Raw genomic sequence first — 105,236 nt, 5'->3', positions numbered from 1 at the left:
CGGTGGCCTCTCCTCATTCCTCCACCAACTTCAGCCAATTACTCTGTTCATTTGCCTGCATGCTGTTCTCATATAAATATTTCACCCGCTCTATTTGTCATATGTCTTAGAGGATAAATTAACTACTCTCCTCGCCTGGCTCCTGCTGTGAAAACTCATAAACTCATGGGAAGCAATGACAAAACCGAGAGACTAAGATGACCTCTTACCACCAACTCTCATGCCAGTAATTGTTTGCCGAGCATTAATATGTATAGCCATGTATTCATTACAATCACGGTTGGTGAGTTCCACAGCTCTAAGCTCCAAAAATAATAAGTTTGGTGGAAAATGTTTTCCTGAGAGCGACCTTGACAGTGACCTTGGTATTATAACAGAAGTTAAAACACTGGAACTGGCCTCAAGTCTAATCTGAATTCTTATGCAAGCGAGTAGTCCAGAGTCAACTAACCTCAACTTTCTTCAGCTTTTTTGTGTGGTTCTGATGCAGATCCTCCTCCAGATTGGCAGCATCTCCGTTCAAGTGGACCTCGGAAACAGCAGGGAGGCCACGTCTCTGTGTGGTTCTCAGCCCCCTATGAGGAGACCTTCATTATTTTCCCACTGCCACTTTAGAATATCCACACATTCCTTCAACATTCCTCAGCCCTCCCCTGCACAGAGGCACTTTTATCACATTACTCCTCCTCCTCACACTTCTCCAATTTGTTTTTTAATGAGAGAGACTGTATAAAAAAGTGGAATGCATCAGTGCTGACTCCGTTAGATCACCAGACACAAATACATTAAGGGACTCTGAGTATTAATTCTTACCAGTGATATAAACTGACAGCTTTCACAAGCTGTTAAAAACAACCCACTTTTGAGAGCTGACCAGCTTCGGTACTGGCATGTTTTGGTCTGAAGCCTTTTCCGACGGCCCTCTCAGATCAGAGTGAAGCTGCTAAATGGGGAATTTACGGACAGTTCTCGCGGCGCTCCTCTCATATGGCGTTGTAAAATGGATTATAAAACAAATCATGTAAATCTGTCGGCTAAAAAACAGTCTGTCTTTGGTTGGGTTTCCAAATGAATCTTTAATGCTGTGCATACATTTCCCCGCAATGCAAAGTGGGAAAATGGCATGCTGTGTGCTCACTGATGTAAAAGACCCTCACGACTGGTGCATCGTTTACAGCAGCAAATGTAACAAGGGTGTGCGTAGCATGTATGTGTAACCGTGTCAGGATAAGTAATGCATGTTTTACAAGGTGCCTATGCTGAGAGGCTTTTTTTCTAGGGATATAAGAAACGTAAAGGGCTGTAATTGATATATGTAAAGAATATTTGAAAGCAGCATTTGATGAAAATATCTGGACAAAGTCTCAAACACACACATATATATTCAAATAACTGATTCCTGTTGGATCTTTATCCAGTCAAACTATTTTCCGTTTTAGTATTTGGAATAAATTTGTAGATTTTAGTCTTTGGAATAAATTTGTAGATTTTAGTCTTTGGAGACTTCTCCCCCCTAATAAGGGCATCGAAATTCAGGTCAACTTGAATCAATTCCATACAAAGTTGAATTCCACATGATGCACAGCATTAGTGCTATTGCTTTTTTGTACAAATGTACACCATTCATATCCTCCTCCCTGAGCAACTTTTGAACAGCAGACATTTTAACTTGTAAAAGAAGTCAAGCACAGGTGTAATTTATAGCATTAACAATGGCTCCATTGCATTTAAGTATCCCAGTAAGCCATGCCAGTGAGCCAGCATTCACAATGTTAGGGCCCTGCAACTGGTTTGTACTCTTATTTGTTTACCATCATTTTCATATTTCTATTTTTAAATGATGTCATATTATTTCACTGTGTTTACTGTTTACTGTCACTCACTTAGCAAAATTCCTTGTATGTGCAAAAAACCATGCAAAAAAACAGCGTCTGATTCTGATTCTATTAGCATGCAATTATTGTTATTGTTCACACCTGTGATTTTCCCCCTGTGAGAAGTCAAATTGTTAGCATTGATTTACAGCTAGAAATTAAGAGTATAAATATAAAAAGCAAAACCAAGACCCTGTTATAATTAACATTACTTATTAAGTAGTTAGTAACTGATACTTGCTTGTAATGAATAATTACGTAATTCCAGTTAGTATTCCGTAAATCATGTTAGCTTGGTACATGGACTAGAGGTGTGGGAGGCAGCTAGCCTTGGGGCAAATGAGTAGAAATGAGACTTCCGGTAACTCCGGTAGTCTTACCGGTAATTAGATATTGTGTCTTCTTAGCCGGCATGCTAACATTAGCTACTTACAACCCTGCCTTCAGAAACGGCTCATTTTGGAGGGGAGTTGGAGGAGGTGTGAACTCTGGTGCCGCAGAAAAGATGCGTGCGCATACCGGAACTAACGTTAGCACGTTGTTAACGTTAACAAAAATACTAAGTTATGTAATGAATACTTTTTTAATGAGTAATCCGTGATGAGGAATTATTTCGTTTTTTAAAGTTGCACCAAACTGGTTACCTTTTTGAGTAATGTGTAAGATATGTCATGAGTGTCCAGTAAAATACCTTCAATACTTATTGACAAAGCACAGTATTGGACTGTTGTTGCTGGGTCATCCCTACTATTCGGTGCCATTTTCAGCCAGGATTACTTCTATCATTACAATTTGTTTATTAGATAGTATTATTTTATTTGAAAGAGGGCTTGTTAATCTAAGAAACATATATTGGCCAAGCTCAGGATATTATGGTCTAATAATTTTGACCAAATTATTTACATGTGAGCGAGACAAAACTGACATTCACATCACTATTAAAATGTGTTTTGAATACACATTTATTGAAATTATTACATTTTCTAAAAGAGAAAAGAACCCTTACTTTACGCTCAAAATATATTTTACATGTTGAGACTTAACTTTCAACAAAGAAATTTGGTAATTCATTTACAAAACATCAGCAACTAGAACTCATTCAATTGCATAAATGTCCCCTATATATGACATGTGTATCATTATAAATAATCTTCTGCAGGGCAATTAAGGTATTCGGGAAATGTGTGTTATATTTAAGGTGGTGAAGTAGACGTCATACCTTACCCTGTATATTATCTTTTTAATACCATAGTTGCTAATACATGCGTTTGATAATGTCTGAATTAGAAAATCATAGCACAGGAAGCAGGGAAGGTAGCTGCTTTATAACAAGCTCACTGGCTAACATGTAAACCACTTAACACGGCAAATATACTCACATTTCTAAAGCTATGACCCCAACGCCTCTCATGCTCACCTCACCCACTTAACTCAAAGTATAGCTAACAACCACTGGAAAAATACCAAATAATATGCCTGCACAGTAATCTCTTATCCAGAATGTACTGTGCCAGGTCAACAGTAAAAAAAAATGCAATTTACTTTTGTTGGCACAACAGCATTCGGATCAAACAGCAATGTGTTTTTAGTGTCATCAATGTAATCCAAATCCCGTCTGGTATGAGGAAGGGAGGATGTGTGTTATATGCATGAGGGTGAAGGCCTAGTGGCCCTGCAGCATTGATTTCCCCTCTCTCATGACCTGCAGCAGCGGACAGCAGCAGGCGTCTCTGAATCCGTAATCAGACCTAATCAATGATACTCCTGCCTAACAGCACCCTCATTCATCCCGAGTCACACACATGTGGGCCCAACATGCTCACATACATATGCACCAATGAATAAGTGAGTTAATATTATTGTAATAAACATGCTAATACAACACACTGATATCAGGCATTCAAATGACAAATGCAAAAATCCTGACAGGGAAAAATAAATGTAAAAACAGACCAAGCAATACAATAGTCATACAGGAGAAATGTGTGAATTCTGTTCCAGCCTGATAGAGATAGAAAGAGAAGGAGAGAGGCAGAGAGAGAGTTGGAAAGGTGGAATGGCACCCAAGGGAGCCATGGAACATTCACACCAGTGCTCATCCATCTCCGGGACATGAGGAAGGAGGCTGTCCATAGCATGCCAAACAGAGTGAGCCTGACAGAGAATCCACCATGAGATGCTGGCCGGCCTTGAACATGTGCAACACACACACACACACACACACACACACACACACACACACACACACACACACACACACACACACACACACACACACACACACACACACACACACACACACACACAAACTCTTTCTTAAAATCCTCAATCACGCCTCACACCACGCACACACACACACACACACACACTCCAATGCAGACTGCGCCGGTCTAATTGGAATGGGGGCTCATACTAGTGGGGCCACATTTCTCCCCGGCTGGGCATTGTCATGTGGCGACATAGTTAATCTGTTTTCCTAACAGGCAGACTTTCACAGTGACTAATGTTCAGGCCCCTCTGCATAGCCGTATTAAGACACAATACATTCTAATGACAACTTGTGCTCACCCAGCACTTGTGTTTCTTTCACGGGCCAGGAAATAACTTTTTCAGTCTTTTGGGTCCATTTGACTGTTTGTGCCATGTGCACATTGCTAATGTAGGTCTAATATAATGAATAATACGCAGGTGTATTTATGTGCTCTCTTACCATACCGTCATCATTGCTGTTGCATAGTCAAGTGAAAAGTAGATGGTAAATGGTCTGTACTTGTATAGCGCTTTTTCTAGTATTCCGACCACTCAAAGCGTTTTAACACTACATATCATAATTTATTCATTCACCCATTCACACCTACTCATACAGCGTTGGCACAGGGGCATGTAGGAGTACAGTGTCTGGTGGGCAGCAATGTCCAGAATACCTCATTAACTTTTGGGTCTCCTTAGAGTGGTTAGAAAAGGGTCCATGCCAGACGCCAAGTCCTCTGGCTTGTGGTGTGGAGGTTCATGTCTTCCTGTATTTTCTCTTTTAAAACAGGCAGAATAAACTAGGATTCTAAAGGGCTCTTAGATTAAGGCACAGCTGAATGGCTGTTCTGCATTATTGAGTTTATTATTGTTGCTGTTCATACACATCCAGAATGAATGCCAGAGGGAGCTTTCTACTGGTTGTCGGAAGACTTGTGCAAACTTTTACAATTCTTGGAATGCATGGTACAATTGTACTGTACATGCCTGTTTCTGTTTAGATGTCGGTCGTCAGTCAGCAACAAAATGTTGTGCATTGCACCCGCATCCGTTTTCCCGAAAAAAAATCACAACAACCATATTGTAGCTGACAGGAGGGTAACACCTCCCAACACTGTTTACCTGCCCTCTGCCAGCAGCATAGTGCATGATGGGAAACGGATCTGACAAGTGAGGCCAATCAGTGAGTAGTAGGAATCAAGCAAAAGTTAGAGATTTGATGGCTGTCGCTGTTGCTGAGGCTCCTCTTGATGGTCGAAAATGTGTTTAATTGGATCGAATTAGTCAGCTCAAGTGCTCATTGAGCATAATGCTAATTGGCCGGGGTGACAGAGGGAGAATTGGCAGTGACAGCTTGTGTTACCCTGTTGTCAGGGCATAGGGAACTCTGCACGGAGGGGAATGGATACAATTGACGACTTGAAACTCAAGACGGAGAGCTGTGGTTAATACGAGCCACAGGTCCCCTTTCGTTTCTCCTCTACCTCACCCAATTGTTCATCTTTGAAAAGCTATTTTCAGTGTCTCCCTCCTCCTAGTTCAAGCTTGTCTCTCTGATCCCCAGGCTGAAAAGGTAAGACAATCTGGGGAGGGGGGTGCCTCCTGCACTGCTGTCACCCTGCTTCAGGGAAGATCTGTTAGAAAGTGCAGATACTGATCTTTAGCGTTTTTTCACGGTGTGCGATGCAACTGATCGCTGAATGTATGAATTAGCGTTAGATCTGCTATTACTAATGCAAAAAAATGTCAGTGTGTGTGTTAGTGTGTGTGTGTGAGGGTGTATAGGAGTGGACTTGGCCAAGCCAGTGGGACAGAAGCGCTGATGTGTGCTACCGTTTAAAATAGCCCAGACAGACAGCTGAGCAGCTGTGACCTCAAGTCCCCGGAACTCTCAGTTACACTCAGTGACCACACTGCTCCTTGCAATGTGTGTGTGTGTGTGTGTGTGTGTGTGTGTGTGTGTGTGTGTGTGTGTGTGTGTGTGTGTGCGTGTGTGTGTATGTCTGAACCTACAGTAGGATACACTGAATCATCCAGACCTATTTGCCCATCACACTGTTTTTACAAAGCTTTCTTCAAAGAGAATGTGCAGTTAAAAGTAATTTTCAGACTAACTCACTTTCAGTGTCTGAGTTTCATCCCATTATTGTCCATATTTTAAAGTCATCCATGTCTCTCTGCGTCTGTCAGTGGAGGTTATTAAAGGACGACAGACGGCTTTGGTTTTGTGTCGGGCAGGGACAATGCAGTCCAATTACATCTCAGGCAAAGAGGAGGCACGATATCCCTGGACTGGGCAATGTCTCCGCTCTCGTCTGCAGCCAGCCAGACACTCAGTTTCACAGCAACAAGCATGAAATAGGCAAGGATCAAATACAGACTTCGTGCAATTGGAAGTGAGGAACTGTGAGTCGGGGTGTGTGAATGAGATCACCGGTGTGTCATTTGTGATGATTTTGGTGTTCACAAAAGTGTATGTGTGTGTGTGTGTGTGTGTGTGTGTGTGTGTGTGTGTGTGTGTGTGCGGGAGAGAGAGACAAAGAGAGTGAGAGGGAGCTCATGGACATTGTGTGCTTTAGCCAGGAAAGTGCTATTAGTTATGTGCTCCCAGGCTGATGGCTAAAACAGTGGGAGGTGTGGTGAGACTTGGAGGGCCACTGTCGCCTGAAACATTGCCATCAAATGCTTTTATGATCACTGGAGGAAAAAAGACCAGTGTTACCCTGAAGACCTATTATAAGCTATTCAAATAAATGTGCTTCTGTCTCTTTGTATGTCTTTATGACGCCTCTGGATTTGCCTGGTGATGCTAAAGTAATCCATTAAACTTGACTTACGCCATAAAGTCAGTCTATTTGAATCTCATTGTGGGCATTCTGGCAGTTTGTGCACCACCCAACAAACATAATTTGGTTCTCACCAACATTGGCTCCCTTAGTGTTTGCTCTGAGTCCAAATTTGTCCAACAGTAGCTGAGCTAGGCAGTGATGCTAACAGTGCAGCTGACAGCACAGAGTAATTCAGGGAAATTATAGCCCATGAATAGACAAAGTTTTCCCCTGCAGGAGCAGCCAATGGGTCAGCCACACATCAGCTGAGCGAGCAAACTGTCACTGCCGTCACTGCTGTCATCGCGGCCGTCTGTCCTTTCCAGCAGCAAACCTTTTCCTGTCTCCTACACTCTCACACTCCCCTCCGCCTCTATTCCTGGTGCAAACACGGACCGATATGTTTAGCGAGAGGCTTCCTGGATGCAAATAGAGAAGGTCAGACTGAGACGGCCTGCCCTGCCTGATCCCTCATAACTCACAGTCCAGTATGGTCAATGAAAGTGTGGTGTGTTTTCAGGGACAGGAAGCAATGTAATCATAGTTACAAAACTCATTAAGTATTTCAACATTTTGGGAAGATATCGTGCTCACTTTTTTTCTCTCATATCTGTGAGCTAACTTTGGAGCAGAGGGCCAGGAGGCGATTAGCTTAGCATACAGACTGGAGGCAGAGTGAAACAGATAGCCTGGGTGTCTCTAGTTCAAAAATACACTTTGTAGGTCCCAATGCTGCAGGCAAATTGGATTTGTTCCTCAAATCAGATTTTAAGATGTACTGTCTGCACTGTTATCTGCAAGTGATTAGATCGATTTGGGTGTCATGACATCAGCAGCCTATCTGCATGGGTTGCTAATGTAGGTGTCAGTAACTACGTCACTTCTTTCCAACGCGGAAACATTTGCCCTCTTGTGCTGTGAAGTCGCGGTATAGAACGGAGCTTACTGTCAGCATGAAATGTTTAAGAGCCTGCACAGCGACACCTGTCAATCGAGCAAAGTCTGTAAAAGCCCACCCAGTCCTAGGAGGAGGACTAATCAGGAAAAATAAGTATGTGCCATCGGTGTGCAGGGCCTTAAATAAACATATTTTCCAAGCAATCTGTTGTGACTGATACTCCTTTAAGGAGAGGCTATTGAGACATGCAAAAAAAAAGAAAATCAGAGCACCTTTAATAGAGCTCAGCTACACTATATCATACTGATCCAAAAGAGAGGAAATGAGACACAAGAACAAATGGTGAGTGACTTTAAATATGTACATTTATACACATGGGAGGGTAAAGGACTGTAAGTGATTGGTGGGTGAAATAAACGAGAGTCATGAACGAAACATACATCATATGAAATCATATGAACTAAACAAATGTGGTTACAGAACGTAGGATGTGACACATTTATACAGCCAAAAACCTCCATTCTCCATTAACTGCAATGCTTTAATGTATAATTGTATGTATATGCGGGTAGTTAAGCGGGTCATCCTTCTTCCATTTCTAGGCAGAGCCAATGGTGAGTTTCTTTTCGGCAGGGAGAGGAAGACTTCTTTACAATACAGGCGTGTTAATGGAAGAGGTATTTCACTGCACATGGACCCATGTAAGTGTAAAGACCTGTTTAGCTTAGATACTGTATCTGCATTTTAGGCATAATCAGGTTTAATACCATTTCTGCATAGCATAGACCAAACATTCATACTCATTCACACAGGTACTTTTCTGTACCAGTACATGAACCATCTTCATCTACACAAGAGAGACAACAGGTATACAGAGGAAGCCATTGTAGCGGTCGCACAATATTTTTTTTTTTTGTTGAACTTCCCTTTTGCTCCATCCCCATGAGGAATCATTTAAAACAAAGAACGATTTGCTTTTATTCTGATGGAATTCAAAGGAATGGTCTGCTTAAGAGTGAGGGAAGAGACATGAGAACATATTTGGCAAAATGTACGACAAATTCTTGAAAAGGGACTTGCATAAGGGTAACCACAGTACTGGACAATAGATTTACCCAACTTTGTACTTTTTGTGTGTGTGTTAAATTGTATTTGAATCTGCTTGTGATGGATCTGCAGGCCAACTTTCCTCATGATTTCAAGTACCACACCATCATTTGAGCGAGGAAAATAAAACCTCATGTCACGCCATCAGTGAGATGTACTGGAAAAGGCAATCGTTTTTTCGAGTTTTTTGAGGCTTCCCGGAGAAGGGTCCGATCCTACCATAATAATTCTGCAAACTTGGTAGGTTATACATGCATTATTGTGCAATTCAACGAGCAAACACACAAAACTGGATGCACAATAAACATTAGTAAAATCAACAATGTACATACAGGCTTTGTTCAAACATCCAAAATGTATCCTTTTTTTGCTTAAATTCAAAAATAATGTGCATTCCTGCTTTATTTTTTAACAGAAATGAAATCGCTATAGCTTTTCATTTTTTGCATTATTTTATATGTACTATGGAGCAGACAAGCACAGTCCATTCATAGCAAAGGGAAAAGAAAAGATAACCCCATTGAGCTCCTTTAGTTAAGAGCTTTTTGTTGAATCAGAACCTCATACACTCCATCAAATCTTTCCATTTATATACAGTTACATACTATACACACATAGTTTGTCTGCACAATGTGTTCAGCCGTGCAAGTGTGCCAGTGCTCTACCTGTGAACTCATTTCATTCTAATCCCCGCCAAGGTACACAGTCATTAGAGTATATCAAATCTGTCGTCTTGGGCCAGGCACCTGGGATCGATCTATCAATCTATCATGCATTCCTTAATCCTCGAAAAGAAAATGAGTAGAGTTTTCAAATGAGCTGAATTCTTCTGCCTGACTGGCAAATGATGCAGTGGCTGTGATGAGTTTTTGTTTTTTTTGCCTCAAAGGATAAGTAAAAACCAACTGCAGGAATAGAAGATGGCTGTATTTGTACTGTTTATGATAAACGTGTATGTGAGTCTGTAAATGTGTAATTGTTTTAAGTAAAATCAGAATGATGCGGTACAGTTCTAAGCCACAAAGGGTATGTTTGTGTGTGACTGGTCTGGCTGTATTGGAGTCTGTATACACAGACGTCTGGCACCGAAACAGCCTTGAAGAAGCAGTCTAATCTTTGTAGGTGAGCGTGCATAAGATTAGCTTGTGAAAACAACCACATTGGTGATGCTGCAGGACAACGGGTCCCTGCAAGAATCTCCACCCCCGTCTACAGTCTCCTACAACGCTGTCCTCTTCTCTTCCACGCCTTGTCTTGTTTGCCATTTCATTTTTTTCCAGCATAACCATCCATCCGAGTACATTGAGGACAGGAGTAAGGATATTATGCATGATATGTATATGATATGAGTGTATCCGTGCATGTATGTGGTTCCTAAAAGGGGGTCAGGGGTTCAGTGGGGTATTCACAGAGGGTCGCTGGCATCAGAACAGGGTCCACTGCAAGCAAAGTGCAACACAGAGCAGTGCGAGGCTCCAGGGCCGTGCCCAGCTGGCAGACGCCGAGCTCCCTATCACCTTCACTGAGGGGGGCTTGGGAGGGTTCTCATGTGGGATGTCGCTTCCGGGCTTTCTCGCGATGGGCTTTCCTTCACTTGAGGCTTCTGTTTGCGCTGTAAGAGACAGAGAAAAAGGGGGGAAGAGAGAAGCAGATGGAGATGAATGGTCTGGCTCATCACTGTAATCACGATAATCCTCTTTAATGTTCAGAGTCCTTTGGGCTTGTAAAAACTGTATATAAGGGGCTTATCATCATCCCATCACCATCCCCATCATCTCATCTCAAGGGGTTTTCAAAAAACAATCAGACATGAACAATTATGTATGATTATATCTGTTACATTCGGAGAGAGTTCATTTTTTGTAAATCAGAAGAAGCACAGCTGTGGGTGTTTCAGTCGGAAACATCAATAATTTATTTTGAAGAGTGCTTTAAAACATTTCTAAAAATGCATTTAGAGTGCCACATTATTACTATTACTACATTACTACAACCAATTCCTGATTATATCTGGGTTTTTTCCAAGTTATACACAACAAACCTCTCCTGCTATATACTGTGTTTTTCTGGGACACGGCAAAATAAAAACCGTCATCATCATCACACACACACATCATGATGGAGGACTGACTGCGTGTCTAATCTCCAGCAACAGATGATGGACAGCCGGAACTGTGTCATTACTGCCAATCAGAGATAAATCAGGGTGATGAGGGTAGGGCAGACATTAAGCACCTATTCCAAACACCCCCGCAAACATACACATGGAAGTACACACACACACACACACACAAACTCTTTTCTGCTGACATTGGTGAAATCCATTCCTTAAAAGAGGACTTCACTCATCGTCTCTACGCCTCACTGCTCTCCCAGTCTCTCTGAAATCTGAAATTCATCATCACCCTGGCACTGAACGCATCTCTTCCCTCTCTTTATCTCACTTCCCACTGGGATGTGACATTTTGTTGATGTCTTTAAAATCTAAAGGAAATTACTCCTTCTGCTCATTACCCATCCTTTTTCCCACTCATCTTCATAGGATCCCAGCCAGAGCCAACCCTGCTCAGCTATATACTCCAATAAGACAGACTAGCACCCTCAACACAGCAAAGTTTACCAAACACACTCAGTTAACCAGTTAAGTTAACCTGCATCACTAAAACCATGTAGTTTGTGTTACAGGATCTGCAGGACTTGTGTTAGTTCCTAGAGAGAGACGGGATGAAATACAGAAAGAATCAAATAGATACAGAGGTGAACGATAATGTCACTGTGTGTTGGGATAGCTAGTTATCATTTTTACTGACAATGGCAAAGCCCACTGTTAAAAATGTCTCTTTTAGCTGTCACTGTCACAAAAACAGGCCAGTAGGAGTTTGCATTCCCACCAGTGTGTGTAAAGCTGATCTGTTTAGAATGCAGTTGTCTAATTAAATAGTAACTGCCTCCCGTTTGGTGACTTGAATGTCAAGCAACTTGACAGCCAGGTGTGTTTGAAGTTATCAGATATAACAACCACATAAAATGTGAAAATGTATAGCACTCCATGCAAGAGTTCTGAATACCTAACTAGATCACTTCTTCACCGACACTGAAGTACAAAATGTGTTGCTCTTTTAAAGCTGTCACCCAGATTCTTTTTCTTTCAAACCTTGTCATGATCAAATTTGTAAAACGAAGAATACATTTGTTTTAAAAAAAAAAACCCCGCATATCAGCCCATCCCAATTGTGCACTTGAGTTTGTATGCGTGCATGTGTATGCCTGTGTGAATAGGGCTAGGCAGAGCTCTAGAGAGAGGAGTGTTTTCCGAGCCAGTGGTTTTTGTTGTTCCAGTAGACAATAGACAAAGACATCATTTATCCCAAATCTGATTGCTCTTATTGTTTCAATGGAAATGGGCTGCATCTCATCAGGGAGAACAGCATTTGAATGGGCCAACACAACACCAACACTACTCCACTGCAGGCTAACCAACTGGCTAATTAATGAAGCAGGTCGTTGGCAGGACGGCCAATAACGGCACAGACGACAGCACTGCAAACTTGTTTTACGTTTTTTTTAGTTTTCATAGGTAAAGGTAGGCATTGTGGAATGCATGGTATTAGAATGCTTTGTGATCCTTGAAAATAAAATAAATTGGATGCAATAAAGTGAAGTTACAACACTGACAATACCCATTAAACTACTCTTCCAACTAGGTCCATTTTAAGGCAAAGTCAGACTATGTGATTGCCTAGGGTGCCACCAGCTGGGAGGGGCATTAAAGAGAAGACATTAAAGAGACATCTGTGTAATTTACCTCATGTCTTATTTACTTTCAAATACCAATTCATTTAGAAATATACCAAAGCTCACACAACTGCACACATGTCCTAAAGAAGTACTCCACAATGAGATGTTGGAGAATAAATGTATCATATTATACAGAAAATAAAGGTAATGCAATAATGTTTTTTGTCATATTTATGTTGGAAAAATAACTTTAAAACAACACAAAATCTTAAAATCTTCTCTATACATCATATGATACTGTAATTCAAGCTCCTCTGTGCTTTGTTAATGAAGCTGATTTAGCTGTGCATTTTAGTGCATTTGAGTCCCAGTATGTGTTTTTCAAGATTTTGTTTTGCCATATCACCATCAAGAATATGTTTTTTTAAGTGTAAGTCTATTTTATTAAGTCTTTGTTAGCAAGGAACTAGAAATGAAAAATCAGAAGGGCAGGAGGATCATGGAATGGGATGTTCTTGTCACAATGAGACAATGTTAGCAGTTAAGCCGTGTATAAATAAAGTGTCTCATTTGTAAATCCCCCAAATATAGTGGTGGTGGTGGTGGTGGTGGTGGGAGGGAGTGAAGGGAGTGAAAGATGACGGAGAGGTTGAGAGGAGGAAAACAGTTAGTTTGACTCCTCCAGTTGGAGGATGAACATCCATCGTCACTTATATGGAGGCAGATGGAATCATTCACCGCGGGCGACTTCAAGGCTAAGTGATGACACATCAACATGCTTCTCCCATAACAACAACAACACTCAATGACACATGTTCCCCACCGGTTAAAGACAAATGTGATTGGTAAAAAAGCTTTATAATAGACAGCAAATAATGACAGAGATAAACAGGGTGTCAGAAACCGGGGAGACAAATAGAACTAGAGTGCTAAGAGAGTCTGTTCAAGACGACAGACCTTAACGTCTGGGAAGTGTGTAAATGTGTGTGTGTGTGTGTGTGTGTGTGTGTGTGTGTGTGTGTGTGTGTGTGTGTGTGTGTGTGTGTGTGTGTGTGTGTGTGGTACCCTGTAGTATAAAGAATGGGTTGTGGTAGCTTTCATTTTGCATTTAAACCTGCAGTGAATGGGGTCATGGAGAGGAAGAGGATGGGGGATCATGTCACCTTTAACATCTGAACATCCAATCTGTTATAGACTGCAGTAACTACACATACAGTACAAGGGAGCAACACAGCTCAACCCCCGACTGTAGCTTGTTAAAGAGGGATGTTCTGTCTTCTGACACCTTGTTGACTTCTGTGTTGGCTGTGTGTGTGAAAAAAATGGTTCTGGGTATCCATTGCCACTAATGCCTCTCCAGATGGGCAGATTGTGTGTTTGGTGGAGCCCTCCATATCCCATTGGCCAAGTAGCAACAACAGCTGCTTCTAAGAATCCTGTCCGCAGCACTGTGGAGGGATGGGAGGGGAGGGAAAGAGAGGAAGGGAGGAATAAGGGTTGGAAGGTGAGTGGAAGGAATAACAAAACGTGTTGGCCATAATTTCTTTGGAAAAATTGGGAGTGACAGAAATTAGCATGACGGTTATTCGGGCAACCATGTCAGTTTTCTACTGCTACTCTCCTCCCTCTCTCTCTCTCTCTCTCTTTCCTTCTCTCTTCTCCTCTGTGTTTCTTTAGGTTAGCCAGCACACTGCTGCCGCACAAACTAAACCGTCAAACCTATGCAAAGGGAAGAAGCAAACTGTTCTCAAAAACCCTCCCTCTGTCTTCAACTGATTTAATGAATCTTTTCCTAAACATGTCATACATACTGTAGGCATGAATATACGCATTGACAACACAAATGCACAAAACATACATGAACGCACAAAAGCATACACATTCACACTCATTGGGAGGACCAGTACATGGGCAGCAGGGGCAAAGCGTTTGTTAAAGGATGAAACAGATGAGCTAACCCAGTAAACTACGGTCCATTTGTGTCTGTTTGTGTGTGTCTGGTTTGTTGTGCAAGCTTGCATGGGACTCGTGGGTTGAACACTAGCTCCAGAGCTGCAATCCAGTGAGGAATGGTGCTATTGTACACTGGGGCTTAGCAAGTTGCGACACTATATGCTATCAAGATAACAAGGCATCTTTCCCAGGCTCAACGCTGATTTATGGTCATTACAAACATAAATATGTGCTCTTCGGAATTTAATCTTGTTCTTTTTTAGTTTTATTTAACTGAATCTAGATCGTCCCAGAATTGTGATGTAGCGCCTCGGTTTAATTACACTGTAACCGACTGTTATCCGGTGTAACTTGACCCCACGCAGACGTAACATGTGCGAGTAGAATACTTTGACCTGTTTATCATATGCTCGAAGGCACCGGTGGCGGTTTTCACTCCTCTGCCTGCTGTGTACAATTACAGAGACGGTCAGAAGGTGGAGGTTTGATTTATGGCACATCGAGGGAGTGCGGTGTAGGTCAGTAACTTCCTCCGCACTCTCATTCTCACCGTCTTCCTCTCTCCCTGCCTTGACCTTCAGGGTCTTCTCCCTGCTAAGCGGGTGATGGGAGACGGATGCAGGGGGGTTGTAAAGCAGCTCATGGGCCTGCGTTTTGACAAGGCCACTGGATTTGCCTCACAGCGATGTTTCATTAAGAGAGATGACCTTTGACTTTTTTTTTTTTTTTTTTAACCACTCACACAGGCAGACACATAAATGGAAGCATGCACACGGGCGTAAAAAGATTTACGCATGCCTGTGGTGCATGCACATAGACTGACGGACGTGCTGTTTGAAATTAGTAGTGAGGCGCTGTGATTGGCGAGTCGGCTCTCTCCACATTGTGTGTTTGGTTCCAGCACAAGTTATTTGTCAGGTATTACAGTCCTTGGTCCTTTGTCATCTGCAATACTGTCCAGCTATATGTGTCAGCGGCAGCAAGGAAAGACATAAATAAACTAAAAAATATAGCACTCTCGCTTGTCATGGTTCTCAGTCAAAATGAAACTCCACTAAGGCCTCCTCATGTTTTTCAGAAATGTAGTATCTAATCAGACACCTGCAATTCTTTTTCAACCAAGTACAATGCACATGCTACAGACATAGCGACCACACGAGGAATGCTGGCTCAGGTCATTTGATACCGCCAACCTGAAGAACAAACCTCCTCAAACGCACAGTTATCTACCGTTCAGTAACAGCTTGGAACTCACTTCCTCCTCATAAAACTTTTACAGGTAATAAATTGTCATTTAAAAATCGATAAAAGGCTCACCTGCGGCCACTGACCATATGAGTAGACCTCCATTGCCTTTGTGGACTCCTGATCCTTCGTGGAAGAAGTTATGGTGGCATAATGTATTTGGTCGGTTCGGATACTATACTTAGTCTCTGACTGTACTTGTATCTGATTGTACTATTTTAATTATTCTGACTGTACTGTTTTAACTGTTTGTTTTACGTCATGTATTGTATGCATTTTGTTTTTATTTTTGTGGACCCCAGGAGAGATTAGCAGCCACCAAGCGTCAGATAATTTGAATCCAGTTAATAAACAAATAAACAAATAAGTTCAAGACCAGTGTGCATGAGCAACTGTTCCTCTCCTGTGACAGCTCTGCCAAGCGGCTGAATAATAACGCTGTTGTTTTGTTAGATCAATCATTATTTGCTGTAAAACAAGATCGTTATGCAATAGCCAATACAACCGTTTTTCACATGCAGTGAAGTCAGTAGAAATGATTTGTTCCATTAGTCTCTGTGATTAACAGGGACAGAGCATTTTCCTCTGATCCAACCTGATGTGTGACCTTTTGCCAGATATTTGCTACCTGTCATCCATCCCTTTGAGAGCAAGAGGCTCTCTGTTTTTCCAAGGGAAGACAGAGAGAGGACACAGATGTGGGACAACGTTCCACTACTCCCTTTGAGTCGTTAGCACATATTTCAAAAACATTTCAAAGTGCTATGATCGTAGATTTTACCCTAATAATTTCATACACTTGTGCCACTTTGTGTAGATAAAAACGCCCCATCGATTCAGTGTCCATTCTTACTCCTTGGTTGGGCACTATCATTATTTTGACACAACACAAGTCTTGAATGATTAAGGGGCCCCATGCACACCAGGCCTGTACAAGTCCCTTCTTATTATCTGGTAAAGCCAGCATTACAAGGACACAGAGCTATCAGTCAGCCTCCGATCAGACCTTTGGACACCAATAAAAGGCCGATGCTGCTCTTGGAGGCTATGGATCATGGGTGACCAGACATTGTTTGGTTCAGCTGGAGAATGCTAAAAACCCTCTGAGTCACTTTGGTTTTTTTCAAGGTTACTCTTTCTCTGTCACAGACATTCACCTTTCAAAGCACCCTCAACATTCCCTTATCTCTTTTCACACACACTTTCTTACAAAGAGGGGTAAGGTTGGAGGGTGGAGAGAAGAGGGAGAATGGATTCACACAGTTCATTACTAGCCATCCATCTCGGTGTTGTTTTTGTCCACGACTCACTCTTTATGTGGTGCCATGTCAGACAGGGGCTCCTCGCCCCGTCAAACTAATCTCCCTATTCTGAATTCTAAGAAACACACACACACACACACACACACACACACACACACACACACATACAAACTCATTTCTCTGGGAACTGTCCCTCTGGTTCACAGGCAACCTATATAGGCCTTGGTACAGGGTCTCTAGCAGGCCACTCAAGGGGTTAAAGGGGCAGAAATACAGGGGCACCAGTGGGGTACACATTAGCCTGCAGCTATCCTAGCAACGGGCACAGCAGCATGGCAACTCCAGAGCAGGGATCAGTGCAAAGGAATCTGCTCAGTGCGATTCTTGGCTGTGCTAGACTATTAAGCTCCTTGGCAAGATTAAGATTTACTCCCCTGAAGACACACACAAACACATACCCACAGAAACAAATAGGCGAAAGGGGCCCTGGGACGACAGTGACCTCCACCAGTCAATGTGACAGAGTCTCAAGATGGAAGGGGACTCCTGAGGGGACAGCAGCCTTTATGGAAGAGTGGAAGTTAAAAGGCCCAGCACAACTCAATAGTTTGCCACACAGATTTGCCCACAACACAATCCCCAGCAGAACACGGATTTCAGTAGATATAAGTTTTCAGTCACACACAAACACACACCTGCGTGCACTCCAACACCAGATGCTTCATCGCATTGGCAGTTGTCGGGTCGTCCTTGAAGACAGAGAGGCGTGAAGGACGCAGAGATAAACTGGCATTCATGTTCTTTGGCTCTTTCGTACACATGCACACACTTCAGAGCCATCCATTATAGTCAACAGGAAGTGCACATCAGGTAGCAAGAGACACTGTCACTGTGTGTGTGTGTGTGTGTGTGTGTGTGTGTGTGTGTGTGTGTGTGTGTGTGTGTGTGTGTGTGTGTGTGTGTGCGTGTGTGTGTGTGTCTCCTGACAACATTTCACACATGGATCCCTCCCCGGCTCACTGGAATCAGCCAAGCAGCACAGAAGTCTCCAGTTGGAACCTTTTTATCTCTATAATGTTGTGTTTATTCTCGCCTTGAGTATTGGTAATCCGATGACACATTCAACCCTTCAGAGCCTGCTGTTGATGTTAGAGTGACACTTAAGGCTGTGAGGGTGGAAGTATGGAAAAGAGGCTTTAGTGTGAATAAACTTTTCTTTTGGATGCTACCTGCTCAGTGATTCCATGTAGCAGCAGCAGTGCCCACACAAAAGCAAAATACAGAGAATGGTATGAAGTCTTGTGTTGCTCAATGTGACTAGCCTCCTCTGAATTAAACTAATCTAAGTCATACTTGCCTTTTCAACTTCAAAGTCAGAAAACTATGTGGGATAGAAAAAAAGTGTGATGCTATAAATGTTTGATTTTGAGGGGGTGAGTCAAATACTTTGATGTAAAACTGTGGTTGCGTAACTGACTGCAGTTTTAGAACCAAATTACTCAGAACGGTGCATAAGTGTGTAAGTCTGCTGTCAGCAGTCCTTCCCGTCTGATCTGTAATCAGCCAAAGCAGGGAAAGGTCATCCCCCTTTCCATTCCTCCGGCCTGACAGTCTGTCCCAGGTTCAGCTCTAATTGCCACATCAATTATGGATAAGGGAGAGGGGCTTTGTCGCTCTCAACGCTGGTCAATACGATAGGCCTTTAATGAAGTGACTTGACCTGCATGCACTGCGCTTTGATGCATAAACATATATACGGCCGCACACAGACTCGCACTGCAGGTAGTCGATGCAAAAATTGGCTCATTGCTACCAACCTCCATTATCTGACCATTCGTGCAAAGCTAATGCACCTCTGCTATCTGAAACAGATACTCTGATTGTGGTTTTGCTTTAAAACCAAAGTTTGTATCTTTTCTAGTTTGAGATAGGAGTACCTGTCTGGGAAAATCCCTCCCCAAGTCCTTCCACGCTTTCTCCCCTAGTCTGTATTTCCCCCTGCATAGCAGGCTGAGCTGGGACAAAGAGGATCAGACTCATCCCTGCTTATCCTTCTACTGTAGTTTTCAATATCAGTGGAATGTCTGCCTTTATTTGCTCAGTGCTTCGTTGCAGAAGGAATGCCAGTTTCTGTGTTAGTAGCCTGGGCCGGGCTCCAGGCGAGTCGAGAAAAGTCAAGCCGCTCACTCACGCAACTCAGCTCCCGCCCCCATTCTCCAAAACCAATTCCCCATCCCAACCCCCAGCAGAGAAGCCCAGATATGGATATTAATGAAGCCCAAATAAACTAGGGCCATCACTGAGTCGCTCAGCTGTAGGTCTTCCTGTTAGTGTGTGTAGCCAGCAACGAAATATTTCCTTAATTCATTGAGTACTGATTTAATTGGTCTCAATGACAACCCAAAGGTTTGGTCAAAGCCTGACCGGGAGGTGTGCAAGAGTGTTTTGCACACAATAAAATACAAGTCATAGCCATTGAATTTGCAGCTTTCAATAAAGAACACTTTACGAGTCTGGACACCATCTTTATAATGCCATTTACTGCTTGGAGACCTCCACATGTTGTAAGGATTTCTTGTTATGTTAGTGAAGAACAGCTACTCCTGTGCTACTGTAGTTAAGAATTTTATGTGGCCACGGTATCAGAGCACTGAGTCACTAGCATTCCTTGTTCCTTTGCTGGTAAACTTCATAGCAACCATACAAAATCCATGTTCACTAACTTCCGAGGTAGTAACTCCCACCACTTCCTTTGGTTTATAACCTGTTGCCACACCAGAGATCCTTAGTGTTTCTAAACGTCCCAAAGGTGTGCTGGAGAGCTTCAATCATAAAGGCCCCACTGATACTGCTTAGAAAGGAAATGATGATGCAGGCTAATGAGAACCACTCTCCTCTGATGACCACGTGCCTAGGGAGCCCTTCAAGCTAATTTGCTCTCAAAGTGCCATAAAAACCACGGGGCAGAAAATGCCAAGCAAGGATTTCTTCTTCTTAGATCAGTGAAAGGAAAGGTGGAAGATCGTATAAAACAGGATGGATGTGTGCCGCAGGAAATGGGATGTGGTTGATCACAAATATGTACAATAAAAATGTGTGATACAGTGATTATAATAAAACTGAATATGAGTTGGGTAGTTTGAGTGCTAACAAATGGGTTTGAGCACATATTAGTCGAAAGGATTATCCCTCTATATGTTCTGTTTGGAAAATGTCTTTCCCCGTATTCATTTCATAAGGAATTATAATGAAATTTCTCAAAATCATTCACAGATTTTGTCAAAACACGTGTTGAGAAAATGACTGAATGTCACAACGTCACATAGAACAAATAGATGACTCTGCATATCTGAGTGAAAATGTGACTCACTCCTCCCACATTCATCCGCAAAACCAGACCGTCTTCCTGTCCAGCAAAGCCGTCTCTGATCCTCTTGTTCCTTCTTCTCCAGCCCTACGCTGCCCTGCGGAGCTCTCTCTCAGCTCCTTGAGCTCCAGATGAAAGGCTAAGGGGAAATGGCAGTCCTACTGGTAATATCCGCACCGGGACAAAGCCAATACATCTGCTGGCCAGCCGGCCTCTACGCACGCCAGTCCCAAGGGGACCCGGCCCAGTCCAGGACCTAGGATGGGAAGATCAAGGGGTTGGGATTGGTTCTACCCAACCTGGCAGGGTACACAAGCACCAAAATCCCCCACCCACCCTCTACTCTCACGGTAGATTGGATCATAGGTTTGTATTTTGCAATCGTCCGCTCTGAACCTAAGCCCTGAACATTTTATTCTCATGTTAGCCGTTCTTCCATGCCTCTGTCACATCTTGTACTGTAGAATCACATCGTAACGCTCTATGGTATTACCCCTCCATTGTTCTAACTGTCTCAAACATGTTCTTTCACCTCTACCTCTGACCTTGTGTCCTCCCTCAGACCCCAACATTTGCCGCACATCGCCCTTAATCTCCACTCATCTCTCCATCATGCGAGTTTTCTAACATGAAAGCTAGGTGTGTGCTGTGTCCAGGGCAACAGCAGGCTGTAGCGGGCTTGGGGCCGATCCAGTGTAATCCTGCTAACGCTGGTGTAGGTTGGCCATATCCTGCCCAAGCAGCCGTTCATTTCAGGAATGTGTTTCCCCTGCCAGGGTGAACAGCTGCCGCACACCTTTATGGCCTTTTCGGCTTTGGAGAGAAGTTCTCTCCATTCCTTTGACATTCAGGTGCGAAAACACCAGCAACCCATGAAGATCATGAGGAAGTTATGTTAAAGTTGAATCACTGTACCAAGGTCATGTTTAAGGTCATTATCTATACAATACTATGCAGTCTTCTGAACAGTAAAGTGGTAGAAAGTGGGCCCTACAGAAGTGTTTTATTCAACTGTGCATAGCAAAATATTAACTGCATATTACACTGGACATTGATAGATGGGGGAAGCAGATTTTGCTCTGGTGCCCTTCAGCCTTAAATTCAAAATCTGCTGATTGGAGCCTTCTCATGCCATACAGACCCACCTCTTTGAATGTCTTTCAATGCGTGTGTGTGTGTGTGTGTGTGTGTGTGTGTGTGTGTGTGTGTGTGTGTGTGTGTGTGTGTGTGTGTGTGTGTGTGTGTGTGTGTGTGTGTGTGTGTGTGTGTGTGTGTGTAGAGTATGCAGAGGAAAAATTCACAACTTACATTACACTCTATTTTCTTAGAAAAAAATTCCCTAAAACTAGCAGCTGTGAATTTAAAATAGCGTTCAGAGTTTACTTCCCTTGGGGTCAGGTTTACACACACTCACACACACACACACACACACACACACACACACACACACACACACACACACACACACACACACACACACACACACACACACACACACACACACACACACACACACACACAAACACACATACTTAGAGCCAGCTGTTTCCTTGGGGTATGCAAGGAGAGACAAGAAAAGTTAATATATTTGTCCTTCTGCTCAGGAATAACTGAAGAACACTGATCCACTGGTATATCTTCCCATCTTGTCATATTTAGACGATTATGTTCTTTGACAAGGTGGCAAAGCACAACAATCATCGTCAATGGCTTCATGCTAATAGAGAGGTTTAGCCACCGGAGTGCAGAGTGTGTGAGCAATGCCGGGGGTGTCTTCACTTTCTTGATGAGCTCACAAGTGTGCCTGACAGATGGTGTTTGTTACCAAAAGAGAATTGTACTTTCATGGCTGTGCGATTCACACTTTTTCGCAGCACATCCCTGCAGCTAAATCGCAGGAAGTGTTTCCCCGTGCATTTACTTCTCCTCTGAGATGGTTAACCTGTTTGTGTTTATGACTCCTCAAACCTTTTGTCAGGCAGATTGCGTCAACAGCAGCACTAGCAACAGCTATACTGCAGTCCAATACAAAAGGTGTAGCTGTGTGAAGGCTAAACCTCCCACGTTCAATTCTAAACTCTTTCCTGATTTTAAAGGTTTTACAAAAAAACAAAAGCAAACTTTTACTGCAGATTGACTTTCAATAACAGAAAAAAAAAAACATTTCTTCTCTTCGGTCTGTTTTCCCAGATCTGCACAAAAGGCCAGAACAGAAAAGACTGTGCCTACTCTGCCAGATACTCAAATAAGGCTGCTGGGCTCACAGAAGCAGACAGACAAATAAAGTACTGATCTACCTTTTGATGCACAGACATTTGGAGTCTCCTCTCTCTTCCTAATGGAGAGATAGTGGTCTAAAGTGGCACTGTGGGTCTTTTAGAGATTAATACGTTAATGAGCTAGTTCCAAATGAATAGCTCCTTTGGAAGGAGCGGCCTTAAGTGTTCCCGGGCTAATAGAGTTAATAAGCCATAGTCACGCCGCAAAATGTACCACAGAAGAGGCTCTCATTGCTGCAGGGGAAGAGAGATGATATGGTTCATTAAAGATTCACTGATTTATTCTCCTGTTCATGGCTGCGGTCATGGCAGTTCGTACATGACTGGGCCTTGTTTAGTTGGCACTCAAAGTACACAGCATGTCTCCAGGCAAGAGGAGCAGGATTTGAACCGTGATCAAACAGGCATGACATCATGCAGTCAGACTGCACTTTCTTTTAGAAGGGGAGAGCTAATTGGAGTATTTGGAAAATAATGGGACTTTTCCAACTCTTGTCTGGAGGTTTTTGCACATTTGTGATCCTTTATTAAGCCGGACAGTGTGAAATATTAACATTGTGCTCATTTTTCATACGGTTGCCTACTGAGGTACTGTATGTATGTAGAAACATCTGCATCTGCATTCTTAAACATGCTTTCAGTATGCAGGAGGCTACACACACATGTATCCTATCTCTTCAGTAAGATTTGTAGAAGTTCCATCCCATCTGAGTGATGATAGAGACGGAGAGTCTGTTCTCTGCTGATTAGCGCTGTTCATTAGCTTGGTAATGAAGTCTCTCTAAGCACAACAGTGGGTGGTCATGCTCCCTTTTAACATGGACCTTGGGAGCTCTGCCACAGCTAAACAGAAGCAAACAAGTCCACAGACAGATGGGAGGTAAAATATGCCTCTTGCCCCTTCCTTTCAACCTCACTCATCTAATGAATTCCAATTTACAGTTGCCAAAGTTGATGTTTGGATAATCAATAACAGTTTAACCAATATTTGTGAAAGTCATAAGAGAATGAGAGACATTTTAGTTTGTTTTTTTAAGATGAATTCCCCTTTAATATAATGTAAATCCCATTGAGATGCCAGTTAGAGAAAACAAGAGAGTGTGTGAGTACAGCATGTGACTGAACAATGGAATTATACAATGCTTATTACCATAGCCGTTTTCTAACAAAAAGCTTTGGGTATTGCCACAGCCGAGTTCCAAAAGCCACGCTTGGCTGTGGTAAAGGAATTGTATGCCAAGAGTGAACCATGCAGCACAGGACAAGTGTTGGCCAGCTCTTGGCATCAGTCTTCAGAGAAGTGAATGACTTTAGTGACTATGAATATAGTCGGTGTTGTCTAATACTAAGGCCAATGCAGTTATTTGTCTTTAGAGATCCCAATAGGCCAATCACACCTTTTCAAGAAGCATGAATTTGTTACTGGATGACAAATATTCTTTTGGAGGCTAAAGGACAGTTGAACAGGCAACAGAGCTCAGCGGGATATGGATTTATACTTTGAGCACAGACTAATGGGTTTTGTTCTGTAAATCTCAGACAGTGGTCTTGATTGATTATCCCCTGCTGTTGGGATACTGCTGCTGCTGTCAGAACTCTAAGAAAGGCTGGTATGTTTTATCCACATCGCAACAAGGAGCAGGGTTAGAAAGGACCTGTTCAGAGCTGTGTGGAACAGGAAAAGTAATGGTTATTGATTGGTGTATTAGCTACTTTGTGGTGTGGATAGACTTCTCGCTACCCTTTGGTAAAACGAGCCCTGTAGTTTTTAGATATGCTGCCTTAGAGCTCTTTCACCTTGTGTGTTTTATTTTTCTCACATTCATACATTGCAGTGGCTAATTCCTTATAATAGGATTTTAGTTTTTGGTGCCCAAAAAGTTTAACTAATTGGCATAGTCTATTGCTGTTTTTAATTTAATTTAAGGGGTAAATTCAGCTGCAAGCAGTCAAGTAAAACTACATCAGGCATAATGCATGTTACATAAGTACAATGCAGATTTTTTTGTATGTAACAAGTGAAGTGTATACATAACACAGGATTAGAATGTGAAAATTGTTAATTTCACTGTTGTAAAGTGTTGAAAATGTAAAAACTGGTATTGACTTCAAGGTGGCCAAAGAGAGGCTGTTAAAAAGGTCCATACACGTAGGAATACCTTTTGAGTCTTTTGATCAATACTCACAATTGGGAAAATTCCCCAAATGTTTTGTTTGACAGTAGTCAAAATGCAGCTTAAATGATGGGGCCTTAAATAGTGTTCTGTGACACAAGTAACTCAAGAGTTTGTTGCTATGTGAAAAGGCTGTGGAATTCTTTTGGGGTATTTTTGCCTTTATTTTGATAACAGAGTGGAAAGGTGACTGGTAACTAAGGGAAAAACAGCACGACATGAATTGGTGAAGCAAAAGAGGCTCAATTTACTCCAGGTGGGATCATATCACGGGCCAATCTTTATTGTGGTTGTCTGACTTCTTGCTAAGACATGAAAAAATGTCTTAACTCTTCTAGCAAACTACGCACCTGCTACTATTGTATGAGTGCATATTTGCTCCTCCATGTTCCTCTCTACTCCTTCAATGCTACTTAGAGAAATGCTTCACACCGAACAACTTTGTTTAACTGTGTAGGTGTATAAAAGCAACTTGATAATTATGGATGATTAACAAGAAGCTTCTGCAGGAGATCAAATCATTCTTATTAAAGCCGACACAAGCCCCAACACCTTCATCACTGCCTGTATGTGTGTGTGTGTGTGTGTGTGTGTGTGTGTGTGTGTGTGTGTGTGTGTGTGTGTGTGTGTGTGTGTGTGTGTGTGTGTGTGTGTACTTGTAAAGCTATCTTTTGAGGACCAATTTAAATTTTTAGACCTACAGAGTGAGGAAATTGTTGGAAAGTGAGGACATTTTGGCCAGTCCTCACTTTGGGACAGATCTTCAAAGGGCTGTTCAGGTTAGAATTTGGTTTTAGGTTAGGGTTAAGGTCGGACATTTATTTATGATGTTTAAGGTTAAGGTTAAGATAAGGGGCAAGGAAATGCATTATTCGAATACGTGAAGTAGAAGGCTGGTGTGGTTGGTTGTGTGTGTGTGTGTGTGTGTGTGTGTGTGTGTGTGTGTGTGTGTGTGTGTGTGCGCCCACTGAACTAAACTGGCCTGTTGTTCCTCAGGATCTGAGGAACCTCATGTGCCACAACCTTTGCTGTAGCCTCAAGGGGGACACAGTGGGCGAGGATGGCATTGTGTGAATATGTGTTCTGAAGTATACTTTCCTTGCCATGTAGGAGGTGCATTGAAAGAAAGAGTGACTTTGTGGAAAACAATTCAATGCTCACTGAGCTAAAGAAAAGAGAGAAAGGATACTGCCTTGTGAGAGGCAGATCTGTCCTTGGTGATACATTGCACAAAGTCAGGTGATTGAAGGTTGAACACAATTATAATAATAACAGAGAGATGATAAATCATCAAAAGATTGATCTTGACATCATGTGGAATGTGGGTGATAAAATATGAAGGGTTCTTATGATTCAAGTGAAGGAAACATCACTTTTGCCAACACATTTGGAAAATGAATAGAGGAGTATGTGAGTGTTTGTGCATGTGGGCGTGAGCATGTATCACTTACCCGTCTGGTCTTGACCGTCTCCTGAGGCTTGACATCCATCTTCATCATCACAGTCTGTGGTGCTGCCCTCCTCTGTTTCCCCACTGCCCAGCTCATCCCAGGCCTCCATCTGGCCCAGTTTTGGAAACCTCTCCTGGGTCTCCTGAAACACAAACACAGTAACAGGAGGTTTATCACACACTGCTTTTTGTGGAATCATCATTTTGCTATGGTTACAACACTGGTCTTTAAGTCTTATCAGTTATATACATATAGAACTCTGAAGGTCACACAGACAACTGAATAGCACGTTAAAGATCTCGCAACCAGTAAGAGGTCAAGTGTTTCCCAGTGGAACATTATAGGACTGTATGTATGTGTTTCCTGCTCTGACATATCAATCCCTTTAAATGTCAGCAAAGGCCCAACAGAACAGCATCTTGGGGGAACAGAAGAGCAGTGAGATTTAATACTTTACTTGTTGAAGTTTACAAGAAAACAAATAAATTACACAATACTGTAACACCGGTCATATTTTGGCGTGTGGTTTATTTGTACGCCAATTAGAATGTCTTTTCACTTCACTCTAGCTTTTAACTGTAATCAACCCCTGGACCTATAGAAACCATATCACACCAAACTATAACACTGTTCTGCATGAAGGCTTTCTTAGCCTGCAGCATGAAGCACCACTGCTTATGAAGTCTGCCCCGCTCAGCATGGGGCCAACTAATTGGACCACCTGCTGGTCTTCCCTGCTGTCAAGGTGCTCTTTGTTCCATCACACCATGTCTGACAAGAAGCTGTCGTCACTCAACAACAAATGATCCTTTGGAGTATGAGGGTAAGAAAGTGGCGTGAATACCAGATTTGTAGAATATGTTGAGCCATAGAGACAAACACAGTGTGCTCATTTTGTCCATGCTTTGGGTTGTACATGCATACAAGCTCACACACGCACACACACACACACACACACACACACACAGGATTAAACATTCATGAGAAAGCTGACAAGATCAATCCTGTACACAGCTGACCTTCATATGGAGGCAACGACCGCTAAAGACATGTTGAGAGGTGGGTGGGAGGAATGGGGGTGGGGTTTGGGGTGTTGACGGATGACTAATATCCTTTTCATTGACACGTGACTCTGCCTGACACTCAACACACCTGATAGCAAAGGTGACATTTAACCAGTTGTCTTCTGAGCCTTCAACAACATAAAACATTTCAGGATCACTGTATGCACACTGACTGTAAGTTACAATCCTTAAACAAGACTAACATACTTTCCTTTGAGTTAAATGTTAACATCAGCACGCTAACATGCTCACATTGCCAAGGCTAACATGCTGATGTTTAGCTGGTATAATGTTTACCTTGTTAAATATCATAGTTAGCACGTTAACGTTTGCTAAATAGCACTAACAGCTGAAGCTGATGGGAATGCCATTAGTCTCACCAGTGTTACGTCATAAACCAAGATATTAGACAAATTAGAATGTTGACCTGATTTTACCTGTGCACAATGAAAAGTGAGAGGAGCACCAGTTAGGATACATCGTCTGGGGACCACAAATGTCTGTACATGTATGTCACGGCAATCCATTTGTTGAGACATTTCAAACAAACCCCCAAAATATCAACCACCTGGTGGTACTGGAGGAAAAGTTAGGGGGTCACGAAAGTCAAAAAGACTGATTCTCTTTGATCATCTTTGATGAGACATTTCACTTTAAACCTTCCTAACATCGGAGAGAATATATAAACCCAGACAGTCAAGGCCTTAAACTGACAAGTAGAAATAATGAGAATCTCACACAAAACTTGGCCAGTGTTGACGTCTGAATGTTTGATTGTCAGTGGTAATTCTGCGGCAGTTCAACTGGTATCAAAGTCATCAGAGAAGCAGTTATGAATATATTGGTATTCTTTCTGTCATTCTTACCAGAGCAGTAATAACCATTATCTGCAAGTGAGAGAGTGGAAGATTAGACCAGACGGATCCTGACACAAGCGGGTACTTTTGATTTTGTAACTCATAACATCAGTCGTGCAGTCTAGTTTCACTTAATGTGAAAGCTCCCCCTCTCTCTCACTTAGGCCTGAGTGAGTGAAATGAGGGCTACAGTGAATTTAGTCTTCTGCAAGCATAACACAAGGCCGGGGCTTCATGAAACTGGAGAGGGCCTTTTAGTGGAAGCAGCTAAAACATATCACTTATGCTCACCGCAAAAAAAAAAAAAGGAAAAGCCATTGACAATAGCTGGAGAGCTCAGTTTTCATAGATGGACAGTAAGTTACAAGAGGATTACAAAGAATAAATGAGAACAATATTACATGCTGGTTACAGTAGTGCATTTTATAGTTATGGATTGGCTCACATTACAACCTGTTGACAGGCTCTTTGTGTGTCCTGTACTTGCTCTGCCTGTTTTGAGGCTGCAATGTGATCCTTGTTAGAAGACGGATAAAACTTTGGTTTGGAGAAACACATTGTGGTCCACACTAAAAATTCTTGCTTTGTGAATTATATGAAGAAGTACAATGATTAAACTACAAAAACAGCAAGCTAAAATTGAAGTATTTATCCACTGCATCAATCCAATTATCATAGCAGAAGCCTGCAAAGGAACGATAAGTTATAATGGAAGATAGACAGTAAGAGAGAAAAAAACATCTTCCTTAGTTCTGGACAGCAACCATGAAAAATCCATTAACCTTTTTTTATTATGTAAAGCAACTAAACATATGCAATGAGTTTATGAGGAAATGCTCTGCTGAACAGCACAATATTGTGTCCCAACACCATCCAGATAACCATTTGGGTATAGAGCTAATAACGTTCAGGGGACGTTTAACACAATGCTCCTTGGCACAGCTGTCCTTAAAGCATGTTAATTAGAGAAGGAATCAATTAAGGCGGCGTCGCCGTGGAAACCACACTCGGGCCGTTGTAGAATTGTTGGATGGCTGCTGTCCAATGCAGTTTGTTTTGACTATGTCAAGTTTGCAATAATGCCAGAGTGTTTTGTTATTTATTTTCTGTTCAACTCTATTGTGGTCTTTTCAAAAGTAAACCACAGGAAACCTAACTGTGGTATTCCCACAGCATAGTGAGGAAGCAAATGTCTAATTTGTCTAGGAGCTAAAGGAAGAGGGATAGGCTACATATATGATATTATATGGACATTCCAATATGAGTTCTTAAACACTGTTGAGTGCATAATGTGCAGTTAATATTCTCTCTCCCACCTGCTTTTTGATTGACTGTTGCTGCACTGAGGACCAGCTCTGGGTTTCAATGAGGGCCTTGGCTGTGTTTCTCTAATTGGCTTTTTTTCCCCCAGTTTTCTATCTTTTTTAGAGTAAAAGAAGGATAACCATTACATGCTAAGCTGTGCAAGTTCATTTAAAATACAAAATGTATAGTATGTAAGGTCAATGTGAAGAGGTGGGCAGAATATTTCAATAAAATATGACATGTGAAACAATGCTCACTATCACCAGGCTGTTGCATTAAATAGAACTTTACTGTTCCAGGCTGTACAGGCTATTGATAGAGAGAACATGCTTTAGAATAAAGCATGTAAGCTCTTAAAGGGAAACTACATCCATTTAAAAAAATCATACATGTTATTCTTATGCTAAGACAGTCCAGTAATATTAGCAAACATGAACAACTCTCTCCCAAATCCAAAAACTTGGGTGCTTAAACTCAAAATTGTGATGTCATCAAGTGTGGAACTGCTCCATAGACAATGAATTGGGGGGGGATGACACTGAGAGCCCCCAGGGGGATGTTGTGAGTATATGGGTACAATTTCTGTTTCACAACTGAGAGTACTACAACAGAATAAAGCTCATTTGGTAATAAAAAAGGAAAACAAACTGTGTGAATACTATCATTTAACATAGTGAATAAACAGTAATATGTATCTTTTAGGACAAACTGAACTGTAATCACCACATACTTCATGAGAGCCTCCTTGCTGGTTGGAGACGCGTAACTATGGTGAGCAAATAATGATGAGTGAAATGCAATCCTATAGGACTTGTTTCTGCTGTTAGTACAGTATGTACAGTAAGTAGAGAGTAAGGGAGGTGATTTATGCTATACTGTATTTCTTCCTGAATTAATATCATTGGCAGGTTTAAAGTGAAGCCATGACTCTTTAGTGCTGAGGTTCAGATGCAGAAATCTGACATTTCAAATCATCTGAACATTTCATATCAGTCAACAAAACGAGTACTGAATCAAGAAAAATGAGGGGAATGTGAGAGTGTGGGAGTGTTGCAACTTCAGATCAATATCTAACTAAGGTTTTCAACTGCACGTGTCAGGTAAAAAAAAAAGAAAGTGACACATTGACGAGAAGAAAAGAAAGACAGATAGACACAAGCAGAGAAGGGGGAAATAAAAAGGGAGTTATACTGAACTCAGACTTGAAGACTGCAAACATTTGAGGGGGCTGAGGGTGGAGGAGATGAAAAAAACAAGACTCCAGCCTTTAGTTTGATATTACCCTGGAATCCAAAGACAAAAGAGTTATTCTCATAAGGCTTTGAATAAAATCCCAAATCATGAAATATTTGCTAGTTCTCCTCTCACCCTGCCAACTCATTCTCCTCTCTCTTTCATTTCAAAGGCATTCTTCGGTTATAGGATGATGGGGCAGTTTTGAGGGCACCACAAGCTGGATTCCTTCATGTATTTGAGTGCATTCTGGTCAAACTAAAATCAGTACTGCCAGTAGTTACCAATCTCATTCTGAAGGAGCTTGGAGGAAAGACAAGACTGAAAGAGCGTTTGTGTGTGTGTGTGTGTGTGTGTGTGTGTGTGTGTGTGTGTGTGTGTGTGTGTGTGTGTGTGTGTGTGTGTGTGTGTGTGTGTGTGTGTGTGCGTGTGCAGCTTAACCAGGAAGCTACTGTGCACGTTCCAGTTTTATGTGGAAACAGAAAATCTGATTATGAAATGTATAAATGTGAAATGTGGTCAGCAGGGATGGTATAAGAATACTGCAACTCCCATTGAGTGAGTGTGTCTGTGCACGCGTCTGTGCATGCGTCTTATGTGGGATACTGCTGTCAAACTAGTGAACCGGAATCATAAGTCATAACCTTTGTGTCCCCACATCGAGACATGTGCTCTTTTTCATCCCCGACTTCTTGTAACAGTATCACCTCATTGAGGGCAGTCGTGGTAAAAAACTGCACATGTGGACAGAGAAAAAGGAGATGGGAAGGAAAGCCTGGAGGAGACTGAAGGAAAAAGTGACAGCGGCAATGTCTAAAAGTCTGCTGAAGGAATTCCTCTCTACTTTTAAATTAAAATTCTCTCCATTCTCTCACATACTGTACAGACACTTGCTTTTGTGTAAAAGCAAACATCAGCTGAGAGACAGAGTAAGCATGAACTGTATCTGTGTGTGATGGAGGGAGAGAGAGAGGGAGAGAGAGGGAGAAAGAGAGAGAGAGAGAGAGAGAGAGAGAGAGAGAGAGAGAGAGAGAGAGAGAGAGAGAAAGCCAGTAATAGACAGAGAGGGAGACTTTTAAGAAGAGTGACAGGCAACAAACAAAAGTAACTGTGGATAACTGCACTGCTCAGCCATCCATAGCTGCTGATTCTGGAACAGATATGATGTATTGTTTGTGTGGATTAATAAGGGTTGTCATGGCCAACCAGTTTCCAGACAGTTCTTGATTAAATAGATTTTGACTGGAAGATTGAGCAAGTTTGGGACTGGACACTAATAGTAGTTTCAGAGTCTGGACTGCAGCAAAAACCCGCATTGGAAAAGGGAACTGATTCAAAAGTGAATTTAAAATCAAAGGCAGTAACAAGTGAGCCAAGTACTTTTCTGCTGTTGTCCTTTTCCCATAGTCAAAGATGAGGCCAATAAAAACCCCTAAACCAAAGCTGACGGCTCGATCTTTTGCCTTGTTGCCTTTTAGATGAGAAATCCATATTGTTCTGTAGACCACGAAAAGATGAAGTTTAATTCTCGATAGATCACTGACCACCACCAACTCACACTATCCTATTTAGACATCATATCAGCTCATCAACAATGTTAACTATTAACATATGTGTAGACACACTCAATCTATGATCACATGCACCTCTGCCAAGGCCACACAAACCTAACCCATCTCAAAAAAATGTGAGACAGACTCGTGATTTCTGAGTTCACCTAAATTAATCACATGTACCATCAAAATTTGCCAGATCTTGGGGTAAAATTACAGAATGGTAATGATAAGTTTGGTTGCAATTGCTAAATGCAGGTTGGACATAATTTAAAGAGGTAGAGAAAAGGAGTGTTGAAAGAAACTGTTTAAAATGGATGACTATTTGTTTAGGCAGAAATGTTCCAGGACAAAGGTTGCAAAGATTTGTCTTGGACCTAGGAATGCAGGGAAACTTTTGCTTCTTCATCTCAAAAACTAAATGTTTTCTTAAGTTTACATACGGTTGTGTTTTCTGCAACAAAACAAGTTCTAACTAGTTCAGTTCTTTGTGGCATAACTTTCAATTGGATTTCATGAAATCTGTATGAAATCTGAAAATCTGCTTGTACTTTTGAAAATAAACGATCACATTTCCCCAAGAGCTCTGAGTAATACTTTGCACATTTATCAAACAAAGGCTAAGCCACACACACCCCTGCACTGCAAGCTAGTGCAAGTCGATTTCCTTGCTAACAGTTAGTGACACTTTATTGGCGATGACCTCGTGTGAACCCTCATGAGTCAATCACTGCAACAGGCTGTTGGGGTTGGGCTGTCACACCCTGCTCCTGTCAGGCACTGACTCAGGCAGAGTGTTTTTGTAATGTATGTATGAGGGGATAAACTTTGGCTTGTGTCGGGTGAATGATAGAGATGTTGTTTAAAATGTTTGACAGTTTGAGTGACATCAGCGGTTTTCTCAGAGCGTGTTCCAACAGCTACCTAGCTGCTAAAGACTCTGTTGTGTGAAATGTGAGGGTAAACAGATAGTGAGGACTGCTGCTGTTGCTGCTGTGTTGCTTGGAAGCAAAAGCCTTTCAGACTTCCAACTGGGCTGCAGAAGTCCTTCTAAGGCAGCAGCACAGAAAGATCCATCCATCCATCCATCCGTTCATCCATTCATCCTTCCAATCACCGTACGTCCATCTATCCATCCACCCAATTGCCGTCCATCCATCCATCCGTTCATCTGTCCATTTATCCATCAATTCATCCATCCGTCCGGCCATCCATCCATCCATCTGTTCCTCCATCCATCCATCCATCCATCCATCCATCCATTAATCCATCCATCTATCCATCCATTTAGATTGACTGTGATACATACAGTCCATTCTCTTGTTATAAAGGGTACCGTTAAGAAGTCACAGTCAGTAAAATGTTTGCCATGTGTAAATTTAGTATTTACAACATACACGAAAAGAGTTGAAGAATGTATATGACAGTTGCTTATGGTAGTTGTGTAAAAAGAAACATAAAGTCTTTCATATTTATACAATATTGGTATAGTAATGGTTGCTAAAGAATTCAACTGAAATTTAATTAAGTTCAATCACACTGGGAGTTTTAGAATAAAAGATAATCAATTTCAAGAAATCAGTTCCGATATACAGCCTAACTGAAAACAGTGTTAAAGCCCATCCTCCAAAATAAAATATTTTCAATTACACAAGAAAAAAACCAAAACTAAAACCCCCTCCTTCCTTCCGTCAAATGTTTACTTAATATGTGAATACACATACGCCTGTAATCCCTATTGCAGGTAACTTTTGGAACGTAGTGTTTTTGTTGTACTTTAACAAATGCACATTGAAAAAGGGGATTTTAATAATTTTGTGCCAGTAATGGAAATGGGTCCCATACTTTCTCCACATGACAAGAATCACTGTCTGCATGGAACTGAAACCCATGGGGAGAGTAAATATGACCCAATGTGGAAAAACAGTCTCAGTTCACTGGATTTTTACAAGCTTTGCATCTAATTATGATGGAATAAAAAAAATATGTTATGCTTAAGTTAGAGTCTGGGTTCATGAGGTCTGGTTGCCAAGCTAACAGCGAGCCCTGGGCAGTGAGACTTGTTGCTGTAACGTTGCCACAGCAGCAGCAAAGAGCAGCAGAGCTCCTGTGAAGGCCAGCTCCATCATCTTCTTCAAGTGGAAAGAATCTGTCCCCTCCCTGTGACGGGCTGCCAGCTCAGCCTGAGCTCTTTCTTCATCCCTGGACTCCACTACCTCTTTAAAACTCAAACACTCTCTGACTGCTGCAGGCATTGCTAAAACATAAAAGAGACATATACTGTGAAGGAATGTTGAAGTCACAAAACTGACTTTTGGTTTCTCATGAAACTTAACCTTTTTACTTTTCAGGAGTGAGCATGTAACGTGTATGTATGTATGTATTTTGTTACTGTTTATGGTCTTCATCATTCACAAACTTTCCTCACCAACAACAGCACACATTCATCCTGAGTCGCTGCAGTAGCTGATAGATCTGAGGATCGACTGGTTCCACAGAGGGGAATGTGTTAAAGGGAAGTAAGGCATCTCTGATGTGGAACCTGGCCGGGCCACTGGCCAAACCAGACAGCAAAGCGGTAGTCGATCTCATCAATCATACATGCAACTGGCCTCGCTCTACTGGATTTTTATGCTTGAGTCTTTCCAACTCTCCATCCACCACAGCTTTCACCATTTCTTATGATGCTGTCTGTATTTGTGAGTATGTGCATGTCTAAGTATGTGAAAAATAAAGGCGGAAATAGAGCGTGAGAATGAACGTCTAGGGTTTGCCATCGACTTTTGCGCGTTGCCACCGACTTCTCATTTACCGAAGTGCAAATTGACAAATCAACAAATGATCTGGCCTCGGTCCTCACATGGAAACAGATAGACCATTGTGAAAAAGATCCCCACCCAAAAACAGCTGGACTCATGGCCAGGAATCAAAAATCCACTTTGAAACATTTATTGTCCACATTAGCAATATTTACAGGCAGAGAGACAGAGAGCGAGAAAGAGGAAAAGTCAGAGATACACAGGGGAGGAACATAACTTGGGCCTACTCACTTAATGGACCGTTTTATAGGCGGTCAAGAGATTAGGCTTGTTCTGTGTGCTTTTTTTGTGTGCTAATACCAGCTTTTATATATTGGATTTTACATGGTGATGTGTTGATCCAAAAGTGCAACCGTGTAGGATTCCTCTTTCTTCTTCCTCTTTGCAAACCTGCCGGCCACATGTTGTGGATGTCTGTAAATCAAACATTATAGTGCATACAAACACACACACAGACACACACACAGCTCTGAGTGCTTTAAGAGGAGAATGCCACGGGTAGATGAGGGGTTTGTGATACATCAGCAGCAGTTTCCAAATCCTCTTAGTGCCACAGTGCTCTGGGTATAACTACTCTCCACTAGGTAAAAATATACATGTCTTATCCTCACTAATCCCAAAAATGGAGGTTATTCATATTTGGAAAAACTCAGATTAGGGATTCATTGAAATACCTGCAATACATTTTTAAAGTAAAAAAGAGACTATTCATGCAATTAAAATCAATCCAGTGTGTGTTTTTGTTTGTTTTTTATTTTACTTTAAGTGAAAATAATTACCCAAACTCACTCCAAAGATGAAAGAACAAACATTAAAAGACGCATAATTGTACTTCTAACACTGACACAAAATTCATGTCTTAACCTCAAATAGATCATTTGTATCAGTCTTCACTACTTCAAAGGACTAACTTCTCTATAATGTTCTCGCTGTGAACGTCTGAAACTCAAAGTGATTTGCGCAAGGATGAAAGTACAGCAACACACACGAAGAACCAAAATTAACAACCGTTGAGACATTAGTTTGATTAGTCTATAGGAAATATCTCAATAACAAAGTTTCTTTCTGTTAAACTTTTTCTTACAGCCGAGGTCAGCTTTTTTATACTCAGATGGCGGGATGCCCGACTTCGAAATAGTCCTGCTGTTTAATAAAAACAGATCAGATGTTCAAAGTAATACATTAATTTAAAGCATATAATCAGTAACACTTTACCAGCCCTTTTTTGCCAAGTTGCCATAACGTACCAGCAAGGGCTTGAAGGTGTTGCTGATTAATGCAAAGCACTTTGATGTTTACGGCCGCTAAGATTTCAAGCGTTCGAAATAGGCAGAGCGAGGCTTTGTATATTTGCTGGGATTGCTCCAGACTCCCAGCCCCCCTGAACTATCTACTGGATCAAATGCACTTCCCAGGAATCAGACGGAAGGTGCAGCATTGTAACAATGAGAGATTGTTTTTGGTCTACTAGGCCAAAAACTGCTACTTTCATTAATCCACACAGGATTCACACAGTGATTGTTAATTACTAATTTTCATCCACTGTCAATTTTGTTTAAGCTCACATAACTAAACGATTATGCAGCTCATATCCACAATCACTGAGCTAAATCAGTGCCAAACGATGGAGTCTGCACAAACAAATGTAAACTGTATGGATCAATAATGCTTTATATCTGTGAAAACCTGATTTAACTGCAATTAACTTTACAGCCTAAAAAGCATAAAAAAGGGCATCCAATAAAGTTTATATTTTGGAGAGGGAACCAGATGGGCTTGCCAAAATCAATCTGAATAGGAACTTGTTTTGTGAACTGACTCGCCCACCTGGAAGATTCCTATATAATGGTCCTGTCTGCAAACATCTGTTGAGGGCTGTACAGCAAGGATAAAGAGAGCCGGGGACAGGTGATGACCTTGTTTGCTCGAAAAAAGTAGACCACAAGACAGGTGACATCATTATGCTGATGTTTGCCTTGCAGCTTGTATTGAGGCATTTTTACAAGGATTGTGAATTTCCACCACCTTTAATAATGTCAAAATAACAATTATATAACTGAATATCTGACTGGCCAGGAGGGAAAGAGAGACAGATGAGGATAGTTAGATTTGGATTAGATTTGGTTCAGTTAAAAAGTAGTTTAAAAAACAACGCGTTGGGAAGAAATTTGGGGCAGTTAAGCAGGTCGCAGGCCTTTTAAGACAGGTGTTGGCGGAGGATCTAATATCTGAACAAAGCCACTTTGATCTATGCCAATCATTTTGGAGAGTATTAGAAGTAGTCACAGGTGAGTGTCAATTGTTAAAATATTTACATTTTGAAATTAACTGTATTTTCATGGTGCTCAACGCAAATTAGCAAGCATAGCCATTGCCTTCACACTGCTCTCAACGGGGCAATGGCTTAGTCGGTGGCTTGCAACTAACAGGGCTAACAGGGCTAACAGTGTTAACCCAACGTGGGCTAGTCAGTGGGGCATGTTCACATGCACTAACATGCACTACAAGGCATGCGAGGTGGGCTGGCCATGTAAACAAAACACAGCGGAGCTCGGATTATAACACTCACAGATGGAGAGTGACTTCATTCTCTGCTCTGGTAGACATCCAATAAATCTTTACATTGAAAATAGTTATTTGGCGCTATATTAATTCTCTGAAGATCTATATAAAGAACCTTTAAGCAATCTTTTTGCAAACACTGATGCTTTTTTAACAGTGTACATATGTCAACTATTTTAAAAAGTGTGATTAATTATATCCCCACGCTTGGTTCAACTGTTCCGGATGTACCTTGGAGAAGCCTGCCACATTATGCAGTTAAACACTCTGTGATCCTCTGCTCTTATCTGGCACGAACACAAAGCTCAGCCAAGCTCCGCTGCCTGGTCTAGAATCAAGCTAGGCCTTTCAACCCTGTAAATGTCAACAGGACACCCGCTCAACGCTGCATGGTTGCCATGACAACAGGGCACTTGACAGCCACCGTGCACAATGGGATGTTTTTTGATCGGACAGAAATGATCTTGAGCTGTCAGTGGCAGACAGGTGGACAGGCTGGCTGGGAGATACATGTGAGATATAAGATACACGAGAACGGAGAAGGAAAATAAATGTTTGGTGTAAGAGTAAAAATAGAAGGGGATGAAGGAGGATGTGCGCACATAATGATAAAGAAATGTCATGATATGAGGTGGAAGAAAAGTCAGTGAAGTCAAACAGGTACATTAATGCCAAATACAGTGGACAGAAAGAAGGATAAAGAGATAGAAAGTGAGAGATGCCTGGTGTACTATCTGTGCACAATTTTCAGGGCAACAAAAGGGCAGACAGGCAGAGGGGAACCGAATCCTGGTCCGTTTGTCTCCTCTAATGGCCTCTAGGGACTGTGTGAAATGGCCCTTTTCTTCTTGGTCCTTTTCAGCCCTAAACCCCATCTACATGACAAACAGTGTCACTTTGAAGCTGCTTGTGTCATCTCTGCCTATCTGTCACTCATTCCTGACCTTTTGCTCCCTCCTCTCATCTTTCTTTTTCCTTTTTTTTTCTTTCCACAGTAATTCACTTTTTTTTTGGCAGCGATTCCCTTTCACCCTCTATCCTTTTCATTTATCTTTGATATCTGCCTCGGCGCTCAAAGTCTGGCACTTCTGTCCTTAAGTTATATTGTTTTAGGCATTCTAATTAGACTAAAGCCATATCACTTGAGACTTTGGCATTGTTGACTACATAATACTTTGGTTGACTCATCATTTTTGACCTCTTGTCAGTTTTACTGCTGGAAAAAATTGTTCATATGCAAATTTAGACTCTTGACATTTTATTCATTTGTCTGACTCTTGTTATCCATTTTAAACAAGGCAACAGTAAACAGTCAGTCAGGTAAACAGTGAGTTACCTGACTGACTGTTACCTCTCCTTACGGACATATACAGCAATTGTAGCAAGCCCCTTGGCATTAAGTGGTGTATTTGATGATGTGTTTGATGACCTAAGACTGTATTCTTTACATGAATATACATATTTGTATACATGTACAAAAGAACATGCTACATATTTAACTTTAATGATGAGAGATGTCTTCATGCTGTGCAATGGTCATCCTACCTGGTTGAAGAGCTCCAATCTCTCCTTGACCTCAGCCAGTGTAGGGTCCGGACTGCGAACTTTGACCTCTGGGTTTTGCCTCTGGGCGTGTAGACCATTTCCAACAACTCGGCCAGTATAGCTGTGGGAAAAAGAAAGAGGGAGTCACATATTTATAGACAGAACTGGGGAATATTGTTGTCAAATAGAGGCAGATATACAGTTATTTGTAGTAAGACTGACAATGTGTGGCTTTATTTGGCTTGTAAACATGCAGCAGTGTATGATTTTGTTATTGTGGGATTCTTTATTGTTGTATGTGACAAAGTGTGATTAAACTATATCAAGAACCACAATGGAAACAGCAAGGCCATTCTAGGAGTGCAGACCTCCCCAGAGGTCAATCAGCTCCAAAAATGTAGTGGGTTCGTCTTTGGCTCTTGCTACACTTTCCCACCAAGTTTCATGAAACTACTGTTTCCCTTAATCCTGCTGACAAACAGACAAACACACCAACAAACCAAACCAAACACATAACCTCCTTGGCAGAGGTAGTATATCTAGGACTTTGCAGAGTTGTGCTTGACAAAATAAGATGAGATCTACTGTCAAATAAACTAAACTAAAAACCAAACCGATGTTTCTGTTTGTCCATCAATGTCTGCATTTAGAAACTTGCCAACTGTACCGCAGCATTCCCACAACATAAACTCAAAACCATTAGGGCCTCATTTGTCACAAATAAAACAGAGAACATGTTCCACGGGAAACATTCAAAGCTCCATTACGCAATAACTTTCGCATAAAATGTGGTCAAAAGACCCTTGATGCAGCTTTTATGCTCTTCTGTGATTGAAAATATTTTAAATTCAAATATGACCGAGCACAGCCTGGTAAAAATGAAATTGAGACACATGGTGAGCTGGACCCTTTAATCCCTGGCATGCTCCGTGGGCCTGCAGCTCGGCGGGGATTAGAGCTGTTGATTTTGTCAGAGCTGTTGTTGAGCTGATGTCAGGGAGGCTAACACTTCCTGCAGCTGCCCGATGTAAAGGGGAAGAGACTTAATTTTGTATAATAGACACAAAAATAGTTTTGGCTGAAATAACAAAGTATCATGACACAACCAAGCCAAGTTAAGGCTCCAGAATGAATACATTTAACTTTTTCTAGTTTTTCCGGTAGAATGCAATTGATTACATTGCTAGCTCTCTTTTTATAGAAGCAACATACACATACTCACATTCACAGAGCCATAGTCATTTATTTCGCATAAAGCATTCAGAAATTGGGGGAAATTATTTATTATTTCTTTAAACTATTCTCTCTGGTAAAGGCCATTGGAAAGTACCACCATTAATTAAAAGTTATTATTAAAATAATGTGACTAGAATGTTAAATGGATATTAGTTATCATACTGAACCTAATCCATTAGATTTGGTTAAAGATTAAAGGTCAAAGAAACATTTCTTTATTACATACAATGAAATTCCCTTATTATAGCAACTGGGATATTTTTAATGAAAGCTTGTGACTGCTAGAATAATGATTAGTGAATAAGAACATCACAGAAGCTACTTACTTCTGATTTTAGGGAAATGATAAGTCAGCAGCCTGTCATAGAGAAGTGCTGAGACATTTCAGCTTTTAGACGTGTATCATTTTTTAACAGAGAACGTGAAAGTACATTAATAATACAGAAAGACTGTTAATATTAAAACACACTCACCCTCTTTAAACTCTTTTTTCACACTAATACTGCTACAGAAACACACACATTCTCCCATCCTCCTCCTAATCCACGCTCAGCCAAATATTGAGACTCCCTGAGGTTAAAAAAACAACAACCTGTGAAGGTATAAGCCATTTGTATCAGTGACCATATCCTTTTGGTGACCACCTAAAGCCTTAAAGCTCTTAACCATATGTGTGAGGGTCAGAAACACAGACTTTTAAAGCTTTGCCTTATACACATAAAGTTTATTTCCCGCTTTATTCATTATACTATTGCCCACATTAATAACAGAGTTATATGTTGGTGATAATCCTCCACGCTTGAGAGAATTAACAGCCTTTAAGATGAATGACGTGTGCTGAAATCAAATCAATTGATTCTTCCACAGGCAGTACAAGGCCGATAAAGTGATTATGGAAGGTGTAAGTGAATGTGTTTATATTGATGTTTTTATGGCAATGTGTGTGTATTTCTATTTAGTTTTGCATGCGCATACTTATACATAAGCATTGTGAGCATGGGCGGAGGTAATCATAAAAGTGCTGAACCTGAGAATCTCTGGCCTGTGATCTAAGCAATGTCTCAATGAGGTCTGTGCTCCCTCGACTTGCTGAAACAGCACTTTACTGATCGGGGCCATAAAAATTCAAAAATGTCGTTCTTAACCCTCTGCTGGTACTCATAACTGTACATCCCCTTCTTGTTGATTTCCTCTTCCTCCTTTAATTGCTTGTTTTGTCTTTAGTGTATTTGCAAAGTGGATACCCACCCAACCCTTCCTCAAGCCTAACACCCCCCACACACACACACACACACACACACACACACACACACAAACAAACCACTGTCTGCTTTGACAACACTTGAGGCTCTTAATTGCCAGCGGCTGTGAATCTTCTCTTGTCAAGATGGAAACAATCGATGGCTTTTGGACGTTCAACTTCCCCTTTTCTGACAAAAAATGATAAACTGACGAATTAAACAGCTCCCCAAGCAGTGGTGGAGAGTGGGAGCCTGTGTGTTAGGCAGCATATGCGTGTCTGACTCCAGGCTTGGCTTGGGATAACAGTGTTGGCGGGGAAATGAGCTCATCAGATGGGATGCTAATGAAAGGGAAGTGTCAGGGTGAGTTTGGCTGTGTGATAGGCCCTGGAACGTTTCAGTGCGGGGTATGTTTGATATCATGTAGGGGGACAGGACAAGTGACACGGCAGGACATCCCTCAGACGATTTACCTGATAACAGACAATCAATGCTGCAAATGTCTGGACGGATCTGGAGCAGACATCTGATGTTCTGATAAGATTCCAGCCAATGGCAATTATGTTCTGTTTTATAATTGCTCTCACTATAGTCTCATGTCCAAATTAATTAAAGTGTTACTGTGAATATAGAGCAAAAGATGGTTTCAGAAAATGAAAAGACTGCAGCAGCTGGATGATATCTCTCTCTTATGTGGCTAATAAATAAATAACAGCTTTCTGCAATCAACAGTCCGTACTCTCCTCTGTTGGTCTCAAATGTTCAACCTCAACAGACATTCAAACTGACTACCTACACATGTATGGCTTCTGACTCATGGCTTTCTGACCCCTTTCTATGGAATCGACCCATTCCCCTGTGAATGCCCAATTGATGCACTGTCCTAAAGGCGGCTTTGTCTGTTCTCGTCTTTCTCTCTGCCTGGAGCGCCGACCAGCAGTGACCCTCAACTCCCCGATGCCGACCCCGAACTGAACTGTCTTGATCTATTTGAAAGGCCTGCAGGAATGCTCCTGGGTTGTGAGACGGAAAACAACATTGAAGTATTCATCTTTCAAGGTATATGGAGAGATAGCAGAGAATAAATATATATATTTGCATTTTGAGTGCATTCTTGTGCCTAAACATTTCGGTGTATATATTGTAAACAAAGCTAGGTTATATCATTTCCAAGGATGTGTAAACATTTGATAATAGGTATAGAGAAGGTTGGCCATAGTCAGAGTGAGGGGGCGTCCAGCAGATTGGCCTTAGGTAAAGAACATTCTGGTTTTCCTTTATCTGTGCTCAGTTCTGGCTGGAAGGTTTAATGAGCCCACTCCCCATGGATTCAATTAGCTAGATGTTTTCTCTCTCTAACGACAGGTTAGGTCTCATTTTTGCATTTCCCATACATTGCTTTTATTCTGTAAAACTCATTACTGCCCTCCGCGCTCTTATGGCTTGTCACATTTCCCTTTAAAATAAACATAGCACAAGAAACAACAAACACTAACTCAATCTTTCTTATTCAGCTTAACCTATTCAGAGTAGCTTACTTTTTTATTTTAGTTTAACATTCAGTACCATGATCACTGGAGACTTATATCATAAACAATAATCATAAACATACAGCGGGTAGGCCTGTCGGTTTGTATATTATCTAATTGCTTAATTGCATTCATACCACAAGCTGTCTGCAGAGATCTTTGCCAGGATCCCAATGGTTCATGAGATTATGCACCAGTTTCTGGCAGGGAGATAAAATGGTTGTGCATCATCTCTGAGTTGATTAAAGGCAGTTCTGTTGATATATTTTTGATGCGCTTCAAAATTCGCATCTGGATTAAAAAGCACACCAAGGTTACATGGCGTTCTTCGGGGGCTTGACATTGCCAGGAATTTCAAGTGCACTGTTTATCTGGATCTTTGCTTCAGTAATTAGAATCAATACTCATCTTGTACCGGCTGAAAAGCAGCACTTTTTCATGAAATCTTCAAGTTTATTAGATTCATTATCAACGGCCTGATGTAGTGTATCAACAGGATAATATCATTGTGTAATACATAAATATACTGAGCAAATATTGAGAATCATCTCTGAAGCAATTCAAATAAACAGACAGTTATATTATTCTCCAATTAGCAGCATGAATGGTAAAGACTGAACTTTAAAGGTCTTGCGGGATCCATCCTTAAGGTGGTAATACAATTAAAAAGCATAAGATAAGATAAAATAAGATAATCCTTTATTAGTCCCGCAGCAGGAAAATTTGCAGGATTACAGCAGCAGAGAGGATAGTGCAAACAAGAGTAGTAGTATTATAAATAAGTAAATAAGTAAGTACACAGTAAAGAATATTAAATAAATTAAAAAATGATCTTTAAAAACAAAAAAGGGCCTTCAGTGCCATGTAACTGAACTATTACTGACTTGCAATACAAGCCTAACCTCTTAACAATGTAATCTTTAATTCATTCAGTGCAGTACTGAATGATTTATATTTGTTTGTGTGTTCTGCGTATCCTTAACATTAGACATGAGACATCTTTGGAGGTTGCATTTCCACATGTAAATAGATTGAGATAAATGATTCCTCTGGAACAAACATCAGGCGGAATCACAGCAAACTGAGGAGAGCAGAAGTGTCAATGAGTAATGATTAAGAGGAGATGAGATTGCTTTTCATCCCAGTGAGTGTGTGTGTATGTTTTGCGCCTGTGGGTGGTACCGTTCCAGCTGAGGAGGGCGCTGGATTAGAGCTGGTGGTACCGCTGTCAGGGTAAACAGCAAATTGTGTGTTCATCATGATTAATAAAGCCTCTCCCCAGTTGTGGACATACAAGATTGCACATGTGTTGAGTCCTGTGATTAATACATATCGGGTCATGCCAGCTGTAGCTTTTATCTTTGAGGGTTTTGGTTTGTCTTTGTGACATCTTTCGTGATATGTTTTCTCGTAAAAAAAAAAATTCACATTCAAGCAGTGTCACCATGACACTTTTGATGTCTAAATCCATTAAAGTGGCAATGACCAATAAACCATCATTACACTTTTCCTGCAATGACATTAACATCTAAAGGAGTTCAAATTCTTGCTCTGCAGCTCTTTCTCTTGAAACACACATCAATAGAGTAGCAATAGAGTTTACCTGCTGAAATGTACTAATCTTTATTCAAGATTCCTTATTTTTACATGTGTTGCTGAATGGATTTCATTAAGTGACATAAGTCTACATAAGCTGAAAACACACTAGTCCATTACATTTTAAAATATAGCATTAAAACGTCCCCTTCCTGGAACCAGAGGACCTGAAGTCACGAGTGAGGCCAGTAGTGAGAGCCGGGGAGGGGCCTGAGTAGATGTCTGTAGCCAGCTTACTTTACGAGCAGGGCTTGGACATGTTGAAATACTCTGAACAGGAGGTTTTGTTCTGAAAGGCCAGTCTGTTCTCACACACTGTGTGCCATTAGCAGCCAATCACTGTACTAACACCACACTGGTGAACATGCAACTGGTCAAAAGCCCCTTCGCAAACATTTAATCAACATGACATGTGCAAATGCGTCGGAAATGTTTCGCAAGCCTGTGGCCCTTAATGCGATGTGAAAATACACACGGCACACTACAGACCTACCACAAACCCTTGTGGTAGGTCTGAGTTTATCGTATGTTCCCGATGATAAACACAGTAAAAATAAATATATCAAACCTCAAGCTATATACAAAATGAAGCACCAGCAAGACCTTTGGTTGTTCTGATAGAAGTTGTCCAAAATGCAGTGTGTGGTGAAACTTGCTGTGCTTTAAAGACAACTTTATTGGAGAGGAAATATTTAGGTCATAAAATGTGCCATGAGAAACAGCAACAGATCAGCAGAGGGCATCTGCAGGGCAGGCGAAGCTCAAACAGTGTGCTTTTCTTTCTATGCTCTATTTCTCCCCCTCCCCTCCCCTCCCCTCCACCTATTATTTAGTGTTCTTAAACAATCTCTCAAAGTCCACCAAGAGGCCATGTCTTCAGTTCAAGTCCTCAGTTTTCTTCCTTTTGAATTCCCTGCCCACTACCACACTCTCTCTTTGTTCTCCTTGCCATCTTTTGTTGCTCAGCTGGTAACCACATGAACACTCTGAGCGCCACCAGTAGCAGCAGTCACTTGGAAGTCTACCTGAGGCATGCAGACTTGGCTTAATTTTACTCACGGTCTGTTCACAACAGCTCTGTGTTTTAACTCTCTTTATCTTCCTCCTCCTCCTATCTTTTGACCTCACCTCTTCTTAGTTCCAGCTGACAGCGTGGGGATTTGGAAAAGAAACAGTTCTATTGCCAGTATTGTCCCGGTGAGACGGTAACCCTACTGGATGTTGAGAAGCACTATGACAGTGTGGATAAAAAGTTTTTTCATGTTCAACAACTAGAAAAAAACCATCAAAAAGTCTAGTCAAATTTCCTTTTTACTGTAGTTCGAGACAATGAGACAAAATTATTTGTCAAAGTTTTTGTAAAGCTCCCAGTTACTCTGATTTTGTGGACCTGGCCGTTAGCCCAGTGGGCCCTCTGTCATGCTTCTTTGCAGCCTGGCAAGCTTCTGTATGGGGTGATGAGTCAGACATGTAGGTCGAGTCAGGGAGGGGTCGGAAACATAACACAGCAGAGGCACAGCAGTGATGTTGGCAACTCCAAACAAGATCGGAAAACAGAGTCAGCTGCTTAACCCAGCAATCTCATCTCTCTTGTTTTGAAGTTAGTTGGAAACTGTTTTGATGATTTCATACAGACTAGCTGCTCCCTGGGTTTGGGAAGTGTCTCTATGACTAATCATGAGATGATGTGGAACTCTTTAAACTTGTTTTTTGCCGACATAATCATTCATCTTTGGTTCATCCAACTTTGCCCTTTATCTAGATGTGAATGCTGATGTCAGTGAATGCTTTGACCTTACAGTGTGTTACATAGAGCAGTGTTCCCAACCTTTGGCCTTTGACTCAGCTTTGACCCCTTGAAAAGAAAAGCAATAGTCTACTTGTTTTGTGTCTACCAGTTTGCATACATTTACCAGTTGCAACATGTTCAACCAAACAGTGAATTTTCTTTCAAAGTAAATCGCAAGAGAAAAGTAAATAATAGGACAAATTCTGAAAAAAAGTGACTAAACCAAGAAAACTTATCTTGTGTAGCCATTGTTGTTCTACTCTCATGTCCTATCATCTTGCGACCTCCTTGAGGGTCCTGGCCCTCTAGGTTTGGAACCACCCACCTAGAGTAATTGCAGTAAGTGCAGAAGACATGTCTCTCTACTCTTAATGATGGGGCTTCACGCTCAAAAACAAACATCCCATAGGCTGTATCTTACTCCGGTTACACTGACTGCAGGGTCATGTCATATCAGCCAAGATGAAACATTTGTGTCGGGGCCGTTTACATTAATGAAACAGTTTTTGTCTTGGACTTCACCTGAGGCACGACACCTGTGCTGAGCTTGCAGTATATCTGTCTTTGTGACGCTGCACACCAGTGAAATATGTCTGTTTATGGCTGTGTGGTTGGGTTGGAATTACACACCACTATGACGGGCTCAACTGATTTGCCACTTCTTAAGAGGTCCCTGGGTGATTTCACCAAGACCAGCTTGGTTTATTGAGTGGTTGCACTGTAACAGCAATATGGTTGAAGGTCCAATGGCTCAAATTACTCATGGCCATTACGCAGCGAAAGCCTGTCCTCTACAGTCCAATAAAACGTGTTAGTGCACTTATGAATGGCTGCCTTCATACTGTATTGTTTGTTTTCTGTAGCCTTTTTTAATGCTATCGAATACACGTATATGGTCAGGTCAAGTATCCAATCAATAGTGCTCCTCCACCCTGTTTTCAATGTGCCTATCAGTACCAACACATACATCTTACAGTGAGTACTCCTGAGGGGAATATGGCTTTCATACACAATCATTACATTCAGATTTCCTTTCATTTCCGTCATGCACATTTCCCTCATTCTTACAGTGACCAGAGCTCCATGTGGTGAAGAAAAACAGCCTGTCTGCATGTTTGCTTGTCTCTGTGTTTGTTTGTATAATCAACGAGGTGGCGTGGAAGCCAATGGCTGGATATGTGTTATCAGATTGTTGGGTGGATGGAGATGAGAGCTGAGCCCGGTGCCCTCTGGGCCAGTAGACCACGGTGTGGTTGAGTTGCGGCCCATGGCTAATAGCAGGCTGGAGCTCTCTTAAGAATTGGGATTTCCAAAATGCTCAGTGCCAAATTAATTTAAAAACAAATAAAAAATACTGCTGAATTTCCAGAGGGAGTTTGGTTTTGGGTGTTCACCGCTGACCGAGATGACATTTGCACTTCCTGGATACATCAAGCCAAAAAGTTTAAATTCAGAATTTGCTTGAGTCTCTGTTTGTGCTAGCCAGCTGTAGGCTACCCCACTCTGTCTTGTGGTCTATGGCTCAGCCCCAGTCTGGTCCTGCCTTGGTATGCCCTCTAGGTCACTGTGACCTGGGCCAACGCTGAGAGAGACTGAGCAAGAGGGAGGGGCAGTGAGATTAAAGAGAGACAAACAGAGATGGGAAAATGATCTATGACTAGGCATAGCGATTTGCTTAGCATGCAAATACACTTACAGGTAATCAAACACTGTGATTACCTTGTACCCAGGAGGCGTTTGATACTCATCATTAGGGCTATAATTCTACCCGTCTTTTTCTATTTGCGTCTTCAGGCTTGGTGATGTCTACAATATCTAGTTTGGCTCATCATTAGCCCATTATAGGCCTACACACAGCCAAGCATGTTTCATTTCAGTGCTACTCCAGGCTAATGAACAAGTATCGATTTATCTAACAATCACGGTAAAGAGCTGAATTAATTCGGTGTAAGTGACTCGCTGTTGCCAACAAACTGCTCTTCCACCCGCTCTCTTCCTTACATTCTCTCTCTGTCTCTCTCTGTCTCTCTTGCTCCCTTCCTCTCATCACTGTGGCAGTGTAAATAAATCCTGACATTAGCAAATCAGACGTTGCAGCACAGTGTAATGTATATACTCTCCTACTCTCTGCACAAAGCCACCAGATCCAACATGAACTCCCCGTACTTAGTTCTGCCTCCAAACACTGGCATAATGAAGAAGGGATAAGATACTTCCTAATGCAGACAAAAAAAAAAAAACACAAAATAGATTTGATTGTAATTGGACTACATTTCAGGATAGTACAAGGATTATACCTTCAGATTTATTTGCTGGACTGACGGGAGCAAAATATGCTTCCACATTGCCCCCGTCTGGCCAATATTGTGTACTGAAAGCCATCAGCATCACGGGTCATCCTGAGTTTGGGAGCCATCATTCTAATATACTTTTAACATCATGAGGTCATGTTAGCATATGTCTCTCAAGGCTTACAGGCAAATCTTTATGATATTAGTCTCATACAAAGCTTGACTGTTCAAACTTTCCCAATCACAATCTCATTCATGGGTTTTGGCAGTTTTGTGCATTACTTGGGGCATTGCAACAAGTCGCAGTTGAGGGTAAACAGACTTTGACCAGTTAAATACATTTTCCAACAATTTGTGACACGGATAAGATTTTTTTGTCAAAAGGTAATATACCTCCACTCAATCAGTTCACTTAAAGCACCTATTTGCAGAACTTTTAAGCAGTCAGACAGTGGTTTAATATATTTCCCGAAAAGGATGCAATGATAAAACTTTCTGACCAACATTATTCAGTCAAGTCAGATGGTCTGAAGTGATTTTTGAATTTACAGGTATGCAGAGCCTACATTACAGTCACGAACATTCAACCAGCTATTCTCAGTCAATGGGCTGGGACCCAATGGAGGGCCTCCGAGCGCCATCTGGTGGGCTACTGAGGTACTGCCAAATGTTTAGAGTAAAGAAAAATATATTTTTTTTATAACATTTACAAAGCCAATTATTTGAATTAACAAAGTGTACTCCAGAATTGACCTAACTAAAAGAAATAGAGTATTCAAACAAAGCATTATTTCAATTTCAATTACCAGTTCTGTTTGAATATCAACACACCAATCAGGACACATCCTCAGGTAGAGACAAACCGATTTTTGCCACTGAAATATGTATTCACAACTTTAATGTTAAGCTAGTTAAATACACTTTCCTCACAGGAAGTGGGGTGAAGCAGATACTCTCGCTCCCTCTCCACAACTACAAATCAACGTGACTACTTTGCTACATGAGAGTTAAACAAATTACAAAATGAGGAGCTTCCATTTGTCTTTCTCTGGTGCTTGAGGCAGACAGAGAAACATACGATATGACTATAACGTTTAAAGCTTAATATGCAAGCTTTAATAGCTGGCAGTTACATAGATTACAGCTGTAATTGGCCCGTGGTTTGCTTTGAGGACATTCCCAGGCCCGACTGTCCCGACTGTGTCTGTCACTGGGTGTAACTGATCCCAACCTCTCTGTGTCGCCTGCTCCGCTGTACCAGCAGACTTACAGCAGGCTGACTCAACAGACCACACAGACTTCTGGGAAAAGATTATGCAGCCCCATTAGATTGGCGGAACAAGGAGAAGTCATGTCCGCCTTGCCCACACCGCAAATCGCATGCAGGCGAGCATCATTTCCTGACAAAGACAACTACTTTTCTCTTGTACATATGCCCCCACACACTCACACGCCTCTCTGTGGTCCTCACAAACAGCCTCCTCTGTGTTTGAATTCACTGATTTAACTACACAGGCTATATATTTAAAGTGCAAAAAATTAAAAATAAACAAAAAATGTATATCACAAGTTAGAAGAGGATGTGTTATTCTCTGCCACTATGCAATAATCGTAGATGACAGTGAACCCATTGACAGAGCTGAATTTAATTAGAGCATGCAGCTGCCCTACTTAATTAATTTAAAACTAGTGATGGTTAATCCTTTCAGAACTAAGCCCAAAAGTGTCCATCTCGGCCTGCCTTGCTGTTAAACAGTGAATGTGTGATGATAATGAGAGACATATCTTTTTTCAGCATAAATTCAACTTTCAATGCACGCAAATTACCAAATCTACAGCACAAACATAGCTTTAGCTCAAATAAGTCAAGTTGGCAAGATTCAAGTAAAATTCACAGATTTCCATCCCTCACTCTAGGAAAACCTATGTGGCATCAATTTCACTTATTTGCATTTCATTTCTCAAAAACATTTTAAAACCTCATAAGGTCTTTTGTAAATTGATGAGGCATTGAACCTACTTCAATGATAGTTATTTCCCAGTAGATGGCAGCATTAGCCAATTTCTACAAAGTTTCACCAGACAACTCACTACTTTCAACTTTAGTGTGTTTTTGTTTAAGGAACAAAGGGATAAATGATGTATGTAAGAAAAAGTGACAGAGAAGGGAAGACAGATAGGGACTGCACCCCGAAATCAAATTTTCTTACAAAGATAGAAAACTGACACTACAAAAACCAACAGAGTCAGAGCATTAGATGGAGCATGTGAATTGAAGAGGGAAATAGGAGAGAGGAAGAGAGAGAGAGAGAGAGAGAGAGAGAGAGAGAAGAGAGAGAGATAGAAGTTACAAGACCTAGAGCGTTGAATCCATCCCCCCCTTCCAGCCACATGCCCACATGCCAAGGAGGGCACGGATAACTGAGGTTAGAGGTCTGGGGGGAGCTGGAGGGGCAGTTGGTGTGTGGAAGGCAGACAAGGGCAGGCGGGGGCAGAGTCAGGAGAGTAAACTATGCCCCGGTGCACAGACGGGTGGAGTGGACCATGATCCTCTGGTGTGGTACGACCACCTGTTTGTCTGTCTGTCTGATCCGGGCCAGGATGGCGTGATCTAGTGCTTAGAGTTGACAGCTCCAGTGTAAACTAAAAACCAGTTGAGCGGTTCGCCATGGTTAAAAAAACTAAATATACCATCATCATAACATTATGTACTTACATCAAATGATTGGCTTACGGTAGAGTGTACGAAGTGTGTCATAAACATGGACAAACAGAGAAAAGAGGGAGGCGTGATGTCACATCTGGACTGTACTGTATATGCTGCCTGTGTAAGCAAAGAGCACTCAGTGCAAACAGTCCAGTTTCAACTCAAACATCGAGTACATTTGACTCAAGGCAACAAACACAGGCATCCACATACTCAGACATACCCGCACAGGCAGTGGAGAGGGCTTGCGAGGGTGTTGAGTGAGGGGGGTCAGGGGTCAAACTCTCTGCTGCTGCAAAGGGCACACGCCCGTCCTCTGACAGGAACACATGCGCACTCTCAGACAACCATGCAGTGCATCTATTGAGCTTATATTTAATCAGAATATCGGCATACCCCCTCCACACAAGTCGAAACATTGCCCAGGGCGCTCAGTGTGATGGACATTTGAGACCATATTGTAGATGGAGAGATATGGAAGGCAGCTCTAACTACAGCTACTTGACACCAGAATAACATATATAGGATTATAAACTGCAATATTGTTCAAACTCCATGTTAAGGTCATGGAGTGAGAGCGTCTGTACTGCAGGCAGTGAGAAGAAGGGCAAAGGTCAGAGAGTTATTATCCACATGAAGTCAGGCAGATGGTGGCATTGACAAACACATGGCCAAAATGGCTTTCTTGGCAGAAGTCCCAGTCATTAGTATCATGTTTGCTCATGATCAGGCTTATCCTTCAATCAGCCACAGGTTGGAAACTGGACACATCATCACAAGTCAGTCAATAAACTGAATCTGAGAAGTATGGGTTTGGGTGAAGAGGCTTGGACCATAACTGAGGACATTTGTCCCTAGAATGCAGAGTCATTGACAGCATCACTTTTTATAGATTAGCCCCTCACTGGCATTTTACGCTCTTTAGCGTTCCAATAAATTACAAAGTACTTGTAATTTGTCAGGCCTCTCATCTAAAGGGTTATATATGGAGCTGGTGATAGTTTGAGGCTATAGAAAAGTCACATTCCTGAATGTACAACTATACACATGAGGCGGTACTGATGTTGGTGTCCTTGTCATCACCTCCAGGAAATGCCATCAACCATGTTTTAAGCTTCCTTGCCCCCCTTTTCCCATACTTGTTTCAAATTTAAGTCAAAAACCCTTTCCATATATGGAATACTGCTCTGTTTTGCCTTCCATGTACAAAACCACAACAATAAATCTGACAAGAAAAAAACAATTCATAAACAGGTTGTTGTCTCCATGAACTGTCCAAAGAAGATTTGTGCATCCCTCTCTGTCACTGAAATATACACACACCGCAAAAATGCAAGCCTACATATCCCATCATTTACTGGATTCTTATCTTGTTTCACTCCGGTGCCTTTTATAATGTACATTCACGCTCTGTCAGTTCACCGACACCTCAGGAAATTACCTGTTGTGATGACGTGCTTGGCTGCTCTAGCTCAAACACACAGGGGTACTTTCCCTTCATTCTCCAGGTCTTCCGTGCGGAGGCCGCATTCCCAACAGCACTCAGGGGGCTCCAGTGAGCGAGCCACGACACCAAACCCACCCGGAATTCTAGGAACGTTTTCCCCGTGGTTTCAGGTTACCGCACACACACTGAGCACAGATCACAGGCACACACACACACACACACACACACACACACACACATAACTTCCTCCACAGTAGTGTACTGTACTTTTGTTGTTTGTACAGAGTTGGTTTTGTTAGCTTTCCCTCTCTCCTCCCTTGCCTGTCATTCATTTTCATTTTAAACTCACATACTTGTCCGCTGGGTCGGACAACAACTTTGACTAACACTTAAACTTGCAGTTGGATTCAAACCAGACGTCTTGTTCGGAATCGCACTCCGATGATAAATACCACACACTGAAAACTAAAAACTGGGACACACATTCACACTAAAACTCTACAGGGAACCTTGCTGATGCATGCAAAGGGCCCCAAACTCAGACTTGCAGGTATACATTGCATCACACAAAACTTGGCTCAAATTCAGACAAAGACCTGCACTCAATCAAGCTCGAACTGACACTTGTAAAGTCTGCTGCATCCCCCAGGAAAAAGGATAACGGTGTCCCTAAAAATAGTCATTACAGAGAGAGACGTTCAGCCCTGTAAGTCAGACATGATCATGCTGTGTGAGCATTGACGGGTGTTGGGTGTGTGAATGTGTTGGGTGTAGAGCGTGCGCCGTCTGTGGCACACAGAAATATGTGAGGGTCTATAAGGCCATAATCCTGTGTCACCACGGCTATAGTGCGATGGATCAAAGCAGAGGTTTGAAAGTGGATTTTCTCTTCCTTTGAAGAGTGTTTAAATGCACAACGAACTCATTGTAAGTGTGTATTTCTGAAATGGTAAAAGTCAAGTATATGAAGCCTTTCTCTTACCATAGGATGTTTAACCTGAGAACTACATTTTTTTAAGTCTAGTCACGTTTCAGCAAGTGGCAAATGTGTGGTTTCCTTTGGTTCTGTGACACCAATCGAATCCCTACTTTTTAGAAATTAAAAATCACAAGAGATTTGGTGTGTACTGCAACCTCATTTTGTATGTTTTAAGAAAAATGCAGGGATTACACAGAATTTTCTATACAAGCTCTAATAGGAACCAGGCTGTTGACACAGGCAGAGACAGCTCTAGCATTGCGACACCGCGATAAGCATCACAGAGCGTGTGCCGAGCACGCTGTTGCATAGCTGTGGCGTCTTCCAAGAGCTATTTTATGACACAAGATAAAAATTGCCTCTCAAAATGCAGGGTTTGTTCTGGAGGACTTATCGTTGACTGTTTTTGTTTTACACGTAATATCTCGGGCGGTGTGGTGTTCATGCGGGCAGTTGCATGTAATCAGTGGTGCCGACAACATTTGGGGTTTTGTCCTTTGTTCGCTTGCGTGGTGCTTGAGAAATTCGTGTCAAACTGAAATACAGAATTGCCGAGAAGCGAACACAACCCTCCCGAACACACGTAGACCACACGGACCACTATTGGCTACCACCCAGACACGCAACAGTGAGGACTTCAAACGGGCTCATAGAGGCAATTAAGTCACAAAGACGGAGGGCTCTCCTAAAGCCACCGCTTCCTGCTGCCACCGACCTACATCCCTAATTTTTTACCTCCATCATTCCATCAGTGCAGCTCTCCTTCTACCCATTGTATCCACATCCACACTTCCGTTTCCCCCCTCCCCTGCTCGTCTATCCCTCTATTTCTCATCCTCCTCTCCTGCTAGCAGTTTGATGCCTTGCCAATAGGCAAGCACAGAGGTTAGTGGGTGCACTTTGTCTACCTCGCCCAGTAGGAACCGCTCCAGTAAAACATGCCAGTCTATTGTGGCATTTTAATTATTTTAGCTCAGCCCACTCCACCGGCTGGACACACAACAGAAGGGAGAGGCCGTAAAACTGTGTCCCTTCTGTTAAAGTGATGAGGAGGAGACTGAGAGGAGTTGGAAGGATTATTTCACAAACACAATATCCACAAGGCAAACCATAAACCTTAAACTAGAGCAGGCCGAAAACACATAAACACTCTTCACTCAGAGGCACGTTAAGTCCCAAATTGGCAAATAATTGTACAGTGGGGCCAAGAAAATCGCATTTCCCCCCCCAATACTGTAGCACAGCTACAGATTTAGAAATACCATAACTTCAAATGTTTGGCAATCCAAACATTTTAGCAGAGAGAATAAATAACGCACAGTTAATGCAATATTATAGCTGTTGTTTTGTCATGCACACACACACACACACACACACACACACACACACACACACACACACACACACACACACACACACACACACACACACACACACACACACACACACACACACACACACACACACACACACACAAGTCAAGGATGCAGGCCCAAAGAGAGACAAGTCTAAGCAGTGTAGCTATGTAGAGCGGGTCACGCTGAGGTCCCAGGCATCAGCCCAGGGTTATGGGAAAGGGATGGGCCGCTGTATTGGGGCTAAGGAGAGATAGAAAAAAGGGGATTGTGGGAGGGACAGAGGAAGGACTGAGAGGTTTGACGCAGACCCCAAATGCAAATGGCAGAGGTGAAAGGGTAGGTAAGAGCAAAAGAAAGAAAAATGAAAGGATATGAGGTCAATGCATGTGTTTCCACAACTCCTCATTATTCCTCTGATGTCAACTGTTCTCATGGTTCTACTGAGCCACCACTCCATCATGTCTGTCTTTATGTCTACATTTTAAAAAAGAATGCACAGACTTATCAGACTGAACTGACTTCTGCCCATAGATATGCATACACAGCCCACACAGGCTCAGAGCAGGGGATGTCCTTCCTCTGCATAGTAATTCATTTATTGCCCCCTCTGCTGGAGTTTCATAATTCAATTCCTTTGCATTTTTCGAACTGAGCTCCTCTGACCCAAGAGACCAACACAGAGACAGCAGCGAAGGTAAAAAGTTGATGGGACTGGAAGAAAGAAGAGAAAGTGAGTAAGAGTGAGAGGGGTGAGGGCTTTGCCCGGTGCGGCGCTCTCCCTGCTTCTCCCTGCTTCTCCCTGCAATAACACAATGGATTCCAGATGTCAAAATGATAAACAAATGGATTGTCATAACCCCATAAAAATGTAAGGCATTCAGAAGCACTCACACTGCCTTATTGTCTGTCGGTCCATCCCCTTGAGCTAATCCAAAACTTAAGAATCATTCCCCAAGTACAGTGATGAGTTATTAGTTCTCCATTCTTACTGAAGGACACACACACACATCTGCACATGCCTTAAACACTCGCTTGTGCACACACCCACTCATGTTAGGACTTCATCCCTATTGCAATTTGACACACTCTTGCACCATGGGGCTTCATTGTTGAATAAGTTGAAAAGGAATAATCCTTACAAATAAACTGTAGTAAATGAAAATTAAACAAAAAAAGTAATGTACTTTTCGGCCCTAAATCCATTGAGGGGTTTTACATAGGGTAAATTTTTTATTTCTCTCCTTAAACAGTTCATTACAGAGAGAGATGGTAGTGAGCTGCCCAGTAAGCATTATGATCTCTGACTGCTGTCTTGCTTGGCTTGAAGAAGATTGCTTCTTTTCCTCTCTACAGAATATACACTCTGCCTGTATTTAGTGTTTGAATCAGCTCAAAGAGTTTGTTGGTCTGAAAAAGCTGATGCAGTACCAAAACCCATCTAAATCATTTCTTAACACATGTGGTGTATGCAGAGTTAGGCTGTTCAAACCGGCCACGTAGCCATGAATGCGTACAAAAATTCACTACTACGGGGAGGGAAATTATCAAGATCAGTGTATATGATAGAATAGTGGTATTATAATATGCCAGAGGCCACCAAAATTGGGCTTCTACTGCCCAATTGTTTTCTCCTGCAGGGCATTAAAAAAGACATTTACCCTCGTCTATTTCTTTTACTACTTTCCATCAGCTTCAAGTCCACCACAACGAGTCCCCTGCTGGTCGGTAGAACAAACATTTTTTAAATCTAAATGATGTTCACTGTTCGATTCCATGGTTGCTGCAGTTAACTGTTATAGGTGTCATAAGTCTGATTTCCGTTCTAATGTGACATGCTGCATGCAACATTCAACAGCTCTGAATAAATTAACTTTTATTAACCGTGGCCAACGCTCCACCTGGCTTTCTCTTGCCACCAGTGACCCAGTTTAGAACCTGATTTGCTGCTTCTCATAAGAAAAGTTAAAAAAAGGTGGCCACACCTAGCTTGCTGTGTTCAGTCTGGATTTGTTAGCCCACTTCTTACCAACCAACACAAAGACTAATCATTTCCCACCATTCCTCTTTTCAATCCAGTGATGGTCATAAGGGTTTGTTATTTTCTGATTATGGAGCTCATGTCCAAAATGAAGCACTTACAGCAGGTGTGAACACTTTATATTTAATAACTGTACTGATTTGCAGTATTACCCTTGGTTTTGCCGTCCATACCCAATTAGTTTGGGTTTGGTTATGTCTGGGAGGAATTTAACAAGAACTTGTTGTCTAATGAAACCCTTATTCAGATTACCTCCTCATGTGTTTTCAGTCAAGGGGCTAATAAAGTCCTTATGATGCCATAACATTGGCTATACAGCCTCCAGCAAGTATGTGTCAAACGAGAAAACAGGGATGGTAATTACAGTGGAATAATTATAGTGAAGAAGGTTGCCAATTAATTATCTAAATTTGTGATAAGACCTGCCTAATCTAAATAAAGAATGTGGTCATTTTGGTTGATCTTATCTTTCCGGAAAAGATGGTGCGAAGTATTCACACGTGTGATGCTGTAAATGTTCAGAGATGTTTGAACACATGCCAACACGCATTTTTAGTTGCAAGTACAACTGTTTGCCCCCTCGCTCTCTGTCCCTCTGTCATCAGATGCTGAACAGAGAGAGGAAGGGAATTTCAATCCCCAATGCCTTTCATGTGCTTTGAAGTATTACAACACACAAGTGTGTGTGTGTGTGTGTGTTCTCATATGTGGATGTGTGTATCCTTGCCTGAGCACGGTATGATTGTGTCTGAATGGATAAGCCCTCCAGCTGTTGACTAGCATATGGATCCTGTGTGGATTGATATGTGAGTGTGCGTGCCTTTTGTGTGTCTATGTCCTCCTGTGTGTGTGTGTGTGTGTGGGGGGTGTGGGGTGTACCACCGAGCCCTCAGAGGCTTTGTGTGCCTGCCACACAGGAAGTCAGAATATGACGTGTGCTAACGCCAGAGCAGCCTAGCATGTCCATTTCTGACAACACTATTGGTGTCTTCTTCAAACATTTTTTTCTCATCCCTTGTCATATTTTCTCACCATCCAACCTTCTCTCATCGACTTTGCTGTTCTCATGCAACTTTCCCAGGCACGGTGCGGCCAGTGGCGGTAGTAGTGGCAGCGATGTCCAAGTCTTTCCCATGCAGCCTCATAGGAGGGTCTTTGTTCCCCCTCCAGGCTTTGGGGGTCCCCACGGCAGGGCTGTGCCCCACTCCACTGACTCCACAATGGGTCTTTATGCTGCCAAGGCCCTCCTCCCCCCACATCGCTCTATCATGCTTCCCTCATCAGGGGCACAGGGAGGCACAGGGGGCACCACGGCACCAAAGCGCCTTCCCTTTTCATGCCCTGTCCGGTCACTCTCTCTCTCTCTCTCTCTCTCTCTCTCTCTAATACATGCCAACAGAGTCAGATACAGTGGAAGAGCTTTTCTGAATAGCCACAGGCCAACCTGAGCAGTTCATGAGTGGTGCCAAATGTCTCAGTAGGGTACAGTTTTCTCATTCAACCCAAGAACACTTGACACCACAAGCAAAGGACCGGCTCTCACCAGGGAGTGTGTGATAACACACCGTTACAACCCATTAGCACTGCTGGAAAAAAACCTGTGCCCTCAGTAGTAAAAGTGGCACACACTCACTTACACGCAAACAGGGTGCAGAAATAAAAGAACTGGTTTTGAATACAGACAAAGAAGTGTCATGTATATGTTGACACGATTGGAGATTTCGTGTGTTGCCTCCCCCTTTGTTTACTAGCCCATATGCTCATGATCATGGGACTAGCACACAGGTTGGCAGCCTACTGTACTTTGTGTGCTGAGACAGGCCCTGTGACAGGCCCTGATGAATGTGTGGTCTGCTCAACATGTCTCAGCCACTGGCAGATCCTCTGCAGTCTGGAAGGGTAGGAGAGTACCGAGCCAGGTCATTACGAGAAGAGAAGGGAACAGTAGAGAATAACATTCTGAAAGCTAACTATTTCTGAGCTTATTAAAGCCTAACTTATTCATGAACATCTCTGACAAAATGCTTTTGCCAACCACTGAGTTTAATCAAAGGGTCTTCGGAATCAGAGACATCTGTTCATGTGCCTAATGTTTTCCGATGTACTCATGTTAAGCAAAATATATGGCTTAATCAAGCAAAACGGACAAGAATCTGACAAACACTCATGGTGGATCATGGGGAAAAGGCATCCCCGGACCTCTGTTTTCCTCTGTCAGGGCCAAAACTGGCAGTGCCAAGAGCTGAGGTTGCCATGGTAATGGGAGCCACTTTAGGGCCACCGCAGAAGAAGGAGAGCATAACCTTGTCATAATTGTGGAGCGAGTTTCTAGAGGGTTTAAGAAACGGATCCAGCACGGGGGAATCAGTTACAGACTTGCATTGGCTCAGTGATCTGAATCAATTCTCTGTTCTTCTCATGCTGACTGAGAAAGCACATAACCATAACCACACACACACACACACACACACACACACACACACACACACACACACACACACACACACACACACACACACACACACACACACACACACACACACACACACAGAGAGAGAGACAGAGAGTAAGTACTTCAGTCTCTGAGAGATGCACCCAAAACCATAAGCACGAAAAGTCCTAGGGCCACACCTTTAAATCAGCACAAAATAAAAAAACTCATATATATAAGAAAGAAAGAGAATGGAGTGGGAAAAGAGAGAAAGGCACAGCTAGCAGCTCATCAACTGACTAATACAAAGGAGAGTGAAGCAACTATTTGTCCTGCCTGCATTCACTCAACGTGGAGATGGATTTAATGGCTTCCTTATTCCCACATTGATTAACAACAGCCAGCCACACTGACTCATTGACATTATCTAACACAGGCACACAAACACATATGCAGAGGGTTTGTAACTTTTTCTGAAATCTGAATGAATTAATAACTTGTACTTTTCAAAGCAAGGTATTAGAGTAAATACATATCAGGTTAAACTGGATGACCTGTTTTAAAGAATGCATACAAGCCAGCATCAAACTCATTAGGAGAAAATGAAAGTTTGCAAGTGCTGCCAAAAATAATGTTTTAATGCAACAACTGGCCATGGCAAAGTAACAAGATTCCAAAAGTCGCATCATCACAAAAGAACAAACTGCTATCACAGCAGCTCAAGTCGAAATGCCAAAATAAATCTTTGCGGCTCTTTTTAAATCTGAAAAGAAAAGTGGATTTGGGACGTACAAGTCAATAAAGAGTCAGCTCAAGGGGATGATATTGTAAACCGTACAATTTTAGTTCAAAAATCCAAAGTGAGTAACAGTAAGCTACATCGGTAATGTGATTGTCCAGGAGAGAATGAATGTGTCATCTCTGTTTGTGAAGTATTTACTTTACACAACCTCTAATCTATAGTGAATGGAGGGGTTAAGGGACTGAACACATGTCTCTTACCTCTCCACCACGTCATCTCCGCTCCAGCACGTGGAGTCGTCCACTACATTTTCTCCTTCGCACAGCATCTCTGGCAACGCTGCAAAGAAAGACTTGTAGCGCTGCAGGTACATCAAGAACTCCCTAAGGAAAAAAAAGGCACATGGGGAAAGGACATAGAGGGATTTTAATACATGCCACATATATTTTCTAAATTCAAAGCTTAGGTTGGAAATATACAATTGAGAAATGTGCTGTGTGATTGTGGCCATGAATTTGGTGTGGTTGCTGGACACACTACTCTGTACTTTGGTACCATACTACCAACAACAAACAGTAATCTGCATTCCATTCAACAATGCATGCGTGTGATGAATACACGTGACAATATTGATGGCGGTGGAAAAATGAGCGGCTCTGAATGTGACCACTCCACTAAGTCAGCACATTCTTCTCAATTATGCCGTGCGGTAAAGTGCTTGCTTCATCAGATCTGCTAACACATGGTATTGATAAAGGCACTGTCATCTCGAGCAAAACCATAGAGATAATATTTTGATCGGACACACTTTGATGCCACCCATGAGAAAGAGCAAAAAACACTTCGGTCATGAGAGGTTATGTGCTGAGTCAGTCAGTGTCTTGAAATGGTGTTCAAGAACCACAGAGGACATAATTGAGGATGGTTTTGTGGGACCTAAAAAATGCATCACCCAATGCGTCACCCAAAAGACAATCAATGATGATGAAATGTGACAGGTATGTATGCAAGTCAGACTATGAGAGAGAGTGTGTGTGTGAGAGAGTGAGAGTAATACGTCCCTTGGGTTCATGCTTACCTAGAGAGTGTTCTCAGACTATGTTTATTGTTCTTGGAGGGTTTCAGGGGGAACGAGCTGGGAATGATGGGAGTTGGAGTCCAGGGGAGATTGTTGCAAGCAAGTAGGATGCAGGGATGTGAAAGGTGGGGCGTGAGAGAAAGACAAAAAAAGAAACAAAAGGATGACAAGACGAGACACATGGGGAGGAGGGAGAAAAAGATAGTCAGTCGACCCTGGAAGAGATGGATTAATCATGCACATGCAGAGACTAGCCACAATAACCATTTAACCCCGCACCACACCAACAATAAAACAGATATTGGTATTTAATGTATATGTTAAGTCAGTAAACAAACACCCAAGCAAACATTTGCACATGAGCAAATACAGTTATACATTCAAAGGAACGCCAAAGAAAGTTCTGCTGAGTTTCTACATTCATATTTTTCCCCATTAAAACGAAACATAAATGTTGCTTTACTGTATCACGTTTCATATTTTTCAGGGGAACACTGTTCCCTTCTCTACGGTGGGTGCTGCCATGTCTCTAAAGTGGTCAGCGCTCACATGTGCTCTGGTCAGGGCTGGCAGCAGGCAGGGAGCTGGATTGTGCAGCCATGAATGGTGGTGGCAGTGCCAGGCCAGACCTGTCAGCTCGGCTGGCATCAGCGCACTGATTCATGGTTTGGGACAAGGTCAGGCGGGCAACGCTGCGAGTGTGTGTGCGTTTCCGTCTGTGGTGCTATTTAAGCTCAGGCCCCGGCTGGTGCGCAGAGTTGGTGGTATGGCCGTCTGGGTAAACAGGAAATTGTTGGTCCGTCACGATTAATCTCACCCACACTCCCCCATCTCCTGGCACATTGGTGCCAGCTGCTGTGGGCACAGGGTGGCTGCCTCAGAGGCCAGGTGGAGGGCATGGACTTTAGTGCCAGGCGCTACATTTACATGCTATGTGTGCGTTGGTGTGTGTTGGGTCCAACTAACCATATGAAGAAAAGAGAAGTGATGGCAGCTGTGAGCAGACAATAGCCAAACCCCCTCAGGCTGTCACACAGACCTGACCAGTGCTCATTTAAAACAGTCTAACTAAATTAACAAGCAACAACATCTGCAGCTGAAAGCTATTTAGCAATTTGGCATTCTGATGTACAACAGGCAGTATCAAACTTTGGAAAGTGATTGAATTAATCGCAATTCAGTTCAAGGCTTCGTCTTACCTCCTCAAGTGGGCCAACTGCCCCATCCACTGCTCTGGTAGAGGTTTGGACGGGGCGGCAGATGGAGGAAGAGAGGATGAGGTCACGGTCGAGGTCGTGACCTCTGGGGTAATAGGCTGCGTGGTTGTAGGTTCCCTAGTAGACAGGCCACACACCTTGTCCACCTGTGGGGAGGATGGAGCAAACAGACACACACCTATGTTAAGATAGGAAAACATTTAACAACAGGGGTGGAGCTGCAGGGTGACTCCCATAAACCACCAATTGACACCTGCACAGTTCAACGTATATCAAATAAAATAAGTTATTCAAAGGGAACACTTCTTTCTCAGAGTGACGATGCCATCAATTTTAAACGAGGAATGACTGCATTGCAGTTGAATGTTTGCAGGGTGAAGAGAGGGACGAAAAAGAATTATGGAGCGGGGAACTTTGGAGTAACGGACAACATGGGAAAACGGTGGGCGTGAAGTGAGGGATGTGATGAAAAAAAAATGGCGTGATGAGTGAGTTATTGCCAGGAGGGCTGACAGTAAACGTAAAACATTCCACTACCTCACAGAGGTGAACGCTAGTGCTCGCCGCTGGCAGCGATGGCGAGTATCTCCAGTGGCTATTAAAGCCAGCAGAGGCGACAGCGGGGTCATGAGAATGAAGGGGGGCGTGTGCTTCAACCCAAGAAGTAAAATCGATGACATCTCATTGGCTTAAAAGCCTCCAGCCAGTGTTATTAAGTGGTCCTCAATTAGCCAGAGAGACAGAGCGTAATGGCTGTTGTACACACCGGACTGAGTACAGCAACCAGTGTATATACGCTGCTTTGTCTAGTGGGATAATTAGTTTAACCATATAAGGATGTCCAACAGGACTAAGTAATATTTCGCAGCACCAATTTATCCATCACTGATTTAGAATAGGAAGCCTTACAGTAAGAAGCAGAATTTGTAGGGATTTTTTCACAGCTACTGTACAATATGCACTCCTAGACTCTTCCAAGAAAAGATGGATGACCATATTGCTTCTTTGACTAAGAATAGTTTTAATAATTCAGTGTTTTGAATTAGAGATTAGTCGTGTTTCTGTGAAATCACATTTTAAGAATGCAATTTTCAAGTCTTTTGTAGGTACACAGAACGGAGTGCAATACAGTAAGTAACAATAAGAAAAGGATCAGAAATTGGTCGGGCTACATACAGTCTATACCAACCTATTAAACAATACAGTGATCGCCTAAGGATACTTATTCTTATCTGCTCTGGACATCCCCCTACTAGGAAAAGCCTCAAAGCATTTATGCAAAACTTTCCTCACACTGTTAGACATACTGCCTCAGCGATGCAAGTGTTAAGGGCCGCCTGTGGGGGGAAACAATGGAATGCACAAACAGATACGTAAACTTAATTTGGGAAGAAACTGGCAAGCATCTGTGTTTAAATGGTTGTTGGAAGGCGTGTGTCCGTCTACATGCTGGGAAGAGTTTGGATAAGTGAGTCTGGAAGCAGCTGAAATATGTGTTAACGGTCACAAAATGGTTCTTGCCATCTCTGCTAAAAATAAACTTTCCCTTCAGGGTGAGGCAGGTCAGTTATCTTGTGTAACTTTATAAATGGAGGTTTAAATGGAGGTTTTCACATAGCAGACTGCTATTCCTGGGCAGGGGAATTGACAATGGCTCGGGAGGTGCTGTCGTAACTAGCAACATAACCGACCACCTGAACATTTTTCATCTTCATTGCACCGTTTGCACTTCACTCTTCACTCTGGCCTTTCTGTCCTACTTTTTTTTTTTTTTTTTTTTTTTTTTACCACATTCTTAGTCCTAAATCCCCTCTGAAGGCAGACGTTGGGCACGGGGAAGGTTGTTTTATTGCATTAACCTTAACTCCCACCAGACCAATAAAACATGCTCACATGTGGTAGAGCGGCTTACAGCCACACATGCCCATAGCCACACACACACACACACAAACACACACATGCAATAATGCCACACACACATTATATTGTGGCGTTAAGAAAAGATAGAACATAGCAAATGTTTTGGCCATGAAGCATTATGAACAACATGCTCTTTACATGTGCTGCAATGCTTCTGCTGAAAATTACTGATGACTTAATTTGCATACCGTCTGCACAACATGACGTGTTCAGACATTTATTAGAACAATTGTAAACTTCAAACCTGTGAAGTGGATTTTTTATTGAAAAGAGGTCGGCCAAATTAGAGTATCTGAGCAAGGGTAAAGGCAAACAAGAAAATTCTAACATTTAGAGTTAAGTTTATATTGAGTTGATTAGGCCAGAGCTTTCAACATTGCTCAATCCAGCATTAATAACACTGGCACGTACACTAGTGTTTGCAGCAACAAAACAAAGTGACTGAGTAGGAGTCTGATAATTCCAAGAAACAGTGAAGCTATAAATGTCAAGGCTGATTCATTTCATCATGCAAACATGCAACATCAAGTACTTGGCCAATATGGCAGATTAAAATTGAACCACATGCCTCTTGATTACTGAGCAAAATACATTTCTATAACACCAATTCCAGAGATTCAAAACACATATGTCAGACAACATACAGTCCCATGACATCACTGACAGCGTTTGGGAGGTTTACAGTGCGAAAGTGGGGAAGCCCTCAATAAGAAGGCCTAAATTCGATCCCTAACTCCTCTAGTCCATGTGTCCTTGGGCAAGACACTTAACCCAAAAGTGTGTGATTGGATGTGAATGATTGGTTAGTCCTGATGGGCAGGCGATAAGAATGGGTATGAATGGGTGAATTACATGTAGTGTAAAAGCACTTTGAGTAGTCAGAAGATTAGAAAGGCGCTACAAAAGTAAAAGTATATTCAGCGTTTATCAAAGGGCTTTAGCAGAACCGAGACTAGTTAGTAACAATAGTTAATAACTGAACAGTGACAAGGAAATAGTGTGTTTATAATAATATAATAATTATTATAATAATCTTCTTTTCATTCATTTGGGCCATGTGCTAAATGCACTTCAGCAAATCTACACATATTATAACATATCATAACAATACTTAACATATAACATACCCAAGCAGTGTACAGAAAAAATATGATGATCAAATATCAAAACTCTATTGTTATATTTAGTACGATAGAATTAGTTTAACAGAGCAGGAACATACATACTGGCTGTACATTAATGTGTAAATACATTTCATGACGCTTTAGTCGAATGATTTAATTCAGGACATGAAAAACATCCAAAAAAGGTGAAAGCTTCAGGTTATCATTTCTCTGCTGTGGTGAAAAACGGAGGATTAAGACAGGATCTAATCCCTTCATTGTGAACTTTTCAATGAGGCAGACCAAAGTTTGAAATCCAGTGCCATTTCTCACCTGCCTTTGGGTGACTCTTTGCTATTCTCCAAGACCAAAAATGTAAACATCCGTGTAAAATATGAACATCAAGTGGAGGTCACTCACAGTTCTGTTTGTATTAGCCCATTATTTTAAAAACCAAACCACAGAGCTACTTTTGGAGAGGCTGGAAAAGACTGAACCAGGGCCAGCATTTCAAAACAAAAACGCTGACACAAATCATTCTTGTGCCTAACTAAGCATACAACAGTGTAAACAGAACGCAAAGTCATCGTAGGGAAAAATAAACAGCATCCTCGTTATGGATTCTCTGGAGAAATGGAGACATGCTCTTATAGGACAGATCTTGTCACCACATACTCCTGAGGGCCAATCAGACAACAGGTTGAATAATAACACGGCCTAGAACCTCTGCCATAAATCAATTATGTCCTGACCTGATGATGGCGTGAGAATGAAAATCCCATTTGGGCACAGCGTGAGTACTTGGTTTTGCATGTATATGTGTGTGTGTGTGTGTGTGTGTGTGTGTGTGTGTGTGTGTGTGTGTGTGTGTGTGTGTGTGTGTGTGTGTGTGTGTGTGTGTGTGTGTGTGTGTGTGTGTGTGTGGTAGCACCTGTTTGTCCTTGTGATACCTTCACAATTCCAGCTATTTTGCGGAGCATTCCACATATGATTGCCTGAGGACAGGGTCTGATGGAGGGGGGCGGATTGGTGGGTTGCGTGTAGTCCACATAGGAGGACTTCAGGGAAATACAAGGCATGTAGTCTATGTGTATTTGAGCTAGCCAATGAAATTTGATTTATACTGCTGCACCCAGGTTTGCATCTTAATAGAAGAGACATTATTCCACTCAAACCAAATCATTTATTTTGACCATAAATGTGTTTACCGGGATCTATTTCAATGTGTTTATCTCAATAGTGGCGTGTGTATGTGTGTGTATGTGTGTGTGTATCTGCGCCTCATGCACATATCATGGGCTCCAAGCTGGCCAAGCCCAGGGCCATCGCTCCTCTAGGGGAGTATTGGTTTACAGATAGCAGTGGTGGTCTTGTCATCCCAGTTTATTTATCAAGGGATTACCCAGTAAAGCTAAGGGAACTTTCTCAGCCCCCCGTTCACCTCAGGCACATTGCATTGTGGGATGAAAAGGGCTTGTTCTGTCCACTTTGACTTAGTTTGTGTGCTAAACGTGCACACCACACATACACTCTGCTGGCCTCCTGCTACGCACTGTTTAACTCTAGAAACAGTAGTGCATGTGTCAGCGCTGCCAAAGTGAACGATGACTAAATATTCTTTCTATCAGAGCTCAGAAATTCGTTACATTTGCAACAAAGGTACACACATTAGAACAGACACATACTTAGATTGTCTTATATTATCATTTCTTGACCTTAGCTAAAACAATATCAACTTTTTAACCTATCTTTAGGGATTGTTTTCATGCATCACAGTTATGAATCATAGGGGGTGAATGGACAAAATGGCCCAGAGAACTACGGATCACTGGTTTGTGCCATAAGTTGTACTTTTGGAAATTGATCACAGGAAATCACTTCAAGCTTATTGCTTGTAGTTTCTCAGTGGTGTACAATTTTGTTAATGTATAGTTTAAGTTTAATTGCAAACTGTCTCCATTTTCATTCATATCCCTGGGAATAGTTCTCGGGACTGCTGCTTACATCTATTATCCAAACCACAGTCGCTGTCATCTCAAGACATCCCATAACCATGAAATATTCCCTAACCAGTAAAAATTAGGACATAAAATGACATTCCCATAAGTGCACAGTATAGCATACTACTTTAAAACACAGAAATCAAAAGTGTCAACAGTGCCCTACTTCTATTTGGGTTTAGAAACTGACAGATTCAGAGAAGAGACAGTGCCTGTTTAGCACCAAGCTACACCACCTTTAGAGTAGGAATTTAATTCAACATGAATGTTACTGGTTTCCATGGGAGTTATGTAAAGTAACAAACTTCCAGGCTGAAAAAGCAATTAGATGAAAGAGCAAAAAAGAGAGCAAACACAATTATCTATATTAGTATTTACTTCATTGCGGTTACTAACTAAAGGAGAAGAAAAACAGAAGAAAAAAATGCAATCAGTAGCCAAGCAGCGCCATGAGAAGCCGCCACTGGTTCACATTCTCTTTTCCACCGCACAGGAAGATCCTTGTTACTTTGGCAACATAGTTGTTTATGGAGTTTTCTCCAAAGAAAACCCAAGTCATCAATTATATTTTAAATGACTGGACTTTTTGCCGTCGAGCATCTTGATAATTATGTTTAAACAAGTAGCAATTTCCATTCCTAATTGCAACACATGAACATACATGAAAGGGAGGGCCTGCTACTTGCGAGGAGAAGGGTTTCCAGTTCTATTTTGACAAAGTGCATTTTTCTTCATGGTAAAATAAGAGAAATCCTCAACAAATTTAAATGTACTGTTTCACATGCAGTCAATCAGGTATCTCTGCTTTTGTCCCATCCAAATGACCAAAAAAGGCCACAATTACCTGAATTGACACAGATCAACATTAGATAATACGTGATACAGTTTGTTATCAAAATAAACTGGCATCCAAGAATAACCTTGTATATGTATAGCAAGGTTTCAGCTAGATCAAAAAACACTTTGCCCCTTTATTTTACACATTAAGGTGACTACTTGGATTTTGTAGGACTAGCAGTGTTGTGGTGGAGGCCTTGAGGTTAAGGAAGCAAGCTTGTGCCTGGAAAGTTGCCAGTCCAAACCCTGGACCATCTGGGAAAATCTGGGTGGGTTGAGGGAATAAGGAAGTCCCTCTCCTCCATCAACAACACTATTAGGCTGTGTTTTATATTCAACCACACAAAGAGACAGATGTAGGCTTTAAGGTGTTGAGTTTAATCGGACCATTATGGCCTCAAACAGCGGTCAACACGGGACTCGGACAGTAAACTTCAATTTTTCATCTGTAATATAGACAGCAAGGTAACTGTAGAGTCAACTTGGATATAATAACAGGCTTGGGTTCCTCCCAAAAATCTAAAGTGGCTCCGGGTGGAGCAGACAGAGACTCTTTCAAATGCTGATTATCCAAAATGAGATGGTTGCACTGTAAATGATGAAGGTTGCTGTGTGTAGAGCTGGTTAGTTACATACATTTTAATACATAAATTAACAGATGAGGTTTTTTTAATATATATATAGCTACATGAATTTCATTCATTAAGGATGTATGGGTAGTGATTAGATCTGTTTATGTTAGGGAGTCTTGAGTGACGGACAGAAAAGCAGCACATTTGTGTGACTCTAGGATGATACAAAAAAGACATGGGTGATCAGGTCTTTGTATTCATGCACCCATTCAAGTTAAAGAACAATGTTTCAGTTGATAAAAAGCTTCAATCAGTCCCAGAACCCTCTCTATAGACGAGGAACGTTTCAGCCCTTATTAACCATACTTAGAGAATTAAATATTTCTTGTGCAGCCGGACTTTACATCCATCCATCCATTAAGCATTACTGCTAACTTACTCAGGGTCGTGGCGGGCAGTTGAACTAATGCCAGCCTTAATTCTTTTCACATATATTTCAATTCTTTTGGTCAGGAAAGATAAAAGCTGGTAACTGTAAGTCAAATTAAATACAAACTGCATCATATACAGATGTGTGTCAAATTAACTTGAAAAAAACTAATTCCTTATTAACTATTTAATGACTAAATACAAAAGAAAGAATTCATGGGTTTGGATCTGTTCTTAACATGATGTATTTTGAAGATACAAATGTTTTGTAGCTTAAAATCAAAAGCTAAAATGTTTTTAATAGCCTATTAAAAACATTTAGCATACATAGCGGCCACGGAGCCACTTGTAAGCGAATAGTGACAGCCTTCCACTTTGCTTTTAACGAGAGACTGTAGCTGATTTACAACATTACTCTTCTACCCTTGCCTTCTTTTTTCTCTCTCTCTCTCCCCGCCACTTATTCTTTGCCATCTATTTAAGGTCTCCCTTTATTCTTTCTCACAATTACATTGTCTCCATCTTTCCCTGCAGTCCTCACTCTGCAGTCTCTGTCAATCAGTCCCCTCCCCTGTCTGTTACTCTTCCTCTTATCCGAATGATGTCAGCGCTAATTAAAGAGAGACTCAGGCCCTCGTATATCACGGGTAAAAGTCCTTGAGATTCCAATCAGGAGAGAGAACACTGAATTTCGCTCTCCACACTGAGGCGTGTTTACCCTGATTAAATCACTCACAGATGATCTTAAAATGAGAGGCCCTTATAAATATGGGTGTTACTTTGGAGTTTGTTTACACCATTTGTCCATCTTTGTAAACAAATTTACGAGAATTACAGTCACAAAATGTGGCAACATGTCTTAGAGGGCTCAAGTGGTGTTATACCACAGAGATGGAGGGGAAAAAAAGACAGAGACAGAGGAAGTTCAAGTAAGTTCATCTCGTCTGTGTCTACGTTATGGTGGAATATACGGGCGCACAGGCAAAGAAAAAGAGCTGGCGGATAGAAACTTCGAGAGTCCACGTGTCCATTTGAAGCCTTCCAGTGAACCCGCAATTACCACGAAAATCATAACACAGATTTGTGTTAACTTCACAGCAGCAGCTGCATGATGTTATAATGCCAGCTAGCTCGCGTTTGAAGGTGCTAAAACACCAGGACAGTGTGCACCCAGGCATCAACTGAGGATGTTGGGAATATGAAGACGCACAATGATGGCATGGGCTATTTAAAAACATTAAAGGAGGTTTTACAGAAGAGGAAAAAGACCATGTGGTCAGGGGTGCTGACGCAATGGATTGAAAGGTGGTATGTTTTGCTAAGATATCTAAGGTAGCTCACCGCATTCAATCTAGATCGACCATTATCTAGAACCAAATGGTCAAGAAGGACCTGATCAACAATCCCGGAGAAGGTTTTTTGCTTTTTTTAAAGACATAATGTGAATCTCAAACTCCTTATAGTGGACAAAAGCAATATTACATAAGGTGTCCTGATTAACTAGATAACAGCCAAGGTAGAGGCACAAACTCTGCGTCATGTCACGGCATTTTCTCTGTCACACTTTAAATTAATTCCTCGAATCAAATTCAGATTTTGATTAATCAAATGGGAGACTCTGACCAATGTGACAAAGACTTATGGATACGAGCTTTGATATTTATTAGCCTCATAACCGACGACATCAGCATATTTGTACGTTTGTCAACCCTCTTTGTTTTTCTTGTCATCTATCTGCCTCCTGTGTGAAACAGTCCATTCGAGAAACAGACCGCAAGCTCTGAAGTAAAAACCCCACATCATTTAGTCTCCCCCTCTGTGAACATTTCATCACCTTATAATCAACTACATATCTGAGAAATTACATGATTTCTATAATTATATGATTCCACTAATCCCCAGTCATGGATGACAGGGTAAAATAATATACCAAAGACCACTGCTTTATGGTCAGACCCAAACTTTTTGGCCGAGCAATCAATCAACATGGAGATTGCTCAATTTTACAACTGCATTTCTCATACAGAGGAGGAGAAATGCAGGATTGTGTTTGTGGTGTTGAGGCCTGCAGCGTATTATCAGCAGCAAGGCGAACACTAAAAGAGGGAAGGGGAGCTGGAAAAGAGGCACATGGGTGGCTGAGGAGAGGACAGGCTGCCACCCCCCACCCCCCACACCCCCATCATTAGCTAATGGACTGCTGAGTAAGTCAGTTAGTCAGCTTGATGGTGAGACACAGTGCCAAAGGCCTACACACAACTTAGAAAGATGGGTTAAGCGTATAGATTGGCCATTTTGCGTCAGATTCATTCTGCTAACAGTCTCAAATATTAGATACAGACACCGTATGTCAAGGCTTGAGACTGTGAAGCTAATCCTTTTATATAAGGTGACCTCCAGAGGTGGGCTCAGCAGCTGATGTCAGAATATATCTCAAGTAGAAAATCTAAAATGTTAATTAAATTACACATCACATTACATATCAACACAGTGATACAATATGAAAGTGATTGAGTTCAAAACTACAGAAATGCAGAAATGTCCTTGAACTGTCACATTGATAACTGGTAAGACATTGTTAGCATTCAGCTATGTTATTGTCAGTAAACCATAAAATAGCATGAGTAAAGCTCTGGTTACATTTGCAATGATTTTCATTAGCTTTAATAAATGTGGCAGTGTATGCCATAGAAAGTATCTCTTTACAAAAAATGACAAGTGCCTGAAAGCTGTTTTGTCATTTATTCTGACAAACGTGTGGTTACTCTATTTCCACTGCGCTTCCTCACTTAAATCCTCATTTAAACATTAACAGATGAAGGAAGATTAAAAAAACTAAAAAAACTTTTTCCAATGCTTGTAATCTTTATGTCAATCCGATTGAAGTACAACTGTTAGGTTGTCAGTTTTTTTAAGCATAGTTATAAATACTTTTATTCAACATTTTCAAGAATTCAACAATTTCCTTGCCATCTATGTTCATTTATATACAGTTTCTGGAAAACATATTGGCAAACTGTTTATTTTCTACATTGCCCACAATGGCCTAAGACAGTATTAACGGTATGGCAGGAAAATCTTGTGGTACACATGGTTTACTGTTTATTATCATACTGCATCATATAAAACAAAAGGTTGCAGAGATGGGATAGGGAAAGAAAAATAAGATAATGAAAAAAGTCTGTTTCCACACCAATGATATTTCTCTCCTATTGTATTGTGGGATAGAGCAAAAGAAAAAGCGCTTGCTATGTAAGCCACTGCAGTCTGTTGAGATGCCTCCGTGGTGAATGGAAACCTTCCAGTCATGCCACTGGCCCTTGTTTCCATTATATACAGGGCCAGGCTGCTATTATCATTCCTCCATAAGACTGTAATGAGAAGCTGGGGTAAAACCGACGAGCGGATAAGGTAGACCTGCTTATGAACTGCTCTAATCTGGACCGGGACTAATACTTTCTCATAAGCAGACAATAAAGCTCTAAGTGAGCAACTGAGTGAGTGCATGAAGGCGTGAGTGAGTGCATGAAGGCGTGAGTGAGAGCATGCTCCTGTGTGTTATGATTTAAAGTCTGCTCATCTTTGGCAAGTAGAAGATATAAAGTTCCCCTCTAGGTCATATGAGCCATATCATTTTTACGGCCGTGTCAATAAACAGCAGCCTGGGGCCCTTTCAAGCACGGTGGAGGGAGAAACTCTTATATGAATTCAACAGGGCAGCATTCAGAGGGAGAAAACCTCACCTAACATTGCAGCTACCATTTGCACAGGGGCCCAATAAGAGCAGCTACTTTTACTGGATATTTTCCAATTTTTCCCTTAATTGTGTCTACTCAACATAATCCAACCCAAGGCTCCCCCAATATCCATAACCATAACCACTTCCCTTCGACTCACGTTCACGCTCCATCTCAATAAGAGCAGGAATGTGTTAAAACAGAATCCATCCTTTTGCTGCCCCACACAACTATCAATGGCGGCCTTTCACTCTTAGGCACGCTGCTGGTATTGTCACAGGGTGGGCCGCACATCTAGGCTCCTTACAGGACTTTTAAAAACCTGATACCTGCACACGGTGTGGTGATGTGTGTGCGTCTCTGTACAGTATATGTGTTATGACCCGGGTCCTACCCTATGACGTATTGCAACATATAGTGCAGACACTGTAGTCTGCAGCTCTCTAAGGGAGAGAGAGAGAGAGCGCAACCACAAAATGGTTTGGGATAATATCCCAGTGTAAAACCACACAGTCACAATAATTCCTTTAATAACACCTCTATATAGTATTCTGACTCGGCAAGAAACAGAGTTACTTCGTTGTGTGTTATAACAGCTCAAGCAAGGTATCTGCACTATTTTTGTGCACTATTTTTGCTTTGCAGTAATATAGTAAGGATAATATGTATGAAAATAAGAAAAAAGGGTGTTTAAAATTGAGAATTCTTCTGGGAGGGGGGTATATGGAGGTGTAATGGTGAAGGTGGCTACGCTGACACAGTAGTTACACACTGGAGACTTTACAGTTTTCCTTGACAGGCCACTGTGGCTTTATAAAAACAGGCTGCGATTTAAAAAGGCCATAGGTTCTAGGTAATACACGCCAATAGAACTCGTGTGTTATTCTGTGTGTGGCTAAGTGTGTGTCTGAGCGCCTAAGTGAATGAGTAAACGTGCGTGCTCATGTTTGCCCTTTGGCTGCGTGAAGCATTGAGAGCACAGCCAAAGGGAGCCACCAGTGTCCGACTGGGGGCCACCTCCTTTTTCCTGCAACAATTCTCTTGGCCCTTTTTTTTTTCCAGCTGGCTGGATCTAGTTTGTATGGCCTAGCTGGAATCCTTTCAATTCCGTCCCATTTGTCCCCGCGCTGGGCTCCCTGCTCCAGGCTCGCCTGCCACCCCATGAATACCAAGCAGGCATACACACACACATGCGTACATACACACACACACACACACGTAACACAAGCTGCTTCTCTCTCTGCATAGTTGCATTAGGTCAGTCTTTAGGCCTGGCAACCAAACCTCGGCTGTCTGCACATGCATGTGTATGTACAGTAAGTGTCTATGCATTTGGATGTGTGTGTTTAATGGGACCACACCAGTGCTTTGCATGTTGAAGACCATTAACTACAAATAACCTACATTTGGATGTTACTGCCATTTTCTGAATTGCATGTTTAAATGTTTTTCAACCTTCCAGGGAGGCATTTGTTTCAGTTCATTGTGAGACATATTGAGAATGTAGTGTTAGTACAGTACTGTGATTACTTTCTTTCAGCAATAAGTAATGTAAAGGATTACAAATTGACATTCGGTCGTTGCATTACAGTTAGTAATACCAGGGGTAAGGGTCTGCTTGTTTGCTTGCCAGGAGTTGGATGGAGGGATGAAATCAATTTTGTCTGGACCTGTGAGCTTTGTGTAGGTGGTAGTTAGCCTTTGCCCCAAAAAAACAGAAATATACCTTCTGGTAACTTTAAAGGCCCGTGTGTAGGGTTTAGGGGGATCTATAAGCAGAAAAGGAACATATTATTCAGAAATATGTTTTCCTGATAGTACAACACCTGAAACTAAGAATTTTGTTTTTGTTGACTTAAAATGAGCATAGGGAGCGGGTCCTCTTCATGGAGCCCGCCATGTTGCACCGCCATATTTCTATAGTAGCCCAGATTGTACAAACCAAACACTTGCTCTAGAGTGGGACATTCACATTTTTACCAGAAGGCCACTGTAGTTCTCCAACACGCTTTGAAAGGGGAGGGAAGACTGCACTGTATATTAAGTCAAACAAAAAATCCAAGTCAAAGTTTAATCAACTAACAACGTATACACTATAGCTATAGTGTTGTCTTACAGTTTACGTCCCCTTCTGGGAACAGTTTAAGTGTAGACTTGTCCACAAGTGGTCCCATTAAAGATAAGGGAACAAATGCTCCTTAAATAGGCCTTACCCTATAAATATTTAAAGTATTGGTCTTCCTTTCTCTGATCCCATATTCAATACAGTTCATCAAAGTTCAAAAGAGTTTCAACTCAAGGTGTTGACAGGATACGTATGTAAAAGCCCATATCTGTGACCCTTCATAGCAAAATAATGAGATGGAGAGAGGTGGGGATGAGGATGATAGAGACACAGACTTGGAGAATGAACAAAATATAACACAAATCATTCCAACAACTCTGGAAAGTTGTCCAGCCACCTACTCAGAACTGTAAAGGGGCCCACTAAAGGAAGTGGAACCATGATGTCCAGAGCTCTCCAGCTCATGCCCAGGGGGACAGACATGTTTAAGTGCTCTTATAGATTGATTTTAAAACACGGTATATGCATGCAATGAATCGACAACCATGCCTGAAATTTAAGGGAGAGAGAGAGAGATGCAATGGGGATCGAATGCAAGTGATACATTTGTTATGGTCCTTTTGATGATACACATAAATCTCTGCTAATCACCTTCTGGTCCTTGGTGTATGACTCACGTTACCTTACCCCCACATGCACGACCCCACCTTATATAGAGAAAGTAGGGTATTTCTAAAAATGTGCAGATAGAGAACACGGTGTACTGTATTCAGAGCAAAATCTGATTTTAGACGGTATCTCAAATATAGCAAGTGACCGACATGCAAACAGAACTACTACTCTGTGTAGTATATATTACATTTATGCAAGGCTAAGTGTAGGATGAGGAAACTATTATAAAGATCTGATATTGAGTTTTACAGCCATCTCTGAATGCATCTTTGTTTATTCAGTATTGTTTCGCAAACTTGATGTGAACATACTTAAGAATACGAATCCAAGATTTATTTCCAAACACAAGCAGAATATGAACTCTAGATTTAACTGCACTGTTCAGTTTTCAGAAATGTCTGGCAGTCATCCATGAAACCGTCTTTGTGTTGTGTACATCAGTCTCAAAATCATCAATAACATATGCTAGTACTCACAGCATGCAAGTGCCCATTTTATCCACTACTTTTATTATTTGCAAAGTTCATAGTCAATGATGTCAGAACCTAAACAATGACTGTGACTCTTAGCTGCCTTGCCATTTGGGAAATGAGTCCTTCTCTAGCCTCAGCTCAGCCTGCATTTCTTTTGAGGCGGCTGAACTTTCTTTTGTATAAATATTATTTTTCTCTGAATAGTTGAAACACTGTGCAAACATTAATGCTGTGTGCAGGGTTCTTTGTTGCGTTGGTGGAAAAAAAAATAGCTTATAACCCGCAAGAAGCTTGCAAAACCTTTCCAAGCAATACATTGAATATTGCCAAAGTACATGTATAAAACAAATAGGTTAAACAAAAGGGTTTGGAGGCCTTTTGCATGTGGGTTATTAAAGCTGCTGATCTAGAGAGTACTTACTGTGGCTGTAATGAGTGGACCATGGAGCTGTGCGTAGAGCAGGGCCTCATTAACGTGCCCCCTGACCCCTAGCAGGGCTAGTTCCAGACTGTGGTGCCCAGCCATGGCGTGGGTTAGCTGCTCCAACAGGCTGGTGTACCTCCTCCAAGGCTGATCCAGCTCTGACACGCTGGCCAAGCAGCCTCTCATTACATTCAGACAGTAGCCCACGCAGGGCTTGATGAGCGTCAAGCCTCTACAGTGGGAGCAGTACACCATCTTCACCAGGCCCTTCACACACTCTTTGCTCATGCTGACATTTTCGGTGGCGTTCATCACTTCCAGACCCTCCTCCAGGGCCAGGCCCAGTTGCCTCCCGGCTCCCAGTGCCCCAGCCAGCTCCTGGGCCATGACTGCTGGATGAGGCCCGAAGGGGTTGACATCCTGCCTGATCATACGGAGACAGTCACTCATTTCACTGCCCATCATCATGCCGCCCTCAAGGCCTGGATTGATGAGCCGTGTGTAGACCAGGGGGAAGAGGTTGTTGAAAAATTGGTTAATTGACGCCTCAACGGAGACGTTGGCCCCGCGGAGGTAGAGGGAGAGGGAGGAGAAGAGTTGGTTAACGTGGGGTAGGGCTTGGCGGGACAGGGGTGAGTAGGTTCCCTCCATCAGAGAACTCAGGTGTCCCTGAGAGAAGGATAGAAGGTACTGGAACATGTCTGCAAGGAGAGCAAAAGAGAAACATCGAGATGAGAGATAGAAGGACCATAAAATGGGTAAGGACTCCAACATGCAAACACATGGATCTGATCCAAGTAAGCTTGGTTTGAGTGCATCAGTAAGGTTGGATTGAGAAAACAGTTTCAAGTTTCCCTATAATGCCGTTAGATATGATTGTGTATGAACAGACTCTTTCTCTCTCTCTCTCTCTCTCTCTCTCTGAAGACAGTCTGTGCCTGTCTTCAGAGTGAGAGAGAGAAAGAGAGAGAGACACAGACAGAAAGATGGACACAGAGTAAAATTAGAAACGTTGAGAAAGACACGCTTGATGGAATTAAACACAGATACATCCGCCTCCCGTTAGGAGGATTTTTATTGCTGTGTAACGTTTGAAGGAACAGGCTTTATATTTTATATTTATATGCTACCAGCATATGTGCTTGTAAATGCATTATGGGTATTTAAGATGGCGACAGAGGAAGAGCCTGGTGCTACACAGCAATTAGACAGCAATAAAAAAATCTTCTAACGGGATCTATTTGGTGTGCAGATGGATCTGTTTTTAACCCTGATATGAGCAGCCAGCAACTGCAGTCAGTTTGCATTTTCTCTGGCAAATACTGTAAATTCCACATTCTCCAGCAGTGTTTGACATGCCACCAGCCTACCACACACAACACATACACACACACGCACACACACACACACATACACACACCAGTTGAGTCATTCGGTTCTTATGTCATTTCCTGGAGAGCAAATGAAGCTGGAAAGCAATCAGTGATGTCAGTGCAGAGGCAGAGATTAGTGCCAATGAAGTGCCACTTCTTGCTAAGCAAAGGTACTGTAACAGAGCAGAGAGACAGAATGACAGAGGGTAAAGCAAGGGCAGGGGAAAAAATACATGAAAGATTGTATTTTCTCTCCTTTTTCTCCATTCCCACATCACTGCTCACTGGAATGGTTTAACGTTTATTAAGAGTCTACAAGAAAATGATGTAAATATTACTTTGATCACAAATGATTCCTATAGAAACATAAAAATTGGCGATCTTGCTTATTACAGAGGGCAACCTCCCAGTCTGAACAGTGAAGCCAATGTGGAAGTGCCTCAAAGCTGAATATATTCTATTGGCCAGCAGGGGGCCCAACTTCTCACTGGATTTATTACCTCAGTTAACATTTTAAGCATGAGTTTATGCTCTCAATTGCTGGTTTCAAGCATAAACTTTATATAAGAAGTGGATGTAGTCACCGTGGCGTCAGCCTTCTGGACTGTTGATTTAAAGACTCAAGACTGAAGCTCAGCATTTTGGCCTTAGCCATGTTTTTCATTTTTTAAAGTGACATACAAGGAGGGAGCTAAGTACAACCCAAAGCAGAATTAGAAATTTTAAGGTGATCAAAATGTTAAGCTTAACTTTCATGAAATGGAAACACATTGTGAAAGGGTTGAACGGGGACGAAAACACGAACATGAAATTTTAATTGTAACATTATGTTCACCTAAAAATGCCTTTTTTCAGCATTAGGTTTTACATAGTTTTTGTGTGTGTGTGTGTGTGTGTGTGTGTGTGTGTGTGTGTATGTATGTGTGTCCTCTGTCCTGGACACTCTCCTTTGGGGTGTGATGTCAACTTAAAAGCATGACAGGACATGAAGGAGCAGTAGCAACTGTACAGAAATTGAGACAGGAGAATGAGGGTGCCAACACCACCCCACCCCCACAACATACACACACACACACACACACACACACACACACACACACACACACACACACACACATCCATGAAATTTAGGATAAGTCCACAGTGTATAACTATTCTTCATATACTGACTGCTTACCAAATTTTGTAAAAAAAAAAAATGTACTGTGATTTTATTTAATTCCCTTGTTCTTATGTTAACACTAACTTATTCATTCATACGATTACCTTTCAGATAGTGAATCTATTTCAGCACAGTGATTGTTACCAAATGAGTGTGTGAATGTGTGTGTGTGTGTGTGTGTGTGTGTGTGTGTGTGTGTGTGTGTGTGTGTGTGTGTGTGTGTGTGTGTGTGTGTGTGTGTGTGTTGTGTGTGTACAGCCCCTCCCAGCTCACAGACAGAAGGATAACAACAGCCATGTCCTCCTCAACAGCTGCACTAATATGACCGCTGTCTGTGACACACGGGGACTCCCCACTGGCCGGCAAAAGGCACAGCTCATTTGCAATGCAGCAGAAAGCCCCATCATCATGATCATGAGCTGCTCCCGCACACACACAACATTCAAAGTTGTGGCCTACTAGATGGGCTTTGAAGAGCGTGACTGTGTGTCAGAAATAAAGCCCACAGACATGGAGAGTAATGGTCTGTTAGGGTTTATTACTGTAAAATGAGGGGTGACAAGTTGTAGTCTGACTGTTGGCTGAAAGCAGTCGGAAAGAGTCACTAGAGACGGACCATGAAGAGCATCAAAATGACAAACAGAGGGAGAAAATGAATGAAAAAAAAAAAAGGATTTGATTTGTAGAGAAGTGACAGTTTCAGTTCCACCTCAGTGTCTCCTCAGCCTGTGGGGCCGCAGAGTTGGTACCAGTGTGAGGTCTGAGGCCTGCCAGTCAGACATTTACACCACAAGATGTACCCACAGGCTTAGGTTACACGGCATTACATGATGTTATTATAAAATTATCAGGCTCAGAAATACCATGGTTTAATCTTACTCTCTGTGAGATGTGGTGGTAGGAAACAAAAACTAGACTTCAAAACAAAAAAATCTAGTTTTCTCAACGAGGCAAATATATAAAAAAAAACAGTTCTGCCTTATACTTTTCAAAGGCACCATGACTGGATGCACATATTTCAAAGGGGATTCTGACAGGATCATTAAATCCTTAAGACATTCCGTACTTGTTAAAAAATTGTACTTTTATTTGCCAAGAGAGAGACACAGAGAGAGAGAACAAGAAAGAGGAAAAAAAAGGGAAGAGAGTGGGCGACCGCCAGGAAAAAACTCAATAAAAAGAAGCGACTGAAGAACCTTTGAACAAGGAAAAACAACTACTGTACAAGTGGACTCCACCTTGTGAACATGCTCTGACATCTGGATTCATTTGGCCTCTGGGTCCAGAGAACTTCCCGATCTCTCCATGGCTGTTACTTCAAACATGTCTTCCTCTGAATATACAGAGCACGTCCTCTCCACACTACCTCTGACAAACAAACAAAAACTGGATCCCAGGATTCATTCATTTTTTAACATCCATTATTTTCTGTTCTCTATTATGTTTTCTCTCCCACACTGAAATCTATCCTGTTTCTAATTCGGTGATAAATCCAGTGCAGTCGCTGTGGGTTTCTCTGCACTTTCCAGTACTGGGAAACCCGGTGATGACAAAAAAACAAGAAACCAGCAGCAAGTCCTAACTACTATTGCATGATAGTCAATTGAGTTTGATTGTTCTGGCTGACCACAGTGTCTGAATCTGGATTTGACCACACTCCATTCAGACACACAGTCGTGGGTGGCTATCATTACGTGTCACTTACTCCCATCGGTAAGCCTTTTGGGAAATTAAGTCTGGATGGATTGAGGTTATAATGCATGAAGCAATTAACTTTAATTTCCAAAGAAGTTCTAAAAAACGATGAAATTCAAAACACGTAATTGTCAAGCTAACCATAGAGCACTAAATGAACAGGCTTGCTTTGTCTGCGGCTCTGTGGGGCTGATATGACATGCTCTCTTCTCGGAATAAACAAGGTATTAAACAGATAAAACCGTGGCAAAGCAGAGGAGGCCTTCGTCCTGCAGTGGCTTTAACCGAGCATGCGTTATGACTTTCTGATGGGTTATTATACCATATTTTTCCACCAATGCTATGCCAAAGCCAGTCTCTGAGATCACTGGCTTTAATCACAGGAAGTTATTTCCACTTTACATTCTGCATGGCAACCCAGTGTTTTCACTGGCACAATTAGTCACCATGGTGAAGCTGAGTCACAATGACTGAGTCAAAATAAGTGCAGTGGCAGCTCTGCGATTTAAGTCAAAACTGTTGTGTTTTTTCGCCATTGCTACCCAGCAACACTGAGAGAGATGCATGTATGCGTGTGTGCTTAACTGAGCAGTATTGTCACAGTCCAGAGTGAACCAGAGTATGGTTTTTAAGTCCAAGGCAACAAAGATGGGTTACCATATCTTAGTTGAGACAAGTGGCACCAGGCATCATAGATCAACATGGTAAGTGTGTATGCAAGGGCTGGACACACACATTGTACCGTATGATTAGTAGTAGTCGTAGTTCAGTAGTAAGAGTGGTACTTGTTGCGGGAGAAAGTTATTTGTTAATAACTATTTAAAGCCCGTATGACGAACACTTGAAAATGTCCGACTTTTGGGCCTCTTTGTGGCGTTGACTTATCTAAGCTATATGTTGCTAACGGCGTACGGCTAGTAAGTTCTTGATCTCACATGTAAAAAATATTTCGACTGAAAAAAATTAATGAACTCTTCCCGTCCTACACCAGTTGCATCGCCCGGGGTTACAGGGTTTAACTGTTTCTATAACACAAGTGTGACTGCATCTTTTAATACGTGCAAGTATGAGTACATGTACAGTATGTATGTATTTTTAAGTACATGCATGTCTGCCTATAGAAGTGGGTGTTCATATGTGCATGCTCGAGGATGCGGTAATATTGTGATAATGAGGTAGCAGACACTGTTCTCATACCATGAAGCCGTGAGGCCCTTCCTATCTTGGCAATCAGTCCTTACTGGACCTCATCAACCATCTTCTCAGGCAAAGCATTTTAATCCTGCCACAGGCTTGGGTTTCAGACAGGTCACCACACAGATATATATGACATAGCGACACATGTGTAGATTACATATCCTTGTTTTAATTAGTAGGAATACTGTGCATAGGGCGATCTCACACTCAGCGCTGGTCATCTTGGGTTACAAGGGGGAGAGCTGCAATGTCATACAATCTCCCAGCCTCTAACCTTTCAGGCAACAGTTTAATGGTAATAAACTATTTATAAGTCAATGAATCAATCTGTTGATTCTAGGGATGCACCGATCCGACTTTTTTCAGTCCCGATACCGATATGATACCTGGGCTTTGGATATCGGCCGTTTCCTAGTACCGATCCGATACCAGTGTTTAATTAATATGCTGTATGTCTCACTGTGAGGAAGAGACTGGGATCGTTCTTTTATGTGTATCGAAACCTCTGGCTTGACTTTAATAAAAATGAATACATAGATATAAATGTACTGAATTGTTTTTCATTAACATAATGGCATCCTATACCCGATACCCAATAACAGTATGGGTACCGTGCATCTCCAGTTGATTCGTCATCCTTGTGTGGTAAAATCACATGTCTGAAGTCTAAAGTGGGAGCATGACTCATCTGTCAGACAACAGGCTTTGACACGCTGTTCACGCAAACTTGACCGGCAAGAACCGGGGGGCTTCACTCCTGCCAAAAACCCTGTGACTCCACAGGCCTAACCCCACACACATTTCAGCAAACCTTTGGCCACTGAATCCTAATCTGCTTGTCTTTGTCCTATCAAGGAGGCTAACAGGTGGGATAATGAGCTTGAGAGGTGGGGGGCATAAGGGGAGGTGGAGGGGGGGGGGTTGGAGGGTTAATTAAAAAGGACAGGCCAGCTATATCAAAACTCTGAAACATAAACAATTCCACAGATGCCAGGGGGCGTTCGGGTGCACTGGGCTATAATGCTCTCCGCTCTGGCAAAAGTAGGGAAACATGATCGAGGGCAGGGGAATGAGCAGACGAGAGAAGGACAGGGACAGAGGAGACAGAGCACAGGGGCTAAGGGAAGAGCAGGGGAGGGAGGGTTGTTCAAATGGCTAATGCCATAAAGGGGAGAGGTGGAGGGCAGACTGTTGACAGGCTGATGGACAGCACCTCTGGTCCTACGCATTAAGGGGGCCACAGGTCTATAGTGACCCCCATTTTGTTTATTGCTGTATAAATCACAGTGTCTCTTTTGATATAGTGGAGTGCTAAGGAGCAGCAGAGTGTCGTACACAAAAAGTGTTTTGCACTCATATAAAGCCGCAACAAAACCAACAAGTAGGAACGTTCTGACTCTTGAATACAGCATGAGCAGCCCTACTGCACATGCACGTCCATATCCTTTTTACTTCTTAGAATGAAGGCTATGTTTAAATCCAGGGATTTAGTGGTGAAATATTGTTTTGATCTGCGGATTAGAGAAAATGAAAAAATGCACATGCAAAAAAAAGACTCAGGAAAGAAAAAATATGAATAATACGTAGATTCCATGCAAAAGCAAATCAGCTGCCAGTGGCTTATTACTCTGCAGACTGGAACATTAACAAGTCAATCTAAAAGAATGGAGGTACTTTCTCCAAAACAGGTTCCATTGATTACAGCCTGTGGTTTTGTGCGGGGGAAAAAAAGCCTCGTCAAAGTAATAACCCATTATATAAGTGGAAACTGATGATGACTAGAGGCAACCGAAGAAAGAGACTGGACACCAGGTTTACATGAAAAAAGAGAAGGAAACATTTAGGCTTACTTAAGATTAACATGAAACAGACCCCTTGCACTGACTCTGAGGTGTATATGGGATTCCAAGATGAAAGGGAGTCTAATTATATATTTTCGAACTTTCTTAGCAGGTGTGGCCCCTGTTTTCATGTTTCAGCTTTATCATGAATCAAACACACACAGGGTCACCAATGCATCGTTTCAATTATGAGCCAAAACTAATCTTTGATGAGGACTAAGCCACTAGCCTAGTGCCATTGAAAACAACTAAAAAAGGCTTTAATCCATTCTGTGGGCTGTCAAAGTAAAATACTCAATAATCAAGATGAATGTATAACAATATTTGTGAAGGACAAAGTCCATCATTAGTTCCATTGCACAAAGTTTGCCAGTGATATACTGTGTTGTGGCTGATTTAAGAGCAGACCCATGTCTGTTCATTTTGGCAGACAATACAGCAGATATCATAATCCATCATGGATCGTGCAAACAGGACACGGCTGGGCAGGGTCCGAACTTTTCTTCTTTTGTCTCTCCTTTTTTCTCATTTATTGTACCTCCTTCTCTGGAATACAACGGATGAATGACTGCAGGATCAGTGACTAAAGCCTACCGTGGGGACTCCTTAATGGTGTGCTAGGAGTCACGGAGGCGAAGAGCAAGAAAGAGAGGAAGAAGAGGAGTGTCCAGCACAGGGCGTAATGAGGAGAGTGGGTTGACTTGAACGAGGGCGTGATGAAGTGAGTTGGAGGTGAGAGTTGGCAGATGGAAAGGCGGCTCCAACGCACTTTGGACTGAAGTCACAGTGTGAGTCACAGAGACGTGCACATAATGATGCTCATCCACTTATGCATCATAAGCACATATCAACTACACACCCTGATCTCCCACAGGCCCTCCGTTACAGACATGCATGTCTGGCCACTTTCAAATGTTCCTCAAGCTAAGTCATGACAAACACATCCACTGTTACTCTCAGCATGACCTTATATCCTTATTGAATCCACTATCATTTGTCTGACCAACATATCATTCATTAAACTGAACAACAGGTAAGAATGTGACAATATCACCAAAAAGAGAAGTAGTCCGTCAATTGTGTTGGTTGTCAGACATTTTCTAATGAACTCTTTCTCTGCCAGCTGCTATCCAAAGAGGTATGTGTGCACACAAAGATCTATATCTCAAACTTGCACACACACTTTGTGGCTTGTGGGATCATTCTGGGAAGGACGGGTGCAGCAGAGTCAGACAGGACACAGGAACAGGCCAGGCTGGACCAATCAGCAGCGGTCGAGTACAAATCCCATCAGCCAGGCAGACAGATTGTGTTCCAGAAAAGCCAAATTCTCTTGGACAGAGAACAAGCCCCGGGAGATGCGACTTTGTCTGATTACCAAGAAACTTCCATCAAGCTTATTGTGCTCATACGATAGCAGTGAGACTGATAAAGAGCAGTCTGCACCAATGGTGCTTGTTGAGGCTGGCTGAAAGGCAGCATCAAAAAAAGTGTTTGTAAAGTAGGGTCAGAAAGTCATCCCATGAGGGAAGAGATGGTGTTGGCCAGAAACAAGGAGGTATTTATCTCAGTTTCATTTCATGCTATGTCAAATTACGGCTGTGGCGAATGGCTGCAAGCTAACCTACACAGACCTCGTGTTTGTTTAGGCTCGGGACGTAACATTGGGGATCATGGATGGTTGGTGAGGAAGACTGAAGCTTTTTGGGGGGCAAAATAACAATGAGGGAGAAAAATGAAAGGAGACTTTAGGGACGAAGAAGAAGATAGAGATGTATTTTGTTTTCACGGTTTCATTCTGTGGAGCGCACTCTTTGACAGCTGGGTCATCTCTGAGACGTGAGGGTTCCCTGCAGCGCACATGCCAGCACGCAAGCTTTTTGGCATTGTGCCCACCAACACCCAGCATGCTCATGTTAAGCGACCGATGCTGGCAAAGCGTGGACCACAGACAGAGAGAGAAGCCGAGGGAGAAAGAGGGAGAGCGGCGGGACACGGTGAATATACAGGGCGGGAAAAAAAACTATTCATTGCACATTCTTGAAAGGGACACCAGATTACACACACACACACACCTGACAGAACCATATTCAAACACACCTGTGCACACTTTCACTGAAACTTCTTAAACCACAAGCCCTCCCTCCGTCTCGTTTTTTCTGTTCCCTCTCTCTGGGCCCAACTCTCAACTTCTCAGGATTCTCACATATTCACGCTGATGTGTGTGTGTGGGGGGGGGGGGGGCAGATGAAAAGCAGAGGTAATTAGGGAAGCTTTGAGTGTGACTTTATGACTGTGAGCGGCTTTGAGCCTTTCCCCCTCTCTCCTCCCTCCTTCCCTTTGTTCTTCCCACCCCCTTTCCCCCAGCGAGATCGCAAACTCTTGAGGGATACACATCCTGCCGTTATGTGTCATGTCTGCTCAGGAGACTCGAGAGGCTTAGATAATACACAAACATGCTTAGGACACACACACAAACACACACAGACACGTACACACTCAAATACGCAATATATATTCACTCCCACTATTCGGTCCATAAACACGTTCTACCTCCGCCCTGTGTGATTAAATGAGACGTGTAGGGATGGATTCCGGATATCCTCCCTAATTTGAGCATGAGCTCATGGTGCAGCGCAATGTCATCCTGTGTCCAAGTGTCAGCCTCTAGAGCAATAAACCCTGTCGGTCAAAACATCTGCACTGAAAAATACATGCAGACATGAAGTGAGGGACAAAAAATGATAATGATGTGAGAGAGGACCGGGCTACGAAGATCACAAGCACAATGAGTGAGAGAACTTCCAGACAAGTGAGAGATCGCAATATAGATAGAGGGATTTGGGTCTGACGAAAGAATGAAGATAGCCGCCGCGGCCAAGTGATTCATCATTCCTATCACTTGCACACACACGTGTTTTGTAGGCATGCAGACACACATGCCCGCAGAAACATAAATCATCTTTCATATTTCGTAATTAGGACAGTTGCCTATACATAGGGAGTGTTGTGTAAAGCCACCCAGGAAGATCCTCCTGACAGCAAAAGTGAAGACAGCGGAGGAATTTTCAAAACAGTTTTATCTGATGTGGCTTACAAACAATAACACTTGAGGCTAGATATCCTCATCTGTCTCTCTATGCCTAGAGGGGGGGGAATGGGTGCAAGGAGCAACAGACATGGAGATTACTGTCTACTGTAAACCTGTGAAAGCCTGGGAGGGACATATAGTCATGGGTGGGGTGGGGGTGAACAGAAAGAAACAAACCCTTCAGCCTTTCTGTTTTGTTTCTTGTCTGTCTTTACCAATTCAGCCTCAGGCCCTCAAGTATCCCTGGGATTCAGGTTGTGGTTTTGATCACTTTGTGTCATACACTGATGCATAAACTGTTTCCCAGAACAGGGTGGTGGGTGGTAGGGCTGGGGTGGGGTGGGGTGGGGTGGGGGGGCGGGGGGTTGGAGAGTTCCTGGATGATGAGACAAGGATCGGCTAATTATGTCACCTCAATGAGGGAAGGCACCGTCTCTGCCATGGCCTCTTTTCTCTCTCCCTCGCTGTCGCTCCTTCTCAAATGAACCCCTTGTCCCCTTTAGTGAAGGGCACCTCAAAACCTTAAATGCGATGCACTTTCATTGATGATAGCGAGCTATCTAGGCCAGCAGAATACATCTCTCAGAAAAGCATTTGTCGACACCTGTGAGGACAACTTGAGCCCTGAGGTGGTCACGGTGACTTGCAAGGGTGGTAAATTCTGCACATGCTCACGTCTTTGGTGCACATGTATGCACACACACACACACACACACACACACACACACACAATAATCAAGATGCACACGTACAAAATGCTCGAATACACACATTACCCAGACACACACACACACACACACACACACACTCACACAAACACAGATGTCATGGCCTTTAGCTGTGGGCCAGGTCCCCCCCTCATATCGGTGACACTGCTGATCAAATGTGTCAGCGTTTTCTTGACATCTGCTCCCCAGCAGTGTGAGTATAGAATACCCAGATACTTAGGCTCTCGCTCATCATTCCCACCTGTCATGTACACGTACACACAAACAAATTGGATTGCCTGCAAGAGATTGCTGCATATTTGGCTGAACAAGTCATTTATATGAGGGTAGATTGGAACTAACTAAAAGTAAGGCTCTAGCCCATCAGATCTACTGATCAACTACCAGAGGCAAACAGACACACAAAGATTCAAGTGGCCAATCCATCTGTTCAACCTTCTCTCAGCCAATCAGGAGGTCCCAGAGAGATGTCCAGACACGGAGATTACTCCGGATTGGCTAGTCCAGACTGACAGGCCAAAGCCATTGATGGCAGCTCTAAGCCGGCCCTGCTTGGGCTCAGTGGTTGACACCTTCCAACCATCAGGTCCCAGTACCCATAAACTATCAACTACGGCATGGTTTAGGAGAATCAGCCTGCTAGTGTGTTGGGGTTGATGGAGGAGACCTGGGTTTTGAGGAAGTTTAAGGAAGGAAGATGCAATAGAGGATAAACTACAGGGAAGGAGGAGGTTGTGCAAAAAGCTGTAACCTGCTTGCAAGATTTAGGGTGTGGCATGCGCATGGTAAAAGTGGACAGCAAAATCTGGAGGATCCCAAAACATTATTGGTGCTGTGAACTTTGTTATTGCAGCCCACAATTGAACCTGTTCCTTCATATTAATATAGTATCAGGAACATTTTTGCAGAAACAAAATCTTTCAGAAATGTGTTCTGTGTTTATGGGGTCATACTCATGACATGACAACTCCCACGCATGACAAAGCACAGTAGGGCCTTTAGGCCTGTCAAAACAAAGGCAGGCCAAGGAAAACACTCACACACTCACACACACATGCAGACACACTCCTTAAACACACACCATCTCCTTTCTAACGGGCTTGTCCTTTTGGCTAAACCTTGGCAATCAGCAGGAGTGATATGGGGTTGAGAAGTTACAGTGGATAAAGAAAGCACACAACATAAGACTGTCTTAATAAGATGTAAGGTAAGAGTTGATTGACACAGATAAAAGTTGTAGAGAAAATAATGGCCACATCATCAGACAATTATCAAATAAATGATTAACAACCGAAAAGCAGAGTTTTCCAGACAACGAAAAGCAGAGTTTTCCAGACAACTGGTTCAGTGGTGAACTGCATGTGGTGCAACTAGATGGATACAGTTCAAACAAAAAGGCGTAGGAGAAGAAAACAACCCACCAGCAATTTTCCACCATCCAGCGTGTGAATAACAGTACCAACGGCATCAGCCAAAGTCATATTCTCATTACTTCATGCGGTATATGAGCCACTTGCTACTTCACATTCCACTTGAGGCACTCAGACAGCGCAGAGACTGTCCTTAGAAGGCCTTGTAAATGGAGGGATAGTGACATCATCATTTTCGGCACCACCATACACCGGTTTCTATTGTTATTCCATTGTTATTTTCCATCTTGGCCTTTCCTGGATATGTGGAACACCTGATCTTCATTCTCGAGACAGGCTCAGACATGAGGTAAGAAGGGAAAGATCTTAATGATGATGAAACGGACAAATACCAGGAACCCTTTTCAAACACGGTTACTTCTATTCATGTAACTGCTTGTAAGACATGTTTGAAGTGACTGGAAATGTAATATCGTGGTGGTGTTTTAGAACGTTGAACAATATGTGACAGTAATATATACGGTCCAGATGACATTTATAGGTTAAACATAACAGTGACCTAATTATTTCCATGGCAACAATGTCTGAAAATAATACACTCCCGTTTCATTCTCTATTGGACCATTGTGAGTTGGACACCAACATCCACATCCATCATAAAACAGGACTTGGCCAACATGGCGTCCAAGCAGTCCATTGTCTTATAAAACTAATTGCATGGTACCAAAATTCCTGTAACACTAAAAGCCCTCCAAAGCGGGTCTCCTACCCTGTGGGATAGTGTTTGGAGGTTTTTTCGGAAGGAAAAACTTGGTCTATTTCGGAAATTGTATAATTTAAATGACACTGCAATCTTAGTGGAAGAGGAAGGACAAGCTTGGGTAGCTATTGCTTGGCTTGATTCAGTTGGGCGTAGTACAAAACCCTTGGCAGGCGAGACCCAGTTGAAACAGGCTGGGTATCTACAACAGGGCCTTGTTCATCCGGAAGTCAGACATCCGAACTGACCAGGCTACCAAAGAGGCATCGGAACAACAACAAAAATACCCCCAAAAATAAACACCAAACAAACAAAAATAAATGACTGTGATTGATTCACTCCCCAAAACTTCTGTAATTTGTTCAAGGGTTCCAGTAATTGTTCCGCTGTCCTGAGAGCAGGATTGGATAATGACAAAGCTGACCATCTTCTACCAAACACTCAATTCTGAGAAAAAGGCCTATGCACCCTCTCTTTTACCCCGTTTACCCTCAGTGATCCCTCTTCACAGTTCTTTTGCTGCCAAACCCACAGAAGAAGGGGAGAAGGGAGGGAGGGAGGGAGGGAGGGGGGGGAGCCCTGCCCATTTCCTGAGTTGCACATTTGCCTGCACGCCAGCTTCTGTGACCCTGGGGGGAACCAAGTTAAAAACTTATTTTTTCCACCAAATACTGGACAAATAAATATTCTTTGGAAGCAAGAAAACAAACGAAAATGGATTTTGTTTTTATTGCTGCAATTGGATTCAAAACGGGGCATGAGTTCAGTGTCAGGTCAGCGTGAAGCTGGGTCAAGTTATTAAATGAAATACTATGCAGAGGCTAGCGTTCTGGCGCGTCAGTCCCATGCAGTGGTAGGTACGGTATGTACCAGATATCTAACTGACAATTCGCCAACCACTGAATCGCAAAACATCTCTTCCCCCATCCATCAAAAACAAAAAACCCAGAGTCTCAGGCCGATCCCATCCAACCCCGAGCTTGGCTCCTTGAGTCGCAGCACTTACCCTGGAAGGCATCCGAGTGGCCGGAGATGAGGTGCTCGAGCTCATAGCTGTAGGACTGAATGTTGTGGAGGGTTTCTCTTTGTACAGCCAATTGGTAGCTCTCCTCCATCTTCCGGGTGCAGCAGGACGGACCCTGGTGCTTACAGACCAATAGATCCACATCTGGGAAAGTCAAGCAGAAATGGACATACAATTCTTTATCTTTTTTTTGTTGATCAGCATTCATCTTTCTTTTTATTTTCAAGTCAGTGGAAACACATAAAGCATATCACCGGAGAATTAAGGTGTCTCAGTTTGGATAAGATAAGATAACGTCTTTTATCCTGTGAGGTAGATACAGTATATGATTCTACACTGTGCGGTGCAAATATGTGTGAGTATATGTATAGTGTCCTGAGTATGCACATAGATAGACAGTTGGGAGACAGAGGAGCCACCATGGGAGGGTGAGAAAGTAAACCAAGAATTTATCAACGTTTCTTGCTAAAAATACTGTCTCGGCTAAATATATAAATATCTTTGGCTCGTTCAATTGCACACGTCGTCAAAACATACATGTGAACATGCATGTCCCATAAAAGCATACAAACACAAGCATGCACTTGCATTTTGCAAAGCTAAACGTGCTAGATATACTGTCACTTACACAAACACCCATGCACACACACACTCACACACGTACAGCAATCTGTATGAAATCAGTCATTATTATACTGCAGTTCAGAACAGCCACATGAAGGCGATGACCTAACTGCAAATACTGTGATCCAATGAACAGCTCAACCAGGCACAATTACATCAGCGGAAACACAGTCCACCCTGTCCTGCCAGTGTCACCTGCTTCTCACCCTCGCTTCACATATAAACACTGTGATGACATCACTGAGACTGCTCACAATTAGCATGGCCTATTAAAATTGTTCTTTCCCACACATTTCCTTGCGCAGGGACATTTCCATAATGCATAAGTCCGATATGATAACTCATTTTACAGGGGGAAGGGTTGGACGGGGGCTGGCTGGAGGGCAGGTGTTGTAACCGGAGCCTAAAGCATGGCCTTAGGACAGACCGCAAGACCAGTGCCTCACTGTCCAAATCCCTCCATGAAACACAATAGGGTTGCATTCTCAATCCCTCTTTCCCTTTCTGCTGCCTCTCTCCCATTTGCCCGGCATATCCCAGTGAGGCCTGGGTGTCTCTTAATTACCCAGCAAGGCTCCATTTGTTCCCACCCCAGAGCCAGACGAGTGAAGTCATAACTGGCTGTCCTGCCCCTTACAGCTCATTATCTCCATCTCCGTAGCAGTACACTCACTTTTTTTATTGTTGACACCGTCTCCCTGTCGACACTGTTTCCCTGTTGACACCGTTCCTGCAAAGCCCTGTCCTGTTTGTTTGTTTTTGTGTGTGTGGAGAGATACCACTCTGTGTTGGGGCTTACATCTGCTACTTCTCAATGTAACTCTTCTCAATGTAACTCTTCTACCAGGCTTAATAGTGCTCTTTTTTCCAAATATGATTGATGGGTGTGATATAAATGAGAAACCTAATCTGTTTAAACACAAACAATGGGTACTCACAGGTCTAAACACATTAAAATGACGTCTACAATCTATGTATTCATGACATCTCTAAACGCAGAACCAAAAGAGGAATTGAAGAACTCATTTTCACTCCATCTTACTGGGCAAGTGCAACAACAAAGCATAAAATGCTTTCTTTAGAAGCTATAGTGTCCAACAATTCATATTGTTTAAGTGTCCATTGACTACTAAAAAAAGGACGTTTTTCAATCACACAATAAATAAAAGTGCACACACAAGCTGGTTCAGGAAATTCAGGAAACACATTACCTAAAACAAGCTCAACCTGCTCTTTCAGGATAGTGATTCAGTCTTAATATGGAACACTTAGCTAGAAATTAATTTATTTCATTTTAATTGTACTAAAGGGTATTTATTAGAGCCAAAATACTTTGTGAATTTGGCTCTTGGAAAGCTGTAGGCTAGATGGGAAACGTGTGCCACTTGTCAAATAGCCGTCGCCTGTTGAAAGCATGATATATTGTCTCTATTCTGTTTTAATGGTGTTAGTTCACCATATTTGGTGTGCGTCCTCTCTCCCCCTCTGTCCCTGGCCCTGTTCTCCTCCCCGGCTGGCTCTTTCCTTCCCTCCTTTGTGTTTGTGTGTTATCTGTGATATGAAACTAATATCCAGGGACTCACAGTGGAATCCAGCCTGGCCTCTCCGTCCCTTGCGAGTAGCTGCATGGAGTAAGTGATACTCAGAAAGACTTTGGCTGTTAAAGCCACCACAGCAGTCGGGGAGGACAGGCTGACGGTGTCACGAATATACCACCCCACTTTCTGGAATCATCAGAAGCCATGTCACAAAATGTGTGTCCAATGGCAAACATAATGCTGAGTCCCCCTTTCTTTTTTTTTTATCTATGGAAATATTGGACATACAGTGTATTAACAAACAGCATTTTAGTGGCTTCTGCCTGAAGGGTAAGCTTAAATATGTATTGGAGGACTAAGGGCAGCAGTCTTCCAAGGCCTCTAGGAGTCATTGAAGTCTACAATGTAGCACATACTGTATCTATTAATAGCAGACTGCCTTGTTTTTGAGTAGAAAGTGCATTATTTAAACCAGACTCCATTTACATTTTCAGTAACCCAGAACACAGATCATACAACATGTAAGAGGCATTTACTCCTCCTTAAACTTTCATGTTTCATTGTTGGAAGAATATAAAGCATGTGAGGTATTGAGGGTTTTAAAGGGTGTTTAATAACAACGTAAAACAAACAAATATCTGCGTAGATTCTTTCACTCAAAATTTTAGTAGGCACCTTTGGCAACAGTAACAGTTTTGAACATCTGGACAATTTTCCCCATTATTCTGCGCAAAACTACCCAAGCTCCGTCAAATTGCTCGGGGACCATGACTCAACAACAGTTTTCATGTCCTGCTTCAAATGTTTGATTGGATTGATTGTATTGGTCTCCGACTTGACTTAGGCTGAGATTAGCATTGTGGCTTTTATGGCATTCCTGCATGGATTTGGCTTTATGATTGGATTTTTTTAACGCACTGGGAAAATACCCCAAATTGTCGGTCGAATTTATTTATTTTCCACTTTATTTCTTTTCCATTTACCATCTCTGCAGTCTGAGCTCAGGAACCCTGTAGCTACTTCACACAGGTGGCTTTGGTGGCCTCAGTCACTACCTCATTAAGCATGCATCACAAAACTGGGCTTTTTAACAACATTGTTGTAGAGTTTGACTCAATGCTGTACTTTTTGCCAAGTAATAATCAAATTAACGGTTGGACCTGTAAGGGCAGCTAGCTGTGCCAGTGAGGGATAAGGTTTGTCATTACTGTAAGTACTTAAAGGGACAGTCCAAAATTAAAAAATAAAATAGTTTTGGAGATATTTATTTTTTGATTCTGGGGTGAACTGTCCCTTTAAGAAATAACAGTTTTTTTTAGAGCTGAAGAGGTAACAATTATGGCAATGACAGGGACATAACATGCAGAATATGATGGTCAGCACTTTTGTAGCAGCATTTGCTACAGTGATTTTATTTTATTTTAAAAACTTCAAAGATTCTCAAGAATTGTTAATGTTATTTTGTCTACAAGCTGTAGCTTTTAATCCGATTTCAAACACCAACTCTTGGCTTTATTGTGACTTAATATAGACTCAAATGGGCCAAGAGGACAGAAGTCTACAGGTCCTTTGTAATTACTGCCCAATGTGTATGCCACTCATTCTGCCTGGCTAAACCTAAACACACTTTGCTCTCCAGATTGGACATCAACTCTGAACCCTAATTCCCTTAATCGTCCTCAGGTGACAAATACCTCTGGAGTAATCTGCCGTATTAAAGTCATGGCTCAGGGATCTTGCCTTGTTAGTCACAATCCCTTCAGCAACACCTCAGTGCCCTTCATTGAACAAGTCATAACTCCTGAGTGGAGAAACTCTACCACTGTATAGTGACCCTGCTACCTCACATGCCGCTCTCAATATGTGGTACTACAGTGGCGGAGCTGAATGGTGTACTGCTGAGAAGATGTTAAGTTGAAACCTCCCTTTTCAAACACTCCTTCGCTCATAAAATGATTTATAAACAGCTCACGTCTCCACAACATGGTATGGAAATTTTGTTTTGATTTGGAATGCGTTGATGATGACCGTGAGGGTTGCAGTTTCCTGATGCCGCCGTTTTGATATTTTTTCAGAGAACAAGAATAACTTTGTTGGAAAGTAGGCAATTAATGCAGTTGCCCTTCTCCTGCCTCAGGAAGCCAGTTCCACTTTGAAGTTCCCATATCCACTGAACATACAGGATATTTACTCTACACAGATTTTGCAGTGTTTTCGATGGACCGCGTTGAATGAAAACACATCTCAAAAGGGTCTTTGCCGCATACCTGCATTTCTGGACAACCTCGAAAACTCAACTGGAATGTTTAGCTTTCCCAGACCCCGAGCTGGAACGGTCTGCAGTGATTGGCAGCGGGTCCAAAGCCATGCAGAGGGCAGAGGTTGGACGGACAGAGCTTAAAGAGAGAGAAGTGGAGGGGCTGGTGGGCAGATAGATGCAGACCTGATGAAGCAGCATTATATCAGCGGGGTGCTCGGCCACAAACTGGGAGAGTAATTCTGTTAACATCTAAAATTATCTGTTGAACACCCCCTCTCAGAAACCAGCTCTCCTCTCGTGTACTATTTCTAGGGCAAGAAGGTTCATCTTTTTCTAAACGGTAATATTACTGGAGAGGGTACTGCAGATAATATACTTGGCAGTCTACTAACCTTGCAAAATCCCATCAGCCTCTACTACGGTAGAAAGCCAGGGGGGTAAGGTAGCACACAATCAACTGAAATGCAAGATAGACTTAGGCTGAAATCCAATAAGAGCTGTAGCACAGAGACTAGAGACTCAAACAGAGTAATCAGCTTCAGACTGGGGCAGCACTGGTAAGGCTGGAGTGTTTTGGGGTGGGCTGGAGAAAGAGCGTCTAAGGTGCTTGTCAGTTCAATAAGCTGTATAATGTGTGACATAGTCAGAGATGTTGGGGTTTTTTAATCACCAATGTTTTCTAACGGCTTAAGTTTTGCAAAAATATAATTTTCTTATGTGAATTTTCACATTTCATTGAAGTGGGTAGTTGTGAAATGGCCAGGAAAAAAACAAAGCACAGATGCTCAATGATTTTAAGTGTGTGTATGCCGTACAGTAGGTGTGTGCACCATGTGCCTGCTCTCTCAGTGAGAAAGGCCACGTTAGAAAAAGGAATCAAAAATAACTACAGCCAATCAAAGAACACGTAGCGCTCTTGAGAGCTTGCCAAGGCTTTTGATGCTGTAACTGGTTAAGGACGTGGCGACATGTGATAACACACTCTGTTCCCATTCCCTTGCTATTAACACATGACTCTGCTGGCCTTGTATTCAAGATATAAGACATTTTCTCTTTCACTCTAAAATAGCTGTTAATGACTGAGTACATCAGAGAATGGCAGCAGAGTAATAAATTCAACAAAGTGCTCCGTGTGTGGTATGCACGCCATCAGATAAGCGCCGCTCAATCAGATAGTTTTAGCTGAGCCGGAAAATAGGTTGATCATATCTGAGGACATTATCTAAGAAGCCAGCTGAGGGATTAGTGCGTCTGTGAACAGAACTGCTCGCTGCCTGCTTTCCAAATGATCTATCTCCAAAGGGCTATATCAGCACCCTGTGGTAATCTCAATATGGAGCATTTGGCTGTGCACCACAGTACATAAGCGGTCATAACTCTTCAAAATAATCACAGGATAAGCAACTGCATGTCTGATTATCTAAGTTCTCTTGATGCTCAATCTGGCATGGAGATAAAGTCGCTCTTTATAAAGTGTGGCCGAGGGAACAGACATTTAATGCCCTGAAAGCAAATGTTTTGGTTTGAAATTATTCAACACAAGGAAATACAAGATTGGGGGGGGATGACATTTTCTCACATTTATAATCCTATCAAATTGTAAATAAATAACAGTAAAAGTAGGAATCAATTCAAACAGGACTTTTATTTGTAGTGAGAAATATTTTTACATTGAGCTATTGCCACATTTCAGTATTTTCCTTCTTGCTTAAGTAAAGAAGCTCTTGATAATCATGAGGCAATATCACTACGTATCGCACTCCATGTTTAAGTTGGATACAAGAATAAAAAACAAAGAAATGTTTAATAAAATATCTATACGGTGGTATAGGATCATATCCAACTGGCTGGCTCTAAAACTCCCTGCTGCCACACTCCTGGCGCTTAGTGAGAAAATCAGCTCACCACACATGAATGAAACGCAGCACTGTATCCTAAAACAAACATCAGACTGTGAAAAGGGCTGAAGTTTTGCCACTTCAAATTTCAAGAGTTGCTTTTATTGGCGTTTGATCTGAGAACTGAAGCAGAGTAGCATAATTGGATAAACACACACATATACGCCGAATCTCCCACTCTAACGGCCCCCCCTTCCATTGGTCAGCGCTTTGAAGACAAGATTGCGCCTGACCCAAAACAACCTCTGTAGGACAAGCGCAAATAAAAAAAGAAAAATAAGATAGAAGCCCAAAGTGTACTGAAGCTACAGCGATGTTTGATTAGCTGTGAAGGGAAGGTACGGCGTGGTGGAGTGTAAACGCATAAAAATGCAGTTTACCACACCTTTTGAACAAACACGAATGTTTATATCAATTAATAGTTTGGACCAAAGAGCCACAGTTTGTATCTGGATCATATCACCCAATCTCAAAAAAGTTGTAAATAAAAGGAAGAGGGTGCGTCTCAGATATTAAAATATTGAAGTGGGGGAAGCCAAGTCATTTAAAGAAAGATTAATATATCCCCTTCACACCACCCCGCTGTTTGCTCCCTGTCAGATATAAAAGTTCATCAACAGCTGCCATTGCAGGCTGAGATTCTCATATGTGGCTTCTGCCAATGCACTGCAGACTGTAAAAGCTTGTCACGCGGCCGTCGCTCCAGACTGCTGACATCCTCAGAAGACCAAGGCCCTTCCGTTGTTTTTTTAAGAGCGAACCCAAAACTACTGCCCACAATGAAATTGACAGCCTCTGTTGCTAGTAGTGACACCCTGCTAAACAAACATATCGGATGGTTTGGATGCCCCTCTAGGTATGTTTCCCACTCAGCTATCTATTGCTCTTCTCCCTGTTAAAGCATGCAGACTCAGACTGGATGATACTTAAGCTGCCACCAACCTGCATGTGACACCATTGCTGCGAGGATTCTGGTCTGTCGCATACTGTAGATAGCGGTATTCATCTACTGGCGTGTGAATATTTGCCAGTAAAGAAAATGCACTTAAATCTTAGACTTAAGGACTCACAATAAAGGAATTTATAGCAGCTATAAAAAGATTTAAAAGACTAAACGTAAAGAACAAAGGTTAAAAGACATAACAATAATGCCCACTAAATAGCTTGATTCCTTGTGTTCCCATAGGAGAAGCATGACATAATGAAGTAAAACTGATGGAGTACCTTACTATGCTTGCAGAACAACTTTCAGGCAAACCTAGCATAGTTGAACCAAAGCCTAAACCTGCTAAAAAAAAAAATGCATTTTGCATCCAAAAACAGATTTGGAACCAATGTTTATTCTCGTGAAATAACTTTTTCCTCAGCGTGCAGGAGGAAAGCAAAAACCACAAAACTTTCAAGGCATCTGAATTTCTTTCAAGCATCTCTCTAACGAAAAAAAACCGATTGGGAACAATGTCAGCAAAGGTGCCAAGAGACGCTCTTGGCGTGTTGTGGGAGTCTGGACAGTACGTTTTCGTAAACTGTGGCTCCTGAGCTCAGGAGCATGTACACCTCAGGGCCTATGCACTCCCACGGAGCTAAAGAGGCCAAAAGAGTTGGTGGTGGCTGACTTCTGCAAGTCAGTCTGAAGATTACAAATCAATCACTCGCCCTATTGTGGACACAATATTTTAGCCTCCTAATCCATAAAGTTTCAACCATATGAGACCTTTGCATCACACTTGCCTTGTTCTAGCTCAGAAACGCTGTCTCAGCAATTTGTAAATGTGCTGGGCAGCTCCTCTGCAAAAATAATTGCTTAATCTCTCCAAACAGCTTGCTTGCATGATAAGCAGCTGGGTGGCACATGAAGCTGCAATAATGGAGAAAATCAGGAGGCTCTGACCCTTCAAACAGGACGGAGTAGATGTTGCCTTTACACTGGCCCCGACCAGTGCCATACTAATATACGGATATATGTTTTGTTTGGGATGTTTGGAATGTGCAACAATGACTCGATACGATGCCTGGAATATATACTGAAAAGGTACTGACAAGTACATACATATAATACAGACTTCACTTACATTAAGATAATTACAGAAACACATCATAACCCCCCCCTTACCCAACATCAGTCTCAATAACTAACAGGACTCATATGAGGAGAGACAATATCACCAAAGTGAAGATGGAGAGAAATATCTGCTCTGTCTCTGAGCCTTTCTCTCTGTTTCTGTGGGCTCAGTGGGAGAACACTCACAGTGCTGTGTGTACTGACCCACGTGTGCGTTTGACAGAAGCGCAGAATAGTTAGATTAGCATTTGGGACCGTTTTGAAATAAATAAATAAATAAATACAATGGATTTAAAACTGCAAACACATTGTAGTTAAAGTTAAACGTGTGACACACATGTCTGCGGATCCATTAAACAGACTATGGCGTTTTGCAGCGTGCTTTAATAGCCACGGTGCACTCTCTGCAAAAAAAATGAGTTGCCAAACCCACTGGCTCACCTCTGCCAGGTGCCTCCGGGACGCGGTGCGGCGGCCCGACCTGCCGCAGCTGGAAAGCGGTCCTCACTTCATGACAGCTGTACGCGTCCACGTCCAGCGGGGTGACCGCAAACACCAGCGCCGACAAAATCCACAGGGACCCGCAGGAGTTTACGCGTGGGCATAATCCTCGCGACATTGCCGCATCTCACACCAGGTATCCCCGTGGATAGCCTGTAGACTGCAACCTGACTGTCTGCGGACTGTGTTGATGGTGTGAGGGGGGAAACGCGGGCGGCACTCAAGTACAATGAAGCGACGATGAGTTTGAACATCTGACAGTCGTTTTCCCCCGTCTGATTTTTTTTTTTTTTTTTTTTTTTTTTTTTTTTTTTTTTTTTTACATTATTGGTGGAGATGAGTGTGAGCGCATCGCAGCGGAGGTTTGGGGGTCTTCTGTTGGACAGAGGAGGAGGAGTGCAACTCTTTTGCAGCGGTCGGCTGTCTGCATGTCTGCGTCCAAAGCCTCTGCGCGCACCCCCCTCCCTCTCTGTTTACTTCAGCTAAGTGCCCCGACTAAAACGCACTACACCCCTATAGGGACATGCAGTGTCACTAGTCTTTTTTTTTTTTGACAACATTTTAAAACACCTACAACTAAACATTTCCCCCTTTTGTGTTATTACAATAAACAAAAACAAAATAGTCCTTAAATATTTAACCCACAGGATCATATTTGAAAGTTTTGTTGTGACTTTTTTTTTTGTTGTTGTTGTTGTTGTTGTTGTCCATTTGTAGCAACTGTACAATTAGATATTAAATCATTACAAAATATCATAATTTCAAAACATCACCTTTCACCTGACAGTTTTTTTTTTTTTATTTTTTTTTATTTTATTATTTTTTTAATTATTATTATTATTATTATTATTTTTTTTTTTTTCTGTTTATGTTTCTTGGTTTGTTTCTGTAACACAGCCAAATATCGTTGCGATTTTAAAATAAGGGAGATACCAACAGTCATTGCTACAAGAAGAAGGGAGCATATTAAAAATGTTGAAAGGGCACCAAGTTGCTACATGGTTCTCCCTCTTCTTTATCAAGATTTGGGATAGAGAGTAAATGGATTGAAGACCAAAATACTCTTCAAGGCAGATAATTAAATATGTATGCTGGTTGGGATGGGGTAAAACAGGACAGGATATTTTTCAGAGTATGGTTATTATGGAGTTGCAACACTCCTGTGCTTAATGTTGCTGTACTTGAATAGCAATATTTGATATTTGATACACATTGCCGCCATCTACTGGCGAAAATGTTTAGTAAAATCATGACTTTCTTTCCAGCTTGATTTGCTTGTCACATTATTACACTCCTTGTAAAGTGGATTGTCAAGTTTTATAAATCCTTTTTTACCATTTATGGTTTATCCCAAAAATAGGTCTTGGAGAGATCTTTAGAATAAAAAACAAAGATTAACTGAGACGTTCTTCAGATTTGGTGTTCAATCATTTAGATCCAGGTACTGTAAGATTCAAATAGTAGAAAATAAAGAGAGGGCATTGGAGAGCATGACCCTTGTGAGAATTTCCACTTGCAAAATATGAGACTACAGCAGACATATTACCAACTATGATTTATAATAACGTAATTGACTTCACGCGTCATTTTCCCACAAATAACTGTTTTCATTTGACCTGTTTTCTTTCATTCAACTGAGGGAGGTCCTGGAATTGTGCATGCTGTCCGCTGTAATTAAGCTGAATAAAGTTATTATTTAATGTCATGGTGGAAAGAGTATTGCCGTTGCAGTTGGTTTCTAGGCCTGCTATGGCAGAGATTTCCATTCCTACTGACCTAACTGGGAACTACTTCAACCAAGAACCACCCCTCCAATGATGGCCTCCATAACACACAACGACATAAGAAACAACTGCTACCACAATAAACACATAGAACTTTAACAGGGCAAAGATTCACTCTGTGCTTCTTTCAGTGGTTTCGCAGGTGAAAGCAGCCAGGCTGGTCTCATAGAAATAGCACTATTTATTGGGCTTTTCTGACTTCATGATAGTAGCTGAAGACAGGAAAGGGCGAAAGAGAGAGAGCGAGGGGACGACATGCAACATATGGCCGCGTGTCACATTCAAACCCCGGCCACTGCAGTAGTATCAGTAGTGGCGCACACTCCACCAGGTGAGCTACCAGAGCTTCCCAAAAGTCTAAATTTACTGGTATCACGTTAGCCTAGTCCAGGGATTAAAATTGTGTAATCTGTGGTGCCAGAGCGGGCAAGTCTTGTGAGGACACCTGTAATACCTACAACCCTAAACTAAAGGTATTTAAAAACTACATAGATATGCTATAGTCAAAACTGAGAGACCTTTATTCAGCAATGTCTCTAACGTCCTCTGTAAGTACTACAGACATCTCAGTTTCCTCTCTGTACTGCCTGCACCCATTGGCAAAGACTTTCTGTCTACTATTATAAGGCTTTCCAGTGGAGGATGCTCTTGAGTTAGGTATAAAGTGATTGTTGGCCTGATCACAGATGTGATTCTAATTAACACAAGTGGTTTTTTTTACTGCAGAGTTAAAAAAAAAAAAATAGCATTAGATAATCTGGATGGGGAAGCCTAGTGACATAAATCCAGCCTCTGTAGAAGGGGCCAGAGCATTCTGTCTGATGTCTGTGTTGGTAACATGTCCTCACTGGCTAGTTCGGAGGCACCAGCAGCACAGGCCCATCCTGCTTGTTTTATGTAGCATCATAAGAGAACAGCTGAGTCGAATGCTAATTTGCCAGGTATAAGCTATTGGATAAAGCAAAAGACTAACTCTGGGCAGTTCATTAAATGATTCAAAGGTAATCAGGTCCACCTCTTGTTGTATCTTTCCCAGACGATGTATAATACCTCCTGGCTCGTTCCCCACTTTCCTAAAGGAGACACCTTCGGCAAAAGCTATGGCACATTAAAGTGCCTTACAGAAAACAATTAATTAATCAATGTTAATACAGATTTTATTGTTAGGTATTAGGCTAGATGTCTGCTTTTCTTGCCAAATAGAAAACCCAAAGATATCTGGGAGGTGCAAATGAGACAGCTGCTGGATAAGAGATCAACATTTTTGCTTTTGCCTCCACACCACAGTACTGAAGTGGAGGCACCATGCACGGTCAGTCAGGAGGGGCTGTGGCTGGCTCACTTGGTTTGAGAAAAGTGCTTGAAAATCCCAACTAAATTGCTGTCAGAGAGACATTTATGCAATGTCTGGATAACAGTAGAAAACAACACTCCAACCATCCAATTACTGTTATAGGTGATTATTAACTTTTTAGTTATGCCAACAAGAGAGGCATACACAGCTTGTTCGAGGAGAATCGGAAAACTGTCAAAGTCAAAATGCCATTGGAGCTGGGGGAGAAATGCAATTGGTGTTTTGAACTTTGGGAGCAAAATGGAAGCCATTTTTTTTTTCAAAGTATATAGTGCAAGACCCTATAATAACGGCACAGCAATTACGCTGTGGTTGTCCGTTTATACATTGAATTGACGTTGTATAACGGGGTTAGCTAAAATTAACTCTAAAAAACGAGCTAACATTAACGTTAGTAAACTAACCACTGTAGATTATCTGACGCCCAGTGTCGAAAACCCGTCAACTAAACTAACCTGAGATTAATTTATTGCTGCAAAAGTAACGTTAACACCCTTAAATGAGAGCATACTATCTTACATAACCAATCTTTTTAAAATAACTTGTCGCTGTCTGCTCATAGTACTATTAGTAAGTACAGTTACAGTTTACGTTACAGGTGTTGCCAACTCACCTTTATGAGCGTCATTAATGATGGAAGGTGGGCGGGGTAACGTCACGTTTCCTGCAAAAACGTGTGGTGCACTATTGTCCAGGTAACGTGCCTCTCAAAACGCTAGTTTTAAACAAGTCTAACTATATCTGGATATATTTCTTCCAAGACGTGTTCAGGGTCTTCTTCACAAACTCCTATAACGTATAGCGTACTGTGCAACAAAAATCCAAATTACAAAATTTAAGGGCATATTTAGGGCCTCTGGGTTTAAATAAGGTTCTCTTTTATTCTTTCCACTCATCTCAGCTAACATTAGTAACCCATCTTTTCTGTTCTTTGTGTATATCTTTAGTGGTCCTTAAAGCAAGTAGCGCTTCTCCCACAGTAGACATTTTGACTTGTGATAGCAGGACATTAATGATGGCTAAATTCCATAAAGTGTCCCAGTAAGAGTGAGACCAGCACGCACAATACCAGGTAAATGGTTTAATGGAATGCAGCCATTAATGTTAGTAAATACACATGTGCTTTTCCTGCTATGGCATGTCACAATGTCCAAAGAGAAGAAAGTCATCAGTGATATCAAATAAACCACAAGTCATCACAACAAGTTATTATAGTAAACATTAAATTACCCACAGCAAATATTAACTTATTTACAAATGCAACAACAATAATTAACGTCAATAGCAACAAGTATGTATGGTCAAATATGCTATGTACAGTACCCTACAGTGTCTGTGTGTGTGTTTTATTTTTTATATTTTGCAGCTATAGGACCTGTGTTAGGATCCAGTTGGACTATTTCAGGAGAGATTAAAATAATTAATCAGCAACAGTGAGATTTCTTTCTTTCTACAGAAAAATGTACAAGCTACTGCAGACACTCCTGATGCTTCTGCTTCTGGTAAGACCTATTATGCAATTTAAATACCATGTTAAGAGAAAATATATTCGTTTGAATATTGTGTGTCTGAAATACATGCAATTCAAGTAATGCTGAACTTGGTCAGTAGATGACGCCAACAACCCTTATTTTCAGAGTCCTTACTCTTGACACCCTTGATGCTCATATACACACGTTAAGTTTTCTGTAGAGGTACC

The 105,236-nt window shown here is 42.0% G+C and overlaps 1 protein-coding gene across 1 annotated transcript; it reads right to left on the bottom strand.

Moving 5' to 3' along the window:
- Window positions 1–9,503: 9,503 nt before the first annotated feature.
- On the bottom strand, window positions 9,504–100,517 carry LOC129089161 (glypican-5-like). The gene is made up of 9 exons (XM_054596540.1): window positions 100,340–100,517; window positions 91,499–91,660; window positions 77,273–77,976; window positions 63,026–63,189; window positions 61,827–61,883; window positions 61,009–61,131; window positions 39,365–39,485; window positions 26,427–26,568; window positions 9,504–10,569 (listed from the first exon to the last, which is right to left on the bottom strand). Exons 1-9 carry the CDS (start codon window positions 100,515–100,517, stop codon window positions 10,382–10,384), a joined length of 1,839 nt encoding a protein of 612 aa, XP_054452515.1. The 3' UTR covers window positions 9,504–10,381.
- Between the last annotated feature and the right edge of the window lie 4,719 nt (window positions 100,518–105,236).

This window comes from Anoplopoma fimbria, chromosome 3 (assembly GCF_027596085.1).
Source record: "Anoplopoma fimbria isolate UVic2021 breed Golden Eagle Sablefish chromosome 3, Afim_UVic_2022, whole genome shotgun sequence".
Lineage (NCBI taxonomy): Eukaryota > Metazoa > Chordata > Actinopteri > Perciformes > Anoplopomatidae > Anoplopoma > Anoplopoma fimbria.
This window is presented reverse-complemented; position numbering and strand designations above follow the sequence as displayed.

Coding starts and splice junctions, on each gene's coding strand:
- LOC129089161 (XM_054596540.1), bottom strand. CDS start 100,517: ATGTCGCGAGGATTATGCCCACGCGTAAACTCCTGCGGGTCCCTGTGG. Junction 91,661..100,339: donor CCCGGAGGCACCTGGCAGAG/GTGAGCCAGTGG, acceptor TGACTTTCCCAG/ATGTGGATCTATTGGTCTGT. Junction 61,132..61,826: donor AGTCTGAGAACACTCTCTAG/GTAAGCATGAAC, acceptor TTTTTTCCTTAG/GGAGTTCTTGATGTACCTGC.